Source organism: Coenobita brevimanus, chromosome 98 (genome assembly GCF_032717465.1).
Source record: "Coenobita brevimanus isolate Jiangsu-jjx chromosome 98, ASM3271746v2, whole genome shotgun sequence".
In the NCBI taxonomy this organism is placed as follows: Eukaryota; Metazoa; Arthropoda; class Malacostraca; order Decapoda; family Coenobitidae; genus Coenobita; species Coenobita brevimanus.
The window spans coordinates 28,979,184-29,123,362 of NC_137051.1; the positions used below are offsets into that span (position 1 = coordinate 28,979,184).

Here is a 144,179-nt window from a genome sequence, read left to right on the forward strand (position 1 = left end):
GAAGCTAAAACCAACCAAATGTGTTCTAGCTGAAAGATCAGTCTCCTTCCTCGGACACCTGATCATCGCAGAGGGCATCTCCCCCGACCCCGGCAAGCTACATGCAATCGCCGACATTCCACCACCCCGCGATGTGCACGAAACCAGGGCCTTTCTAGGACTAACCTCCTATTATCGGCGTTTCGTGAAAGGTTTCGCGAACATCGCCAAACCCTTGCACAACCTTACAAAAAAAGGAGAACCCTTCGCCTGGACTGAACCCCGGCACACCACATTCACCACCCTCAAAGCCAAACTCACCTCTGCCCCAGTCGTTGCCTTCCCAGACTACAACCTACCATTCCGCCTGTACACAGACGTCTCACTCCATGCAATAGGGGCAGTCCTTGCACAAGTACAGGACGGCCGCGAACACATCATCGCCTGTGCCAGCCGCACCCTGAACTCGGCGGAAAAGAATTACGCGGCCACCAAACGTGAATGCCTAGGGATAATATGGTCACTTGAGTACTTTCGCTCATACATATCAGGCACCCATGTGATCATCATCACGGATCACCAGTCCCTACAGTGGTTGCGCCAATCCAACACCACGAACGCCCAGCTCACAAGATGGCGCGAAACCTTAGAAGAATACGATTTTGAAATATTGTATCGTCCAGGCAAGCTCCACGCGAACGCCAACGCCCTATCAAGACTACCCATCAATGCCATCTCACCAGAACCCGACCTCATCATGTGGCAAGAAAACCAACGCCCTACCTGGATTCCGCCGAACATTTTCAGCAAGCTCCACCTACACGGTGAACACTTGTTTGACCCTAACGGCCACATAGTCCTGAGCCCCACAACCGCCCACAACACCATGCTCCACCTCCATGCCGACAACGGTATTCACTTAGGCACCAAGAAACTCACCCAAGTGTTCAACTACATGTACTGGACACCAAACCCCACCACCATCGCCAAAAACATCGTACAATCCTGCCGGGCCTGTGCGTTAGGAAAAGATATCACCCGCACACCAGGCCCATCCGGAAAACTAACGGCAACAAAACCCTGGCAACTACTAACCCTTGACGTCGTCAGACCACTCACCCCCAAAGCAGGATATAAATATATAATCACCTTCGTTGACGTCTATTCCAAATTCATTATAGCTTGTCCTGCTAAAGATCACAGTGCAGTGTCTGTCGCTGATGCTCTGACTCGCCACGTATTTCCATACTTTGGCATTCCCCAGGCATTACACTCCGACAATGCACCAGAATTCACCGGAAAAGTCTGGCAAGAATTAGTTAAAATATTTGGATTCCACATCTCCCACTCATCCCCCTACTGGCCACAAGGCAACAGCATCTGTGAAAGAAGTCATCGCTCCCTCCTCAATCAAGTCCGCACTCGCATTACGCAGACAGGAAATGAAGACTGGCCTGCTCACGTCAAAATAGTTCAATGGGGCCTAAACACCTGCCCTCGAGAAGACGGCATAACACCGCACGAGCGAGTACTCGGGGAAACCCCGCTCCTCCTCCCGCTCCGCCACCACCTCCAGCCACCCTCCCCACCCTCCGCCACCGACCCCCTCCACCACCTCAAACGCTGCCTCCACCACCTGCAAGCACAACAAGACCTTACACCCGACACCAACCACACCAACCCCTACAAACCTGGCCAATCCGTTGTCGTCGTCCAACTCCCTACCCCAAATAAGATTGCACCATGATTCATCTGACCCTTCACCATAACTCAAGTCTCCAACCCATATCAAGTGATCATCAATCAACAAGGCCAGCAATGCACGTATCGCAACCGCCACGTGCGACCTTTCCACGCACCCAACAATGACCACCCCCGCACCCGCGCGCCCAGCACCTCTGCCCGACCACCTGGCCACGACGACGTTTCCGGGAATTACCCCCCACGCTCATACGCCTACTACTTCTCACCCCCACCCAGCACCTCACCTACAACCACACCACCTCCCACCACCCCGGATCCTGACTCACCTCAACCGCCGCCCTCACCACCACCCCCACCCAGCACCACCACATACTCAACAACTCCCACACCACCCTCCACTACCCATTCCCGCACCACCCCCCACACCACGCCTCCTCCATCCCCTGCCTCTCCACCGCCACCCCAAACCACTACCTCCTCAAACCACACTCCTCAACCTTCGCCCACCTGCACCCGCACCACGCCCAGAACCACCCAAGCAAACGCACCCGCCCTACCCAGCGACCATGCTCACTATACTAGCCACACCGTACTGCCACCCACCTCACCCCCCAACACCCGCACACCCTCACCACCACCACATGCTCAACCACCCTCACCACCCACACCCACACTCACCACCACCACTACCAGATCAGGCCGCCTTTCACGCCCACCACCCAGATACACACCAACACCACCCCCTAGTAACCAACCAGCCCATCTCACACAACCACAAAACCCCCCTACCCCAAACACCTCCCCCATCACTCTCCCTCTCCACCAAGCACGATGGAAAAATTCCAAGTCCCAATTCCCCAAAGTCAAATCCCCTACCCACAGACCCATCCCCCATAAAAGCACCTACCCGCCAACCCTCGCCAGCATTCAGCTACGGCCGCCTCACCAAGCACCAACCACCAGCATGAGAATCACCCGCGTCCAGTGGCTACCTTACAGCCAGCCACCCATCAGAATCCGACAGACGCCCCAGCTTCTTCGCCGCCTACGCCACACAAACCGCCCATCCTCCATCCGACTCTTCTTCAACACAGCCCAGGAACCGAACACGATGACCAACCACTGGATCAACCTCCTGCAGCACCTCACCCCAGTCAACAAGACATTCACCACCATCACCTACCACATGCAGTCACGCGGTCGTGACTTTTTCACGAGCGACGGTGGTAAAATGCCCGCGGCCAGACATTCCACCCCGCCACCCCCCACACCACCACCGGGCCACCACCACCCCACCACCCGAGGAGGAGATAACGGACAGGTTAATGACCCAGGGCAAAAGGGTCATCCAACCACCACTGACCTGTGCCCCTTCTTCCCGCAACTGCCCCAACGCCAGGTGAGCCTAGATCCGCAACAACTTACATGGCGGGTTGACCATCGACAGCAGTGGGGTGGGACTGATATAAAATCAGTCCCTAGTAGTATTGTGGTGACGACCACAGCTTCACCCCAGAAGGGCAGGAGGTCCCTTGGTGAGCCACGAGGTGTTTGCACCTGCTGCCACAGTGAGCCACGAGGGAACACCACCCTCTGCCACTACTCTGGTGAGCCACGAAGGGCCAGTACCCTCTGCCACAGTGAGCCACGAGGGAGAAATACCCTCTGCCACTACCAGGACAGGAGGTCCTTTAGTGAACACAGGGGAGAAATACCCTTTATCACAAACAGGGCAGGAGGCCCAATAGTGAACTATAAGGGTCCAACACCCCTAGCCACCCCAAGGGTAAGAGCCCCTTGTATAAAGCCAAAAGTGGGTCCCAGGGCCGATCGACCTGGCGCCACGGCTGTGTCGGAGACAAGAGAGAGAGTCGCCTCTGTGCTACCCTCCCTGTGTAAGAGAGAGAACACGGCCTCCGTGTGTCCTCTATATTCAGCCAACTCCTGCAGGAGTAGTTGGACACCACCCAGGAGACTTGCCCCGAAGGTGTCCCCCGAGCAAAGACCCAGTCCCAGTCAGGACCTACCTCCCACTCCCGGGAGATTCTTGTCTCCCCCAGGTACCAGCAGGAGACGAGGCCGCAGCCCACACCTGATGGCGCATCCCCTGACAGACCTCCACAGTCCCCGGACCCCCAGGCGAGCCCAGCAGCCTACCAACGCTGTCCTCCTCCTGCCGCAGAACCTCCGATGCCAGACACGACTGCGCCACCTGTTTGGCTCCAGTCCTGAGGGCCACAACAACAGGTCGAGGTCCCACATAGACGGGCCTCCCTGCACCACTACGACGGGACCCTGAGAAGAGGGTCTACAACAGGTCGAGACCCCAGGCAAGAGGGTCTCCCTGCACCGTGATGACGGGACCAGAGAGGAGGGTCTTCAACAGGTCGAGACCCCAGGCAAGAGGGTCTCCCTGCAACGCCTCAGTGGATCGGACCCGGGTCGAGTCTCCCCCCACCGGGTACGGTGATTCCCGCCACGGGTAGAGCCCCCGGAGGTCTCCTTAAAGTGACAGAGTGATATTGCCCCATAAAATCGGGCAAGATTAGTGACATTCCCTCCTACATCCGAGGAAGTGAGACAGGGACAGTGATCAGTGACAGAGTGAATAAGAGGGATCCCATCTATAAGTGCCCGTGATTACTTTCCCTTGATTAAAGACTATAAATTCTGGGCCCGCGAATCTAGTGTTGTTCCCCCAGCCCAGAACATAGGAGTTCCCCTTTACCAGTGCACGCGCGGGCGAGAGTCGCCGCGCCGAGCCCAGCCAGTAAATTATAGTGATCTGCTCCCCCTATTCTTTTATAGTAATATTCCTCCCCTGGACCATTAAGCCTATACATCCCTATTGTACCAGTGCACTAAGACCTTTTGGACTTTAATGAAAGACAGTCACATCCACTTATAGAACCCTAACCCATTGTAAAGTGTAATTACAGTGTGTGTGAACATCCTGTGCTATCTTAACGTAACCTTGTACATCTGTATCCCCTGTCCAGAATATCATTCTATGTAATATTGTCACGGTGTTAGAATTAAGGTAATAGATGTGTTAAAGGTGGACTGCCTAGTTTTTATGTTGTGTTCCTTTGTTAGTGCTTTACTTCCGGTCCGGAAAGAGGACCCCGCTCAGTAGCTAGTGTTTCTAGTACGAGGAGCCGGCCTAAAAACACTCAGCATAACAATTTCCCCCACGGACTTTTAATCTTGTTTATTCCCTTTGTTTTCGACTAAGTGTATATCCTGACTAAAAGTGACATATGGGTATTAACATATATAATTCAGGACATCAATGTATGTGCATTGTATTGTGTACTAAGCGTGACTGTATCTTGTGATGTTGAAGGTTAACTCTGTGTCCCTGTCTCCTGTATCTCAAATATCACTCTGTGTTTTATTTTAATGGTTAGAATTAAGGCAATAGATGTGTTAAGGTATACTGCCTGGTTTTTATGTCCTGTTCCTTTGTGAGTGCTTTACTTCCGGTCTGGAAAGAGGACCCCGCTTCTGTCGCTAGTGTTTTTGGGACGAGAAGTCGACCTAAAAACACCAGCATAACACTGGTGGCAAGCGGTGGTTCTGGATCCGAGTAAAAGCACGGAGGAACGATAAAAGGAAACTTGCACAATGGCAGCCAAACCGCACATTCAGTTGCCGAGATTCAACCCGGACCAATGTGACATTGAAGTGTATTTAGATATGGTCAAACCCATCTTAGACATAGGGTTCGACTTGGACAAAGAAAAGATTGCAGTCACATTGCCTAACCTGGGTAAAAGAATCGCCACTGTCGCACCAAAAATCGTCCCAGAACTGACATGGGACCAATTCTCACAAATTGTGAGACAGGCTTTCATGCCTTCCATAGGCAGAGTTGTCGCTCTCTCTCAACTCGACGCCCTCACCTATGACGGTAACCTAGACGACACATTCGTCCAGGCTCGGCGCCTCGTCAGCGCCGCTTATCCCGAGGCAACCACAAATGCTCGGGATATACACACATTCAATGCCCTGCTGAGGATTCTCCCTAGCACTGTCAGGGAGCATTTCTCCATCTATGATCCCTCGGGGAACATGGACCAGGACCTGCAACTCGTCAGACGTCTCCTCACCGCCCGTCCCATGCCACAACCACTGCACGCAGTGACAAGATTCCCCACAAACCAGAACCCCTCACCAAAACCAAAACCGCCGCCTCACCAGTCACCCACAGAGCCGCCTCCTACTACGCCCAGGGCTTACCCGCAGAAGAAACGCCCCAACCTCAAGGATCAAGGCAACCTCATCACGATAAATCCTTGGGAGTTTACGGCTTGCAGTCGCACCTGCCCCCTGCACGACATAAGAGAGCAGCTCAAGGCAAGCAGGCACGGGAGTTTTAACCAAGGGCGTAAGAAAGTCTCCTCCTTGGATGATGATGCCCCGGAAGATGACGCACCTCCACTAGCCTACCCAGGACCGGACGACGAGGAACTCGATGACCACGCCCAACCTCAGCAGATGGATTTTTAGGCCCGCCCCCGCACCTCCCCACGGTGGCGGGGGCCACCTCACACAGCTACAGACCCCCAGTCTACAACAAAATTTGGCTGAACAGGGTCAAGGCACGACTACTGGTAGACACGGGAGCAGCCAGGTCATGCCTCTACTCCCACTTCTACTCCCGCCACACCTCTGCCTTCGGCCCTCTTCTCCCCACCTCAGCCAACCTCGTAGACGCGGGGGATGGTCCCCTACCCATCCGTGGGGAAACACGGGCCCTTCAAACCAACACTCACCAACGAGTATCCACCAACCACCCATTCATCATATTTGATTCCACCTGTAATCAATATGATGGATATCTTGGGCTGGACCTCCTCCAAAAACTCCACGCGACCATTGACTGTCATCAGCGCTGCCTCCACTTCAGTCCAGCCCGCCCCAGCCAAGCATCAATCAACAAGAAAAAAAAATCTGGAAGAAAAAAGAAGAACAACACCACCTCCCCCACACCACCCAGACACACACACTCCCCGGACACTCACCTGCCCCAACCCACGTGTACATATGACCCCAACCCAACCTCACTCAATGCCTCACTTCATCCCCCTCCATCCGCACCCCCCACTCCACGTCTTCTGGACCCCTCCCCATCTTTTCCTGCCACTATCGCTTCCACAATCACCATTCCACCCCACCACGAAGCTTGGGTAAAACTTAACAGAACCTCAGGTACCTCCGTCCTTTTTTCACCATCCATACCCACCGGACCACTCTCCTCCTGTTTAGTGTCCCCCACCTTCCTTCCACCACATGCCCATGAGATCCATATCGCAAACCTCACTACAACACCACTAACTCTACCGCGAGGACTCACCATTGGCGACACAGAAGAAGCTGAACCATGCCAAGCACCACCCCCTGATCATCCCACTCTCCCTGACTTACCATCACATCTATCCCCTTCCCAAACCAACAGCCTCCGACAACTCCTCCTGGACTTTCAGGACCTATTCTCCTCCGGCCCAACAGACCTTGGCCACACTACTTATCTCAGCCACGAGATACATATGACCGGACCTCCCATTCGCCAACCATCACGCCGAAAAAATCCGAAACAACGGGCAGAAGAAGACTGGCAGGTCCAGGATATGCTTGATGCCGGTGTTATCTCCAGCTCCACTAGCCTGTGGTCCTCACCTGTTGTACTTGTGCAAAGAAAGACGGGACCATGCGCTTTTGCGTCGATTACCGCAAAGTGAACGACGTTACTATCAAAGATGCTACGCCCCTACCCAGGATTGACGACTCGCTTGACTCCCTGCACGGATCAACTTGGTTCTCTACCCTAGATCCGCAATCAGGCTATTGGCAAGTCCCCGTCCACCCAGACAAAAGCACAAGACCGCCTTCTCAACATCGAACGGGAAGCATTACGAATTCAACGTTCTTCCCTTTAGACTCTGCAACGCCCCCACCACATTTTCCTGCCCAATGGAGTCTGTTCTGAGCGGGCTAACCTGGGAGACTTGTTTGGCGTACCTAGATGACATCATCGTTTTCAGTCACACCTAGGCCGACCACCTCCACCGCCTCAAACAGGTTTTCCAATGCATACACCAGGCCGGGCTCAAACTGAAACCCACAAAGTGCGTCTTGGCCGAAAGATCAGTCTCCTTCCTTGGACACCTAATTAACGCTGAAGGCATCTCCCCTGACCCAGACAAACTACGTGCGATCACCGACATCCCCCTAGCTCACAACGTACACGAAACTAGAGCCTTCCTAGGCCTAACTTCATACTACAGGCGGTTCGTAAAAAGATTTGCAGACATTGCCAAACCCCTACATGACCTAACAAAGAAAGGTGAACCATTCATATGGACAGAACCAAGGAAAACTGCATTCACCACCCTCAGGTCCAAGCTGGCCTCTGCCCCCGTCGTCGCTTTCCCAAATTACAACCTCCCATTCCGTCTATATACCAACGTCTCGCTCATTGCCATAGGGGCTGTCCTTGCCCAAGTGCAAAACGGCCGCGAGCATATCATCGCCTGTGCCAGCCACACCTTAAACCCTGCAAAAAGAAATTACGCGGCCACCAAACGCGAGTGCCTCGGAATCATCTGGTCCCTCGATTACTTCCATTCCTATATCTCAGGCACCCATGTGATTGTCATTACGGACCACCAATCCTTACAGCGGTTATGCCAGTCCAACACCACCAACGCGCAACTCATACGATGGCGAGAAGCACTCGAGGAGTACGATTTCGAGATCTCATACCGACCAGGCAAGCTCCACACAAACGCCGATGCCCTGTCCCGTCTACCCATCAATGCAATTTCAGCAGAGGCAGACCTGATCCAAATGTGGCACAACAAACAACGCCCTACCTGGATCCCGCCGAACACATTCGCCAAACTCCACCCTCACAACGAGCACCTGTTCGATCCCAACGGACACATTGTCCTAAGCCCTACCACCGCCCACGACACTATGCTGCACCTCCATGCCAACAATGGCATCCACCTGGGGACTAAGAAACTCCTACAAGTCTTTAGTGACATGTACTGGACACCTAACCCATCTACCATTGCCAAGAACATCATACAATCCTGCCACGCCTGTGCTTTGGGGAAGGACATCACTCGCACACCCGGCCCTTCAGGAAAATTAACAGTGCACAAACCTTGGCAACTGCTTTCCCTAGACGTCGTCGGCCCCCTCACACCCAAAGCAGGGTACAAATACATTATCACATTCGTGGATGTGTATTCAAAGTTTATCATCGCATGCCCCGCCAAAGATCACAGTGCAGTATCAGTCGCCGACGCTCTCACTCGCCATGTCTTCCCTTATTTTGGCATTCCCCAAGCACTACAATCGGATAATGCCCCAGAATTCACTGGCAAAGTCTGGGAAGAACTGGCGAATATATTTGGATACCATATCTCCCACTCATCCCCCTACTGGCCCCAAGGTAACAGCATCTGCGAGAGGAGCCATCGCTCCCTCATGAATCAGGTCCGCACACGCATTATGCAAACAGGGAATGACGATTGGCCTGCCCACGTCAAGATTATCCAATGGGGCCTAAATACATGCCCACGAGAAGACGGGATAACACCACATGAGCGAGTTTTCGGGGAAACCCCGCTCCTCCTACCCCTCCGCCACCACCTCCACCCACCCACCCCGCCCTCCACTACCGACCCTCTCCACCACCTCAAACGCCGCCTCCACCACCTACACACCCAACAGGACCTGGCGCCCGACACCAACCACTCCAACCCATACAAACCTGGTCAGTCTGTCGTCGCAGCGCACCTTCCCGCCCCCACCAAGACCTCCCCCAGGTTCAATGGCCCCTTCAAAATTATTTGAGTCCCCAACCCCCACCTAGTAATCATTGACCAACAAGGACAACACCGCACATACCAAAATCACCACATGCGACCCTTCCACCCACCCAACAAAGACCACCCCAGCACCCGCGTGCCCCGCACCTCTTCCCGCACACCTGTCCACACCGAGCCTTCTGAGAATTACCCCCCAGACTCCTACTCTTGCTCCTTCTCACCCCCACCCTCCACCTCACCAACGGCCAGCCCACCTCCCAACACACCCAATCCCGACACATCACCACCACTGCCTACACCACCGCCACCACCCAACACCGCCACCTCCTCACGGCCCACAACTCACCTCCCTACCACCTGTCCACCCACCACCTCCCGCACCACACCGCCTCCACCGCCTACATCACCACCACCGCCCAAAGCCACCACCTCCTCACAGCTCACCACTCACCACCCTACCACCTGTACCCCCACCACCCCCCTCCCCCATGACCATTCTCATTATACGCACCACACCGCATCCCCACTCGCCTCCTCCCCTAACGGCCGCATGCCCTCACCACCACCACGTGCACAACCACCCTCACCACCCACACCCACACTCACTACCACCACCACCAGATCAGGACTCCTTTCACGCTCACCCTCCAGGTACACTCCAACACCACCTCCCATTGCACGCCTATCCCGCCACCCACCACCACGAACCCCCCCTACCCCAAACACCTCCCCCATAACCCTCTCCCTCCACCAAGCACGATGGAATCCTCCCAAGTCCCAATTCCCCAAAGTACAATGCTTCTCCCACCGACCCATCCCCCATAAAACCACCAATCTCCCGTCACTCTCTAGCATTCAGCTTCTATCTCCTCACCAGGCACCATTCCCCGAGATGAAAGTCACCAGGGTGCACTGGCTACCCCACGACCGCCCACCTGTCAGAATCCGAGGAACCCCCCACCTTCTCCGCCTCCTACGCCGGATCAACCACCCATCCTCCCTCCGGCTCACTCTCAACCCCCACCAGGAGCCTAACACCTTCACCTACCACTGGGTCAGCCTCCTACAACACCTCACCCCGGACCACCAGACATCCACCTCCACGACATACCACCTCCAGTCACGGGGTTGTGACTTTTCCACCACGGAGGGTGGTAAAATTCCCGCCGCCGGACCTCCCACCTTGCCACCCCCCACCCCACTACTGGGCCGCTACCACACCACCACCCCAGGAGGACACAGCGGTGGGGCTAGTGACCCAGGTCAAGAGGGTCACCGGGACACTACTGTCCTGAGCCCCTGTTCCCCGCAACTGCCCCAACACCAGGTGACCGGAGAAAGTCAACTACCTTGCGGGCGGGACAATCATCGTAGAATTGGGGTGGGACTGAACAAGATTCAGTCCCAGGTAACACCATGTTGATGGCTATTGTTACACCCTCAAGGGCAGGAGGCCCAAGGGCAGGAGGCCCAAGGCTACGGCCTACAGAGTGTACCAGGGTAGAGAGACCCTCGGCCACGGCCTTAGTACACTCCGGAGAGAGAGTTGCCCCTGTTCATCCCTCTCCTGCTGTTCTATCCTACGGGAGCATCACTGCGCCGATGGCCCCTGTACGTGGCGGGGAAGGAGCAGCCACTGTACGCCCTTCAGTTGCTTCTCGTCGGGAAGATCAGCTCCCGGCTACAGCCAAAGTACGTACCAGGGTAGAGAGGCCCTTGGCTATCGTACGTGCAGCTTTTCCCTACTACGGCAGCAACACCGCACCGACGGCCCCTGTACGTGGCGGGGAAGGAGCGGCCACTGTACGCCCTTCAGTTGCTCCTTGTAAAGCAGGTAGGTTTACGGCCCCGGCCAAAGCACGTACCAGGGTAGAGAGGCCCTTGAAGATAGCATCAGTACGTACCGGAGAGAGTGTGGCCCCTGTGCCCCCTACTCCTGCTTTTCCCTACTACGGGAGCAACACCGCGCCAACGGCCCCTGTACATGGCGGGGAAGGAGTGGCCACTATATGCCCTTCAGTTGCTCCTTGTACGACGGGTAGGCTCACGGCTACAGCCAAAGTACATACCAGGGTAAGGCAACCCAAGGCTCCAGCCTCAGGACGTACCGGAGAGGACACTGGCTACGTGAATCCTTCTCCTGCCTCTTCCCCCTGTGGGAGCCCTTCGTCACCACCCGGGAGTGTTGCCCCGGAGGTGTCGCTAGAGTGGTGGCAAGGCCTGATACCGGACCTACCTCCTATACCTGGAAGATCCTTGTTCCTGCCCGAGACCCGACGGAGAAGTTGCCGCAGCCCAGCCCTGTCGGCGTCTCTCCCCATAGGCGCCCGCAGTCCCAGGACCCCCAAGCCAAACCCACAGGCTCCCGACAAGGGCAACCCAGGCTTCCTCACCCCACGGAGCCAGAGGCGACAGGCCCGAATCCTCCAGCTGTTCGGCCCCAGTCCCGAGGGCCACCTCTCAGGTCGAGGCCCCCAGACAGGAGGGCCTCCCTGCACCCCACCGACGAGGCTCCGACTCGAGGGCCACCTCTCAGGTCGAGGCCCCCAGACAGGAGGGCCTCCCTGCACCTCACCGACAAGTGGGACCCGGGCAGTGACTCCCCTGCGGGTAGTATATTGCCCTCTGCAGGCCGGGTCCCCCTAGGGTTCGCCCCTCATGCCCCTGCCATGGAGTGAACATTACCCAGGAGATACAGGTAAATAGTGACGCCCCTTGTGCCGAGACCAAACCAGGGGAAATAACAGTTAACAGTGACCGAGTGAAGACCAGTGTAAAACCAGTGACAGTTACTATTAGTCCAAAAGAACTCAGTGCCCGGCAGGACAGAGAATGAACATTAACGTAATTGTATGAGTCCCCCAGTAAAAGAACTTTCTGTGACTGAATAGAGACTAGGGTGCACGGGCAAATCAAAAGCCTGTGTGTAAGTGTCGCCATGACTAAGTGACTGTGTCAAGTGTCGTGATCCTCACCCTGTCTTATTTATAGTAGTATTTCCCCCCACGGACTTTTAATCTTGTTTATTCCCTTTGTTTTCGACTAAGTGTATATCCTGCCTAAAAGTGACATACGGGTATTAACATATATAATTCAGGATATCAATGTATGTGCATTGTATTGTGTACTAAGCGTGACTGTATCTTGTGGTGTTGAAGGTTAACTCTGTGTCCCTGTCTCCTGTATCTCAAATATCACCCTGTGTTTTATTGTAACGGTTAGAATTAAGGCAATAGATGTGTTAAGGTATAATGCCTGGTTTTTATGTCCTGTTCCTTTGTGGGTGCTTTACTTCTGGTCCGGAAAGAGGACCCTGCTTCAGTTGCTAGTGTTTTTGGGACGAGAAGTCGACCTAAAAACACCAGCATAACAGAGAAAATAGACATGAATGTTATGCTGGGTGTTTTTAGTCCGACCTCTCGTCCTAAAAACACCAGCGACTGAGCGGGGTCCTCTTTCCGGACCGGAAGTAAAGCACCCACAAAGGAACAGGACATAAAAACCAGGCAGTACACCTTAACACATCTATTGTCTTACTTCTTACACCGTTACAATATACACAAAGAGATATTGGATATGTGTGGAAACAGGAAACACAGAGTTAGCCTTTAATACAAATGATTATAGTCACACTCACAATATGTCACTCTTCACTTCTACATGAATATTTGGTTTTAATATTAAAATACTCGTATACTGTTTCTAGGTAGAGATGGCGTTTTATATATTAAGTTCGATACACTAGGAGAGGACGTGACCAAGAGTTGGGGGAATGAATATTACCATAAGTGGGTAGGGTGCGGGTCGCGACACTCGCAGAAGTCACTTAGTCGCAGTAGCACAAGTTCAGAAGTTACTGATGATTCCCGCACACTTCTGATCTCAACCCACAATATCTATAAGTCCTCCCGTATATAGTTATTGATCTTTTCTGCTCTGCCAAGTACCGGGTCACTATACACTGAGGGTAACTTTAGTCACTTATATATTACTTGGGCCTTTACTCTGTCACTTATCACTGTGCACTTCTATCTTGACTGTTCATGGCTCTAGCGTTATTAGAGTCACTGTGTACCCATATTTTTCCTGGGCATCACCTGTTGCGTGTCCAGGGTGTGAGCGAGGGGCCCTACGGGGAGCCCTCCTGCAGGGGGCAACGCACTGCCTGCAAGGGCATCACTGCCCGGGTCGTAGTCGTCGTTGGGGTGCAGGGAGGCCCTCCTGTCTGGGGGCCTCGACCTGAGCGGCGGCCTTTGCACTGGGGCCTTGTCGGTGGTGTGCAGGGAGGCCCTCCGGTCTGGGGGCCTTGACCTGAGAGGTGGACCTCGGGACTAGGGCCAAACAGCTGCAGGAGGCGGGCCTGGCGCCTCTGGCTCCGAGGAGAGAGAGAGCCCGGGTTGTCTGGGCCTGGGGGCTGCTGGCCAGATCTGGGAGTCCGGGGACTGCGGCCGCCAACAGGAGAAAGCGCCGTCAAGGGTGAACTGCGGCGCCATCTCCGTCGGGTGTCTGTCAGGGACAGGGACCTCCCAGGGGTAGGTGGTAGGGCTTGGACTGGGCCACGCCACCACTCTGACAGCACCTCTGGGGAACCGCTCCTGTTGGGAGACAAAGGGCTTCCCATGCAGCTGAAAGGAAAGGGGTTGGCCGCGCAAGGGACCTCCTGCTTCGGGAGGGCCTTCGGAATCACGAATGAGGGGCATACGGTGGCCACTCCCTCCCCTTCACGTACGGTGGCCGTGAACGCGGTTTCGTGACTCCTAGGGCTCACAGCTGAAGGGCGTATGGTGGCCGCTCCTTCCCCCGCACGTACTAAGACAGTGCTGGCGGTGCTGCTCCCGAAGGAGGAAAAGGCAAGAGAGGGGTGTACGGGGGCAGCGCCCTCTCTGGTGTGTGCTGAGGCCGTAGCCGAGGGTCTACTTACCCTTGCACACACTGCAGCCGTAGTCGTAGGCCTGCCTACCTGCCGGGAAGTAACTGAAGGGCATACGATGGCCACTCCTTCCCCATCACGTACAGTGGCCGTGAACGCGGTGTTACTCCCGTAGGAGGAAAAGGCAGGAGAGGGGTGCACAGGGGCAGTGCACTCTCCGGTACATACAGAGACCGCAGCCGAGGGTCTACTTACCCTGGTACGTACAAAGGCCGTAGCCGTGGGCCTGCCTGCCCTTCGGGAAGTAACTGAAGGGCGTACGGTGGCCGCTCCTTCCCCGTCACATACGGTGGCCGTGAACACGGTGTTACTCCCGTAGTAGGAGAAAATAGTGGATGAGGGGCGTACGGTGGCCACTCTCTCCCCGTCACGTACGGTGGCCGTGATCGCAGCTCCACTATTCCTCTCTCTGCCAGTCGGGGCGCGTTCAATAACTAACGCACCGAGGCCGTCCCCAGAGGTGGCCGAGACTGAGGGGCATACGGTGGCCACTCCCTCCCCCTTCACGTACGGTGGCCGTGATGGCGGTGTCACAGGGGAAAACAACTGAAGGGCGAACAGTGACCGCTCCTTCCCCGGTACGTATGGTGGCCGTACCGCGGTGTTGCCTGGGACTGACTCTGGATCAGTCCCACCCCGAACCTGGTGAAGGCTGCCCCACCTGCAGGGTCGTTGCCTCCTCCCGCTCACCTGGTGTTGTGACAGTTGCGGGGAAGAGGGACTCTGGACAGGGGTGTCCTGGTGACCCTCTTGTCCTGGGTCACTAACCCCGCCGTGGTGTCCTTCTGGGGTGGTGGTGTGGTGGTGGCTTGGTGGTGGGGTGGGGGGTGGCGGGGTGAGTGGTCCGGCGGCGGCGGGTATTTTAATAAATGATTACTTAACATATGGGGAAGCATCAGCAAGAGGACACTGCAAAAAACTGCATAAGAAGATAGGTGATAAAGATGTAAGGAAATTCAGTTTCCCAAACAGAGCAATTGATCAGTGGAATGCACTACCGAATGAAATAGTGTGTGCCAAAACAATTCACAAATTTAAGGATATGTACGATAAATATGGTTTAAGACACGGGACAGTACGAACTTGACTCATTCCTGTAAAGATACAATTAGGTAAGAACACTCCAGTACCATCCTCTCAACTCTTCCATCGTAAACCCAGCCCCTCCAGGCCTTGCACTGAGGGACGCACTGCACGTCCACCTAATCATTGTCATTTCTGTACGTTTGAGCCTGCAAATATCCTCTTCCTTTACTGCCAGGTCTCACAACCACCTAGCATTGTAAATGATTTCCTGGTTTACAGGAAATCATTTGGCTTGCCACTCAGTGTGAATCTACCCTAAAACAGAGTACCGTTATACTAAGTGTATCATTTATGTAATAAGTTTGAATGTTTTATACCATTTGTAATTTTTATTATCACTTCTTCATCAAGTTTAATTTTTGTATACTCATTCCAACACATTTCTGCTTCAGTATCAATTATTTTGTAATTAACCTTGTATTTTAGCAAGGTTTTTAAAATTTCTTATCGTTTATTGAGTCAAAGGCTTTTCTGTAGTCTACTGTTGCTGTTATCAGTGATCGTTTCTTCATGTTGCTATATTCAACACAGCAATGCAACACAAGTAGGTTGTGCTCAATACTTCCTCCTTTTGTGTAGCTGTTCTGGTTGTCGAGGTCATTTTGTATCAGGTGTTCTTCTGTTGTCTCCTATTGTTTTCATATACATTTAATACGGTACGAAATAATTTTCATTGCAAATGGTCTATTCTTCTTTACTTTTGGCAGCTTAACCTTGGGTATTAGCATACTCTCGGATTCTTTCTATTCATCTGGCGTATCAGTATTATTAAATTATTAAATCCCTCTTGTCACTGCAATTACACAGGCACTACTTTTTGCCAATATTTTGTGTAATTCTGGCTTTAACTTGTCTGGGCCTGCTGCTTTGTTGCTTTTTAAGTTCATAGGTATCCTCTAGTGTATTGAACTGTTATTTCAGGCATCTTCATAGGTTTTATAGTTTGGTTATCAGTTCTTAAAGCCATATCTGTGTTCTCTTATGCTTGCTGGATATGTAAACATGTTTACCTTCTATGATTATTGTAATGCTGAGTAGAATTTGGCTCGACTTCTCGTTCCAAATCAACTCAACACTGAGCGGGGTCCTCTTTCGAGACCGGAGCTAGTGCAATGAAGAGAGGCAGGACATAAAAACTTTCGGCAACACCATACACGTATATTATTTCAGTTAGACACAAGACATTTCAGCAGACATTACATCACAATATAGAGCAATACAAAACCTTATCTAAAATATTGTGTATCTCGCAGGATACTAGCTTCCTAGATATTAATGACAATACAACAAATCTTAGTACTAGGAGTACAGTAAATACCCGTGCGCGCGGAGCGCGTGAGGGGAGAGAGGGGGGGGTTTGTGATTTACCAGGAAGGGGAGGGGGAGGTAGGGAGACACGGAGAGTGACTTAGAACGGCGAGGGAGAAGTTATGATAATATTTAATGAGGCCCGATATTAACAAGGGAGTTTAGGTGTTTTCTATTGGCAAGAATTCTTTGACAATTAACTCTGGTTCTTATTTGGACTTTAAGAGCGGGGGTGAGGAGTGGGGAGGGTTTTCCGGGATAGCTTGCGGAACAGGGGAGTACAGTTATCACTCGCGGTCCTCATTGTTTTGGTAACACTAGATTTCCGTCAGCACAACTTATATATTACACATCTCCCGGGTAGGTTATGTAGACTCGCACTTCCCAACGCGTAACAAAGTCGGAACCCTCGTAAATTCTATTCCACTGTATTACTCAGAGTTTAACCAATAGCACTCCAATAATGCATTATCCTTTCTTTGGGCTCTAGAGAGAAGTCCTTAGTAAACTCGGGATGACACTCGCACGTATCTTCACCTGGGGTCTCTACCCATATTCTCGCCCGTTACTGTAGCATTATGTCCTGGGTTACCCCAATGGAAATTACATGACATCACTGCACTAGTCTTATTCTAAGAGAAAAGGAGTCACACTTAACCTACTACACAATTACAGGATCCTCGTATCTCTCGTGGAGAGAAACACGGTTACCTTAGTGATGATCCGGTCGGACTGAGGGCGTCGTCAGGGTAGGGCGAGCCGGGAGGGCACGGGGCGACTCACTAGGGCGTCCTCTCACGTCCGGGGGCTTCCGGACTGGGCTCCGGACTGGGGCCGAAGAGGGCTAGGAACCTCTGAGTCAGGTCCCGGCGTCGCGGGGGCGTGGTGAGGTCTCGCCTGGGCGTCCTGGGGCGGGCCGGAAGAGGCGACGGACTGCGGTCTCCTATGGGCAGGGGCGCCGGCAGGGAAGGACTGCGGCAGCAGCTGTCACGGGGGCCCGACAGGTGGGTCTTCTCAAGGGCCTCGCGCAGGGAACAGAGGCCGGGGGAGACAGGGAGGTCTTTCCTCCTCACTATACCCTGGGAGCGACCATCGATCGTTTCCACCGGGGTGCTGAGGGAGCGACCGTGGATCGTCTCTACCTGAGCTTTCAGGTAGCGACCATTGATCGTCTCTTCCTGATTTTTGTGTGAGCGACCATAGATCGTCTCTATCTTTTGTTTTATGGGAGCGACCATTGATCATCTCTACCGGTGTGCTGAGGGAGCGACCGTTGATCGTCTCTACCCGAGCTTTCAGGGAGCGACCATTGATCGTCTCTACCTGATTTTGATGTGAGCGACCATAGATCGTCTCTGTCTTTTTTTTATGGGAGCGACCATTGATCGTCTCTACCAGTGTGCTGAGGGAGCGACCGTTGATCGTCTCTACCGGAGCTTTCAGGGAGTGACCATTGATCGTCTCTTCCTGATTTTTGTGTGAGCGACTATAGATCGTCTCTATCTTTTTTTTATGGGAGCGACCATTGATCGTCTCTACCTGGTTGTGAAGGGAGCGACCGTTGATCGTCTCTACCTTGTCACTATTAGAGCGACCATAGATCGTCTCTACCTTAGGGGCGCTGTCTGGAGTACAGTTTCTGACTCCACCCCTAGCTAACTCGGTGATTCCGCCACACGAAGGTAGTGTCTTTTTCCTACGGTGGCGGCGGCGCGGTGGTTGCGTCTCACAAGGGCGCACGGCCCGGGCTGACGTACGCCGCTGTTGCCCGGAGTGGTGGTGGCTGGCGGCGGCTACCCCGGGGAGTCCGAGTGGGGGTGTCGGCATTTTTGAGGGCAGACTCCACTGCTCCTGGTCCGCCTTGATGTCGGGGAGACTGCGGTATTCTCCGGAATATTCCGGAGAATCGATGCGGTCAAAACCACGCATTTCAATTATGTTAGCTACCTCCTTCATTCAGCTCTGTTGCCCTCTTCTCCCAGTATTCATTTCTTATATTCTCATTCCAGACCTGCTGTATATGGTTTGGATGTTTTTTGCAGAGGTGGGCAACTCCGCAATCCACAATAGCGGACTGCATGATTTCAGATTGCGGCAAACTCATCCAAAACTTGCGGTATTGCGTTGCGGGAAGTATCTCCGCAATCGCAATTGTGTCCGCAATCTCCCACGTGGCGGTCGGTGTCAGTTAGTATAGGCTAAAGCATGACTCGTGAATATCAGGCTTCAACAGGATTCCCAGCCAGCGGTGGCAGCGGGCGAGGCGTCACTGCGTTAGTTAGCAGTACGGATGGGCGATACCAGGAGAAATTATTTGATACGATATGATACAATATACTTTAAGCCAGCATGGTAGTAAATTTGGCGGCATGCATAGCAAATCATGCACATTTGTTCCACAATTTGACTGAAATGCCCTTCCCCCCGAGACACCCAGGGAGGGGTGTCGCAACACCCACCCCAGGAAGGACCCATGGCCACACACCCACCCCAGGAGAAGACCACGGGGAGGCATGTAGAGAGAGCGCCAGGCCCGAGCGAGTGGGATCTAGGTGTCTCATAACCCTGCACCCCTCTTCCTCTCAACACATCCACTAGCAGGAGAACAGTCCCGGCCAACTACATTTCAGCCGGGCCAGCCTTCGCCAGAATCAGGTTGGGACTTGTCTTTGCACTGTCCCAAGCAGCACTGCGGTGATGGCCACTGTACGCACCGGGGAAGGGACAGCCACTGTACACCCTTCAGCTGTCGCCTCCTGCAGCCCCGCAGTGACAGCCACTGTACGCACCGGGCAGGACGTGATGGCCACTGTTCGCACGTCGGCTGTAGCCACCCCTGAAACCAGCCTCGTGGTGATGCCCACTTTACGCATGTTGGCTGGTAGGTCAGGCAGAGGCAGAACCGTGGTGGCAGCCACTGTATGCACCAGGGAAGGGACAGCCACCATACGCCTTTCGTCTGCCTCCTCCTTAGGGAACAGCACTGCGGTGATGGTCACTGTATGCACCGGGGAAGGGACAGCCACTGTATGCCCTTCAGCTGTTGTCTCTAAGGCTCGTGGAACTGCGGTGACGGCCATTGTACACCCTTCATTCACAGCCCCTGAGACTACCCTTTCGGAGGAAGTCCCTGGCTCTGCCCACTACCCATCCGGAGACCGAGTGGGATGTCTCTCTCTCACGCTTCTCACAGGTGCAGCCCTCCTGAGGAGTTGCAGTTTGAGGAGTGGTAGCAAGGCCTCTCCCGAGCCTGTGGATCCATACCCTACAGGCTGCCCCTGGACTCCCCCACTCAGGCCACGGCCAATTGCAGGGCCTTGGCGTTTGATAGCTGCGCCCCTGGGCAGTAACGGCCAATTACCGGGCCCCACGACCAAAGGGAGGTGTTGAGTGAGTCATCGCCCCAGCAGGAGACAAGAGCCCGGACCTCCCGCACCGGAGCGCCCCAGCCAGGCCAACGATCTCTCCTGGCCTCTGCTCCCTACGCCTGGCTCTGGAGAAGACTCACCTGACGGACCCTGGTTCAGGGCGGTGCCGCAGTTCCTTCCTGACGGCGCCCCTCGACTCTGGAGACCGCAGTCCTCAGTCCCTCCAGACCCTTCCCAGGACGCCCGGGCGTGATCTCCCTATGCCCACGAGGCGGCGTAAGACCTCCACCTCCGGCCGAACCTTAGCCAGAGATTTCTGGACCTGTTCGGCCCCAGTCCTGAGGGCCACACCCCTGAGCCTAGCCCGGAGACTGTGGGCCCCTTCGCCACCTGCAGCCCTGGACGCGAGAGGACTCCCCTGCGAGTTTTCCCGTGCCCTCTCGGCACGCCCCCCCTTGGCGGTGCCCCTATCCCGGCCGAGTTGTCGCCGGCGTGTCTCCCTGCCGCCCCCACGATGAGTGACTCATGATAAGTGAGGTGTTACCCCAGCAATAGTGAACTGTTTTAGGTTAAGTGTGATGTTGCCGAAACTAGTGTAACAACGGTACAGTGACTTAATACTTGTGTAAAATCGGGACTAGTGAAATCACGGTGGATGAGTAAAGGACGAGTGCATAAACTTAGTTTCGGTAAATCAGACTCACGAATGACAGAAAATCAGTAAGACTATTCCTCCCGAGAAATCCTCTGTAGTAAGATACTCCAACCCCTTCGGCTCTAAGGAAATAATAGAGAAAGTGTTAATAATATTTCCCCACTTGTATTACCAGTGCATTCCCAATGTCATTCCCTCTCCCCAGTAACTAGCGTGAACATAAATGTAATGCTGGGTAGAATTAGGCTCGACTTCTCGTACCTATTTTACCCAACGTGGAGCGGGGTCCTCTTTCGAGACCGGAGCTAGTGCAATAAAGAGAGGTAGGACATAAAAACTTTCGGCAACACCATACACGTATATTACCACAGTCAGACACAGGACACTTCAGCAGATATTACAGCACAATATAGAGCAATACAAAAACCTTATCTAAGATATGTGTATCTCGCAGGATACTAGCTTTCTAGGTAGTAATGACAAAACAACAAATCTTAATACTAGTAGTGCAGTAAATATAGGTGCGCGCGGAGCGCGTAGGGGGGGCGGGGGGGAGAGAGAGGGGGGTTTGTGATCCACTAGGAGGAGGTAGGGGAGACGCAGAGAGTGACTTAAAACGGCGAGGAGGAAGTTATGGTAATATTGGAGGCTGCTCGATATTAGCAAGGGAATTTAGGTGTTTTCTGTTGGCGAAGATTCTTTGACAAATAACTCTGATTCTTACTTTAGTTTTAAGAGAGTGAGCGAGGAAGGGAGAGAGTTTTAAGAGTAGCGTGCGTAGGGAGGGAATATCGTTAATACTCTCCTTTCTTGATATTTAGGGTGGGAACAGGTTTCTGTAGGCACAGGCTTATTAATTACACATCTTCTAGGCATGATATGTAGACTCTCGCTTTATAACGCGTAACAAAGTCGGAATACTCGTAAATACTATTTCATAATATTACTTAGAGACTAGCCAATAGAACTCCAATCATATTTTAGTCTTTCTTCTGGTTCGAGAGATATGTCTTTAGAAAGATTCGGGGTGACACTCGCACGTATTTTCACTTTAGGTCTTAATCCACATTCTCGTCCTTCAACTGGATATTGTGTTCTGATTTACCCCAATGGAGATTACATAAAGTCACTGCACAATACTTATTCTAAGAGAGAGGGAGTCACACTTAACCTACTTCACGATTGTTACAGGGTCACTCGTATTTCCTCATGGAGAGAAACAAGGACACGTCATCGGCGATCCGGTCGGACTGAGGGCGTCGTCAGGGCGGGGCGAGCCGAGAGGGCATGGGGCGGCTCGCGAGGGCGTCCTTTCGCGTCCGGACTGGGCTCCGGCGTAAGGCCTATAGGACTGGGGCCGAAGAGGTCTAGGAACCTCTGGGTCAGGTCCCGGCGTCGCGGGGGCGTGGTGAGGTCTCGCCCGGGTGTCCTAGGGAGGGCCGGAAGAGGCGACAGACTGCGGTCTCCCATGACCAGAGGCGCCGTCAGGGGAGGGCTGCGGCAGCGGTTGTCAAGGGGGCCCGACAGGTGTGTCTGCTCGAAGGCCAAGCGTAGGGAACAGAGACCGGGGGAAGCAGGGAGGTCTTTCCGGGATATTCTGAAACGAGACCCCTGAAGTTCAGTCTCCGGTTGTAGAGACGTCCCTTTCCTAACTACGCCCTGGGAGTGACCATCGATCGTCTCCACCTGGACACTGGGGGAGCGACCATTGATCGTCTCTACCTGAATATTGTGGGAGCGACCATTGATCGTCTCGACCGGAGTGCTGAGGGAGCGACCGTTGATCGTCTCTACCTGGACACTGGGGGAGCGACCATTGATCGTCTCTACCCGAGTACTGTGGGAGCGACCATCGATCGTCTCGACCGGAGGGCCAAGGGAGCGACCATTGATCGTCTCTACCTGGACACTGGGGGAGCGACCATCGATCGTCTCTACCCGAATACTGTGGGAGCGACCATTGATCGTCTCGACCGGAGGGCTAAGGGAGCGACCATTGATCGTCTCTACCTGGACCTTGGGGGAGCGACCATTAATCGTCTCTAGCCGAACACTGTGGGAGCAACCATTGATCGTCTCGACCGGGGTCCTAAAGGAGCGACCATTGATCGTCTCTACCTGTACGTTGTGGGAGCGACCATTGATCGTCTCTACCTGGACGTTGTGGGAGCGACCATTGATCATCTCGACCAGAGCCCTAAGGGAGTGACCATTGATCATCTCTACCTGGGAATTGTGAGAGCGACCATTGATCGTCTCGACCGAATCTCTGTGGGAGCGACCATAGATTGTCTCTACCAAATCACTGTGGGAGCGACCATACATCGTCTCTACCAGAGGGGCGCTGCCTGGAGTGTTATTTCTGACTCCACCCCTAGCTAACTCAGTGATTCCGCCACGCGAAGGTAGTGTCTTTCGCCTACGGTGGCGGCGGCGTGGTGGTTGAATGTCACAGGGGCGCACGGCCCGGGCTGACATGTGTCGTTGTTGCCCGGAGTGGTGGTGGCTAGTGGCGGCTACCCTGTGGGGTCCGAGTGGGGGTGTCGGCATTCTCGTGGGCGAACTCCGTTGTTTCTGGTTCGCCCTGTTGTCGGGGATACTATGGTATCCTCCGGGAGTTTCTTCGGGAGTACCGTATATGCGTCTGTTAAAGCCACGCATTTCAATAAACAAGAAATAGAATCAATCGCCAAAACCCTTTTGCTATCAGTATCAGTTAAGCCAGTATTCTGCGAGATACTAATATCCTAGTTAAGGTTTCATTTCTTTGCTATATATTGTGTTGTAATATCTGCTGCCTTCGTCCTGTGTCTGACTGTGGTAATATACGTGTAAAGGTTATTGCCTGGAGTTTTTGTGTCCTACCTCTCTTCATTGCACTAAGCCCCGGTCTCGAAAGAGGACCCCGCTACACGTTAGGTGTTTTAGGACTGAGAAGTCGAGCCTTTTTCACCTAGCATTACACTCACCTTTATATATATATATATATATATATATATATATATATATATGTAATGCTTGGTGAAAAAGGCCCGACTCCTCGGTCCTAGAACACCTAACGTGTAGCGGGGTCCTCTTTCGAGACCGGGGCTTAGTGCAATAAAGAGAGGTAGGGCACAAAAACTCCAGGCAATAACCTTTACACGTATATTACCACAGTCAGACACAGGACAAAACAACAGATATTACAACAGTATGTGGTAGAGAAATAAAACCTTAACTAGGATATTAGTATCTCGCAGGATACTGGCTTAACTGATACTGATGCCAACACAGTAATTCTAGTGCACAGGTGTACAGGGAATACAGGTGCACGTGGGAGCGCTGGGAGTGGGTCTCACACGGGGGAGGGGGCGAGGGGAGTGACTCGCGGCGGGTCAAAACAGAGTTATAGTAATACTGGGAGGGAGTAAGTATTATTAATTCAAACTTAGTATTTTCTGATAGCAAAGGGGTTTTGACAACTGATCGTTTACGTTCACACTAGCTGCTGGGAGGAATTCTTAAAGAGAAGGTGGAGGACACTGGGAATTCACTGTGTTTACGGTAATACAAGCGGGAGAATATTATTAACACTTTTCCCTACTGTTTCCTGTAACAAAGGACATCGGTGTATTTTACTATAGAGGATTTTTCGGGGTGGTAGTCTTACTGGTTTTCTGCAAAGGGCGTCACTCGTGAGTCTGATTCACCAGAACTTAGTTTCTGCACTCGTCCTTACTCATCCACCCGTGATTCCACTCGCCCCGATATTCAACATACATTGTCACTGTATCACTGTTACACTAATTCTGGGGCAACGTCACACTTAGCATACGTCACTTAACTAATTTTGGGGCAACATTACACTTAACATAATTCACTCCTATAGTGGGGGCGGCGGGGAGACACGCAGGCGACAACTCTGCCGGAATAGGGGCACCGCCAGGGAAGGGCGTGCCGAGAGGGCACGGGACGACTCGCAGGGGCGTCCTCTCTCATCCAGGGCTGCAGGTGGCGAAAAGGCCAGTAGTCTCCAGGCTAGGTTCAGGAGTGTGGCCCTCAGGACTGGGGCCAAACAGGTCCAGGAATCTCTGGCTCGGGTCTCGGCCGGAGTTGGAGGTCTTACACCGTCTTGGAGGCGTGGAGAGATCACGCCCAGGCGTCCTGGGGAGGGTCTGGAGTGACTGATGGCTGTGGTCCCCAGAGTCGAGGGGCGCCGTCGGGGAGGGGCTGCGGCACTGACCTGAACTAGGGTCCGTCAGGTGGGTCTTCTTCTTGGCCAGGCGTAGGGAGCGGAGGCCGGGGGAAGCTGTAAGGCCTCGCTGGGGTTCTCCAATGCTGGAGGTCCAGGCTCTCATCTCACGCTGGGGCGATGACACTGCCGACACCTCTCTCTGGCTGTGGGGCCCGGCAATCGGCCGTGGCTGCCCAAGGGCGCAACTATGAGGCACCAAGGCCCGGCTACTGGCCGTGGCATGTGTGTGGGGATCAGCGCGCCTCTGGACACCTTCAGAGTGGCAACCGGCCGTCTGATGAGGGTGGGAGCGGCCACAGGCCGTCTCCTGCAGGAGGGAGGGGGAGCGGCTACAGGCCGACTCGGGGGCAGCACCTTCGCAGCAGCAACCAGCCATCTGACGAAGGTGGGAGTGGCCACAGGCCATCTCCTTCTGCCAGAGGGAGGAGTGGCTATAGGCCGACTCGGGGGCAGCACCTTTGGAGCTGCAACCGGCCATCGGACGAAGGCGGGAGTAGCCACAGGCCGTCTCCTTCTGCCGGAGGGAGGAGCGGCTATAGGCCGACTTGGGGGCAGCATCTTCAGAGCGGCAATTGGCCGTCTGACGAAGGCGGGAGCGGCCACAGGCCATCTCCTTCTGCCGGAGGGAGGAGCGGCTATAGGCTGACTCGGGGGCAGCACCTTCAGAGCGGCAATCAGCCGTCTGACGAAGGCAGGAGCGGATACAGGCACACTCCTGAGGGGCGCTGTTTGGAGCTGGATAGGCAGCTCCACCCCGATCTGATCTGGCGGTCCCACTCCCCGAAGGTAGTGTCATCTTCCTGCTAGGGCGATGGTGCGATGGCTGGGTGCTATAGGGGCGCATGGCCTGGACTGACTTATGCCATTGTCGCACGGCATCCTGTGGCTTGGCTGCGGCTACTCCGTGGGGTCTGCGTGGGGGTGTCGGTGAGTTTCTGGGGGCACTATGCTGTACAGTACATCACGCATTTATATATATATATATATATATATATATATATATATATTGACAAGCCCAATCCGGGAGAACAGGAGCAGGAACAGGAGAATGAAAGCCCCAGACAGCTGGATTTTTAGGCTCACCCCTGCACCAACCCACGGTGGCGGGGGCTATTACCCCTAAGTATCGCCCCCAGTGTACCACAAGATGAAATTAAATGGCGTGAAGGCCAGACTGCTAGTTGACACGGGAGCAGCCAGGTCCTGCCTTTACAGCCACTATTTCTCCTGCCACAAATCAACCTTTGGCCCGCTCCACCCCACTGCCATTCACCTTGTGGACTTGGGAGATGGCCCCCTGCTCATCCGTGGGGGGACTCGGGCCCTATGGGTTGACACCCACCAGCCGGTGTCCACCCAACATCAATTCATTATTTTCGACTCCTCCTGCCGGAGCTACGACGGGTACTTAGGACTAGACTTACTCCAAAGGAGCTACAATTGACTGCTACTACCGACAGCTCCAGTTCCGTCCCCCACCCCATCCCACCCAGGCCGTTTGCACCTGTACGCCATGGCCCTGGCCAGAAGATTCGCCTCCTCCCCCTGTCCCATGCTCCCCTCCCTCCTCCCCCCTCTCCTCCTCCTCCAGTGCCCCCCCTCGCCACCCCTCCTCCTTCCTTCCCCGCCACCATCTCCGCCGCTGTTACCATTCTCTCCCACCATGAGGCCTGGGTGCCCCTTAACCGGCCCTCCGGTCCCTCTGTTTTGTTCTCCCCCCTTCTCCTGCCGGGACCCCTTTCTGCCTGCCTTTTATCTCCCACTTTTCTCCCTCCACTCCACACCACCGTCCACATAGCCAGCCTCGCCCCTTCCCCCCCTTACCCTCCCCAAAGGGCTGGAAGTCAAGCCCTGTGCCCCATCCTCTTCCCATTTCCCTGCCCTCCTAACCCTCCATTCCTGACCATCTCTCCGCCCAGCAGTCAGACACCCTGTCACAGGGTTTTTAATGTATATGCAGTATTAAAGAATAATTATTCAATAATACTTGAGAACAGGACAAATGAAGCAATGATTACTTTATTCCGGCTTACTTCGCCGATTCTCTAAGGACGAGAATTTATAAACTTTCTCAACAGTACACAGCAGAGACTAATTCCTCACAACTGCTGTTTGTTAGTACTATTAGCATTTGGAGAAAGTGACTCCACCCCTGACAATCAGTAACTAATGCTATTAATGATAACAGGTTCTTGCTGATGCATTAACTCCTAGATGGCACAATGGATTTAAGTTTAATACAAAGGACTGGCCTAAGTACCAGTTGTGATTAATGCAAAGCGTTTATGCAAACTAGGAGCTATAAGTGAAATAAGCTTAATATGGAAAATAAAACACGAGTTTACATTACATTAAGCTCAAGAAAAAGAACTGTTAAACTAATGATTACAATGAAATAAATTTATGTTATATTTCAAAATGAATTCAAAATAAGATCACACTCACTTGCTCACTCAAAAGCTAACTCTTAAACCTAGGAAAAACGAAAAGAAATACTGGTCAGAAAAGTGGACAAAGCAGATGACTGGGCATCGTTGCTGAGGAAGGACGCTGCACACGCTGAGCCTCTCGCCAATCACGCTAGGTGGGAATACGGCAGCGGCGGGAACTAGGTGTCGTTGCTGAGGAAGGACGCTGCCACACACACTAACTGCTTCCACGGCGCTCAAATCTTGACTGATTCAAATTGTGGGAGAGAGGCGAGTGTCGTGGCCGCACTTGCTAACGGCCAATGAGTGTGAGCGATACACACCCGCAATTCACTCAGCGAAGGTGCTAACATTGCGCACAAGGACGATCACTTATGAAATAGTGAAAAATGTCCTGAAAAACACTCCCGATTGGGTGAATATGTGGCGGTTAAACTGAGTGATAAATACTGGGATTCCACTAGAATTCGCGGTTTCCCACCAAAGTTAATGTCACGAGTTTATTCAAATACTTAATCGCGCCAACTCGTGACACACCTTATGTCACCTCCTCCTGGATTTCCAGGACCTGTTTGTGACAGGACCAGCAGACATAGGGCACACCACGTACCTGTCACATGAAATTCACACGACAGGCCCACCCATTAGACAGCCTTCCTGACGGAAGAACCCCCAACAAAAGGAGGAAGAGGACCGCCAGGTACGTGAAATGATAAAGGCCAGCGTCATTTCCCCCTCCACCAGCCCTTGGTCCTCCCCCGTCGTTCTAGTAAAGAAGAAAGATGGCACGATGCGATTTTGCATTGATTACTGCCGCCTGAACGACGCCACCATCAAAGATGCCACTCCCCTCCCACGAATTGACGATTCCTTAGATTCCCTTTACGAGGTGTCTTGGTTTTCCACCCTCGACCTCCAGTCCGGGTACTGGCAGGTCCCTGTACATCCAGAACACCAAGGCAAGACAGCCTTTTCCACGAGCAATGGCAAACATTACGAATTCAATGTCCTGCCGTTCGGCCCCTGCAACACCCCAGCCACTTTCTCCAGGCTAATGGAATCTGTCCTAAGCGGCCTCACCTGGGAGATATGTCTGGCCTATTTGGACAACGTCATCATTTTTAGCCAGACCTGGGCCGACCACTTACAGCGCCTCCGCCGAGTCTTCACTAGGATTCGCCAGGCAAGCCTCAAGCTCCATCCCTCTAAGTGTGTCCTGGCTGCCAGGACTGTCTCCTTCTTGGGACATGTTATCTCCCAGGCAGGAATATCCCTGGACCCTGACAAGCTCCACGCCATAGCGGACATACCGCCACCACAGGACATCCACAGCGTCTGTGCCTTCCTAGGACTCATGTCCTACTATCGTCGCATCGTGAAGGGGTTCGCACAAATTGCAAAGCCTCTTCATGATCTAACCAGAAAGTGGGAGCTGTTCATCTGGACTGAAGAAAGGCGAGCTGCCTTCCAACAGCTAAAAGACAAGCTTGTCTCTGCCCCCATCGTGGCCTTTCCCGATTATGTCCTCCCTTTTCACCTCTACACCGATGTTTCCCTCACCGCCATAGGCGCCGTACTAGCCCAGGTACAAGCCGGTTGGGTGCACATCATCGCCTGCGCCAGTCGCACCTTGAATCCAGCTGAGAAGAATTATGCCATGACCAAGCGAGAATGCCTTGGCATAATTTGGGCCCTCCAACATTTTAGGTCTTACCTTTCCGGGACCCAGGTCACGATTAACACCGACCACCAGTCACTCCAGTGGTTACGCCAGTCTGACTCACATAATGCCCAACTCATCAGGTGGCACGAAACCCTGGAGGAATTTCGGTATGAAATCTCCTACAGGCCCAGAAAGCTCCACACCAATGCAGATGCCCTCTCCCGCCTCCCCATCCACGCGGTACTGCCAGATCCGGACCTCCTACAACTATGGCACCGCAAGGAACGGCCCCCCTGGATCCCCGCCCACCTGTTCACCAAACTATGCCGACAGGGTGACCACCTCCTAACACCATCCGGGCATATCCTCCTGACTCCCGATATGGCGCGTGACACCCTGCGCCACCTTCATGCCCATAACGGCATCCACCTGGGCACCAAGAAATTACAGTGTTCAACGACACCTACTGGGCGCCAAACCCCTCCACCCTCGCCAAGGAAATCATTCAAACTTGCCGTGCCTGTGCACTGGGAAAAGATGTCACTCGGACCACCAGGACCTCGGGCCACATCACCGCCCTCAAGCCTTGGCAACTCCTGGTGATAGATGTAGTAGGCCCCCTCCCTCCTAAATCTGGATATGAATATGTGATCACCTTTGTGGACACATATTCGATATTTGTAGTAGCCTGTCCAGCGAAAGAGCATCATGCCATCGTCATCGCCGATGCCCTTCTCTGGCACGTGTTCCCTTATTTTGGCATCCCTCATGCCATCCATTCTGATAATGCCCCTGAATTCTCCAGGAAAATCTGAGAGGAACTCGCCAGAACCTTTGGGTATAAAATCTCCCACTCCTCTACTTACTGGCCGCAGGGGAATGCAGTATGTGAACGTAGCCATCATACTCTCATGAATCAATTATGCACACGCATTGAGGCTACGAAAAACGATGATTGGCCAGCTCATGTGAAGATCGTTCAGTGGGGCATGAATTCCTGCCCCCGAGAAGACAGGGTTTCCCCACATGAAAGGATATTCGGCGAAGCCCCCCTTCTATTACCACTGCGCCAACACCTGCAACCACCCACCTCCGTTCCCACTACAGACCTGTTGCGCCTTCTGAAGGGCTGACTGCACCACCCACAAAAAACTCTAGACCTTGGCCCCGACACAGCCTCCAACCCCTTCAGCCCGGGCAACACTGTCGTCATCGCACAACTTCCCCCCCAATAAACTCGCCCCCCACTTCGCAGGGCCCCACACAATCACCCACGTCCCCAACCCTTACCAGGTTGTCGTAGATTAACACGGCACCCCGTGCACCCTCTGAAACCGCCACGTGCTCCTTTTCCGCACGCCCGCCTCTGCCACCCTGACCCCACACCCCCAACCTCCCCCTGCTCCCGTGCCACCCTCCACTCCCACATACTAGTGCTACATTTCCTCCTCTCCCTCCTCCTCCACCCCCCCTACCGCCTCAGCCTCCCCGGCCGCCACCACCCCCCGCACCTCACCTGACATCTCACCCGCCATACCAACCTCCTCTCGCTCTCCCTCACCCCTTCCCTCTGCTGCCCCACCCTCACTGCCCAACCCCACGTGTCCCACCCATGCCACCACACCCTCACCACAACCCATTACAACTGCTATTCGCCCACTGCCCTTGTGTACGCCCATTCTGACGGCCTCACCCCCCACCGCGCCCCCCACTCGCACAGCAGCCCATACTACACAACCCCGCCCACCCCACATGCCCACTTCCCCACCCACTCCCACCCTCAGAACCACCACCACCCGCTCAGGCAGCCTCTCACGCCCACCTGCCCGATACACCCATTCTCCTACACCACCCGCTCAGGCAGCCTCTCACGCCCACCTGCCCGATACACCCATTCTCCTACACCACCCGCCTCCCCATGACTTCACACTGTCATGATACACCAAGCCCAAATCCCCTCCACCTACACTCCCCAGACACTCGATGCCGCATTACCCTCGGTGTTCAGCATACAGCACCCTACCACACCAGCAGCAACACCGAGCAAGATGAAAATGTGATGGGCCATATGGGCGCCTACCCTCAGCAGATACCGCTGGCTCCATGTACCACACCACCTGCTGACCCTCCTCCGTTCTGCCCTCACCACCTCCACGCTCTTCCTCACCTGCGACACGGAGCAGGAAGAAAACTACTACACTGCTGCCTGGCAGGCCCTACTACAACACCTCCAGCCTGTGTACGCCACATACGACACTCACATATACCACCTCCAGCCACGGGGATGTGACTTTTTCCAGGGGAAGAGTGATGAAATGTGTGATGTACAGCATAGTGCCCCCGGAAACTCACCGACATCTCCACCCGGACACCACAGAGTAGCCGCAGCCAAACCATGGGATGCCGTGCGACAACTGCATAAGTCAGCCCGGGCCATGCGCCCCTATAGCACCCAGCCATCGCACCATCGCCCTAGCAGGAAGATGACACTATCTTTGGGAAGTGGGACAGCCAGATCAGACTGGGATGAAGCTGCCTATCCAGCTCCAAACAGCACCCCTCAGGAGTGTGTGTATACGCTCCCGCCTTCGTCAGACGGCTGATTGCCGCTCTGAAGGTGCTTCCCCCGAGTTGGCCTATTGCCGCTCCTCCCTCCGGCAGGAGGAGACGGCCTGTGACCGCTCCCGCCTTCGTCAGATGGCCGAGTGCCGCTCCAAAGGTGCTGCCCCCGAGTCAGCCTATTGCTGCTCCTCCCTCCGGCAGAAGGAGACGGCCTGTGGCTGCTCCCGCCTTCATCAGACGGCCGATTGCCGCTCCGAAGGTGCTGCCCCCAAGTCGGCCTATAGCCACTCCTCCCTCCGGCAGAAGGAGACGGCCTGTGGCCACTCCCGCCTTCGTCAGACAGCCGATTGCTGCTCTGAAGGTGCTGCCCCCGAGTCGGCCTATTGCCGCTCCTCCCTCCAGCAGAAGGAGACGGCCTGTGGCCACTCCCGCCTTCGTCAGACGGCCGATTGCCGCTCCGAAGGTGCTGCCCCCGAGTCGGCCTCTCCGCTCCCCCTCCCTCCTGCAGGAGACGGCCTGTGGCCGCTCCCACCCTCGTCAGATGGTCGGTTGCCGCTCCAAAGGTGTCCAGAGGCGCGCTGATTCTCCCACTCAGGCCACGGCCAGTAACCGGGCCTTAGCACCTCATAGCTGCACCCTTGGGCAGCCATGGCCGATTGCCGGGCCCCACAGCCAGAGAGAGGTGTCGGCAGTGTCATCGCCCCAGCGTGAGACGAGAGCCCGGGCCTCCAGCATCGGAGAACCCCAGTGAGGCCTTACGGCTTCCCCTGGCCTCCGCTCCCTACGCCTGGTCCTGGAGAAGACCCACCTGACGGACCCCAGTTCAGGTCAGTGCCGCAGCCCCTCCCCGACGGTGCCCCTCGACTCTGGGGACCGCAGCCCTCAGTCACTCCAGACCCTCCCCAGGATGCCCAGGCGTGATCTCTCCACGCCCCCAAGACGGTGTAAGACCTCCATCTCCGGCCGAGACCCGAGCCAGAGATTCCTGGACCTGTTTGGCCCCAGTCCTGAGGGCCACACTCCTGAACCTAGCCTGAAGACTACTGGCCTTTTCGCCTCCTGCAGCCCTGGACAAGAGAGGACGCCCCTGCGAGTCGTCCTGTGCCCTCTAGGCACGCCCTTCCCTGGCGGTGCCCCTATTCCGGCAGAGTTGTCGCCGGCGTGTCTCCCCGCCTGCCCCACTATATGAGTGAATCATGTTAAGTGTGGTGTTGCCCCAGAATTAGTTAAGTGACTTATGCTAAGTGTGACGTTGCCCCAGAATTAGTGTAACAGTGATACAGTGACTTAATGTATGTTGAATACTGGGGCGAGTGAAATCACGGGTGGATGAGTAAGGACGAGTGCAGAAACTAAGTTCTGGTGAATCAGACTCACGAGTGACGCCCTTGCAGAAAATCAGTAAGACTACTACCCCGAGAAAACCCCTGTAGTTAAATACACCGATGTCCTTTGTTACAGGAAACCGTAGAGAAAAGTGTTAATAATCTACTCCTGCTTGTATTGCTGTAAACACAGTGAATTCCCAGTGTCCTCCACCTTCTCTTTAAGAATCTCCTCCCAACAGCTAGTGTGAACGTAAACGAGGAATAGAATCAATTGTGAAAACCCTTTTGCTGTCAGAGAATACTAAGTTTGAATTAATAATACTTACTCTTTCCCAGTATTACTATAACTCTGTTCTGACCCGCAGCAAGTCACTTCCCTCTCCCCCCCCCCCCGTGTGCGACTCACTCCCAGCGCTCCCACGCGCACCTGTATTCCCTGTACACCTGTGCACTAGAATTACTGTGTTGGCATCAGTATCAGTTAAGCCAGTATCCTGTGAGATACTAATATCCTAGTTAAGGTTTTATTTCTCTACCACATACTGTGGTAATATCTGGTGTTTTGTCCTGTGTCTGACTGTGGTAATATACTGTACTTGTAAAGCTTATTGCCTGGAGTTTTTGTGTCCTACCTCTCTTTATTGCACTAAGCCCCGGTCTCGAAAGAGGACCCCCCTACACGTTAGGTGTTTTAGGACCGAGGAGTCGGGCCTTTATCACCTAGCATTACAGTATATATATATATATATATATATATATATATATATATATATATATATATATATATATATATATATATATATATATATATATATATATATATATATATATTCCCACAGGTTTTCATTTTTGTTGGCACTATTTCTAATTTCCTTGTAACTTTTTCCTCAGATATGCTAATTTCCTTCTTGATTAAGCTTTGTACCTACTCTTTTTGAGCCAGATATTGTTGAATCAGTCTGTTCCTTTTTGTCTCAGTATTTGCATATTGTTTCTTCCTATTATAAGGTACTCTTTTTCTTTTCATTTTTCATCCATGGCGGCTCACTGACTGTACCATTCCTTTCCAGCCTTGTATAAATCTTTCTGAGGACTTCATTTGCAGTTTCTTTTATTGTCTGATTCATATGGTTTAGTTCTTGTATATTATTCTTAGTGATTTTCCCCTCGACTTTGATCAGGAATTTTTGCAGGGAGTCTGGATCAGTCTTGTAATAGCCCCCTCCCTTTTTTTTTTTTTTTTTTTTCCCCCCCCCCTGGAAATTGTTGTTACTTGCTGCCTTTGTTATTCAGCGTAGACTGACACCGACTCATCGGGTTCAGGTACGGTGCGGGCCTTGGGTTCTTTGTTCTCGACTGGGCCAAAGTATGCAGAAAAGGAGGGGAAGCCCAAATGCCAACTGATCAAAGGCCCACGTATAATGAACACAGAACAAAATACAAAGATAGGTACAACGATATACACAATGGTACGTTACCAAACCGAGTCAGTGCAAATACTGTATATCAACTAATACTGAGAAATACGGTTCACACTTACATCAAATATTTCCACGATACAATACACATATGGCACTTACAATATACTGAGTATGTCTCACTAGAATACACACAGATGTGAGGACACAATAGAACCTCTAACACAGTGTATCTCAGTGTGCATACATGCGCGTGACACGGACGGGGATATTCCTTTATTCCACAACGCGCCCGCGTGACATAGACGCAACTTTATATCACCTATAACACATCTGCGTGACATAGACGAGATACAGGTTGTCTTATGTTACACTCGCGCGACATGGGACATGGTGATATATCACTTATTATATACTCGCTTGACATGGACAGGGGGTGACACTGTTTCACAGTACTCACGTGACATGGACGCACAGAGTATTACCCTTAGCACACGCACTTGACATAGACGGGATATCACTATGAGGTACGTATTGTATGCAACAACTCGAGGGACAGAGACACAACATTGATACGTCTATGGAGTTAACTGTGTATTGCACGGGGGAGGAAACGTACACGTGAGGCGGCAGGGGTTCACAATTCACTGGATGAGCGGGGGGACAGAATATCACTAGGGACACTGGGGGGGGGGGATTTACTTCACACAGGGTCATATTCTATCACACAAGGGGGAACACTGACGGGGGATATAACATCAGTCTAGAGTTCTTTTACTCACAGGCACAGGTGGTGAGTGGCATTAGGGCGCGCCTGGGGCCCATTATGCTAGCAGCCACAGGTGGCGGCTGGGCGTAGGGGGCGGGCCGTCAGGAGTGCACTACCAATGTGGGTCGATGTTGAGATCACCAGGTGTCCTTCTTGGGCTTAAGGGCGGAGTGCTGGGCAGCCCTTTCCTAGTAGGGGCCCTGGGAGAGGAGTGGCCCTCAGAACTACGGCCAAACAGGGCCAGGAGGCGGGCACCACAGCGCCTGCCCTTCGTCGTGGTGGGTGTCCTGGGGCAGACCTGGCCAGGCCCAGGCCAAGGGTCGGCTGCGGGACAGGCACCACCCTTCTGGAACTGCGGTCGCTCCTAGGGGAGGCAGCCGTCAGGGGATGGCTGCGGCCGCCTGCGCTGGGGGGAGTCCAGCAGCTGCAGCAGGTGACAGGGGCATCTCGCTGGCACGGGGGGCTGCAGTCCTGCCTCGGGGAGGAGGTCGTCAGGGGTGGTCTTTGGCCACTCACTCTGGGGTAGTCCAGCAGCGGCTTGGTGGCAAGGGTGGTGTTGCAGCAACAGGATGCCTGGCCTCGGGGTGGTCTCGCCCTAGCATGTCTCTGGCGGGGCACCTGTGGGGGAGCATTCTGCACTCTCCATTCAGGAGGATAGGGGAGAGGGGTGCCTTGCTCTGCCACAGGAGGGGCGGGCTGAGCAAGAGGCGTCACCCTCGACAGGAACCTCTGGTGTCGAGGAGCAGGAGTGACTGGTGGTCTGCTCCCCAACTTGGCAGGCCTGACGGTCCCTGCTGAAACTCCTTGCCGGGGCACGAGAGGGAGGTCTGGAGGATGCCCCTTCGCCAAGGCAGATTCGATGGACGCTGCCTATGTTCCCGCCTGGGGTAGCAGCCAAAGGAGATCCGGTGTATACTCTTCCAGGTGAACACTCGTCCCAGGGACGACTTGAGGGGGAGGCCTGTAGGGTCTCCTGGTGGGCGCCACAGGTCCAGTGGACTCTGACCTCCTGCCGTCGGAGGATGGCGCAGCTGGGGGATAACCGGTGGTTTGCCCCCTGAAGGTAGATCCTTTGGATGCCCCCCACCCTCCTGGGAAGATCCAGCAAAGGTCGTCTGTAGGACATGCCGATGTGATGGCTCCCAGATGTGGGTGGCAGAGGAAGGAGAGCCGGTGGTCGCTGCTCCCACAGTAGATCCAGAGGACGCCACTGTGCCGCTGCTCCCCTGGGGTATTGCAGGACATTAGACTCCGGTGGAGACTCCTCCTCTTCTAGAGGACGATCCAGTGGACATGGCGTCCAAGGGCCTGCTTGGGACTTGGCTGTTGCAAGTCCCACCCCGATTCTGGCGAGTGCTCTCTTCGTCAGAGTGTAGTGCACTCAGACTATGTACTGCCTGGTGGTCCGGCTGCATGGAAGGGGGGCATCGGGTCTCGGGGGAAATGTCATTTTCGCTCGGAGAGTGGAAGTACCTCCCCATTGTCTCCTTGTGGGGTGGGGGCTACCTCCCTATGCCCTCCTCCTGAGGTGGTGGTGTCGGACTCGCTCCGCTGGGTGGATATTTGTCTCTATATCACTTGTTATTAGTTTATGATGTGTTATATCTAGTATCTCCTTAGTTTCATCTGTACTCATCTTACATATGTCATATGCCTTTTTATTTACTATTACATAATCTACCACACTTTTTGGGTGCCTTTGGCTCCATGTATACTGTAAGTCCCTTCACGTTTACTGTCACAGTTCATTAGGATCAGGTTATAATTCACAATCCAATCAATAATCATCCTTCCTACATCATCTACTTTTTGTGTTCCATGTATCCCAGTGTGTCCATTAAAGTCTCCTAATATTATAAGTGCATCTTCTTGCACTTCTTTAATTTTCTTCTTTGTATGTGTTCATTACTAGAGGTCTCAAGTGAGAGTGAAGAAGAGGAAAATCAAGATGAAGTTGAAAACGAAGTCATGTATGACAGTAATGCAGACAAAGACTATGTGCAACCCCTATCATCTAATGAAGACAGTGATGAAATTATTGAGAGTGGTCTTGGAGGCCACGTGGTGGATGAGTCAAACAAAAACACACGTCGACCTCTCTCAAGTCACGTGCTCCCTGCTTGTTGCCTAGGCCTAGCACCAGCCATGTGGTCGACCCCCCATCCCCCACTGCCCCTCCTGCCACCTCCATGGCTTCTCCTACACATCACACTGCCTCCCCTGCCAGCCCCGCTGTCTCTCCTGCCGCCCCTGCTACCTCTGCTGATTCTCCTGCTGCCCCTGCCTATGCCTCCTGTTTGTAAGGGAAGAAGAAGGCGCCGTGGTGACAATGATGATGACGATGCTCCATCAGTTGTAGACTTCCACGTTAGCACACTGGTAAGCATGTCTGGCTTTAGGTGGAGTTGTCGTCCACAGTCACCCCCCATCAACAAGAACAGCAGCATGAAGCGTTGTCCCTGCCCTCTCCCCAGGGCCAACAATGGAGACACAGAGTGCTGACACTCCAGAAAAGTGCTTCAGGTTGCTGCTTGAGGACCAGATAAAAGATGAGATAGTTCATTGGACCAATCAGAGAATTTAACAAAAGGCTACCAAGTATGGGTGACAAAAAGCAATGCTGTCCCCAGCTGAACCAGCCAATGTACGTTCACTTTTGGGGGTAATGATCTTCAGTGGTTGCTAGAAGGACAAACATCTGTCCACCAGAGAAAATATGGAACCCCACTACCAGCACAGCAATGTACTGTGCAGCCATGTCTGAGTCTTGCTTCTTATTCCTGATAACCTGTCTGCTCTTTGATGACCCAGACACAAGGGAGGAGAGGCAGAGGATGGACAAGTTTGCACCCATTCAGAAGATCTGGAACATCTCCACTGATAAGTGTGGGAACATGTAGCTACATGCCAAGTGAGAACCTGACTGTTGACTAGCAGCTTTTTTTTTTTTTTTTTTTTTAATGTGTCCGACTCTGGGCATAGGCTTTGCAGCCTGCTCCCAAGGCCCAGTAGTCCTCCTACATACCACACACACCTCCACATGTCACCACTTCGGCGCTCTCACTCACCATCCATATTGAATACATGCTAGGGCTGTCTCATTCAGGACTGGTGTATTGGTATTAGAGAGGGTATTTTTATGAAATGTCGGCGGGTCTTCTGGGAGATCGGTAAGGTCAGCTTTTTATAAAATTCAAATCCTTAAACTGTTCCCTGTCCCAGTGGGGATTTGAACCTGGGTCTGTTAGAACTGCAGGCCACCTCTACCGATCAAGCCACCACCTGCCCCTGCTGGGGTTTAGAGGCAGGTGCTCCTTCTGCATGTATATCCCCAACAAACCTGCAAAATATGGGATCAAGCTTGTTCCTGCTAATGATAACAAGAGCGAGTATCTAGTTGGGGTGATTCCTTACCTGGTCAAGCAGGGGACAAGACTCCAAGATGGCCTAAGCCTTAGTCATTATTTCACGAAGGAGCTTACAAGGCCAAACCACCAGATGAACAGAAATGTGACCACAGATATCTGGTTCATGTTTGTGCCCCTAGTGAGTGATCCAAACTGCAGCATGACCCTTGTGGGAACACCCAAAGCAAACAGAAAGGAGGTACTAGGCAAATGAGAGAATAAGACCAACATAGGCTTGGGTCAAGTGCATTCTTGTTCACAAGGGAGATGACTCTACTGTCATACGTCCTGAAATACCCACCCCAAGGGGAGACCACGGAGAGGGTGGCGAAACACTCGTCCCAAGGAGGGACCACGGACAGGGTGACGAAACACCCATCCCAAGGAGAGACCACAGGGAGGCACATAGAGCATGTAGACGGCCCAGGCCAGATGGGCCTATGTCCCCCACCATCTTGTGCCTCTCTTCCCCTCAAGAGAGCCAACAAGAGGAATGCCGCCCCAGCAGACTACTCTCCAGCCAAACCAGCATTTGTCAGAATCGGGTTGGGACTTGCTCTTCGCCAGTCCCATGTAGAACTGCAACGACGGCCACCGTCCACGATGGGGAGAAGTCGTCTACCGTACAATTCTCATTTACCACCCCTTGCCGGACCGTGGTGACAGCCACCATCCGCACCAAGGAAGGGTCGGCCACCATCCATCCTTCACCTGCAGCCCCTGCTGGGAGCAGAACTGTGGCGACAGCCACCGTTTGCACCGGGGAGAGATTGGCCACCATCCATCTCTCATCTGCAGTCCCAGGGCAAGGCAGAACCAAGGCGACGGCCACCGTCTGTGCCGGGAAAGGATTGGCCACCATCTGTCCTTTGTCTGCCACTTCCACAGGGAGCAGGACAGCGGCAACAGCCACCGTCCGTGCCGAGGAGAGATTGGCCACCATCCATCTCTCACCTGCTGTCCCAGGGGCAAGCGGGACCGCAGCGACAGCCACCATCTGCGCCGAGGAGGGATCGGCCACCATCTGTCCCTCGTCTGCTACCCCCGTGACACCCCTCATGGAGGTCGTCCTTTGCTTGCCTCACTCCTCCAGAGGCCACGCAGGACACCCCTCTCACTCTCCCCACAGAGCCAGCCCCCCGGCGGAGTTGTAGCTAGAAGGGATATGGAGAAGCCCCATAGTGAGTCTGGGGATCCACTCTCTCTAGTCAGTGCCCCTACGTCGCCCCTCATTGCCAGACTCCTGGAGGAAGACACACCACAGGCAGCCCCTGACGGCCTCTCAACTTGAGCAAGATCGCAGCCCCCAGTCACCCAGGGGCGGCCCCAGGACTCCAGGACGAGACTCCCCCATCCCAACAGACGAGCAGTCCTCCAGGAGTGGGCACAGAGAAGTGCACCTGCTTGCCCTGTTCTGCCCCAGTCCTGAGGGCCAACCTACCCACCGAGGCCCCGCCAGGGACAGACCTCCCTCTACACTGCCCAGCAGCCCACCTTGGACGACCCGGCCCTTGGCAGTGGTCCCTTGTCTCCTGAGGGAGATCACGCCCGACGGGACCCCTCCCACTCCTAGACGACACTTGTAGCAGCCCAGTTGTCAGTATCCCAACCTGAATCCTCCTGTCTTTGAGAGTGTGTTAATTTGTACATCGTATTGTGTTTGGCACGTGTTATCTTTATAGCAATATACATTTAAGGCTGGTTGACCCGAGTTTTTATGCCCTGTTCCTCTAGTTGTATGCTCTAGACCCGGTCCTGAAGGGAATCCCAGATCAGTTGCTCATGTCCAGAGAACAAGGAGTCGAACTCTGAACACATAGCATAACGCTGGTGGCTAGTGGTGGTTCTTGATCTGGTCAGAGAGCAGGAAGGAACAAAAGGGAAAGTTTAACAAAATGGCTGCCAAACCGCACGTACAATTGCCAAAATTCGACCCCAAACATTGTGACATAAACACATACATGTGCATTATTAAACCATTACTAGACATTGGATTTGACCACAACATGGAGAAAATAGCAGTCATGCTACCTCACCTGGGCAAAGTGGTGTCAAACATCGCCACCAAGATCGTCCTGGAGCTGACATGGGCGCAGTTTACGCAAGTTGTGACCCAGGCAGTCATGCCATCCCTAGGGAAAGTCGTAGCCTTATCCCAGCTCGACACCCTCACCTATGACGGCAACCTGGAAGACAAGCTCATCCAGGCCAGGTGACTCATCACCGCCGCTTACCCGGAGACCGACAAAGCCACCTGGGAACAACACATCTTCAATACCCTATTGAGGATCCTCCCCAGCACCATAAGGGAACACTTCACAATATATGACTGTAATCGCCTACACTCGTGGAGGGGGAAACGGGGTAATGAAACCCACCCAGCTGGACTCGACTATTTATTCGGTCATACCTGGAATTGCAATTTTACTATCTCAGTATGTTAAAATGGCATCACTCGTCATTGTTATAACACTGGGTCATACACATAATTACAATTTACCAAAGTTTACCTCGTATACACATATCGCTTTAATTCTCGTACTTACTTTCCCACATTTATAATTGGATTATGTCGTGACATCAACCACGTGCAGATCAATAAGCATTCTTAAAGTAAGCAAGGGCAACTCACTTGTGGCGGGTCCAATTCTCGTCTTACAGTATCAGTGTGTGGGTAGAGGTGTGAAGTACACAACAGTAGTCCCTCACGGGTATAATATTCTCACAGCAGTAACACTATCACGCGATGGACGTGGAGTCACACATCGCTCGAACTCCCCCTGTTTGGAGTCTCCGTCTAGTAAATCCAAGGATCGACGTCACTTCGTCCCTCACTCGTCCCTGACTACCCACACACTGCCCCCACACTCGCCCAAAGAGTCTATTCTAAGGCTTGGTGTTCATTATAGCTAGGCTAATGGATGTTATGCTGACACGACCATACATACATATAAACACCGTGTCAGCATCCTTGTGCCTCTCTCTCTCTCTCCTACACTCTCTCCCTCTGTCTCTCTCTCTCTCTTTACCGCATGAGATGCGGTAAGACTCCCCTCGTTGGTCGGTTATGACCAATACCATATACACTTTCACTTGCAGCTCCCTTCCAGCAGATACAGCTTGTTCACAGCGCATGTTAGGGTTTTGCATGTGGACGTCCTGACCTTGACATGCCTCACCACGCCATCGTCACCAGGATTCGTCTCTACCAGTCTTCCCAGAACCCAGTGATTACGGGGTACATTCCATTCCGTCACCAATACCAGGTCCCCCACTTGGAAATTTCGCAACCGCTTGAAATGCTTCTGGTGTTGTCGTAAGGATGGTAAGTACACCTTCAACCATCGCTTCCAGAACTGGTCTGCTAGGAACTGTGCATGCTTCCAAGTCTTCCGGTAGATGTCCCCTACAGGCTCTTCAGCCTCACCTCCTAACGGGCAGTGAGGTACAGTCTTAGGGCACAGAATATGCAGTGGAGTAAGTGCTTCGAGGTCACTGACGTGATTGGAGGTTGGGGTGATGGGCCTTCCGTTGACTATCTCCTCCACTTCGCAAAAGAATGTGTGGAGTCGCTCATCGTCCACAACTTGCATGCCTACTATCGCTTGCAAGACCTTCCTGATTGTCCGAATCTGTTGTTCCCATACGCCGCCCATGTGTGATGCATGTGGTGGGTTGAACTCCCACTCAATTCCCTTCCTCAACAGTGAATTGTGGACCTTGTCATTCTTCTCCCAGCTGAAAGCTGCGGCCCGGAGCTCCTTATTTGCTCTAATCCTGTTTGTTCCCTTGTCGGAACGAATGCGCTCTGGTACACCCTTCCTTGCTGAGAAGCACGTTATTGCATTGAGGAATGAATCAGCGTCTAGTCCATCAAGAATCTCCAGGTGTATGGCTCTTGAGTTCAGGCAAGTGAACAGACAACTCCACTGCTTCACCCGTTTCCTACCCTGCTTGTGATGAATGGTCCAAAGCAGTCCACACCAGTGTGTGTGAATGGTGCCTTCACCACGCATACCCTGTCGGTAGGGAGGTTAGCTTGTCTTTGCAGTGACTCCTTCCAATTGACTCGGCGACAAACGAGACACCGTTTTAGCACACGGTCAGTCAGCCTTCATCCCTTGGGCACCCAGAACTCCTGGCGCATTACTGCTAGTGTATGTTCTCTTCCTGAGAGTCCAGCCTTGTTCTCATGGGTTTCTCTTACTATTAGCTCCGTGACATGGTGGTCCCGTGGCAACAGCATGGGGTATTTGCTGTCTGTCATCAAGGGGGCTTTCTCCAACCGTCCTCCAGCACGGAGGAGTCCGTCCTCCCCCAGGTGCGGCTCCAGCGGGAACAGTGGGGTCGTTTTCCTAAGTGTGTCCCGCTCCTTCAGGTCCTTTATCTCGGGTTCGTAATATTCCCGTTGTACATAACCCAACACTGCCGCTTGAGATGCTCAGAGCTCACTCATCCTCAGTCTTGATTTGTCAACTTGCCTTGGTCTTCCCATTTGCCTTCAATACAAAAACCTTCTAATCCATGAAACTCCCCGCAGCAGCCTGTGCCAGGACGAGTATCTGGACCACAATCTCACCAGTGGGTCTTCTCCATGCTTAGCCCCTATTGCCATAGTAGTAGCATCCCCCTTTACCTTTGGGTCCATCCCCAGGTCGAGTGTAAGTCTAGGCTCTTGCGGCCAGTGATTGTTCTCTTGCTGGAGAAAGTCGGGCCCTTCAATCCATCTACACCCTCTGTTCAGTTCATAGCAACTCAGTTCTCGTGTCGCGTCATCTGCTGGGTCCAGTATAGAACCCACGTGCCTCCGTTGGGTCACTTCTGATTGTTCGTGTATGGCCACCACTCGATTGGCTACGAACGTGTGAAACCGCCTCTCTGTGTTACATATATACTGTAGTACTATCACACTGTCTGTCCAGAAGACGGACCCTCCCGCATCGACTGACAGCTCATGCCTTAATGTCTTGTCAACCTTGACAGCCAATGCCGCCACTCGATTGGCTACGAACGTGTGAAACCGCCTCTCTGTGTTACATATATACTGTAGTACTATCACACTGTCTATCCAGAAGATGGACCCTCCCGCATCGACTGACAGCTCATGCCTTAATGTCTCGTCAACCTTGACAGCCAATGCCGCCACTCGATTGGCTACGAACGTGTGAAACCGCCTCTCTGTGTTACATATATACCGTAGTACTATCACACTGTCTGTCCAGAAGACGGACCCTCCCGCATCGACTGACAGCTCATGCCTTAATGTCTAGTCAACATTGACAGCCAATGCGGCAGCACATAACTCCAGATGGGGTATAGTCAGCTGTTTTAGCGATGCCAGCTTGGCCTTTCCATAGATGAAGGCACAGTGAACGTCTCCGGTCCCATCAGAGATCCTCAGGTATGATATTACTCCATACGCCACTTACGAAGCATCATAGAAGTGATGTAGTTGAAATGATATTCCCCTTGCACTTCTTGGGTCATAGCACCGTGGTATCCTGAAATCTGCAAGGTGAGTTAATTCTACCAGCCACTGTCGCCACTGTACCTCATTGCTGTCAGACATAGCCTCGTCCCACCCTTTCTTCCTCCTGCATTCCTCATGGAAGATGACCTTGGCACGAATGAGGAATGGTGCAAGGAATCCAAGCGGATCATATACTGAGCTGTTTACACACAAGAGATCCCTCCTTGTAACTGACCCCCCTTGCTCAAAGTGTTTGATGACCACTGCCATTTGGTCCTTCTCTAGGTCCCACCTTACTCCAAGTGCTTGTTCTGCAGGAAGAGGCTTGCATTCTATGTTGATCTCCTTTACTTCCTTATGCCTCTCTGGTTCGTGAATGGATTCGAGTACTTCCTTACTGTTGCTTGCCCACTTGGTGAGTCTGAAGCAGCCCAGCGAGGTGATGTGTCACAGTTGTTCTGCCAACCTTATTCCTTTGTTAGCAGATTGCATTGAGATAAGCAGGTCGGGCACATAAAATTCCACTGGGCATCCACCATGTTGTCAGGACATACATCTCTGTGATCTAGAAAGGTTCGTTTTAAAGCATACGAGGCACATGACGGACTCCAGACCCCACTGAAAAGGTGCATCGTCATCTGGTATGTCAGGGGGGTCCGCTGTACATCCCCTTCTGGCCACCAAAGAAATCGTAGGGCGTCCCTGTGTTCTGGAGCTACCTTGACCTGCTGAAACATAGCCTCTATGTCCGCCATGAGGGCCACTGACCCTTGGCGAAACCGGAGGAGTACCCCCAGCAGTTTGTTATTTAGATCAGGCCCTTGTAGCACCTGGCTGTTTAAAGACACCGACCCACATTCTGCTGCACAGTCGAATACAATGCACACCTTTCCGGGCTTGTTTGGGTTTAACACCGGATGGTGTGGCAGATACCAGGACACGTGAGACCTTGTGCGAAGTTCATTATGAGGCACTGATTTGGCGTAGCCTTTATTTTGCAGCAGCTGCATCTCTTCTGCATAGCACTGGCGTAAGGGGGGGCCTCTGAGCAGCCTCTTCTTCAGGCCCTCTAACCTCCTCAGTGCCATTAACTTGTTGTCTGGGAGCTTGGGTGGATTTCGTCTGAATGGTATAGGGAGCTGGTAGTGCCCCACCACCTTTGTCGCCGTGCTTGACCACAATTTTATCACCCTATTATCTTCAACAGACAGGCCATCTCCCTTCTTCAAGTAACTTGCATCCAGTTCCCAAAACTGTCGCACTTGCTCCTCCAATCGTGTTTCTTGGGAATTGTTGTCCACTACAGCCACACATCCTACCTCCTCTGGTCTGTCTTTTACCTCAGCATGAGGTCGTACAGGTCCACTGACGGTCCATCCCAGCAGCATCCTTATCGCAAAGGGTTCTCCACTGCTCCCTGCCCTGACCTCCAAGGGCGTCAATGCTTGCGGAGCATCAAGACCAATCAGTAGTTGCACCTCGCCTTAGTACGTGTTCAGTGGCTCTATTCCCGCCAAATGACTCCATCGTGCCGTGTCCTGTACTGAGGCTACTGAATCCTTCTGCGTTGCAGGAAGTCGCTGAGTGACAATCACCCCATGCAGCAATATCTTCCGGTTCAGTTTACGGGAATGCCCGCTGCTAACTACTAAGTCTATCTCCTCAGTTCGCTGCACCATCGCCTGAGTTATGGTGTCTAGTGTTACCCATATGGTTCTCTGTGGTGCCCCCAGCCTGCTTGCCAACTGGGTCGCACAGATGGTTCGGTTGCTGCCAGAGTCCAAAAGTGCTCTCGTCCGGACTATGGTATCCGAGCCTTTACTAGCTGCCTTCACTTCAGTGGGCAACGCCACCTTGCGAAGCTGCCCATGTATCTGCGCTGTTCCTGCCGTAGCGGTGAGTCATTCGTTCTTGCCTTTGTCCCTTTTGAGCTTGGGCCTCTTAAGTGTTCCCTCCATGCTTGCCTCATCACGTTTGTCGGTCTGTCCACAGGAAGCACTTCTCTTTTCTGGCTCTGCTCAGTGTACTCCCTGCTTGCTTCCATGTGCCTCCTCCTGGTGAGTGTATCGACAACAATCATCTCTTGGCTTCCTCTCACCCTCCATCTGTGGCTTTGCTCCGTCTCCCTTCCTGGGTTCCCAATGGTACCGGGACTCCTGCCTTTGCCTTACGGGGCCGGTTGGGTGCATCTATCATGAATGCTTTCCAGTGCAACCCTGTATGTCACACCATACTGAGGCCCGGCACTCAGCTGCCAAGTGGGTATCATTCAAGCAAATATAACAGTATTTGAGCCGACTGACCGTGGCCCTCCTTTCTTCAACTCTCATGGCACAGAATTTCTTGCAACCCACCAGGGTGTGCAGCCCCTCGCACAGCCGACACAAGTCTCTCTCGCTCACAGGTTCATCATCACCAATGGTGGCCAAGCCGATCACACGCCCATCTAGATTCCTTCTCACACTCCCATCTGGATTCCTTCTAACACCAACCTCGGTGGATCACTTGGTGGTTGCTCCCCCCTCCTTGGTTCTCCTCCTCACACACACTCTTTCCGCTTCCTCCAGGATAAAGGCTTTCAACCATTTAACGCTGGGATAATACCTGTATCGTTTGTTGTGGGCATAAGGTTCATCCTCATACCGCATAAGTGCCCTTTCAGGCAACCGATGCTACAGCACATCCATCGAGCGAACGGTGTCCAACTCCTGCAATCTCCCGATGGTCTCCAGACTCAGAACACAAGACCCCAGCATCGGCGAATTTTCTAAGGCCACCCTCATCCTCACCTTTGATCATGGGCCCTTCAAGTATTCCTTCCACAATCTCTCGGACGTACTGATGTCTGTCTCCCTATCTGTCCTCCAATATGGCCATCGCCTTCTCATAACCCTCTCTTGGGTCCAGATAGTTGCATGTTTGTAGTGTGTTCCTGGCAGGCACTGCACATGCTTGCATGAGCGTCTGCAGCTTATATTCCTCTGGGACTGCGGCCCTCCCAGTGTGTTGTTCGAATGCACGAATGAACTCCCAATACTCTCTCCGGCTATTCCCTTCGAAGGTTGGTAGTTGGGTCTGTGGCAACCTCATGGCAGCAATCAATTCCTTCAAGCCAGAAGCTATCACCTCCATGCCCATAGGGGCAGTGCATGTCAGCTCTTCCGTTCCTGATCTAGTCAGTTTCGGATTCCCTGACCTCTGCCACCCTGGCCCTGGTCCGCTAACTGTTGACTCTTCTTGATGTAGAGTCACGGCCTCTTGCATCTATTCCTCCTCCCCCCGCTGGGTTCCCTTAGTCCCCCACATTTGTTTGTCTCCCGTGCCATCACCATGTCTTGGCCTCTTTGCCGATCCTTCGTGTACTGCTATAGTCTCTGGCTGCACCTGTGGCCTCAAGCTCATCTCGTTCCTCCCTTCCATTCCCATCGAGTTCTCCAACTGCGTCAAGCGATCAGGGATCTCCTTGTTCTGTCCTTGTAGGGTTTGCAGAGTCGGCAGGAGGGCTCTCATGCACACGTTCTCACGTGCCTCAGCCAGTCTGCCTTCAACTGCCGGCCACTTCTTTAAGCATTCTTGCAGCCCAGATTCGGCCCTCTCCTCCTCTCTTTGTTCCATCATCGTCCCCGCAGCCTCCGTCTCGTACTCCTCTCCCCCCGTTGCTTCCCTTGCCTCCTCGACTATCCTTTGAGCCGTTCCATGAGTTATGTTCTGTCCGTCATGTTCTGCACGTTCCTTTCCTACTGGGTTGTCCATGCCGATATGTTCCACCTGGTATGTTCCGCCTGGTATGTTAGGTTGGGTTCCGCCCGGTATGTTAGGTTGGGTTCCGCCCGGTATGTTAGGTTGGGTTCCTCCCGGTATGTTAGGTTCCGCCCCCTCTTCCTTTTTTTTTTTTTTTTTTTTTATGTAACTCTCTTAGTCACACCCTCGTTCATGCAACGTTTATCCCATCACACTCCAAACAACCAGACAGCGAGCACTAAGCTTAGCCTTTAAAGTACAGTGGCACACCAGAACCTTCTCTATGACAGCCTAGCATCAATCACAACTCTTATTATCCAAGGTGCACTAATTAATTTTAATTCACAACCTTATAGCATATAAGCGACGTTACGATATCAATACCGACCTCCTGAATATTGCACCCACATTTCTCACTGAGAGCCTAGCATCAATCACAACTCTTAATGTCCAAGATGCACTAATTAGTTTTAAGTCACAATCTTATAGCATATAAACGACATTACGATATCAATACCGACCTCCTGAATATTACACTCACATTTCTCATATTTAATGTGTCACGATTATTTAACATCGTCTGGCACACGGGCGATAAGTTCCTATTCAGTACGTAAGCTAACGTATTTTTCTTTACAATGCACCAGACGTAACGTATCAGCTCCCGGCATTCAATTGCCTGAGTAAAGATGCTTATCAACACTCGCGGTCCTGTGGAGTCTTCCCGCTCTCAACCCAAGATGTCCTGAGTGGCGGTGTCGCCCATCGTAGGTAGGCCGCCTCCGTAGACTTTAACACCCCCAGCGCTGTCGTAGGTCGAGGTCGGGCCCGCTCCCACCACCAACGGACCCCAAGTATGATTGTAATCGCCTGCACTCGTGGAGGGGGAAACTGGGTAATGAAACTCGCCCAGCTGGACTCGCCTATTTATTCGGTCATACCTGGAATTGCAATTTTACTATCTCAGTATGTTATAATGGCATCACTCGCCATTGTTATAACACTGGGTCATACACATAATTACAATTTACCAAAGTTTACTGTACCTCGTATACACATATCGCTTTAATTCTCGTCCTAACTTTCCTACATTTATAATTGGATTATGTCGTGACATCAACCACGTGCAGATCAATAAGCATTCTTAAAGTAAGCAAGGGCAACTCACTTGTGGCGGGTCCAATTCTCGTCTTACAGTATCAGTGTGTGGGTAGAGGTGTGAAGTACACAACACTAGTCCCTCACGGGCGTAATATTCTCACAGCAGTAACACTTTCATGCGATGGACGTGGAGTCGCACATCGCTCGAACTCCCCCCTTTTGGAGTCTCCGTCTAGTAAATCCAAGGATCGACGTCACTTCGTCCCTCACTCGTCCCTGACTACCCTCACACTGCCCCCACACTCGCCCAAAGAGTCTATTCTAAGGCTTGGTGTTCATTATAGCTAGGCTAATGGATGTTATGCTGACGCGACAGTACATACATATAAACACCGTGTCAGCATCCTTGTGCCTCTCTTTCCTACACTCTCTCCCTCTGTCTCTTTATCTCTCTTTCTCTCTCTCTCTCTCTCTCTTTACCGCGTTAGATGCGGTAAGAATGATCCAACAGGAGACCTCAACAAAGACGTCCAACTGATTAGACACCTTCTAGCTCCTTGCTTCATCCCAGTCAGCAAATTCCCAACACAGATGACACCACATCCCAAATCACGAATGCCCCCTTCCCACTCACACAAGCCCTTCAACAACACCCACTATACCTAGGCACACCCTACCAAAAGGCTCCCCGCCCCTAAGGAAAATACTAACCCCATTTCCATCAACCCTTGGGAATTCTCTGCCTGCAGTCACAGATGCGCTATCCGTGACATATGTGAACAACTAAAAGCTGCCCGGTGCAGGCCAACCACTCAAGGGCGCTGCAAAGTCTCCTCCCTGGATGACGAGGGCATCAAGGACAATGCCTCATCCGCCGACCCCAGGGAAGTGGAGCTCGAAAAAGAAGATGCCCCACAACAGCTGGATTTTTAGGACTGCCCCTGCACCTCCCCACGGTTGAGGAGGCCACCTCACAAAAATACTGCCCCCCAGTCTACAACAAGATGAGACTGAATGGGGTAAAAGCGAGGCTACTGGTCAACACGGGAGCAGCCAAATCCTGCCTCTACAGCCATTTGTACTCCCGCCACACCTCAGCTTTCGGCCTGCTTCTCCTCATCTCAGCTCACCTCGTAGATGCTGGGGATGATCCCCTGCCAATATGTGGGGAAACCCGGGCCCTGCATGCCGATAGCCACCAGCAAGTATCCACCCAACACAAATTCATCAACTTTGACTCGACCTGCTGTGCCTACAATGGCTAATTAGGGCTGAGCCTCCTGCAGAAGTTACATACCAACATCGACTGTCACAACCGACGTCTCCACTTCCAGAAGCCTCCAGATTCCCCCTCCTGGCCACTCTGCACATGCACACCCTCACCTTCTCCCTTGCTCTGCCCCCCTCACCATGTCCTCTACTCTGCCCCCTATCCCCCCTGCCCTCCCCACTCCTCCACGCACCACTTTTCTCACAACCATCGCCTCCGCCCTTGCTATTTCCCCTCAGCACGAGGCCTGGCTGCACCTGAACAGGCCCACCAGAACCTCTATCCTGTTGTCTCCTAACCTACCTCCTGGAACCATCTCCTGTTTACTCTACCCCACCTTCCTCCCCCCACACCTCGGGACAGTACTTATCGCCAACATGACCACCCCCCCTCACCCTCCCCAGACGATTAGTGGTCGAGGAAATAGAAGAAGCCGAACTGTGAGCACTCCCCCTCCTCCCCTGCCACCCTACCTTCCCTTACTGAACACCTCTCACCACACCAGGCTGACAGCCTCTGCCTCCTCCTGGACTTCCAAGACCTCTTCCCGTCAGGACTGGCGGACATCGGCCACACCACATGCAGTACCTGGCACACGAAATCCACACCACAGGACCATCCATTCGCCAACCATCACAGCAGAAAAACCCTAAACAACGGGCCAAGGAAGACCGGCAGGTCCAGGAAATGCATGATGGCGGGGTCATATCTCCATCCACCACCCCTTGGTCGTCTCCAGTCGTCCTAGATAAAAAGAAGGGTGACACCATGCGCTTCTGTGTAGATAATCGACAACTGAGCGATGTGACCACAAAGGACACCACCTGTCTACCCAGGATAGATGACTTCTTGACTCCCCATACGGAGCATCCTGGTTTTCCATTCACCAACCATCACAGCAGAAAAACCCTAAACAACGGGCCAAGGAAGACCGGCAGGTCCAGGAAATGCATGATGGCGGGGTCATATCTCCATCCACCACCCCTTGGTCGTCTCCAGTCGTCCTAGATAAAAAGAAGGGTGACACCATGCGCTTCTGTGTAGATAATCGACAACTGAGCGATGTGACCACAAAGGACACCACCCGTCTACCCAGGATAGATGACTTCTTGACTCCCCGTACGGAGCATCCTGGTTTTCCACCTTGGATCTCCAATCAGGATACTGGCAAGTCCCCGTGCACCCAGAGGACAAGAGAAAAACAGCTTTCTCGACCAGTAATGGGAAACACTACGAATTCGACGTCCTCACCTTTGGACTTTGCAACACCCCCGCTACATTTTCCTGGCTAATGGAGTCAGTTCTCAGCTGCCTCATCTGTGAAATCTGCCTGGCGTACCTGGATGACATCATTATTTTCAGCCGGACATGGGCCGACCACCTCCAGCTCCTCAAGCAAATCTTGCTTCACATTCGACAGGCGGGACTCAAGCTCAGTCCATCAAAATGCATCCTTGCTGGACGGTCCATCTCCTTCCTGGGACATGTCATCTCTAAGGAAGGCATAGCACCCAACCCTGACAAACTGTGTGCTATCGCAGACCTCACCCTACCACGAGATGTCTACGAAGTCAGTGTCTTTCTCGGGCTCACGTCCTACTACCGGCGCTTCATGAAAGGGTTCGCAAACATCGTGAAGCCCCTCGACGACATGACGAAAATGGGCAAGCCTTTCACCTGGATCGACGATTGCATCACAGCATTCTACACCCTCAAGACCAAGGTCATCACTGCTCCGATTGTCACATTCCCCGACTACACCCAGCCCTTTTGCCTACACACCGATGTATCCTTAGTGGCGACTGGTGCCGTTCTTGCCCAGGTCCAAGAAGGGTGAGAGCATATAATCACCTGTGCCAGCTGTACCCTCAACCAAGCCTAGAAAAACTACACTGCCACAAAACGAGAATGCCTAGGCATCATATGGGCACTGGAGCACTTCCGAGCCTACCTCTTGGGCATGCACGTCACCATCATAACTGACGACCAGTCTCTACAATGGCTACACCAGTCCCAGACCCACAACTCCCAGCTGATCAGGTGGCAAGAAACTCAAAGAGTTCGACTTCAAGATAGCCTACTGGCCCGGCAAGTTGCACACCAATGCCAATGCCTTGTCCCAACTGCCCATCAACTCCGTCAGTGCCGCCTCCAGCCTCCTACATCAGTGGCAGAATAAAGATCTCCCTAAGTATTTTCCGAGCTCCACCAGCATGGCGACCACCTGTTCACCTGGTCCGGACACACAGTGCTCGACCCTGACAATGCCCTTGACACAATGATCCACTTACACTCGGATAACGGTATTCATCTCAGCACCAAGAAACTACTACAGCTGTTTAATGACATCTACTGGACACCCGGCCCCTCCAACCTGGCCAAACAAGTCATCCAGGCCTACCAGGCCTGCATGCTAAGAATAGATATCACACGACCGGCTGGCCCTTCGGGGAACATCACTGCCCACAAACCATGGCAACTGCTGTCTGTAGACATAGTCGGCCACCTACTACCTAAAGCTGGCTACAAGTACATCATTACCTTCATGGACACTCAAAATTCCTCACTGCCTGCTCAGCCAAAGAATACCATGTTGTGGCCGTGGCCAATGCCCTTGTCTGCCATGTCTTCCCCTACTTTGGCATTCCCCAAGCCATTCACTCAGACAGTGCCCCACAATTTACCAGCAAAATATAGAAGGAACTCACCACCATCTTTGGATACCAAATTTCCCACTCCTATCCCTACTGGTCCCAAGGGAACGGGATATGCGAGAGAAGCCACTGCACCCTCCTCAACCAGGTGCGGGCCAGGATAGAAGAGACGAGAAACGGGGACTGGCCATCACATTTAAAAATTGTACAATGGGGAATGAACACCTGCCTCCGAGAAGATGGCATTACTCCCCATGAACGAGTGTTTGGAGTGTCACAGGGGAATGTGAATTTAAGAATAAAAAGCTGATATAAATATATATAATCAGTAAACACAAAGTGAATCGACTTGTGAATCAAGTAGTAAGTTTTACTTTATTCTGGCTTACTTCGCCAGTTCTCTAAGGATGAGAATTTTATATACTTTCTCAACAGTACACAGCGGAGACTATCTACTCACGAATGCTTTATCATTAGTACTGTTAGCCTCCGAGAAAGTGTGATCTTTACCCCCTGTAAATCTATCTATCTATCTATCTATTGCCAGACGCCTCAATCCCGTTTGGGGTGGCCACAAACAAATCGCCTCCAAGTCGCCCTGTCCCCCGCCATTTCACTGCCCTGCTCCCAACTCACACCCCCCTCTCTCATATACCTCTCCACCCCATCTCTCCATCTCATCCTCGGCCTCCCCCTCCCTCTTTCCCCCTCCACCTCACTCACATACACTCTCTTCGTCAGTCTTTCACCCTCCATCCTCTCCACATGGCCAAACCACCTCAGTGTGTTCCTCATAACGCTTCCTATCACATCCACATCAACACCACAATGCTCCTTTATATCCTCATTCGTCAGCCTGTCTCTCCATGTGACTCCACAGGCTCCTCTTAAATAACTCATTTCCACGGCTCTCACTCTTGACTTGTGTCCTTCCAACAACGTCCAAGCTTCACCTCCGTACGTTAGAGTTGGTATCACAATACTGTCATGTAGTAACTTTTTCACTTCCATGCTCACTTCCCTGTTTCTTATCACTGCTTTCAAAGAACCAGCAACCTTTCTTCCCTGCTGTACCCTTTCAAGCACTTCATCCTCCAAACCTCCATCCTTACTCATCACACTACCCAAGTAATTAAACGTACTCACATTTTCCAATTCCTCACCATCCAACCTCGCTGTACATTCACTGACTTCTCTCTCAAAGACCATCACTTTACTCTTCCCTACATTCACCTTTAGATTCCGTTTCTTACACACTCTCTCAAACTCATCCACCAAGCCTTGCAGCTTCCCTTCGTCTTCACTCAACAACACAGTATCATCTGCAAACAACAGTACAGGGAGTTTCCAAACACTATCCTCTCTCACCAGAGCCACTCCAACATCCACTACCCTACCTTGTACCTGTTTTATTACCCCATCCATGTACAGATTGAACAACCATGGAGACATGACACATCCCTGTTTCAACCCAACTTTCAAAGAGAAAAATTCACTTAGTTCACCATCCACACGCACTGCAGCCTTCGCACCATCGTACATACTCTTCACAGCATTCAACAACTTCCCATCTACTCCATATATTCTTAACACTTTCCACAATCCTAGTCTATCCACCCTGTCATATGCTTTCTCCAAATCCATGAAAGCCACATACAACTTCTTTCCCTTCTCTAGAAACTTTTCCACTAAAGATCTGAGAATGAATATCTGATCTACACAACCTCTTCCCTTCCTAAAGCCTCCCTGTTCTTCTCCAACTAATTTCTCTGTTCTTTCTCTAACTCTGTCAATAAGTATCCTACCATACACTTTTCCTATTATACTAAGAAGACAAATGCCCCTATGATTACCACACACTTCTTTTTCCCCTTTTCCTTTGTACAAGGGAATAATTATACCTGACTTCCAATCCTCTGGGACTCTACCTTCCTCCCAGGCCAATCTGCACACCTTCCACATCCATTCTACTACTATCTCTCCCCCATGCTTCAGCATTTCACCACACACTCCATCAATTCCTGGGGCTTTCCCTGATTTAACTTTCTTCATTGCTTCCACAACTTCTATCCTACTGATTTCTTCCTGTCTTCTCACCTCCCTCCTTCTCCCAGCCATTCCCCAGCCACTTATACTCGCATTACTTCCATCCTCCACGTTCAACAATTCCTTAAAGTGTTCTCTCCATCTGCTCACTTTTTCTCCCTTCTCCACTAGTAATCTACCATTTTTATCTTTCACTCCCCTGCTAACTTCACTTCCACCCTGTCTTACTCTTTTCACCTCTTTGCAGAACATTTTCTTACAGTCCCTCCACTTTACACTCAAATTCCTTCCAAATTCCTCATCCACTCTCTTCTCACTCTCTCTTACTAATCTTTTCACCTCTCTCTTTCTTTCTGCATATAACTCTCTCTTCCGCCTCTCAACTTCTTCCACGCCCCTATTTCTCATCCATTCATTGTATGCTTTCTTCTTTTGTGCCACAGCCCGTTTCACCTCTTCAGTCCACCACGCTGTTCCTTGCACCCCCCTCCGTCTTCTCTTCCTTCCACACACCACATCACATGCTGCACATACTTCTTCTGTAAATATTCTACACACACCTTCCACGTCCCCCATCTGCTCCAACTCATATTTGCCCAATCGTTCCTCCACTTCTCTCTTATACTCTGCCTTTTTCTCATCCTTTTGTAACCTTTCCACTCTCCTTGCAACTACTCTTTCCTCTCGTCTTTCCCTTCTTCTATTCCTCCATCTTACTTGAACTTTAATTCTGGCCACCACCAAGTAGTGGTCAGAAAGTCCACTCCCCCAACCTCTATAAACTCTTGCATCCAATATACATCTTCGCATCCTTTCATCCACACACACATAATCAATCATTGCCTTCCTTTCACTCAGTTCACCACCCACCCTTCTCATCACTCGCCATGTATACCTGTGGATCATTTTATGCCTGAAGAGGGTATTGCCTATCACCAACCCCCTCCCAGCACAAATGTCCACTAACGCACTCCCATTCTCATCTATCTCAGCAGGCACACCCCACTCACCAACTATTCCATCCACCTTCACATTCCCAACTTTACCATTCATATCACCAATCAAAAACACTCTCTCATTCCTTCCAAACTTTTCCATGCACAATTCTACATTTGTCCAGAACTCTTCTCTCACTCTTCTAGCACGATCTTGCGTTGGCGCATACACACACACAATCGCCCACATTTGTATTCCAACTTTCAACTTTACCCACACAATCCTTGATCCAACTGAACCATACTGTCTTATGCTCCTCTTCCATCTTTTACTCACAACTATACATACTCCTTCCTTTGCCCTCTCATTCTCACCTACTCCTGCACATATACCCCATCCATACTCCCATTCTCTCACACTTTCTCCTCTCCATTTTGTTTCAGTTATTCCACATACATCCACTTTCGCATCCTCAAGCACCTGGACAACCTCTCTCTCTTTCACCTCATCATTTGCTCCCCTTACATTCCAAGTTCCAATTGCAATGTCCTTTGTCCGGTCCTTGGTCGTCAACATTTGGTCAGTCCTTGTCCGAGGCTTATTGTTTGTTTTTTTAGTTAGTTGTTTTCCGGGAAGGGGCACTAACCCTCCGCCAATAACTGTAAATCAATAACTAATAATAATAATGGACAAGTTCTTGCTGATGCTTAACTCCCAGTTGGCACAACGGATTTGGGAATTAATATGAAAGAACTAGCCTAAATACCAGTTGTGATTAATGTAGAAGTTTGTGCAAACTAGGGTACGCAAATTTAAGAAAGCACAATGTGGAGAAATCAAGCACAATTCTAGTTTTACATTAAGCTCAAAGAAAAGAACTGTAAATTTCTTAATTACAATGAAATAAATTTACGTTACATGAATCTAAAAAATGAATTCAAGAGGAGAATTCACTGTCGCAGGGGGACTAGTGAATTCAAATATCAAAGGAAATACACTCACTCACTCTTTCAAAGAGCTAATCAGACTTAAGCCTTGGAAAACGAACAGAAATACTGGTCAGTGGAGGGAACAAAGCTGAAGCTACACAAGACTGGGCGTCTCTGCTACGGCAGGCACTGCTCACTACGAGTACTAAAAGTCCACTACACCGATCACCGACTCGGTGGGATGTGGGGTTCGCTGTACAACGGAGACGCTGCTCTCAATGCTGGGCATAACGAGTATCTTCTCCCGGGGTGGTCCGAAACTAACTGATGTAACCAAGCCGGGTATGGGAGTGAGAGATGGTCATGTTCACTGGAAGTGGGCGTGGCCTAACTTCAATGGTCAACGGAGGCAGGGCGAACAATATACACACGCAATAAAATCACTCAGTGAAGCACTAATGTCATGCATAAGAACAGTCACTTTTGGAGCAGTGACAAATATTCTGAAAAACTATCCCGATCAAGTGCATACAGGGATGGTTAAATTGAGTGATACACAGTGGGTTTTCCACTAATGTTCGTGGTTTCCCACTAAAGTACAATGTCATGAATATGTATAAATATGCAATCATGCGAATTCGCGACATGGAGAAACCCCCCTCCTCCTACCCCTCCAACACCACCTACAGCCCCCCTCCACATCCCCCACGTCCGACCCCTTCACCACCTCAAGAGCCGACTGCATCACCTACAAAAACACTAAGATCTACAACCTGACATCGCCCCCTCCAATCCCTACAAGCCAGGGGACTTAGTTGTGGTAGCACAACTACCAATCCCAAGCAAGATCTCATCATGGTTCACAGGACCATACACCATTATCAACGTCCCCAACCCCTACCAAGTAACCATCCAGTATAACAACACCCCATGTACCTATCGCAACCACCACGTGCGGCTTTTCCGCCCCCCAACCATACTGCACTCATTCCCCCACCCACCATGCCGCACCACCACCTGCTACCCCCGACCACACATCTGACTCATATCCCTGCTTCATCACCCCCTTTCACTCCTCACCCTCACACACTCCCCCTTCCACAATCACATCCCCCACCTCACCCTCCACCCATTCCACACCCTCCCCATAGACCCCCGCCATACCCCCGGCGACCTCACCTCACACCTCACCACCCGCCACCATACCACCACCAGAGGACACAAAGACCCTGCCACCCAACCAGGAGACCCCCCACCCACCCCCGGCCACCCCGTCACGTCACCGACGCTCCACGCCACCTACCGCCACCACTACACCCACACATTCCTCTCCCCCAAACACCCCTTGTTCCACACCCATGACCTGCACCAGACCCCACACCAGCCCCTCATCCTCCACCACCGCCACGACTACCCCCTTTAACACCTGAACTTCACCACCCAAACAAACAACCACCCACCCCCACCCAGCCCCCTCACCACTTGACCCCAGCTCCTCACCACCCACACCTATCCTCACCACCACCACGACCAGATCTGGCCAGCTCTTCTGCCCACCAGCTAGGTACGCATCCACACCCTCACCTACACCCCCCAACACCACCCAAACCACCCACTTCCACCTCCCCCACACCCAACACATCCCCATAGCACTAAGGATACATCAGGCACAGTGGAGAATTCCAGTGGCCAAGCCCACCAGGGAGGGGATATGCACCTGCTCCCAGTGACCCCATAAAACCCACCTCACCCCACCCATCTCCAACATTCAGCTGGGAGACATCGGCCACTCACCACCTCCAGAAATGAAGATACACCGAGTGACCTGGACCCCTGCCCAGGGGAAACACCAACCCATCCAGGGAACACCTCACCTCCTGTGCCTCCTCCTGAAGACCCCACAGACCTCCACCCTCCACATAACCTATGACCCGTACGAGGGACCAAACCTGCCCACCCACCACTTGACCACCCTCCTTCACCACCTCATGCCAACCCACCGGACCACCATGTCGGACACTTTCCACCTCCAGCCACGTGGACGTGACTTTTTCCCCCATGACAGTGGTGAAATACCCACCCCAAGGGGAGACCACGGACAGGGTGGCGAAACACCCACCCCAAGGGGGGACCACAGACAGGGTGACAAAACACCCACCCCAAGGAGAGACCACAGGGAGGTGCATAAAGCACGTAGAGGGCCCAGGCCAGATGGGCCTATGTCCCCCACCACCTTGCACCCCTTTCCCTCAACAAAGCCAACAAAAGGAATGCTGCCCTGGCAGACTACTCTCCAGCCAGACCAGCATTCGCCAGGATCAGGGTGGGACTTGCCCTTCGCCAGTCCCAGGTAGAACTGCGATGATGGCCACTGTCCACTTTGGGGAGAAGTTGCCCACCGTACACTTCTCATTTACCACCCTCTCCAGGACCACAGCAACGGCCACTGTCCTCACCGGGGAAGGGTCGGCCACCATCCGTCCTTCACTTGCAGCCTCCCCTGGGAGCAGAACAGTGGTGATGGCCACCGTGTGCACCAGGGAGAGATTGGCCACTGTCTGTCTCTCGTCTGCACTCCCAAGGCAAGTGTACCCCCTCCACAATATGTCTACCCCCGATGTATATATGTCCCCCCCCAATGCATATATGCCCCCACTAATCTTGCTAGGTCAGCACCCTTTCCCACGCCTGAAGACGGCGTTATTGCATCAGTTGATAGCAGACAGCCGAGTAGGGTAGACTATTTTACTGAGAGCTTGTAATAAACTCCTTATCTAGCTGTTTGTACACGGAGTTTCTATTACCAAAGTATTGCAAGTTACATTTGGTAGCAGCGGTGTTTCGAACCATCACATTCTGACCGCCTCCTTGGATTTTTAGTGATACAACAAGATACACGACGTCTTGCATCTGCCAGCCTCGCCCCTCCTCCGTGCCTCTAGTGGTGTCATACCTTGGCTGTGCTTTTCGAGTGTACCATTTTTCTCACCAGTGCTCACCTCTCAAACAACCGCACCCATACGCCTTGTTCCTGACCGCACGTGTCACTGTCGCCGACCTACGCACCTGTTGCACCTGTTCCCAGCACCTGTTCCGGACTCATCATAGCTCCTGCCCCCACGGTGCCACTATCACTGTCTGCCCGCTGCCTGCCCACCACCATTCCCTGCATTTGCAACTCACCAGCTCTACACCTGCCTTGCACCGACATCTGCCCTCCCCACCCACCACCGGCCTCCGCCATCGCCCGCATCTGGTCTGCATTACGGAGCCTCCTACGACCGCCACTCCCTGCCGGTGATTCATCGCGGCGTCTCTTCTCCTCTCCGCCCAGCTGTCTCTCCACCACCGCCCCGCCCCAGCCCAGCTACGCCCAGCCACCCTGCACGTCATCTATCTCGCCACTCCCGTTTCTACTGTGTAACTGTAGTATATCTTTCCTTTCTATAGAGATTATCCTCGATTTTCTCTACAGATTGGTTATTGTAAATATTCTATCTCATTTCCATTGCCCCGTTTTCATCTTCACCTACGTTATTTATATTCCATCTCATCCTTCGCATTTTGTTTAAACCATCCATGCCCGCACCTTCATTCATTTTCACACCTCGTGTATTCCATTCTCTCATTGTTATTTATACATTTCCACCTACGTATCCATCTTCATCCTTTCATCTTCCATTGCCGCATTAAATGTCATACTTTCCACGTCAACCGCTTACCACCAGCCCTCTCGACCCGGAAACATCACCTGCTCATACCCCGTCTGCCGACTCTAACACAATCACTCATTTACGAAGTGGCAAAGAGTACCGCCGCCCTGTACCTGAGACTCCCGTTTCACTTCCCGCAGAATCACTTCCTACCCGTCCTACCCTCGTAAATCCAGATACCTCCTCCTCTACTCCTGCCTCTACACTCCCTTCTTCTTCCTCTACTCCTTCCCCTGTCGTTCCCTCTCCTGCCTCCCTTCATACCCCGTCTTGCTCGCCCTTAACTGCCACTACCTTCTCTCTCTCCCACACCTCTCCTGCCGCCACTTCTACACTTCCAGCCATGGCCAACCCTCCACAGTCTATCTATCTCGACGATGCCAATCGTCCCAAATTTACTGGCCAGGACCCAACTTGGTCTGTCTATGATTTCCTCAGAGAAGTCAAAACAGAAATAAACAATAGACAAATTACCGAGGAATCGCTCAAAGTAGCTTACCTCCTCGGTCGTTTGCACCACGGCAAATCGGACATTGGATCCGCGATCCGTGCAGGACATTTCGATAGCATTCGTACCTTTGCTGATTTTTGCACGGAACTCATCAGCCTTTGTTGCCAACATTCAAATACCGCGTCTCTCATGGGATTCATTAATCTCCTAAACCAACTAGATGAGGACTTGCGCGTCCCAGCGCAATATGCCAAGCTCCGCGAAGCTGCCGCCGCCATGAAAGCAACTAGTAGTGAGATGCTCCAATTACTGGTAGGCACGAAATGGTTAGAAGACAAGAATGGCGTTCCAATGCTTTCACTCACCAACTTTGCTGACTTAATTGGTTACCTCAGATTCCTTCACTGGCTTACTCCTAAACAGCGAGAGCTAGCCTTGGAAATCGGTTTCAATCCAGGAGATAAAATTATTCAGGTCACTAAAGCCATTCATGAAAGAACAGGTTCGAACTACACGCGTCAGGGCACCACCCAACCCTTGGCCTCCTCAGTCTGTCACACCTCCACTACCCCAGACCAATCTCGCTCCCGTCCCACCACACGCGGCAGACCTGCCACACATCGCTCTCCTACCGCAGGTCGTGATCAATCTAGCGCCCGACAGAACAGACAATCTTCCATTCTTTGCTGGTACTGTGGTCATCCTGGACATCGAGCATCCAGTTGCGACCGTACATACAGACGTCCTCACTCCCAAACCAGACAGCGTACGCCTTCCCGCTCACGTCGTCCACACTGCAAATACCACAAATCAAGCACGACTCACACCATTGAGGAATGTCGTTACCTCAACCGCCCACAGTCGGGGGAAGCACCGCGCCCGTATCGGACCAATATCACGTAGAACCAGAAACCCAACTCCCCATCCGCCATGTAGGTCCCATAACATCCTCGGGTTTAGTCATTCTCGGAAGCAGTCATGACATACCAACGTCATTCTTCTTGGACACAGGATCTATAGTAAATCTCATCTCCGAAAATTCCTTACAAATTATTCATCGCCATCACAGCCACGTCAGTTTCCTAGAACCACCAGACATTCGCCTATGTGGTGTTAACGGCTCAGAGTTTAAGGTTAAGGGAAGAGTCACCCTTGAAGTCAAACTCCACAGCGATTTGCCCCCTATCCTCATTGAATTTCATGTCACTAATGACTTGCAGTATCCCGCAGATGCCCTTATTGGTTTCTCCACCATGGCACAACATTCCATTGCATTATTACCTGCTTGTGGTAGTATAGACATTTCTGGATTCCCGGTTTACACTATGGAATGTCCCCGTCCTGTTCTTACGATCAAATCAGTCCTTCAATTACCTCTGTCCCTATCACTACCAAAAAGTCCAACCCAGCCCAAACCACCACTATCATCATCTGAGAATACAGAGATCATTCCTTTACTGACTGCGAGCAAGGACATAAATTCCTCAATGTCTCCTGATACATCATCTCAGCCCTCGAACATGGCTCTTACTTCCTCTCCCGACAACACTATCGCTGACTCAGTTACCTACCTCACACAGTCTGAATGATCTTCTCCAACACGCAGAGACGAAACGTGCAGTAACGAATACATGCACAATTTTGTTACCGCATGAGTTCACCAAAGTCTCTGTTTGTGTTGCCGGTGCGAAAGAAGGAGTGGATGTACTAACCCTACCTGAGACGTGTTGTGTGAATGGCTTGACTTATGAGTCAGCGTGGTTTACAGTCTTAGAGGACAGTTTATGCTACCTGTACTTGCTCAATGTCACAAATGCTCCACTAAAACTTAAAAGTGGTGTAAAGATTGGAGACTTCCTAGTATACCCAGCGGCCGTAAAGGTGTGCCAAGATTCCTCAATTCCTACTATTCAGACTGAGGATACGCCAATCGGTGTATGTACTATTAACTCTACGGGATCTGCGCCGACATATTCACCCGATATGCTCTCACATCTCACTTGCACAGATTTCCCAGAATATACGCCTCAACTCCTCGACCTTCTGACCTCGTACAGAAACGTGGTTGCCTTACCTGGTGAACCGATGGGTAGAACAGACCTTGTCAAACATACGACTGAACTACTCCCAGGAACTCAGCCGATTTACATACCAGCGTATCGATTGCCTCACAGCCAGAGAAAGCAAACAGATCAAATGGTACAGAACATGTTAGACCAGGACATTATTGAACCCTCCATCAGTCCATGGAATAGCCCACTTTTCTTAGTACCAAAGAAGGACGGCAACTTTAGACCAGTAGTCGACTATGGTAAGGTCAATTCTGTCACCGTTCCAGACCGTTTCCCGTTACCTGTCCTCACTGATTTGCTAGAATCCCTTGGTGACAATAACGTAGTCTTTTCATCTTTAGACCTCCTCAGCGGGTACTGGCAGATCGAAATGGAAGAGTCCTCTCGCCCAGTCACAGCCTTTAGCACCCCTTCCGGACATTTTCAGTTTAAGAGACTCCCTTTTGGTCTGAGAAATGCTCCTTCCGTGTTCATGCGACTTATCCATTCAGTCTTCAGCGGTATGATGGGACACTCTCTTTTTGCTTACCTAGATGATATCATTGTTGTGAGTAAATCCATCCCTGATCATTTTACCAAACTCCAGCAAGTCTTTGAACGCCTCCAGCTCGCAGGCCTGAAAATCAATCTCAGTAAATGTGACTTCCTGCGAAAGAAAATCAAATTCCTAGGCCATGTCATAGATGCACAAGGCATTCATACTAATGAGGATAAAACTAAGGCGATCATTAACTTCCCAGAACCTACCACTACCGACGCTGTACGAAGTTTCCTGGGCCTCAGTGGCTATTATCGTCGCTACGTCCGGAATTATGCACAGATCGCCGCTCCTCTGACCCACTTACTCAAGCAGAATGTGCCCTTTGTTTGGACTAACGACCAGTCACAGGCTTTCCAAAAGCTAAAGCCAGCTCTTGTAAATGCCCCTGTTCTAGCGTTCCCTGATTATACCACACCCTTCCTTCTCTGCACAGACGCCTCAGGCACTGGACTTGGTGCCGTTTTGATGCAACTCGATGAAGCATCAAGGAAGCGCGTAATAGCGTATGCTAGTCGCACCCTTACAACCGCTGAACGTAACTACAGTGTCACAGATCTCGAAGCGCTAGCAGTAATCTGGTCCTTGAAACATTTCAGAGATATAGTCTATGGTTATCCAGTGCATATCCAAACAGACCACCTTCCACTATGTGATTTGTTCAAGAATCGCAACCTAACAGGTAGGTTAGCTAGATGGTCTGTCATCATCCAGGACTTTAATCCCACTTTTCAATATGTACCAGGCAAGTTGAATGTAGTCGCAGACGCACTCTCACGTCACGTAGCAGCAGCTATAACATCACTGCAGCCTGAAGTAACTGAAAATACTACACTAACGTCAGAAGTTGTTCGAAACTTTCAACGCCAAGACCCCATGTGGTCCAAAGTCATTTATTTCCTAGAATCTGGCGATGCCTCGACCTTACCTACTCTGCCAGTATCACTAGATGAGTTCATGCTAGATGATGATCTCTTGTACAGGAAAACACTGCTAACAGGCAAAGATATGCCCAATCGCGAAGTACGCCAACTTGTCCCCACTGCCCTGATACCAAAGGTTCTTCATATTGTTCATAATACTCCTCAAGCTTCCCATCCAGGTAAAGACCGATGCTTGCGCCAAGCACGTCTCAAACACTATTGGCCAACCATGCGCCGTGATATCAATGCCCACTGTGACTCTTGCCTCTCCTGCCACCGCCACAAAGGATCAACCGGCTTACCAGCACCTCTCTTACAATACCCAATCCCATCACGACCATGGGAAACTGTCTCAATCGATCTCTTAAAACTACCTCTCACAGAATCTGGTGCTGAGTACTTGTTCGTAGCGGTCGACCGCTTCTCCCGCTACTGTGTCCTCGTTCCCCTCTCCGACAAGACCGTGAAGAGCGTTGCCCGTGCCCTTGTAGATCACGTAATTTGCCCATTCAGTACCCCTCATACCATTCTTACTGACAATGGTACAGAGTTCAACAATAGCCTTCTCGATGAGATCTGTCGCCGCTTTCGTATCAGTAAGTGCAATGTCGTGCCTAACCATCCGGCTTCCAATGGCCTTGTAGAACGCCACAACCGAAAAATCTTAGAGTGCCTCAGACATCTAGGCTCCCATAGTTCGTCCTGGGATGACTGGATTCCCCAAGTGGCATCTTCCATCAATAGCTCCATCAATGCATCCATTGCTGAATCTCCCTTCTTCGTCCTCTTTGGCTTTGACAAGGACCTCCCATACTCTCTCTTATCCTCAAAGCCAGAACCCATCTACAACATGGATGATTATGTTAAACTAAAATTGGCCAACTTCCAGACAATCCACCAGTATGTCCAATCCACTTTGGCTTCCTCTCAGGAGGACATGCTGCAGCGCCAACATAAGTCCGCCTCTCCTCTCACTATCAATGTAGGCGATCTTGTCTTTGCTCATTCCCATACGCGTTCCTCCAAGTTGGATGACAAATTTATAGGGCCCCACCAAGTCCTCACTCAGCAAGGCAACAAATTTCACCTCCAGGACCTGTCCACTAGGGACACCAGATGGGTCCACGTCGATGACTTAAAGCGAGCACCCCATGGCCTCGTGTTGGAAGAGTCACTTCCACAACCTCCTGCCCCCTCTTCCCCTCCTCCCATCCCTCAGTCTACTTTGTCTCTACCTATCCCTCAGTCTCCTTCCTCTCCATCTCCACCTGCTCATTCATCAATCAATCAATATCGGTCCAAACTGCGCTCTGCCCATCAACCTCTTCACGACCTCCCCCATTAACTCTACCCTGATTTTCTAGGTACGATGTTAGCGATCTCCCTGCTGGCAGTGCTGACCCTCCTGGGGTCTGGGTCAGGTCAGGACGATGGTGGAGTACGTCCCGGGGCCTTGGTCGGCTCGGGAGGCGAGGTAATGCTTATCGACGACATCGCCTCTTTGCGCTACGATCTTGCGCCCCTGGCCGACGTAGCCATTGCCCTACCTGCCTACGCGCACCAGCTTCACGGAATCAGGAACCATCTCACGGCCCTCATGGGGACACACAACCCGAATGAGTATCTCTATAACCTTTTCCTCCCACTCTCCTGGCAATTGCAATACATAAGTCACAGATTCACTGAAACCCAACTCAATGACGTCACGTCCACTCTACACCATTTCACCGATATCTTACAACGCCACCTTTCCGATCTCAACGTTATCTCTCAGTTCTTCTACCTCAAAATGAACATGGATAATCTCCAACTGGCCTTTGACTCTCTCCTGTCTCAAGTCTCTACCTTGGTTCGTATCCTAGTTGATGCTATCAATGGACGTGTCACTGCCGACTTAGTACCTGTCTCAGCTCTCCGTTCTGTCCTGGAATGGGCTCACTCCACCTTTCGGTCTCTCCCCAGTCCTCCCTTACTCTTCCCTTGAATATTATTATCCTGTTCTCGAAGCCACTCTTCTCACTACATACGTCGTCGTCCATATTCCTCTCCGTTCTGCCATAACCTTTAACCTTTTCCACATCATTCCCTTTCCTTTCCGCCTCAACAACTCCTTGTTACAGGTATCTGTTCCTTCAGATTATTTCCTCCTCTCCCATGATCATCTTTCCGTTGCCTTCCTTTCTTCCACAGACCTCCAGCAATGTTCCTCCCTTACTCCGACCTCTCGTCTCTGTGCTGCCCACCTTTTCGCTATCTTCCCTAGCAGTGCTACACCCTGTGAGTCTGCTTTAGTTCACAACCATTCCATCTACTCGGCCTGTTCTTTTGTCCCAGCTCCTGACCTCCCGGTCCACCATGCTCACCTCAACCATGTCCAGTACTTCTTCTTTGCTGTTCCCATCTCTGTCACAATCATGTGTCCTGGTTCTTCCGTTCGCTCCGTCCCCGCTAGTGGTCTCTACAAAGCACCTGACTATTGTACCATCAAATCAGAGTCCGTCATCACTTACGCCACTCGCTATCACCAAGCTGTTCATAAACACTCCTATGACACAATCGACATGCCTTCAACCCTACCTTCTGCCAACATTACCATCACCTCCCCTCACTTGCGCATGCTCATCTTCCTCAATGACAGTGATTTCATTATGGATCAATTTTCTCTGGCCTTCAGCCGTTCATGGGTTCATCCAACAGTTGTGTTTCCCCCTGTGGTTATCGCTTTCATAGGTTTTCTACTCATCATCTGTGCAGTGCATTGTTGTGTCAGAAAAATGGAACGTCGACTCCAGGAAATCAGAGTCGCTACCGGCATAGTACACCCTACACACGACGTAGAAACTCCCCGTACTTAGTGCCCTCACATTCCATGACTACCATTGCCATCTAACATTTAACCAAACTGTGAACAGCACTCTGCCTACTAGAAAATGATGGTATTTCTTTCATGCATTACTGAGTGACAGTGTATCCTACAGAAAATACAAAAAAAAAAAATGAAGGAAGAACAACAATAGAACTCTCATATCTACTCCTTGTTTATCATGTATCAAACTATTATTGTGTAATTCCCATTATGTTTATATATACCTTCGACCCTTACTGGATTTGTACCTATTAATCCTTGTCTATCTTATCTGTCTCTATCCTTCTAATTCCCTCCCCTCAACATGGCCATGTCTCCCCTACTGCCCCTGTATCATACTTATCCCTTGTACAAACCTCCCCGGTCCTGCCTTACTACTATAATCAAACACCATTTAACTCCCGGTGTCAGGAGACACCATCTCTGCTACCCGGGGGAGTAGTGTACCCCCTCCACAATATGTCTACCCCCGATGTATATATGTTCCCCCCCAGTGCATACATGCCCCCACTAATCTTCCTAGGTCAGCACCCTTTCCCACGCCTGAAGACGGCGTTATTGCATCAGTTGATAGCAGACAGCCGAGTAGGGTAGACTATTTTACTGTGAGCTTGTAATAAACTCCTTATCTAGCTGTTTGTACACGGAGTTTCTATTACCAAAGTATTGCAAGTTACACAAGGCAGAACTGTGGCAACAGCCACCGTCCGTGCCAAGGAAGAATTGGCCGCCATCTGTCCTTCATCTGCCACTTCCACAGGAAGCAGGACCACAGTGACAGCCTCCATCCACGCCGGGGAGAGATCAGCCACTGGCCATCTCTTACCTGCTGTCCCAGGGGCAAGCGGAACCGCAGCAACAGCCACCGTCTGCACCAGGGAGGGATCGGCCACCGTCTGCCCCACGTCTGCTGCCCCTGTGACACCCCTCATGGAGGTCGTCCCTTGCTTGTCTCACCCCTCCAGAGGCCACGCAGGACACCCCTCTCACTTTCCCCACAAAGCCAGCCACCTGGTGGAGTTGCAGCCAGAGAGGATCTGGAGTGGCCCCATAGTGAGTCTGGGGATCCGCTCCCTCCAGCCAGCACCGCTTCATTGCCCCTCATTGCTGGACTCCCATAGGAAGAGACGCCACAGGCAGCCCCTGATGGCCTCTTGACCCAAACGAGGCCACAGCCCCCAGTCACCCAGGGGTGCCCCCAGGACTCCAGGACGAGATCTCTCTGGCCCCACCGACGGTCAGTCCTCCTCCAGGAGCAGGCACAGAGAAGTGCGCCTGCTTGCCCTGTTTGGCCCGAGTCCCAAAGGCCGACCTACCCACCGAGGCCCCGCCAGGGAAAGGCCTCCCTCTACACTGCCCAGCAGCCCACCTTGGACGACCTGTCCCCTGGCAGTGGTCCCGTGTCTCCTGAGGGAGAACATGCCTGACAGGACCCCTCCCACTCCTGGACGACACCTGTAGCAGCCCAGTCGCCAGTAGCCCAACCTGAGTCCTCCTGTCTCAGAGTGTGTTAATTTGTACATTGTATTATGTTTGCCATTGTGTTATCTTTATAGCAATATACGTGTAAGGTTGGTTGACTCGAGTTTTTATACCTTGTTCCTCTAGTTGCATGTGCTAGACCTGGTCTTGAAGGGAACCCCATATCAGTTGCTCATGTTCATAGAACAAGGAGCTGAGCTCTGAACACGTAGCATAACACATTCCAACAACGGCGAAGAAAATAAAGAAGTTGGTGCATCTATTGTCTTCTATGCACACCCAGCCAACCCTGGGACCACCGGCAAGCCTGAGATCATCGAACTTTATAATCACATCAGAGGTGGTGTGGACACATTTGATCAAATGTGTGCATTCTACTCATGTGGACGGAAGACCAAAAGATGACCCGTGTGTGTGTTCTATGGGATGATGAATGCCTGTGTTATCAACTCATGGATCATACACAGTGGAAATATGAACAGGACAGGCAGTAACTCAATGATCAGGTGGCAGTATATGCAGAAGTTGGCACGGGGACTCATCAGGCCATGGGTATTGCAAAGGCTCAGCTCTCCATATCTGGCAAGATCCCTCATGAATCTCATCAGCACCATCTGCAATCTCCTTTCACCTGGCACTGCTGCAGACCCAGACTTCCCAGTGCTTGCAGAGAGTAGAGGTGCTTTAGTGCAGTGCACATTGTATCACTGGAGTGACGACAGGAAGACACTACACAGGTGCCACATGCCAGAAACCAGTGTGCCCTTGCCACGTCTACCCTGTCTGTGTGGATTGCGCATAATATCAGGTAAGTTATAATATTCTTGGAAGTTGTCAGCAATACATATTTACGAAAGTATGTTTCATGTTATACAGAATTACAAAATTGATGCAGTATGATATAAATCACACAGCTGAAATACTCAAATTTTTATCACCTATCTGACACCAAACACGTTGTACTTGAACAAATAATTACAAGCGTGCACAGGAATGTACTATGAATGTACATGAGTACACTAGTACTTAACTGAAAATTACGACTCTTTTAAGAATAAAACGAGATTATTCATTTTACTATCCCTGAATGAATATTATCGCGCTCATTTTGAGGCAAAAAAAAAAAAAATGAAATTTTCATAAAAAATAAAAATCCATTTTTTTTTTTTTTTTTTTGGCAATCAGTGAGTATTGCCTTAGTGATGAATAAAAATCAGTTAGTGTTCATTTACAATGCTAAGTAAAATGCGTGAGCTACAGCATAGTGCCCCCAGAAACTTCCCGACAGGTAACATGCGTGAGCTACAGCGTAGTGCCCCCGGAAACTCCCTGACACCCCCACCAGGACCCCACAGAGGAGCCGCAGCCGAACCGCAATATGCAGTGCAACAACGGCACAAGTCAGCCTAGGCCATGCGCCTCTATGACACTCAGCCGCCTCACCGTCGCCCTAGCAGGAATTCAACACTACCTTCGGGGAGAGGTACCGCCAGATCAGATCGGGGTGGAGCTGCCTATCCAGCTTCAAACAGCGCCCCTCAGGAGTTGGCCTGTAGCCACTCCCGCCTTCAACAGGAGTGTGCCTGTAGCCTCTCCGAAGGTGTCTTCCTTTTTGGGACGGCTGGTAGCCGCACAACCTTCGTAAGGGAATCGGTGTCTCACCGACCTGAGGGTAATCAGGAGATGGCTGGTAGCCGCTCCTGCCTTCGTCAGAAAGTGTTCTTCCAGGGACGGCCTGTAGCCGCCCTACAACCCCTCCTGCCTCATGGGCTGTGTCCTCCCCTCTGCCAGAATCGTGAGTACCAGATCCTACGATTGTACACTTTCCCAGTGCTGTTGGACCCCTCCCCCAGTGAACCAACCCCTGTGACTCCTCCCCCGTACCCGTGGTGTCTCTCCCCAGTGTTGCCCAACCCTCCCCTGTGTTCTATCCCCCCTCTCTCCTCCCCTCTCTGGCAGCCACGGTGTTACACCCCCCTCCCAGTGTGCCATAGTGAACTCTGCTACCTGCGATTTTGCACACGGAGTGCTTGACACCCACCCACGGGTCGGTTCCACGACGGTGACAACCCTCCCCCTAGTATTGCCCCCACAGGACAACATACATCAGTGTGTCCCTCCCCCAGTGTGCTCCCCTTCCCATCCCCAGGCCCCCAGTCCCCGTCCCCACGTGAATAAACCCACCCTAGACTCACTAATACCCCCCTCCCCCCCTTCAATCAAATGGGGGAGATAATATTGTCTCGTCCGATGTGACGCGTACATAGCCTAGCTAGGGCATCATCCATGTCATGCGGATATATTGTACTAGCTAGAACTTCATCAATGTCACACGAATACCTAGACTTAAGGGCTTGAATATATGTTGTTGCCCATGTCACGCACCTGTCATACTGGGTATACTGTACTAAGCTGTCTGTGTGTGTTGAATATGATGTACCTGACATATTTGTAAAATACTGTCCGTGACACTGTGTAGACATAACCCTACCACAGGAAGGTGTAATTCCGTGTACAGGTCAGACTTGCTGAACTAGGTGGAAAGTGATTGTTGTAAACATTGTTTTGAGTCATTGTAAGTTCCTCAATTTTGCACATAGAACGGTGTGTGTATTAGTCTTTTGATAATATATATGTGTGCTTCTTGACCAGTGGTGTTTGTGATTTACTTCCTTGCTAGTACTGACCCAGTCGGGAACAAAGAACCCAGGACTGCACTGTGTTTGTACTCAAGAAGTCGGGACTCAGAAAACACTGCATAACAAACTCTTCACTATTTGCCAACAACACTTCACTGTTTTCACAAGTACCAAAATATACAAACTACAGTGACACTGCACTGACACTGTACTACACTCAAATTGAACTGAAAATCGACTGAACTTGCTCTAATCTCTTCCTCATCCTCATATAATCTTACATTACTCGAGAAACTTCTAGCACTAACTCGACGGGGCAACAGGTAACAGTTACCAACTCTGGCATCAAAACATGCCAGAGTTTTCTTACATTACATAACACTGTATTTAGCATACAAACTTAAATTGCATGATTTAACAAGCAATCATATAAATAAAACATTGAAATATCTGCATGACGAGGTGAGCCAGACACCACCACCCCAGGAGGAGAGTACGGAGGGGCAATACCCACCCCACAAGGTGGTGACAGAGAGGCTGGTTGACCTGTCACGTCTTCCAGTCAAGAGCGTCATATCTCCCTTGTGCCCTGATGTCCCTCTTCTTGGCAGGCAGACCACACGGCAGTGTGCAGGAAAAGCACACTATACTTTGGCAGAGGGAATGCTTGTCAGAATTGGGGTGGGACTTGCAAAGACAAGCTCCCAAGCAGACCCTCAGACACCGAGTCCCCTGGACCGGTCTCCTTTTTGACAGAGGACTCAGGAGGAGCCTCAAGGGCTGCTATCCCCCAGAAGAGCAGAGGACATGCTGTCGCCATCCACCAAAGCTGTCTCCAGGGCAGGAGCCCCAGACCCAAAGGAGGGAGAGCAGTCTTCGTCGGCACTGTGGCAATAGCCGGGCGTATCCATCGGGCACCTTCTCCTTGCCCTTGAAACTACGGTTGGAGAGCAGTTTCCGTCGGCACTGTGGCAATAGCCGGGCATATCCATCGGGCGCCTTCTCCCCGTCGTCAGGAACTAGGCTGGAGAGCAGCCTCTGTCTGAGCTGTGGCAGTAGTCGGGCGTATCCATCGGGTGCCTTCTCCCTGCCTCCAACACAATGGCTGGAGTGCAGCCTCTGTCTGTGTTGTAGAAATAACCGGGCGTATCCATCGGGCACCTACTCCCTGCTGTCAGGGTCTGTAGCAGCAGGTGAGTCGGCTCCAGGCCACTCTCCCCTTACCCATAACAGGGCTCCTGCAAAGGAAGGTGCCTCCCGCCCCGACCACCACCTCGGTGGCGAAGTGAGGTGCCCCTCGCCCTGCCCCTCAGTATCTGAGGGTGACTCTTGCTCCTTTTCAGGGGAACCTCCAGAGACCAGAGCAGGCGAGACATCCCCGAGGGCCAGTGTCCTGTCGGTGCAGCCCCAGGTGTTGTTGGACTCCCCCAGGACGAGAGGCCATAAGTCGCCCCTGACGGCCTCCTCCCGACGGTGAGACCGCAACCCCCAGAGATGGCAGGCCTTCCTCAGTGCCTGTTGCGGCAGCCGAGCCTCCCCAGACGTCGGTGGTCGCACCCCCTCCCTGACGGCCGCCCTGAGGGGAGTGATAGCTGTGCGTCTAGGGCATCGCCCCCTCCACACCTGACCCCAGCCCCGGGCCTTTCCAGGTCCTCTCCCAGAACCCCCTTAACGACGAAGGGCCGGCGCCAAGCTGTGTACCTGTTGGCCCTCTGCAGTCCCGGCCCCAAGAGCCTGGCCCCCTGTCGGGCCATAGCGGCTAGGGTACTGCCCCACACACCACTGACCCATTCTTTCCGGACTCGTGGCAACCCAACAGACCACCTGCCTCTATACTACTCACCGGGTGGCCCTCCTCCTACGCCAGGCCTCCACTTGGAACTCCCGTTATAGTGGGCCCTGTCCTCCCCTTCGTCAGAAACTATGAGTAATAGATCTTTCCTTTATATTCCCCCAGTGTGACCAGCCCCCGCCCCACAGTGGGCCCTCCCCGTGACCTCTCCCCAAAGAACGTGTAACTCTTCCCCAGTGTGCTCACCCCCCCCTCGTGAATTCTAGTGTACCATATTACTCAAAGTGCTGTGACGCGGACTGCTAGACATACCCGCCCGGGTCAGTTCCTGCCCCCCCCACTGTGACCGATATTTACCCAGTGTCACCTTCCCCACAGAACAGCAGATGTCAGTGTAACCTGCACCCGTGGACTCCCCTTAACTCCCCTCCCTCTCTCCATTCCCACGAGAGTAAACCCACCCTGGCCTCATTAACCCTCCCCCCAGTGACTGCCAGTGTGAGACCATATATATATATATATATATATATATATATATATATAATCATCATCAGCTGTTTGAGTATCCACTGCAGGACTGGCCTATCCCGACCGAAGTCGGGACGATACAGCCAATGTATTGTACCTCTACCAAGTGGCTTAGGCTGTCTGGTAGAGATTGTATGTAGGGTTAGAAGTGCTTGTAAGTGTAACTGTAGTGTTGGAGTGGCTTTAGATGTGTGTGTAGTCTGTGAACCAAGTGTGATCAGCCTATGCAAGCCGACTGGATGCAAGCATACTAAGTAAGCGACACTGGTTCAACCACAGCACCCCTTGAGTCCACGAATGCAGTACGTGGCCGGGTGAACACTCCCAAATTTTAATACCCTGGTGGGGCGCGAACCCTGGCTCACCCGTGTATGAAACGCGCACTCTACCACTGTACCACAGAGGCTCCATATATATATATATATATATATATATATATATATATATATATAGATAGATAGATGATAGCTAGATAGATGATATATATATATATATATATATATATATATATATATATATATATATATATATATATATTCCCTTATATTTGATGGGGTATGGACTATGTGGGAAATATTTTTCCCCAGAGCTGTTGCGCTCTCTACTTTTATTATAGTTGCCCTTGGTTAAAAGCAGAGGAAAACTAGAGACCGTTGTTAATAGTTCAAGTGGTTTTTATAACCCAGAAAGTACGTTCTCTTTAATAATTCTTGTTACTGATAAATTAAATGCTACTGCATTTAACCCTCGTGAACAACTACATATTGTAAATACATGTAATTATATGGAATTTTCCACTGACCTAAACTGCGTCTGCACGTTAGATGACGTGGCGAGGATGAAAAGGTCTTCGTGTAAAGCAGATGTGGAATTAAGATAGTTACATAGTTAAAGGGAATATTTGGTTTAACTTTTGTTTAATTAAAACTAAGATTAATTTGTTATGGATTCGCCCTGTACATATCATAATGTAATCTAACTGTATTTAGTACTGTAATTTATTAATAGTTGGCAGCCCACATTTCTATGAGGAACTGGGGCCTGCCACGTTCACACACTCTGCTCGTAGACTTCGTCGAGCTAGCACGTGTGTACATAAGCACTTCACTATGCTCCTAGACAAGGTTCAAGTAGCACGTTGCATATACGCACCTTAAGGACGCATGATTGCTCAAGCAGTTACACAAAGCAGCCCCATCGTCATCGGTTGTCCGACACTCCCTCTCCTCTAGCTAAGTAACCTTTACGAATTGGCCAATTCAAGGGGGGATTAGCCAGGAGATAGAAGAGAAATAATTGCTGTAGGTGAGTTAAGATTAAGTTAACGTTCACCTAACTCTATAAGACTTGTTTGAATTTACTTAAGGACAACGATGAGTAACGACCTAAGAGTTGTTTATTAGGAAATACCAATTATTTTTCACATTGTTGGTGCCCGAGTAAGGATACCGACTTGTATACATTAAATGTTTTTCACAGACTAAGTTAGCTAGAGCTTCGTCTATGTGACGCGAACATATTATATTAGCTAGGCTTTCGTCTCTGTGACACGGACACCGAGGCTTAAGGCTGAGTATATATATTGTCATCTCCATTGTGCTGGAGACACTAAGATCTGTTGTGTACGTGTGTGTCACATGTCATGTGCCTGAATATTTCTGTGGAATACTCATTGTGATACTGTATGGACATATTGTAAAATTACTCAGGTGCGATCATGTATTAGCCGAGCTGAACTAGGAAATGAGAGTGATCCTTGCAACTGCTATATTGTACCATTGTATCCATCTGGCTTTGATCATGGAATAGTGTATGTATGCATTCTTAGTTAATAGATAAGTGTACTGTTTGACCCAAGTTGTTTGTGTTTTTCCCTTTCTGGCTGACCCTGACCCGGTCTGGAACAAAGAACCCCACACTGCACCGTACCTAGGACCGAGAAGTCGGAACCTAGAATACACTGCATAACAATTGTAAAGAAAAAGAACACAAAAATTAATGTATAACTTAAAAAACAACTATCCTCACAAACAGCAAGCAAACTGGCAACTCGGACTCGTACCGAAACCAAACATACGGGAAACGTCGAGAAGCTCCTCGACTACCTAACTGTCAGATATTTTAGCTGTGCAGTGGACTATGGCACTACATTTGAGCTGTACAGTGGACTGTGGCACTATATTTTAGCTGTGCAGTGGACTGTGGCACTATGTTTTAGCTGTTAAGTGGACTATGGCACTATATTTTAGCTGTGCAGTGGACTGTGGCACTATATTTTAGTTGTGCAGTGGACTGTGGCACTATATTTTCCGAATTCTTTGGCTGATTTCCAAAGACGCGGCCGTTGTGTGTTTGTGTAGCCTACTGCATATACATCATTAGTGCTGCCCTGGGCAGTTTGGCATCTGGTCGCGCCATGGTGGGTACACAAACTATGCAGTGCTACCCATGAGTAAGTCGCTCCATACTGACATAGGCGCTCCTGCCACCAGACCCCTCATCCCACTATGGACCCGCAGCCCCACCCCGACCCCAGGAAGACACCATAGTGGGCCAGGTGGACGCGATACTGGCCTAGAGCGAGACGGGCTCAAGTGCGCCCCGACCTTGTGTCCCTCTTCCCCTCAACCTGCCCAACTACGATGTCGCAGTGATGGGATACTACTTCTCGGTCGGACCAGCCTTCACCAGTATCGGGGTGGGATTGCTCCAGATACAGTCCCAGGTAGCACCGTGGTAACGGCCACTGTACGTACCGGGGAAGGGACGGCCACTGTATGCCCTTCTGCTGCAGCCACATCTGGAGTTCGCCTAGGTGTGACGGCCACTGTATGCACACCGACTGGCAAAGGCAGGAGAGGTGGAACCACAACAACGGCCAATGTACATGTCGGGGAGGGAACGGCCACTGTACATCCCTCATCCACCTCCTCCTCCTCCTCCTCCTACGGGAATAGCACCGCGGTAACGGCCACTGTACGTCCCTCAGCTACTTCCCATCGGGCAGGCAGAACCAAGGCAATGGCCACTGTATGCGCTGGGGAGGGAACGGCCACTGTAGGTCCCTCATCTGCCTCTTCCTCCTTCGGGAGCAGCACCGCGGTAATGGCCACTGTATGTACCGGGGAAGGAACAGCCACTGTATGTCCTTTTGCTGCTATCCCAAGGGCCTGTGGAATGCAGCAACGGCCACTGAACGTGCTGGGGAAGGGACGGCCACTGTACATGCCAGGGAAGGTACGGCCACTGCACACCCTTCGTCCACAGTCCCGAGGGTTCTCCTGGAGGAGAAGGTCCCTGGCGCGGCCCACTCTCCACCTGGCAGTTGTGCGGGAAGCCCTTCTGTTTCTCCCTCCCGGTGTGGTTCCCTGGAGGTGCTGCCATTCCAGGAGTGGTGGAAAGGTCCGGTAGCTGAAGGCGGGATCCACGCTCTTCAGCCTGCCTCTGGAAGACGCCCGGTCCTGACGGACACCCCACGGACGAGGTGCCGCAGCCAGCCCCTGACAGCGCCCCAGCCTAGAGGCGACTGCAGTCACTGGCCCCCCAGGGACACCCCTCAGACCCCAGAGTGGGACCGCCCTGGCCCCACTCATTGTCGGCCCTCTGCCTGGAGTAAGAAGCAGCAGGCCCGGCTCCTGACACTGTTTGGCCCCAGCCCCAAGGGCCCCTCACCAGATCGAGGCCATGACGAGAGAGGGCCTCCCTGCACCCCGGACCAGAAACACGCCCGGGCTGTGACGCCCCCAGTAGCAGTCCCATGCCAACTGCAGGAGAGCTAACCTGTAAGGCCCCCTCCAACTCCCGGGTGCCACCTTGACTAAGCCTAGACACTGGCAACCCAGTGATGACATAGTGAGATCTCAGTGTTGTATCAAAGACTTGAAAGTGACAGTGCCTGTACATTCTAAAGACAGTGAGACAGGAACATCACCAGTGAAAGTGTCTCTAACCTAACATACCCAGTATACTGTGTCAGTGCCTAAGTTCCCAGGACTAGAGTAATATACAAGTGTTGTGGCGATACCTAAGTTCAACTGACCAGTACACTATATAAGAACTGAGGAGATAGGACTGTATGAACTGCATCACCATCCCTCTGTATTATTCTCCTGTACAATAATTCGGGTTAACTAGCCTGTCACTATACCCGTTTCACATCTTGAGTATCATTGTATGTATATTGTAAGGGAAATTAGATTAAGGCAATATATGTGCTAAGGTGTCCTGCCGAGTTTTCATGCCCTGTTCCTTTGTAAGAGTTCTGGTTCCGGTCCAGAAAGAGGACCCCGCTCAGTCGCTGGTGTCTTTAGGACAAGAAGTCAGCCTAAAATCATCCAGCATAACACTAGTGGCCAGTGGTGGTTCTGGACCCGATCAGAGCACAGAGGAACAAACAGGGAAATCTAGCACAATGGTGACCAAATCACACATCCAATTGCCAAAATTCAACCCTGAACAATACAACATCGATATGTACTTGGCTATGGTAAAACCCATACTGGACATAGGGTTTGCAAACGACAGAGAGAAAATTGCTGTCTCACTGCCACATCTGTTCAAAGTAGTGGCAAGCATAGCTTCAAAAATCGTCCCGAGACTAAAATGGGACCAAATGACACACATCATGAAACTGGCAGTTACGCCTTCCTGGGGCAAGGTTGTCGCTTTATCGCAACTAGATGCCCTCACATACGATGGAAGCCTCAATGACACATTCATCCAGGCCCAGCGACTCGTCATTGCTGCCTTCCAGGAGACCAACACAGCCACCCGGGATCAAAATATATACAACACCTTGCTGAAAATCCTCCTGAGCACAGTCAAGGAACACTTCACAATATATGATCCATCAGGAGACCTGGACCAGGACCTACAGCTTGTATGATGCCTCCTCGCCACCCGCCCCACACCCCAGCCAATAAATGCAGTCAGCAAGTTCCCGACAAACAAGGCAGCGCTGCAAAAGCAACAGACGCCCCCACCACAACCCACTACGGAGCCGTCACCTACCATACCCAGGGCACACCCTCTGAAGAAACGTCCCAACCTCGGAGAAAACTCCAACTTGATATCTATAAATCCATGAGAATTCACTGCCTGCAGTCGCAGCTGCCCCCTGCATGACACACGTGAGCAGCTGAAACCTGCACAATGCAGGGTGGCCCCACAAGGGCACCAGATGGTTTCATCCCTGGACGATGACACACCTGATAACGATGCTCCACCCCTCTCATATACAGACCCTGGGGAAATGGAGCCCGACGAGGAGAGCGCTGTACAACAGATGGATTTTTGGTCCGCGCCCACACCTTCCCACGGTGGTGGGGGCCACTTCACATGAATATCGACCCCCAGTCTACAACAAAATGAGGCTGAATGGGGTCAAGGGAAGATTATTGGTTGACACGGGAGCAGCCAGATCCTGCCCCTACTCACATTTTTACTCCTGCCAGGGCTCCTCCTTTAGCCCCCTTCTCCTCACTTCAGCCCACCTCGTAGACGCAGGGGATGGCCCCCTGCCCATCCGTGGGGAAACCCAGGACCTGCGGACTGAGACCCACCAACAAGTGTCCATGAGACACCCCTTCATCGTCTTCAACTCTACCTGCTGCACATACGACGGCTACTTGGGGCTGGACCTCCTACAGAAGCTCCACGCCAACACTGACTGCCACAAGCGCCGCCTCCAGTTTCATCCAGTCCCCTTTCCTGACCAGCCATGCAGCACGTGCACCCCTCCACCCTCAACCCCCCCTTCCTTCCCCCCCTCAAGCACTCTGCATGTGCATATCTTCACCACCCACGCTTCACACCTCACCTACCACTACACCTTCCCACCTCCCTTCTTCTCCCCCTGCTACCTCCTCTCCACCTCCAACTTTTCCTGCTGCCATCGCTTCCACCATTACCATTATCCCCCAGCACGAGGCTTGGTTACCACTAAACAGGCCCAGCAGTACCTCCGTTCTATTTTCCCCCAACTTACCACCAGGGGCCTTTTCTTTATGTTTACTATCTCTCACATTCCTCCCGCCCCATGTCCAAGCAGTGTGATTTGCCAACCTCGCCGCCACCCCACTCACCCTCCCTCGAGGTTTAGTAGTAGGGGACATGGAGGAAGCCGAGCCTTGTGACGCCCCCCTCTCTCCTGCCTTGCTACCTGCTTTACCTGAACACCTTTCCACACACCAAGCCAACAGCCTTCGACAACTCCTGGACTTGAAAGACCTCTTCTCATCTAGCCCAGAGGACATCAGGCACACCACATACCTGAGCCACGAAATTCACACTACAGGACCACCCATCCACCAACCCTCACGACAGAAGTACCCTAAACATCGGGCAGAGAAAGACCAGCAGGTCCAGGACATGCTAGATGCCGGCGTTATTTCGCCCTCCACCAGCCCCTGGTCCCCCTCTGTCGTGCTTGTTAGAAAGAAGGATGGCACCATGCGGTTCTGTGTCAATTACCGTAAACTGAATGATGTTACCACCAAGGACGCCACCCCCCTGCCCAGGATAGACGATTCCCTCGACTCACTACATGGCTCATCATGGTTTTCCACCCTCGATCTACAATCAGGGTATTGGCAAGTCCCCGTCCATCCAGAGGACAAACAGAAAACAGCCTTCTCCACCAGCAATGGCAAACATTATGAATTCAACGTCCTCCCTTCTGGACTCTGCAATGCCTCAGCCACATTTTCCCATCTTATGGAGTCAGTCCTCAGCGGCCTGATCTGGAAGATCTGCCTGGCGTATCTTGACGATGTCATAGTGTTCAGCCAAACCTGGGCCGACCACCTCTGCTGCCTCAAACAGGTATTTACATGCATACACAAGGCCGGGCTAAAACTCAAGCCTTCAAAGTGCGTCCTAGCCAAAAGATCCGTCTCCTTCCTAGGACACGTGATCGGAGCCGAGGGCATCTCCCCTGATCCTGACAAGCTGCACGCCATCGCTGACCTCCCCCTTCCTAAGGACGTCCACGAGGTGCGCACCTCAATCATCGCCTGCACCAGCCACACCCTCAACCAGGCAGAGAGGAATTATGCTTCCACTAAACACGAGTGCCTGGGCATCATATGGGCTTTAGACTATTTCCGATCATACATTTCAGGCACCCACATCGTCATAATCACTGACCATCAAACTCTCCAGTGGCTGCGACGATCAAACACCACCAATGTCCAACTAATCAGGTGGAGAGAAGCACTAGAGGAATTTGACTTTGAGATATCATTCCGACCCGGGAAGCTTTTTTTTTTTTTTTATGTGACCGACCCTGGGCATAGGCTTCACAGCCTGCTTTCAAGGCCCAATAGTCCTCCTACATACCGTACACCTCTGCATGTCGCCACTTCGGCGCTAACACCCACCGTCCATACTGAATACATGCTAGGGCTGTCTCATACAGGACTGGTGTATTGGTATTAGCGGGGGTATTTTAATGACATGTCGGCAGGTCTTCTTGTAGATCAGTAAAGTCTGATATTTATGAAATTCAAATCCTTAAACTGTTCCCTGCCCCAGCAGGATTTGAACCCAGGTCCATTAGGACTGCAGGCCAACTCTCTACCGATGGAGCCACCGCCTCCCCCAAACAAACGCTGATGCCCTATGCCGCCTACCCATTAACTCCCTCCGTACCAACACAGACCTCATTCAAATGTGGCAGGCCAAGCAACGCCCCCAATGGATACTACCGCACACCTTTGCCTAATTATACCAACATAGTGAACACCTGTTTAACCAAGACAGCCACATAGCTCTAGACCCCAACGCCGCACATGACGCCATGGTTCACCTCCACGCTAACAATGGCATCCAACTTGGCACCAAAAAACTATTACAAGTTTTTAATGACATATACTGGACACCCAACCCCTCCACCATTGACAAAAACATCATCCAAATGTGCTGAGCATGTTCCTTGGGGAAGGATATCACTCGTATGGCCAGACCCACGGGGAAGATCACCGCAAACAAACCATGGCAACTACTGTCCACCGTCACAGTCAGCCCCTACCACCCAAAGCAGGCTACAAGTACATTATTGCTTTAGTCAACGTTTACTCCAAATTCCTCATCGCCTGCCTCATGAAAGAACACAATGCCGTGACAGTAGCCGACGCATTGGTCTGCCACGTTTTTCCATATTTCGGGATTCCCCAGGCCCTACACTCTGATAATGCACCCGAGTTCACTGGGAGGTCTGGGGTGAGTTAGCTACCATATTTGGTTATCAAATATACCACTCTTCCCTTTATTGGCCCCAAGAAAATAGCATGTGAAAGAGAAGCCATCGTTCCCTCCTCAACCAGGTGCAGGCCTGCACACCCTCCCTCACCCCCCCTACTCCCGTCCCCCTCTCCCGAACCGCCTCACCTATGAGCTGCCCACGTGCAGCAACACCAACCACCTCCCACGCCACCCACGCACCCTCACCTTCATATCCCTTACCCACCAATCATGCCCACTACACATGCCACCCCCCATCATGGACACCACCTTCCCTACCCTCCCACGGCCAAAACCAAACATCCACCCCACCATGTGGTCTCACTGCCTCACCCCCCACGCCCGTCCTCACTACCACCACCACTAGATCTGGACGCCTCTCACGCCCATCAGCCAGATACACCGCTACACCATCTCCTATGTCCCCGACATCATCACACACAACCCCAGACACAACACACACCCCCAATACCACCCCCATCGCACTCAGCCTACATCAGGCAAAGTGGAAACTTCCACCGACCCAATTCCCCAGGGGGAGCTGCCACTCCTACCCTAGCCTCCCCCATAACAGCCCAAGGACCTCATCCCTGGCCAGCATACAGTCACATGCCCTGCACCACGCACCACCACCAGAGGTGAGAGTTCAACGCGTCGTCTGGCATCCTCCACATGGACCTGTACAGAGAGTACGAGGAACACGAGAACTCCTCCGCGTCCTCCACCACACTCCACACACCTCCATGCTCCAGATAACATTCAACCCACACCAAGAACCCAACCACATCACACAACATTGGACCACTCTCCTACAACACCTCACACCTACACACCAGACCTCCACCACAAGTGCATACCACCTCCAGTCACGAGGCCGTGACTTTCTCAACGCGGATGGTGGTAAAGTGCGCGCTCCCGCTGCCAGACCCCCTATTGCACTACGGGGCCGCGGCCCCACCCCCACCCCAGGAAGACACCACAGTGGGCCAGGTGGACACGATGCCAGCCCAGAGCGAGACGGGCTCAGGTGCGCCCTGACCTTGTGTCCCTCTTCTCAACCTGCCATACCATGACGTCGCAGTGATGGGAAACTACTTCTTGGCCAGACCAGCCTTTACCAGGATCAGGGTGGGACTGCTCCAGATACAGTCCCAGGCAGCACTGCGGTAACGGCCACTGTAAGTACCGGGGAAGGGACGGCCACAGTAAGCCCTTCAGCTGTCTCCCCCTGCAGCACTGTGGTAACGGCCACTGTACGTACTGGGGAAGGGATGGCCACTGTACACCCTTCTGCTGCAGCCACATCTAGAGCTCACCTTGGTGTGATGGCCACTGTACGCACACTGACTGGCAAAGGCAGGAGAGGTGGAACCGCGATGATGGCCACTGTATGCATCGGGGAGGGAATGGCCACTGTATGTCCCTCATCCACCTCCTCCTCTTCCTACAGGAGTAGCGCTGCAGTAACAGCCACTGTACATACTGGGGAGGGAATTACCACTGTACATCCTTCGGCTACTTGCCTTCGGGCAGGCAGAACCATGGCAACGGCCACTGTATGTGCCGGGGAGGGAACGGCCACTGTATGTACCGGGGAAGGAACGGCCACTGTATGTCCTTCTGCTGCTATTCCAAAGGCCTGTGGAACCGCGGCAATGGCCACTGTATGTGCCAGGGAAGGGACGGCCAGTGTACTCCCTTCGTCCACAGTCCTGAGGGTTCTCTTGGAGAAGAAGGTCCCTGGCACAGCCCACTGTCCACCCAGTGGCCGTGTGGGACGCCCTTCTGTCTCTCCCTCCAGGTGTGGTTCCCCAGAGGTGCTGCCATTCCAGGAGTGGTGGCAAGGTCCAATGGCTAAAGGTGGGATCCATGCCCTTCAGCCTGCCCATGGTCGATGCCCGGTCCTGACGAACGCCGCACGGAAGAGATGCCGCAGCCAGCCCCTGACAGCGCCCCAGCCTAGAGGCGACTGCAGTCCCCGGCCTCCCAGGGACACCTCTTGGACCCCAGGCCGGGACCGCCCTGGACCAACTCACCGTCGGCCCTCTGCCCGGAGTAAGAAGTGGCAGGCCTGGCTTCCAATGCTGTTTGGTCCCAGCCCCAAGGGCCCTTCACTGGGTCGAGGCCCTGACAAGAGAGGGCCTCCCTGCACCCCAGACCAGAAACGCGCCTGGGCTGTGACGCCCCCAGTAGCAGTCCCGTGCCGAATGCTGGAGAACTCACCTGTAAGGCCCCCTCCAACTCCTGGGCCCCACCTTGACTAAGCCCAGACACCAGCAGCCCAGTGATGACACAGTGAGATCTCAGTGTTCTATGAAAAACTTGAAAGTGACAGTGCCCGTATATTCAAAAGACAGTGAGACAGGAACATCACCAGTGAAAGTGTATCTAACCTAACTAAAATGCAGTATAATGTCACGGAGGGCAACCTGACATTCCCATGAGCCCACCGAGGAGCATATACAGCGTGCCTGGACTCTGGGCGACAAGAACAAGTCCACCTGGGCCGCGCACCCCTATGACCCGGAGCTTGCCCGCCGCCACCATAGCAGGAATACGAGACTACCTTCCGGGCGAGCTGACCACCAACAACCACGGGGTGGAGCTGTTACTCCAGCTCCAGTCAGCAGCCCTGAGATGGCCGGTAGTTCCCAGAAGGCCATGGCCAGTAGCCGGGCCCTATGGCAGGAGACGGCCAGTAGCTGCTCCTCCGTCAGGTGCTGACTCCTGTTCACCAACTTACGACCCAGAGGGGGCCCCCAGCATGGGGGAGTACTGGAGAGGCCCCATGACTACCACCGGGCTCTTCTCCCTGCAGCCGGATCCTGAGAGGACTCGCCTGACGGACCCCGACGTAGGCCGACACCGCAGCCCCCTCCTGACGGCGTCTCCAAACACCGGGGACCGCAGCCCTTGGGACCTCCAGACCGCCCCCAGGACCCCTGGGCAGGACCTCCCTACACCCAGACCCCGGAGATCTTCGTCCTCCGTCAGGCGCCTGAGCGAGAAGTTCAGGCAGCTATTCGGCCCCAGCCCCAAAGGCCATACTCCCGCCCCAAGCCCCAAAAGCGCGGGACCCTTTGCCACCAGTAGCCCCGGACGAGAGAGGACACCCCTACGCGTGATCCCGTGGCCCCTGAACACAAAGGGCCCCCGGCAGAACCCGGCCCTGTCAGTAGTGAGGCTGAATCACCTCCGCCGCCCTTGTACTTGACCGCCACGACGCCCAGACCCAAAAGGAGCGACAGTGTAAGCACAGTGTCCGTGACATAGTGAAGTAAAGGCAGAACAGTGAATTAACAGTATAAAGGAAGTCAGTGAGAAAAGCATCAGTGACAATATAAAAGAGTGGTGGAATAAGTAAGGTAAAAGTGAAACAGTGAACACGGCAAGGCAGCGAAATACGGGACTATCACAGTGAATACGTTACCAAATAATAACGCCGCACCACAGTAAGATCATACGCAGGCCCCAGTGTTAAAGTAATAATTACCCACAGTGAGATAGTACCACCAGTTCCACCAATATATAAAACTTGGACTTCCTGCAATAATAGTGCATAACCCCTCTGCCCTAAGTGCTATTCACCTTACCCGACCCTGACCTGAGTAGTATCCTGCGCGATACTAACGACCCATATCTAGGCCTAAGAATTATAACTGTCCAGTGTATCTGTATTCGTGACATCTACTCGTTACACTGTAGAATTTAGTGATACACATGTAAGGTTGTTGCCTTGAGTTTCTGTGTCCTGCCTCTCTCCTATTTGTCTAAGCTCCGGTCTAGAAAGAAAACCCAGCTACACACTAGGCGTTAGAGGGACGGGAATCCGTCCCTAAAACACCTTTCATTACACTAACGTACCCAGTATACTGTGTCAGTGCCTAAGTTCCCAGAACTAGAGTAATATACAAATGTTGTGGCGATACCTAACTTCAACAGACCAGTACACTATATAAGGACTGAGGAGATAGGACTGTGTGAACTGTGTCACCATCCCTCTGTATTAGTCTCCTGTACAATAACTCGGGTGATATCACAGTGTACAGTATGTGTGACGTGATGTACTATTGTTAACTAGCCTGTCACTATACCCGTGCCACATCTTGTATATCATTGTATGTATGTATATTGTAAGTGTTCTAGTTCCGGTCTAGAAAGAGGACTTCGCTCAGTCGCTGGTGTCTTTCGGACGAGAAGTCGGCCTAAAAACATCCAGCATAACAGCATGTATTTACTTTTTCATAGAAAGATACATAATATGTATCTATGAAAAACATAAAGATACATACAGAGAAAGATGCACACTATGTGTTGCACCGCAGAATCATAATGGCATCAATTATATCTGATTTCAAGCTGAACCTTCGTTCTTGTAAAATATACCTTAACCCAGAAAAGGTTCGCTCGACACTTGCATGCGTCACTGGCAGACCATTAACAACTTCAGCCAGCCTTTTCAGCTCCGTATGAGGGTGACAATGCCACCATTGAAAGATACCCACTTTCCTGTCTAATCTTGGCATTCTGTCAAAACTTGCAATGACTAGTGAGGCTTCATGCATAGTAGTGACAGCACTTTCATGGGAGGATTTGTCACTCTCACTAAGTAATTGCCCAATGATACTGTCATCAGTTAAATTGTCTTCACTGTAATTCTTATCAGTGGATCGTTCTTTCCTCTCTAATTCAATGGAAATGTCACTATCTGCATTCACAGATAACAGTCTTCACACTGGACATAGATGAGCTTTTGTCACTACTTTCTGCGGTTCTTTCAATAAACATTGATAACGCGGGTCCTTGTAGACAGCAGAGAGGAAGGTTGGGTTGCTTACTGTTATGCTAGGTATTTAAGGGTCAGCTTCCCGTCCCTTGAACGCCTATACTGCAGCTCGGTTCCCTTTCTAGACCAGAGCTTAGTAAACTACGAGAGACACAGGGCACAAAAACTCAGGGCAACAACCTTACACGTATACTGGTAAATTCTAATGTGGAACAGGTAGATATCACAGACAGGAATCTAGGCAATCAAATAACATATACTGAGATCGGGAGTAGCAGTATCTCGCAGGATACTGTTGAGACAATAGTTCAGGATAAAAGTGTATAGTACAATGAATGGCCCTTGAGGTGTTGGGCAGGTGAATAAGTCACTGTAGCTTTGAGGGAAATTCAAACTGTGGTTAGAATAGGTAGCGAGGCTATAGGTCTTACGTCGCGGAAGTATTATATTACTAGAGCCAAGTTACACATTCATTCAAGTCATAGTAATCACACTTCGGCTTCTCTTGCACTGTCACTGTTTCACTGTTGGTTTACTGTCACTGTTTCACTGTTGGTTTACTGTCACTGTTTCACTGTTGGTTTACACTCTCGGGCTTGTGGCACTGATAGAATTTGGGCTCAGTTTCTCTCTAGTATTCTAACACCCGGCCCGATGTTTTAGGTCACTGTTTCACTCTTGGTTTACACTTCCAGTACTGTAACACTAATAGAATTTGGGCCTAATTGCCCTCTAGTATTCTAACACACTGCCCGATGTCTATGTCACTGTCTCACTGTCGCTGCATTTCCACTGTCACTCACTGTCGGGACTGGGTAGGGTGGTGGCATTGAAGGAGGGCAGCGGTAGAGCTCACAGCCCGGCTCCTGAAGGGGGCTGAGCTCTGCTAGGGGCCTCCGTATCCTGCGGCCATGGAATCACTCGTAGGGGCGTCCTCTCTCGTCTGGGGCTGAGTGCAGCAAAGGGCCCAACACTGTCGGGGCTGGAAACTGGGGCCTGGCCCTCGGGACTGGGGCTGAAGAGTTCCCAGAAGCGCTCACTCAGGCACCTGACGGAGGACGAGTGTCGTCTGCGTCGGGGTGGGGAGAGGTCTTGCCCGGGGGTCCTGGGTTTGCCTCGGGGGCCTGTCGGCTGCGGTCTCCTACTGTCGGGGACGCCGTCAGGAGTGGGCTGTGGCTTTGGGCTCTGTCAGAGTCCGTCACGTAGGGTCCCTCTGGAACTGGCTGCACAGAGAATAGCCCTGGAGCTAGTACAGGGCCTCTCCACGGATCCTTGAGGCTGAGGCCTTCCTCCTGAAGGTTGCCTCGCTGGTGGTGGACAGTATATTCATCTGCGCCCCCACCGGTCAGCAGGTCTTATGGCAGGACGCCCTCTCGTAGTGGAGTCACAGGGGGCGAGAGGCTTTGGTGCTCCTCCCCAGCGCGGCTGCTGGCCATTGCTAGGTTCCTGTGGGCAACGAAACGAGGCCAGTTACCGGCTGTCCCTTCGTCATAGGTGCGGCTACCGGCCATCGCCTGGGCCTGACTCCTTGACGGGGATGCAGGTGAAGTGCGGCTACCAGCCATCACTTGCCTCTAGGCAAGGCTACTGGCCATTGCCTGAGTCCCATACAGAGGATGACATGCCGACGAGGAGCGGCTGCAGGCCATCTCCTGCCGACGGGCATGGCTACCAGCCGTCGCCTGTGTCCTGTCCTCTGAGGCAACTACAGGAGGAGAGGGGACGTGACCTTCTCTCCCCAGTGCAGCTACCAGCCGTCGCTGGTTCCTGTAGGGGGAATAGCAGCACCAGCCAGGGGAGTGGCTACCGGCCATCTTCTGCCATGGGGCCCAGCTACAGGTCTTGGCCTTTTAAGGGTGTGGCTACCAGCCGTTGCCTAGCCCATCTACCGGCCATGGCCTTTTAAGGGTGCAGCTACCGGTAATCGCCTGAGCCTGGCTACAGGCCATGGCTCTCAAGAGGGAACAACTACTGGCCGTCTGCTGAAGGGCTAAGTGGCTACTGGCCATCTCACAAAGGGCGCAGCTTCTGGCCATCGCTGGGGTGCTGCTTGGAGCTAAGAAAGTAGCTCCATCCCAATCCTGTCGAGGGTTAGCTCGCCCGCAAGGTAGTCTCCTTTTCCTGCTATGGTGGTGGCGGGCAAGTTCCGGGTCATAGGGGCACACGGCCCAGGTGGACTTTTGTCCCTTTTGCCCAGGGTCGGGTCGTGCTCTGTCTGCCCCTCCGTAGGCTCCTCGTGGGGTGTCGTGCTGCCCTCAGTCACTATTCCTGGCATTTTACTTACCATTTTCACTTCCCTTTTTTCCATTGCCTGAAGAAAATCTCCTGAGACTGATGTAGATACATTAACATCAACTGCTGAATCCCCTACCAGCTGGTGCAGCTTGACCCACTTCAGCCACTCACTGAGGAACTCCCCAGCAGTTAGAGTTCTCAGCTGAAGTACAATAGTAGTGGTGCATAGGGGCTTTAATGAATTAGATAATCAATATTAGCCCACTCATCTTCGGTTAGCTGGAGAAATTCGTTCGCCAGCCCGGTCTGTAAAAGGAAAGACTTGCTTTTCACCACAGTCTCAATGATAGCTTATCATAAGTTGATCCCCAGCGAGTTTCAGAGTCCAGTTTGGGTACTGGTACTCCAGCCTGCTGAAACATCAGGCAGGGATTCTGTGTATGTGTCTTGTTCACTATTTTCCTGACTTTAACCAGCAAAGTTTTGACATTATCAGTATTAATTACATCAGTAACACAAAATTGCAGTGTGTGAACTGCACACCTCATGGATGATACACTATTAGTTGTGAAATACCCGTGCGGTGGGGTGAGCCCAACACCACCACCCCAGGAGGAGAGTATGAGGGGATGACACCCATCCCACAAGGGGACAATGGAGAGGCTGGCTTACCTGGCTCACTGTCCAGGCTAAAGTGACATATCTCTCCTGCGACCCGGCGTCCCTCTTCCTCGCAGCCAGACCACCCGGCAGTATGCAGGGAAAGTAAACTACTCTTAAACAGCAGGAACGCTCACCAGAATCGGGGTGGGACTTGTATTAACAAGCTATCAAGCACACCCTCGGATGCCGAGTCCCCTGGATCAGTCTCCAGTTTAATAGAGGACTCAAGAGAAGCCTCAAGGGTTGCTATCCCCCCACAGCAGGAGGGCATGCTCCGTCGAAGCTGTGGCAAAAGCTGAAAGAGTTCGTCCGACCACTTCCTCGCACTGTCCCTGGGACAAAACCTTCCCCATCAGAAGGAGGGCACGCTCCATCTGAGCTGTGGCAAAAGCCGAGAGAGTTCGTCCGACCTCTTCCTCCCACCAGTGCCAGGACAGGAATCCCGACCCCTACGGAAGGAGGGCATGCTCCGTCGGAGCTGTGATAAAAGCCAGGAGAGTTCATCCGACCTCCTCCTCACACCGTCACAGGGGCCTCCTGGCCCTCTTTGGCCATAGCCTGGAAAGCCCTGCCTCCAGCTGGGCCATCGTGGCTAGGGAGCCGCCTTACACACCACCCACCCACTCCTCCCATACTAGTGGCGGCTGCACAGACCACCTCCTCCCACACGACTCGCCGGGCGGCCCACCTATCCACACCCGGACGCCAGCTGAAGCTCCCAGCGTAGGTCTGTCTGCCCCGTGGGCTGTGTCCTCCCCTCTGCACGAACTGTGAATACCAGACACTGTGACTATCTGCTCCCGTAGTGCCATTAGATCCTTCCCCCAGTGAACCAATCCCTGTGCCTCCTCCCCATACTCGCAGTGTGCCTCCCCAGTGCTATATAACCCTCCCCAGTGTTTCACCCCTCCGTACACCTCCCACTCCTCCCGGCAACCGTGGTGTTATCTCCCTTCAGTGTGTCATAGTGGACTCTACCTGCGAGCTCATACGCGGAGTGCTCGACACCCCTTCCCTGGGGTCGGTTTCCCAACAGTGACAACCCTCCCCGCAGTGCCGCTCTCCCCCACCGGGCAGTATACCTCAGTGTGATCCCTTCCAGTGTGTTCTCTCTCTCCCTCCCCCAGGCCCCCAGTCCCCGCCCCCCCCACATGAATAACCCCACCCTAGACTCACTAATCCCCTTCCCCCTCCCCCTCGTCGAGCGTGACTCATCATGTACTCTCGTCCTATGTGATGCGTCCGTAGTCTAAGGTTAGTTAGGGCCTCGTTCTATGTGACGCGTAACTGTTGTATTAGCTAGGGCCTCGTCTATGTCATGCGAATCCCTAGCTTAAGGACTTGAATATATGCCGTCATATATGTCATGCGCCTGATGGAATGGATATACTGTACTATACTGTCTGTATATGGGAATATGACATACCTGACCTATTGTGGTTATATTGCCTGTGACACTGTGTGGATACACTCTTAAATCAGGAAGGTGAAATCCCGTGTATAAGCCAGAACTTGCTGAACTAGGTGGAAAGTGATTGTTGCATATGTATTTCTAAGTCATTGTAAGTTCCTTTGCTTTGCTCATAGAACGATGTGTGTTTGTCATTTTGATAATATATAAGTGTACCTTTGACCAGTGGTGTTTGTGTTTTTCCTTCCTTGCCAGTACCGACCCGGTCGAGAATAAAGAACCCAAGGTTGCACCGCGTCTGCCCCCGAGGAGTCGGGGCGCAGCACACGCTGCATAACAAGCTGTTAATTTTATCTTATTGATCTCCTTATTTAACACAAGAGCACTGTCACTTTCGGTACTGTGAAGAGAATCGTTCTCATCACTTCCTCTGAATTATATTCCATATCTTGAGCCTCCTCTAGCATGAGCCTCCCTGCCTTGACAACACTGGAGCCGTTGTTAGTAGTCAGTGTGTAGATCTGACGCTCCATGATCCCAAACTTTTCCAAAAAGGGACCGAATCTCTGCACCAGTAGCTCGCTCCATCATCTCCTATACAGCTGCTGTAACCACTCTTAGTTTGCCATTATGTACTGTTTGAAAGTTTACACCTAGAAAGTGACGCCCATGTCGAGTGCAGAGATCAGTTTTCACGTATATTAAATGACCATTGAATTCAGTCTTTAAGTCTGCTATTTTCTTCTCAGCAGCTTGGAGGATCAACGATCGAGTTACCTTTGAGCTCAGAGATATTCCTAGTTTACACAAAATATGTGAAAATAATTTTGAAATTCCAGATTTTTCAAACGCTCATAAAGGTAGTCCATTTAATCACTGCTTCCACTGCATACTCCTGAACGCTTTCTCTGCTTATCTCAAATTCAATCACTTCATTTTTTGCTCGCTTACAACTAGATTCACCATCGTTCGAGAAGTAATTAGAATTTTTTTCGTGATTCCTTTTCAGCCACTTCTTTTCGGCCTCCTCTTCAGCTTCCTTGTACCCCTTAAGGTGTTTTCTTTTGAGGTGATCAATAAGAGGCTTAGAATGTAGCTCAGAACCTGATTTGGATTCGTATGAATGACCACAATCAGGAATCTTGCACTCAACAACTTTCTTCGTGAAGGCGAAAAAATTAACGCCAACAAACTCACGCCGACGTCCCATGAATTGTGTTAACAATAAAACAATAAGTCAGTTACATATATTTCACAAACATAGCTTTCTGTACTACCTGTCATCATTTTCTGCGACTGCATTCCTTGCTTTTCAAACAGGTCATGGGCATGCGAATACAATAGACACTAACAAATTACAATCATTAATATGTATGTACACAATTACCATTCTGAAAAAAATAACTCGCGTAATAGAAAGAAACATGTTGAGAGCTGCGATCATTAGTGAGCATTTAATATTGCTATACTTCACCAATATCAAGCATATATAGCGGTAAAGAAAATGTAGAAATCATACTGAATGGAACGTCTACTGATAGTGTAATCAGTTTATAAAACAAAGAATTATTAGACTATTAATACTTACAGTATCGTGTAATATGACAAAACGTTGCATTACCTTTGAAATGAGACCTAGATCACAGCAGTATTTAAAAGTCGTACGTCTCGTGCGCTGTCAAATGTGGGAATGAGTGTATCCTGCTAGCCACTATCCTTTTATACACGTGTGTGTGTGTTCTTACCTAATTGTACCTAATTGTACCTTTACAGGAATGAGTCAAGCTCGTACTGTCCCGTGTCTTAAACCATATTTATCGTACATATCCTTAAATTTGTGAATTGTTTTGGCACACACTATTTCATTCGGTAGTGCATTCCATTGATCAATTGCTCTGTTTGGGAAACTGAATTTCCTTACGTCTTTATCACCTCTCTTCTTATGCAGTTTTTTGCAGTGTCCTCTTGCTGATGCTTCTCCATATGTTAAGTAATCATTTATGTCTATTTTCTCCTTTCCTGATATGCACTTATATAGCATTATCATGTCACCTCTTTTCCTTCTCTCCTGTAGTGTTGGTAGATTCAGTTTATTTAGTCTTTCTTCGTAGCTTAGGTCCCTTAAGCTTGGTATCCATCTTGTAGCGGCCCTTTGAACTTTTTCAATCTTGTCTATATGCTTTTTGAGATGAGGACTCCAGACTATTGATGCATATTCCAGGGTTGGTCTAATGAATGATGTTATTATCCTTCTTAGCATGTCTTCATTTATGTATGTGAATGCTATTCTCATATTTGCAAGCAGTGTATACATGTTCCGTACCTTCTCGCTGATGTGGTCAGCCGGAGATAGTCTGTTATTTATAATCACACCTAGGTCTTTCTCTCTTTCTGATGTGTATAGGGTTTTATTTCCTAACTTATAATCCCAATCAGGTCTTTTTCCACTTTTACCAAACTTGATTACATGACACTTGTCCACACTGAATTCCATTTGCCATGTACTACTCCATTCATGACGTTTATTTAATTCTTCTTGTAGCTCCCTACAAGAGTCTGTGCTAGTAATTCTCCTTTGTATTTTTGCATCATCTGCAAACATATTCAGATAGCTCTCATTTCCAGTGTTACTGTTTATATCATTTATGTACACTAAAAACATGATTGGTGCCAGCACCGAACCCTGTGGTACTCCACTAGTCACTTCTTTCCATGATGAGTAGTTTCCTCTTAGTACTGTCCTCATTTCTCTTTTTATGAGAAAGTCTTGCATCCAACAAAAAGTTTGCCTCGAATTCCTCCTTGATGGTACAGCTTCCATAAAAGTCTTTGGTGTGGTACTGTGTCAAAAGCTTTCTTGAAATCTAAATAGATACTGTCCACCCATCCTTCCCTTTCCTGTATTGTGTTTGTTACTCTGTCATAGTAGCTCAACAGATTAGTAACACATGATTTTCCTTTTCTGAAACCAAACTGTCTTTCTGTTATCATACTGTGTTCTTCTAGATGATTTACCCAAGCTTTTCTTATAAGTTTTTCTAATACCTTGCTTACAACACTGCTCAGTGATACTGGTCGGTAGTTGAGAGGATTTTGTCTATTTCCTTTCTTGAATAAGGGGACTATATTTGCTTTTTTCCAAATATCAGGTAGTTTCCCTTCACTCAAGGATTTCTTGAAAATTAAAAATAATGGTTTACTTAACTCCTTTGCACATTCTCGTAACACCCAACATGAAATTTCATCAGGACCACTTGCTTTTCCTCTGTCTAATCTACTTAACTCCTGTATTACTTTTTCTGCTATTTGTATATCTGGTAGTATGTGTGGACATGCGTGTTCCACATAGTCCCTCTCAAAAGTTTTTTCTTCTGTAAAAACTAATTGGAAATTCTTATTTAGTGCTTCACAAATGTCTTTCTCTTGTGTATAAGTGATTCCCTCGTCCGTAATGGATTGTATTATATCTTTTACTTTGGTTTTGTTTCTGATATAGCTGTAAAAGAGCTTTGGTTGATCACTACTTTTATTTATTATATCCTCCTCAAACAGTTTTTGGGCTTCCCTCCTTATTCTTGAATAGTCGTTTCTTGCCTGTTTGTAATTATTATACTCCCTTTCACTATTGTGTCTTCTGTATCTATTCCACAACAAATCTCTTCTTTCTTTTGATTTTTTACATTCTGTATTGAACCATTTCTGTATTTTCTTATCTGCTTCTTTGTGCTGTGGGATGTACATCTGGACTCCTATTTCATAAAATTCACAAAAATTTTTATATACAGCATTTAAATCTTGTCCTCTAAGCTCATTTTCCCAATCAACTTCTAAGAAATACTTCTTTAGGTCTTGATAATTTCCCTTTTTATAGTTTAGGCTCTTTTTGTAACTGTCATTGCTGTTTACTATGTCATATGCTATCCTGAAGTTATAATTTAGTACTGCATGATCGCTTTTGCCGAGTGGAGGGTGATATATTAAACTGTCAATGTCATTTTCTTGCCTAGTAAATATTAGATCTAGCACTGAAGGTACATCAAGTCCTCTTTTTCTAGTGGTTTCCCTCACATGTTGCGTTAAGAAAAACTCTTGTACGAGATCCAGGAGCTTTTAGTCCCAACAGCTTTCTTGGCTATTTATATCTAGAGTATTCCAATTTATATTTGTATTGAAGTCCCCAGTTAGTAAAATTCTTTCCGATTTCTCTTCCATTTTATGTAGCAAGGATCTTATACTCTGAATTGTACTCTCTGCCAGGTCCTCATATTCGTTTCTTTCCCATGTGTTTGATCTGGGTGGCATATACAAATTGGCTACAATTACTTTACCTTCAGATGTGTCGATCTCTACTGCAATCAGTTCTACTTGTGATGGTATGTCTAGGTTTATTTCCTTGACTTTTAGATTTTTCTTAGTTAATATTATAATTCCTCCTCCTTTTTTTAAATTTCTGTATCTTCTCCATATATTGTATTCCTCTAAGTTTAGTATGTCACCCTAGAGACCCATAATGTGTGTGTGTGTGTGTGTGTGTGTGTGTGTGTGTGTGTGTGTGTGTGTGTGAGTGGGTGTGGGTGTGGGTGTGGGTGTGTGGGTGGGTGTGGGTATGTCCCTTAAGTTGAATGGGGTATGGAATGCAAGGAATGTTGAAGATGTGGACTAAGTCAGAGAAGGGAGAGAGGTCAGGTCAGGTAACGTGAGGTCAGGCAAGTTAAATACACCCTAGCGACCCATAATGGCCTGCTACCATTTCAATGCAGACTGCAGGGAGTGGTGTGGTTCGAAAATGGTACGAAAAAAGTCCGAAATTTTTATCGAACTTTCGTACCGTACTGAACTTGGAAAAAATTTCGAACCGTAATGTCGAACCGTACTTTTCTCACTTTTCCAACCGTACCGTACCGTAATTTCGTACCGTACCGTACCGTACTGCATGCTCTGACTGGAGTGAGTGGGACCTTCATCGTTTGAACAACGGACTACTGAAGCGTCAGTGGGAGGCACCCGATGGCCTCAGCAAGTATTGGCAACTGGTGGTTCCGAAGAAGATGAGGTCCGAGATCTTGGATGAGTTCCATAACCAGATCTTAAGCGTCAGTGGGAGGCACCCGATGGCCTCAGCAAGTATTGGCAACTGGTGGTTCCGAAGAAGATGAGGTCCGAGATCTTGGATGAGTTCCATAACCAGATCAATAGTGGGCACCTAGGAGTGAAGAAAACTTCTAAGCCAGCTGCGAAAGAGATTCTACTGGACTGGCATGCGCTAGGATGTTAAAGAGTGGTGTCGGGTTTGTGATGTATGATGTGTCAAGAAGGGGCCCAAGAAATGTAGTTGCACCCCTCTCCAGCACCCACCGATGGAACGAGTTGTGATGGCCATTGCTGGACCTCTGCCACTCACTGAAAGAGGAAACCGGTATATATGTGTCGCCATGGACTACTTCACAAAGTGGCCAGAAGCCTATGCCATCCCCGATCAAGAGGCTGCTGCTGTTGCTCAGTTGTCGGTTGACCAGTTTTTCTGTTGTTTTGGAATGCCACAAGAGCCACATTTAGACCAGGGTAGAAATTTCGAGTCTGCTGTGTTCCGTGAGTGATGCAAGTTAGTGGGGATCAAGAAGACCAGAACGACCCCACTAAGGCCACAGTCAGCTGGGATGGTGGAGAAATTCAACTGGACACTAGGACAAGAACTGGCCAAGTTTTGGTAGGTGGCCAGACAGAATGGGATCAGAAATTACCTGCGTTGTTGATGGCATATTGGTCTACATCCCATGAGTCTATGGGTTACACCCCTGCAAAACTGATGTTGGGCCACAAGTTAAGCTTACCTGTTGACTTGTTAATGGGAAGACCACCTGGTGACGAGCTGCCTACAGACACCTCCAGCTATGCGAAGCATCTTCAGGAAAGGCTGGCTGAGGTACAGACGTCGGAATAAGTTCGTTTCCTTTTCCGTGGACTAAGGTGTTTGTAACACTGCTCGATGGAGAGGTATCCCCTCCTCCTCCCCTCCTCATAGTCCCACACATAGAGGTAGGAGTAGGTAGAGGCGGCATATGGGATTAACCAAAGGTAGGTCAGAGTGAAGCCGACAGACCTGACTCAACCAACTTGGCGGCGACCCCTTTGACAGCTGTCTGACTTGGTTCTGCTGACCAGGCGGGAGTGTTTTCTTAGTTGCAAACAGAAAAAAATATGTTTTATCTTTATTTATTTATTTATCTATTTTTGCATACTAACCTACAAACTATAATTCACTCTAAAGATACTCACCGGTGAAATGTAATGGATGGGTCAGATTTCTTATCTCCTCTTTTATTACACCCAAATGCAGCACAGGTGGTGGGCATTTTTGGAGACTTAGGTTATTTGATGGTGAGTTACAACTTAGGACAGAATGTCTCACACCCACAGCTGAACTACAACTAAAACCAGAGGTAGAATGAAGTCTACTTTGTTTCTGGCATTCTCACTGAGGAATACCAGGTGGACACACAGCTGGAGGTATTAAAGGCTTAATAATCTCATGGCCACACCCACGGAGGTAGGATTAGGACTGTTACCTCTGTGGGCACAGCCATAGAGGTAGGAGTGCACAGCAATCTTCTTCGTCAGGTAGGTGTTGCCGTGACCTCTTGACTTGACCAATATGGCCGTTTGACAGTTCTCTGGCTTCACCGGAGCCTTCTCACGCCGACTCTACCCTAATCCTACCTCTATGGTCCCACACTCCCACCCAACCCCCCCCCCCACTTTTCTCTCCGACCCCATAACCCCACCCGGTACCCTCCATACTCTCGCTCACAGCCAGCTAGGGGTTTCTGTACATCAGACATTTCTCTAATTACGTGTAGTCCGAACAACTAATAAAGGAATAGTACAGTATATACCACAAACCAAGTTAGGAAAAGGTTTACTACACTGTGTGTGTGTGTGTGTCTGTGTGTTCTTACCTAATTGTATCTTTGCAGGAATGAGTCAAGCTCGTACTGTCCCGTGTCTTAAACCATATTTATCGTACATATCCTTAAATTTGTGAATTGTTTTGGCACACACTATTTCATTCGGTAGTGCATTCCATTGATCAATTGCTCTGTTTGGGAAACTGAATTTCCTTACGTCTTTATCACCTCTCTTCTTATGCAGTTTTTTGCAGTGTCCTCTTGCTGATGCTTCTCCATATGTTAAGTAATCATTTATGTCTATTTTCTCCTTTCCTGATATGCACTTATATAGCATTATCATGTCACCTCTTTTCCTTCTCTCCTGTAGTGTTGGTAGATTCAGTTTATTTAGTCTTTCTTCGTAGCTTAGGTCCCTTAAGCTTGGTATCCATCTTGTAGCGGCCCTTTGAACTTTTTCAATCTTGTCTATATGCTTTTTGAGATGAGGACTCCAGACTATTGATGCATATTCCAGGGTTGGTCTAATGAATGATGTTATTATCCTTCTTAGCATGTCTTCATTTATGTATGTGAATGCTATTCTCATATTTGCAAGCAGTGTATACATGTTCCGTACTTTCTCGCTGATGTGGTCAGCCGGAGATAGTCTGTTATTGATAATCACACCTAGGTCTTTCTCTCTTTCTGATGTGTATAGGGTTTTATTTCCTAACTTATAATCCCAATCAGGTCTTTTTCCACTTTTACCAAACTTGATTACATGACACTTGTCCACATTGAATTCCTTTTGCCATGTACTACTCCATTCATGAAGTTTATTTAATTCTTCTTGTAGCTCCCTACAAGAGTCTGTGCTAGTAATTCTCCTTTGTATTTTTGCATCATCTGCAAACATATTCAGATAGCTCTCATTTCCAGTGTTACCGTTTATATCATTTATGTACACTAAAGACATGATTGGTGCCAGCACTGAGCCCTGTGGTACTCCACTAGTCACTTCTTTCCATGATGAGTAGTTTCCTCTTAGTACTGTCCTCATTTCTCTTTTTATGAGAAAGTCTTGCATCCAACAAAACAGTTTGCCTCGAATTCCTCCTTGATGGTACAGCTTCCATAAAAGTCTTTGGTGTGGTACTGTGTCAAAAGCTTTCTTGAAATCTAAATAGATACTGTCCATCCATCCTTCCCTTTCCTGTATTGTGTTTGTTACTCTGTCATAGTAGCTCAACAGATTAGTAACACATGATTTTCCTTTTCTGAAACCAAACTGTCTTTCTGTTATCATACTGTGTTCTTCTAGATGATTTACCCAAGCTTTTCTTATAAGTTTTTCTAATACCTTGCTTACAACACTGCTCAGTGATACTGGTCGGTAGTTGAGAGGATTTTGTCTACCTATTTCCTTTCTTGAATAAGGGGACTATATTTGCTTTTTTCCAAATATCAGGTAGTTTCCCTTGACTCAAGGATTTCTTGAATGAAAAATAATGGTTTACTTAACTCCTTTGCACATTCTCATAACACCCAACATGAAAATTCATCAGGACCACTTGCTTTTCCTCTGTCTAATCTACTTAACTCCTCCTGTATTACTTTTTCTGCTATTTCTATATCTGGTAGTATGTGTGGACATGCGTGTTCCACATAGTCCCTCTCAAAATTTTTTTCTTCTGTAAAAACTAAGTGGAAATTCTTATTTAGTGCTTCACAAATATCTTTCTCTTGTGTATAAGTGATTCCCTCGTCCGTAATGGATTGTATTTGTATCTTTTACTTTGGTTTTGCTTCTGATATAGCTGTAAAACCGCTTTGGTTGATCACTACTTTTATTTATTATATCCTTCTCAAACTGTTTTTGGGCTTCCCTCCTTATTCTTGTATAGTCGTTTCTTGCCTGTTTGTAATTATTATACGCCCTTTCACTATTGTGTCTTCTGTATCTATTCCACAACAAATCTCTTCTTTCTTTTGATTTTTTACATTCTGTATTGAACCATTTCTGTATTTTCTTATCTGCTTCTTTGTGCTGTGGGATGTACTTCTGGACTCCTATTTCATAAAATTCACAAAATTTTTTATATACAGCATTTAAATCTTGTCCTCTAAGCTCATTTTCCCAATCAACTTCTAAGAAATACTTCTTTAGGTCTTGATAATTTCCCTTTTTATAGATTAGGCTCTTTTTGTAATTGTCATTGCTGTTTACTATGTCATATGCTATCCTGAAGTTATAATTTAGTACTGCATGATCGCTTTTGCCGAGTGGAGGGTGATATATTAAACTGTCAATGTCATTTTCTTGCCTAGTAAATATTAGATCTAGCACTGAAGGTAAATCAAGTCCTCTTTTTCTAGTGATTTCCCTCACATGTTGCGTTAAGAAAAACTCTTGTACGAGATCCAGGAGCTTTTGGTCCCAACAGCTTTCTTGGCTATTTATATCTAGAGTATTCCAATTTATATTTGTATTGAAGTCCCCAGTTAGTAAAATTCTTTCCGATTTCTCTTCCATTTTATGTAGCAAGGATCTTATACTCTGAATTGCACTCTCTGCCAGGTCCTCATATTCGTCTCTTTCCCATGTGTTTGATCTGGGTGGCATGTACAAATTGGCTACAATTACTTTACCTTCAGATGTGTCGATCTCTACTGCAATCAGTTCTACTTGTGATGGTATATCTAGTTTTATTTCCTTGACTTTTAGATTTTTTTTAGTTAATATTATAATTCCCCCTCCTTTTTTTAAATTTCTGTCTCTTCTCCATATATTGTATTCCTCTAAGTTTAGTATGTCATTGGATATCCTTGGTGTTAATTTTGTCTCAGTTAGGCATATTATTTGTGGTTCATTTTCTCTGACATAATCATTCATCTCTAGTAATTTAGATACCATTCCATCCACATTTGAGTACATCAACTTTATCATCTTGTTTATATACTTGTCATGACATGGTTCTACTAACTTCCTCCTTTTTCTTCCATCCTGTTTGTGTACCACTTTCGTATCCGCAATCCTATTACTTTGTAAAAAAAATTTCTTCTTCTCCTCTTCTGATCTTCCCTCATTTTTTGTTTTTCCTTCCTCCCTTTTCTCTTTCAGTAATTCCAGTTCCTCTTGTGTTAGGCATTTTTTATCCATACATTTTTGAACTCCTCTTTTTCCATAAGATTCTTTGCATTTTTTAGTATCTCTTCCACAGTGTTTACACTCTGGAAAGTCACCTTTAGAGGTCTTGTCTTGCTTTTCTCGTATTTCCTTAACCTTTTGTGTTCCTCTATGTCTTTACTACAGATTTCCTCTGATACTTCTTTCAGTAAGCTCATTACATTTGCCATCTCCTTTTTGTCTCTAGTGATCTTGTTTTTAATTTCTTCCTCTTCTATACCAGTGATTACTATTGATTTATTTATTTCTACTGAATCTCTGACTAACTTTGGATTGTTTTGGATTATTCTTTTCATTTCCTTTTTAATGCTTTTTTCCTCCACCCTTGATTCTAAGTCTTTCTTTACTTTCACCATTTCAGCATACATGGTTTCTACATCATTTCTGTAGCTTTGCACAGCTTCATTCACCTGTGTTATCTTCTCCTCAATATCACTGCTCTGGTCCATAAAACTGCTTGCTTGTCTAATTGTCTCTGTCTCATTTTTTAACTCTTCCATAACACTCTCGTGATTAACTACTGTACTTCCCATTTCACTCACTTTCTTCCTAAGCGTACTCAATTCCACTGTTAGTTCACTGATGGTTGTGTCTTTCTTATTGGCCTCCCTTCCTAGTTTTTCTATCTCTTCCTTTTGCAAGTGCATTTGCTTCTTTATTTCATCCATTTCATTTTTGAAAGCCATTTCTAGTTTGTGTACACGTTCAACCAGTCTATTGTGAGTCTCCACTTCAACCAGTTCTTGGTAGAAATCATCATTTTGCTTTTTACTTTTATCCCTTTTCTTTTCCAAATTTGTTTTACTGAAGTATGTATCCATGTTGTAATACTAAATGAACAGAGTATGTACTTACAATTTCCCCTTGTTGCTGTAGTATAAACAAACCCAGCTGACTCAACGCATCGTGGTTCTTTGTTGTTTGAATCAGTCTTATTTAAACTTATTATTTCTTTACCTTTTAATAATGAAAAATCATTTAGTCTAACCTGGTACAGAGCTTGACTCATTCAAAGATACTAATTTAGGTATTGCCACTGGCCGTGTTGGTCTGGTATGGAGCGCCGGTGCCGGAAGTCTACATCCGATGATTCCCTCAGTGTGTGTGTGTGTGTGTGTGTGTGAGAGAGAGAGAGAGAGAGAGAGAGAGAGAGAGAGAGAGAGAGAGAGAGTTAAAAAGACAGGGAGAAACCGGCGGAGAGGGAGAGCGAGTGGAAAAATGAGAAATGAGAGGGCAGTTACGGAGAAAATAAAAAGGGGAGAGGCAAGAAGAAAACAACGAGAGTTAAGAAAAGAGACAGAGAGTAAGAAGAGACAGTGAGAGGTGAAACGAGATACAAGCAGTGTGAAAGGGAAAGAGAAAAGGGAGATGTGAATAGAAAGGCCGGGAGACAGGGAAGTAGAGACAAAGGGGAGTCAGCAGAGAGAAAATGGGAATGGAGCAAACATATAAATAGGAATAACAAAAGGAGAAAGTCGGAAAGAGAGCTACGGAACGGAATACTGAGAACGATAATGAGAAAAATTAGAAAAGGAGGCAAGGTAACAGGGAGGAAGAAGAAAGTGTGTTATTCTGGCAAGGACGTGGGGAAAGAACTAAGCAGGATAAGACGAAAGCATTAAGGCTGAGTAGAACGAATGTAACATTCAAGTAGAAAGGGAGGGAGAGAAACAGAGAAATTAGAGAAATTTACGGAAAGTAGAGATTAAGGGTGGGAAGAAAATAGGTTAAATTTTAGGGCAAGAAAGAGGAAGGGGATGTTAAGAAGGGAAGACAAGAGAGGGCGAGGGAGGGAATGGGGGAAAGACAGTGGGAAGAGCGGAATGAAAGAAGAGATTTCGGGTGACGGAGAGAGGAGAGAGAAAAAGAGCATGCAGTTATTACTGGGTGAAGAAAGCAGTGAAGGAAATGGATTTAGTACAAGTAAAGAAATACGGAGAGAGTAATCGAGGAAAAAAGGTAAGACATGTGGCAGATGAAAAAAGTAAGACAAAGTTGTGACAGGGAGAAAGAAAAGATGAGTGAGGTAAGGAGGGAGTGACAGAGAGGAAGAGAGACGAAGGAAAGGAAAGCGAGAGGGAGGAAGGTAGGAACTGAGCAGATAGCTATAAAGAAAGGAAAAGGAGGGAATAGGAAACTGGGGATGAGACAAAGAATCCAGAGAGAGAGAGAGGAGTACAGACAAGTACAGACAGAGAGGTCGACAAATATTCAGGACGTGTGCGTTTGTGAGTTCTTACCTACCTAATTGTTCTTACCTAATTGTATCTTTACAGGAATGAGTCAAGCTCGTACTGTCCCGTGTCTTAAACCATATTTATCGTACATATCCTTAAATTTGTGAATTGTTTTGGCACACACTATTTCATTCGGTAGTGCATTCCATTGATCAATTGCTCTGTTTGGGAAACTGAATTTCCTTACGTCTTTATCACCTCTCTTCTTATGCAGTTTTTTGCAGTGTCCTCTTGCTGATGCTTCTCCATATGTTAAGTAATCATTTATGTCTATTTTCTCCTTTCCTGATATGCACTTATATAGCATTATCATGTCACCTCTTTTCCTTCTCTCCTGTAGTGTTGGTAGATTCAGTTTATTTAGTCTTTCTTCGTAGCTTAGGTCCCTTAAGCTTGGTATCCATCTTGTAGCGGCCCTTTGAACTTTTTCAATCTTGTCTATATGCTTTTTGAGATGAGGACTCCAGACTATTGATGCATATTCCAGGGTTGGTCTAATGAATGATGTTATTATCCTTCTTAGCATGTCTTCATTTATGTATGTGAATGTTATTCTCATATTTGCAAGCAGTGTATACATGTTCCGTACCTTCTCGCTGATGTGGTCAGCCGGAGATAGTCTGTTATTGATAATCACACCTAGGTCTTTCTCTCTTTCTGATGTGTATAGGGTTTTATTTCCTAACTTATAATCCCAATCAGGTCTTTTTCCACTTTTACCAAACTTGATTACATGACACTTGTCCACATTGAATTCCATTTGCCATGTACTATTCCATTCATGAAGTTTATTTAATTCTTCTTGTAGCTCCCTACAAGAGTCTGTGCTAGTAATTCTCCTTTGTATCTTTGCATCATCTGCAAACATATTCTGATAGCTCTCATTTCCAGTGTTACTGTTTATATCATTTATGTACACTAAAAACATGATTGGTGCCAGCACCGAACCCTGTGGTACTCCACTAGTCATTTCTTTCCATGATGAGTAGTTTCCTCTTAGTACTCTCCTCATTTCTCTTTTTATGAGAAAGTCTTGCATCCAACAAAACAGTTTGCCTCGAATTCCTCCTTGATGGTACAGCTTCCATAAAAGTCTTTGGTGTGGTACTGTGTCAAAAGCTTTCTTGAAATCTAAATAGATACTGTCCACCCATCCTTCCCTTTCCTGTATTGTGTTTGTTACTCTGTCATAGTAGCTCAACAGATTAGTAACACATGATTTTTCTTTTCTGAAACCAAACTGTCTTTCTGTTATCATACTGTGTTCTTCTAGATGATTTACCCAAGCTTTTCTTATAAGTTTTTCTAATACCTTGCTTACAACACTGCTCAGTGATACTGGTCGGTAGTTGAGAGGATTTTGTCTATTTCCTTTCTTGAATAAGGGGACTATATTTGCTTTTTTCCAAATATCAGGTAGTTTCCCTTGACTCAAGGATTTCTTGAAAATTAAAAATAATGGTTTACTTAACTCCTTTGCACATTCTTGTAACACCCAACATGAAATTTAATCAGGACCACTTGCTTTTCCTCTGTCTAATCTACTTAACTCCTCCTGTATTACTTTTTCTGCTATTTGTATATCTGGTAGTATGTGTGGACATGCGTGTTCCACATAGTCCCTCTTAAAAATTTTTTCTTCTGTAAAAACTAATTGGAAATTCTTATTTAGTGCTTCACAAATATCTTTCTCTTGTGTATAAGTGATTCCCTCGTCCGTAATGGATTGTATTATATCTTTTACTTTGGTTTTGCTTCTGATATAGCTGTAAAACAGCTTTGGTTGATCACTACTTTTATTTATTATATCCTCCTCAAACTGTTTTTGGGCTTCCCTCCTTATTCTTGAATAGTCGTTTCTTGCCTGTTTGTAATTATTATACGCCCTTTCACTATTGTGTCTTCTGTATCTATTCCACAACAAATCTCTTCTTTCTTTTGATTTTTTACATTCTGTATTGAACCATTTCTGTATTTTCTTATCTGCTTCTTTGTGCTGTGGGATGTACTTCTGGACTCCTATTTCATAAAATTCACAAAAATTTTTATATACAGCATTTAAATCTTGTCCTCTAAGCTCATTTTCCCAATCAACTTCTAAGAAATACTTCTTTAGGTCTTGATAATTTCCCTTTTTATAGTTTAGGCCCTTTTTGTAACTGTCATTGCTGTTTACTATGTCATATGCTATCCTGAAGTTATAATTTAGTACTGCATGATCGCTTTTGCCGAGTGGAGGGTGATATATTAAACTGTCAATGTCATTTTCTTGCCTAGTAAATATTAGATCTAGCACTGAAGGTAAATCAAGTCCTCTTTTTCTAGTGATTTCCCTCACATGTTGCGTTAAGAAAAACTCTTGTACGAGATCCAGGAGCTTTTGGTCCCAACAGCTTTCTTGGCTATTTATATCTAGATTATTCCAATTTATATTTGTATTGAAGTCCCCAGTTAGTATAATTCTTTCCGATTTCTCTTCCATTTTATGTAGCAAGGATCTTATACTCAAATTGTACTCTCTGCCAGGTCCTCATATTCGTCTCTTTCCCATGTGTTTGATCTGGGTGGCATGTACAAATTGGCTACAATTACTTTACCTTCAGATGTGTCGAACTCTACTGCAATCAGTTCTACTTGTGATGGTATATCTAGGTTTATTTCCTTGACTTTTAGATTTTTCTTAGTTAATATTATAATTCCTCCTCCTTTTTTTAAATTTCTGTCTCTTCTCCATATATTGTATTCCTCTAAGTTTAGTATGTCATTGGATATCCTTGGTGTTAATTTTGTCTCAGTTATGCATATTATTTGTGGTTCATTTTCTCTGACATAATCATTCATCTCTAGTAATTTAGATACCATTCCATCCACATTTGAGTACATCAACTTTATCATCTTGTTTATATACTTACCATGACATGGTTCTACTAACTTCCTCCTTTTTCTTCCATCCTGTTTGTGTACCACTTTCGTACCTGCAATCCTATTACTTTGTAAAAAAAATTTCTTCTTCTCCTCTTCTGATCTTCCCTCATTTTTTGTTTTTGCTTCCTCCCTTTTCTCTTTCAGTAATTCCAGTTCCTCTTGTGTTAGGCATCTTTTTATCCATACATTTTTGAACTCCTCTTGTTCCATAAGATTCTTTGCATTTTTTAGTATCTCTTCCACACAGTGTTTACACTCTGGAAAGTCACCTTTAGAGGTCTTGTCTTGCTTTTCTCGTATTTCCCTAACCTTTTGTGTTCCTCTATGTCTTTACTACAGATTTCCTCTGATACTTCTTTCAGTAAGCTCATTACATTTGCCATGTCCTTTTTGTCTCTAGTGATCTTGTTTTTAATTTCTTCCTCTTCTATACCAGTGATTACTATTGATTTATTTATTTCTACTGAATCTCTGACTAACTTTGGATTGTTTTGGATTATTCTTTTCACTTCCTTTTTAATGCTTTTTTCCTCCACCCTTGTTTCTAAGTCTTTCTTTACTTTCACCATTTCAGCATACGTGGTTTCTGCATCATTTTTGTAGCTTTGCACAGCTTCATTCACCTGTGTTATATTCTCCTGAATATCACTGCTCTGGTCCATAAGACTGCTTGCTTCTCTAATTGTCTCTGTGTCATTTTTTAACTCTTCCTTAACACTCTCGTGATTGACTACTGTACTTCCCATTTCACTCACTTTCTTCCTAAGCGTACTCAATTCCACTGTTAGTTCACTGATGGTGTGTCTTTCTTATTGGCCTCCCTTCCTAGTTTTTCTATCTCTTCCTTTTGCAAGTGCATTTGCTTCTTTATTTCATCCATTTCATTTTTGAAAGCCATTTCTAGTTTGTGTACACGTTCAACCAGTCTATTGTGAGTCTCCACTTCAACCAGTTCTTGGTAGAAATCATCATTTTGCTTTTTACTTTTATCCCTTTTCTTTTCCAAATTTGTTTTACTGAAGTATATATCCATTTTGTAATACTAAATGAACGGAGTATGTACTTACAGAGTATGCACTTTCCCCGTGTTGCTGTAGTATAAACAAACCCAGCTGACTCAGCGCATCGTGGTTATATGTTCTGTTTGAACCAGTCTTATTTAAACTTATTATTTCTTTTCCTTTTAATAATGAAAAATCATTTAGTCTAACCTGGTACAGAGCTTGACTCATTCAAAGATACTTATTTAGGTAATGCCTCTGGCCGTGTTGGTCTGGTATGGAGCGCCGGTAACGGACGTCTACCTCCGACGATGCCCTCTGTGTGTGTGTGTGTGTGTGTGTGTGTTCTTACCTAGCTAATTGTTCTTACCTAGCTAATTGTTCTTACCTAATTGTATCTTTACAGGAATGAGTCAAGCTCGTACTGTCCCGTGTCTTAAACCATATTTATCGTACATATCCTTAAATTTGTGAATTGTTTTGGCACACACTATTTCATTCGATAGTGCATTCCATTGATCAATTGCTCTGTTTGGGAAACTGAATTTCCTTACGTCTTTATCACCTCTCTTCTTACGCAGTTTTTTGCAGTGTCCTCTTGCTGATGCTTCTCCATATGTTAAGTAATCATTTATGTCTATTTTCTCCTTTCCTGATATGCACTTGTATAGCATTATCATGTCACCTCTTTTCCTTCTCTCCTGTAGTGTTGGTAGATTCAGTTTATTTAGTCTTTCTTCGTAGCTTAGGTCCCTTAAGCTTGGTATCCATCTTGTAGCGGCCCTTTGAACTTTTTCAATCTTGTCTATATGCTTTTTGAGATGAGGACTCCAGACTACTGATGCATATTCCAAAGTTGGTCTAATGAATGATGTTATTATCCTTCTTAGCATGTCTTCATTTATGTATGTGAATGCTATTCTCATATTTGCAAGCAGTGTATACATGTTCCGTACCTTCTCGCTGATGTGGTCAGCAAGAGATAGTCTGTTATTGATAATCACACCTAGGTCTTTCTCTCTTTCTGATGTGTATAGGGTTTTATTTCCTAACTTATAATCCCAATCAGGTCTTTTTCCACTTTTACCAAACTTGATCACATGACACTTGTCCACATTGAATTCCATTTGCCATGTACTACTCCATTCATGAAGTTTATTTAATTCTTCTTGTAGCTCTTTACAAGAGTCTGTGTTAGTAATTCTCCTTTGTATTTTTGCATCATCTGCAAACATATTCAGATAGCTCTCATTTCCAGTGTTACTGTTTATATCATTTATATACACTAAAAACATGATTGGTGCCAGCACTGAACCCTGTGGTACTCCACTAGTCACTTCTTTCCATGATGAGTAGTTTCCTCTTAGTACTGTCCTCATTTCTCTTTTTATGAGAAAGTCTTGCATCCAACAAAACAGTTTGCCTCGAATTCCTCCTTGATGGTACAGTTTCCATAAAAGTCTTTGGTGTGATACTGTGTCAAAAGCTTTCTTGAAATCTAAATAGATACTGTCCATCCATCCTTCCCTTTCCTGTATTGTGTTTGTTACTCTGTCATAGTAGCTCAACAGATTAGTAACACATGATTTTCCTTTTCTGAAACCAAATTGTCTTTCTGTTATCATACTGTGTTCTTCTAGATGATTAACCCAAGCTTTTCTTATAAGTTTTTCTAATACCTTGCTTACAACACTGCTCAGTGATACTGGTCGGTAGTTGAGAGGATTTTTTCTATTTCCTTTCTTGAATAAGGGGACAATATTTGCTTTTTTTTTTTCCAAATATCAGGTAGTTTACCTTGACTTAAGGATTTCTTGAAAATTAAAAATAATGGTTTACTTAACTCCTTTGCACATTCTCGTAATACCCAACATGAAATTTTATCAGGACCACTTGCTTTTCCTCTGTCTAATCTACTTAACTCCTCCTGTATTACTTTTTCTGCTATTTGTATATCTGGTAGTATGTGTGGACATGCGTGTTCCACATAGTCCCTCTCAAAATTTTTTTCTTCTGTAAAAACTAATTGGAAATTCTTATTTAGTGCTTCACAAATATCTTTCTCTTGTGTATAAGTGATTCCCTCGTCCGTAATGGATTGTATTATATCTTTTACTTTGGTTTTGCTTCTGATATAGCTGAAAAATAGCTTTCGTTGATCACTACTTTTATTTATTATATCCTCCTCAAACTGTTTTTGGGCTTCCCTCCTTATTCTTGTATAGTCATTTCTTGCCTGTTTGTAATTATTATACGCCCTTTCACTATTGTGTCTTCTGTATCTATTCCACAACAAATCTTTTCTTTCTTTTGTTTTTTTTACATTCTGTATTGAACCATTTCTGTATTTTCTTATCTATTTCTTTGTGCTATGGGATGTACTTCTGGACTCCTATTTCATAAAATTCACAAAAAATTTTATATACAGCATTTAAATCTTGTCCTCTAAGCTCATTTTCCCAATCAACTTCTAAGAAATACTTCTTTAAGTCTTGATAATTTCCCTTTTTATAGTTTAGGCTCTTTTTGTAACTGTCATTGCTGTTTACTATGTCATATGCTATCCTGAAGTTATAATTTAGTACTGCATGATCGCTTTTGCCGAGTGGAGGGTGATATATTAAACTGTCAATGTCATTTTCTTGCCTAGTAAATATTAGATCTAGCACTGAATGTACATCAGGTCCTCTTTTTCTGGTGGTTTCCCTCACATGTTGCGTTAAGAAAAACTCTTGTACGAGATCCAGGAGCTTTTGGTCCCAACAGCTTTCTTGGCTATTTATATCTAGAGTATTCCAATTTATATTTGTATTGAAGTCCCCAGTTAGTACAATTCTTTCCGATTTTTCTTCCATTTTTTGTAGTAATGATCTTATACTCTGAATTGTACTCTCTGCCAGGTCCTCATATTCGTCTCTTTCCCATGTGTTTGATCTGGGTGGCATGTACAAATTACCTTCAGATGTGTCGATCTCTACTGCAATCAGTTCTACTTGTGATGGTATATCTTGTTTTATTTCCTTGACTTTTAGATTTTTCTTAGTTAATATTATAATTCCTCTTCCTTCTTTTAAATTTCTGTCTCTTTTCCATATATTGTATTCCTCTAAGTTTAGTATGTCATTGGATATCCTTGGTGTTAATTTTGTTTCAGTTAGGCATATTATTTGTGGTTCATTTTCTCTGACATAATCATTCATCTCTAGTAATTTAGATACCATTCCATCCACATTTGAGTACATCAACTTTATCATCTTGTTTATATATAAAATGCCCGCGACCGGACCTTCCGCCCCGCCACCCCCCACACCACCACCGGGCCACCACCACCCCACCACCCGAGGAGGAGATAACGGTCAGATTAGTGACCCGGGACAAGAGGGTCATCCGACCACCTCTGACCTGGGCCCCTTCTCCCCGCAACTACCTCAACACCAGGTGAGCCCAGACCCGCAACAAGTTATACGGCGGGTTAACCCTCGACAGCAGTGGGGTGGGACTGATACGTCAGTCCCTCGTAGTCTTGTGGTGACGACCACAACTTCACCCCAACGGGACAGGAGGTCCCTAGGTGAGCCACGGGGTGTTTCCACCTACTGCCACCGCGAGCCACGAGGAAGTCCCTTCCTCTGCCGCAGTAACCCACGTGAGCCACGAGGGGCTTGTCTCCTCTGCCACAGTGAGCCACGAGGGCGTAATACCCTCTGCCACTATCAGGACAGGAGGTCCTTTGACGAGGGAAGAGAGCCCTCTATAACAAATAGGGCAGGAGGCCCAATAGTGGATTGTACGGGGCTCACGCCCCTAGCCACTCTAAGGGTAAGAGACCCTCACACACCGCCACAAGTGGGTCCCAGTACCGATCAACCTGGTGCCACGGCAATTATAAAGACAAGAGAGAGAGTCGCCTCTGTGCTACCCTCCATAAGTGTAAGACAGACCACGGCCTCCGTGTGTCCTCTAGAGCCAGCTAACTCCTGCAGGAGTAGCCGGACACCACCCGGGGGAGTTACCCCTAAAGTGTCACCTGAACAGAGGCCTGGTCCCAGTCGGGACCTACCTCCTACCCCCGGGAAATTCTTGTCTTCCCCAGGTACCAGCGGGGGGAGACTCGACCCGGGTCCGATCCACGGAGGCGTTGCAGGGAGACCCTCTTGCCTGGGGTCTCGACCTGATGTAGACCCTCCTCTCTGGTCCCGTCGTCACGGTGCAGGGAGACCCTCTTGCCTGGGGTCTCGACCTGATGTAGACCCTCCTCTGAGGGTCTCGTCGTCATGGTGCAGGGAGGCCCGTCTATGTGGGGCCTCGACCTGGTGTGGTGGCCCTCAGGACTGGAGCCAAACAGGTAGAGAAGTCGTGTCTGGCATCGGAGGCTCTGAGGCAGGAGGAGGACAGCGTTGGTAGGCTGCTGGGCTCGCACGAGGGGTCCGGGGACTGTGGGGGTCTGTCAGGGGACGCGCCATCAGGTGTGGGCTGCGGCCTTGTCTCCTGCTGGTGCCTGGGGGAGACAAGAATCTCCCGGGAGTGGGAGGTAGGTCCCGACTGGGACTTGGTCTTTGCTCGGGGGACACCTTCGGGGCAACTCTCCCGGGTGGTGTCCAGCTACTCCTGCAGGAGTTGGCTGAAGATAGAAGACACATGGAGGCCGTGTTCTCTTTCTTACACAGGGAGGGTAGCACAGAGGCGACTCTCTCTCTTGTCTCCGACACAGCCGTGGCGCCAGGTCGATCGGCCCTGGGACCCACTTTTGGCTTTATACAAGGGGCTCTTACCCTTGGGGTGGCTAGGGGTGTTGGCCCCTTATAGCTCACTATTGGGCCTCCTGCCCTGTTTGTGATAGAGGGTACTTCTCCCTCACAGTTCACTAAAGGACCTCCTGTCCTGGTAGTGGCAGAGGGTATTTCTCCCTCGTGGCTCACTGTGGCAGAGGGTACTGGCCCCTCGTGGCTCACCAGAGTAGTGGCAGAGGGTGGTGTTCCCTCGTGGCTCACTGTGGCAGAGGGTACTAGCCCCTCGTGGCTCACCAGAGTTGTGGCAGAGGGTGGTGTTCCCTCGTGGCTCACTGTGGCAGAGGTGTGAACACCTCGTGGCTCACCAAGGGACCTCCTGCCCTTCTGGGGTGAAGCTGTGGTCGTCACCACAATACTACTAGGGACTGATTTTATATCAGTCCCACCCCACTGCTGTCGATGGTCAACCCGCCGTTGAAGTTGTGGCGGATCTAGGCTCAACTGGCGTTGGGGCAGTTGCGGGGAGAAGGGGCACAGGTCAGTGGTGGTTGGATGACCCTTTTGCCCTGGGTCATTAACCTGTCCGTTATCTCCTCCTCGGGTGGTGGGGTGGTGGTGGCCCGGTGGTGGTGTGGGGGGTGGCAGGGCCGAAGGTCCAGCCACGGGCATTTTAATAATAATCCTGTTTCAATCCCTTAAACTAGAATTTATTCTATTGTAAATCTTGTGATGGGTAGGGGTGCTCATCATCCACTCAGTGTACTGGTACTCTGGTTTTAGGGTAGCTCTACAATGAGTGGCAAGCCAAATGATTTCCTGTAAACCAGGAGAGCATTTACAGCACTGGGTGGTAACCTTATAATCAACCACCACGTGCTCCCTACGTGACAACAGGTGGGTTGGCGGAGGGTTAGTGCCACTCCCCAGAAAACTAACTAAAAATACGAACAAGAAGCCTTGGACCAGGAATGACTAAAAGGTGACGACCAAGGACCGAACAAAGGACATGATATGGATGGTGACTTGGAATGTAAGGGGTGCAAATGATTAGGTGAAAAAGAGATTGTTGAGGTGCTTGAGGGTGCGAAAGTGGATGTATGTGGATTAACTGAAACTAAATTGAGAGGTGAGAGTGTGAGAGAATGGGAGTATGGATAGGGTATATGTGAAGGAGTAGGTGAGAATGAGAGGTCAAAAGAAGCAGTGTGTATTGTGGTGAGTAAAAGATGGAAAGAGCATATAAGAGAGTATGGATCGGTTGGCTCAAGGACTGTGTGAATAAGATTGAAAGCTGGACTACAAATGTGGGTGACTGTGTGCATGTATGCGCTAACGCAAGACTGTGCATGCAGAGTGAGAGAAGAGTTCTGGACATATGTGGAAGCGTGCATGGAAAAGTTTGAAAGGAATGAGAAAGTGTTTTTGATTGCCAATATGAGTGGAAAAGTAGGGAATGTGAAGGTGGATGGAGTAGTTGGTAAGTGGGGTATGCCTGCTGAGACAGATGGGAATGGCAGTGCTTTAATTGACATTTGTGCTGAGAGGGGGTTGGTGATAGCCAATGAAATACCCATGTGGCGGGGTGAGCCGGACACCATCACCCCAGGAGAAGAGTATGGGGGGGGGCGATACCCACCCCACTAGGAGATGACAGGGAGGCTGGCTCATCTGTCATACCTTCCAGGCAAGAGCGTCCTATGTCCCTCGCACCCCAGCGCCCCTCTTCTCTGCAGCCAGACCACCCGACTGCATGCAGGAAAAGCGCACTACAATCCGGCAGATGGAATGCTCACCAGAATCGGGGTGGGACTTGTATTAACAAGCTCCCAAGCAGACCCTCGGACGCCGAGTCCCCTGGATCGGCCTCCTTTTTGAAAGAGGACTCAGGAGGAGCCTCAAGGGCTGTTATCCCCATCGAGGAGCAGCGGACGAGACATTGCTGTCCATCAGTGCTGTCTCCAGGACAGGAGTCCCAGACCCAAAGGCCGGACAGCAGCCACCGCCGGTGCTGTGGTAACAGCCGGGTGTATCCATCGGGCGCCTTCTCCCCACCTCCAGAACCAGGGCTGGAGAACAGCCTCCGTCGGAGCTGTGCCAGTAGCCGGGCGTATCCATCAGGCGCCTTCTCCCTGTCCCCTAAACCTCGGCTGGAGAACAGCTTCCGTCGGAACTGTGGCAATAGCTGGGCGTATCCTTTGGGTGCCTTCTCCCCACCGCAAGAACGGCTGGAATACAGCCTCCGTCGGAGCTGTGGCAATAGCCGGGCATATCCATCGGGAGCCTACTCCCCACCGTCAGGGTCTGTTGTATCCATAGGGTCGGCCCCCGGTCATTCCCCCTCGGACTATATCCAGGCTCTTGTAGAGGAAGGCGCCTCCTGACCCAACCACCAATTTGGGGGCAAAGTGAGGTGCCCCTCTCCCAGCCCCTCGACACAAGAGGGCGACTCCTGCTCCTTTTCGGGGATCCCACCAGAGACCAGAGCGGGCGAGATGTCCCCGAGAGCTGGTGTCCTGTCCTTGCAGCCCATGGCGTTGCCGGACTCCCCCCAGACAAGAGGCCGCAGCTCACCCCTGGCGGCCACCTCCCGATGGCAAGACTGCAGCCCCCAGATCTGGCAGGCCTCCCCCGGTGCCTGTCATAGCAGCCGAGGCTCGCCCCACAACAGTGGCCGCAGCCCCTCCCTGACAGCCACCTCCCCAGGATGCAGCAATGGCTCACCCAGGGCGCCACCCTCCCCACACCCAACCCCAGCCCCAGGCCTCCCCCCAATCCTCTTCTAGAACCCTGACGATGACTAAGGGCCGGCACTGTGCAGCGCGCCACCTGGCCCTCTTCAGCCCTAGCCCAGAGAGCCTGAGCTCTTGCCGGGCCATAGTGGGTAGGGAGGCGCCCACTACACCACCCGCCCACTCCTCGAGGACTAGTGGCGACCTCATGGACCACCCGCCCTTGTTCTACTCACTGGGCAGCCAACCTCCCACGTCTGGCTGACACCTGAAGCTCCCAGCATAGTCCCTGACATCCTGTGGGCTCTGCCCTCCCCTCCACCAGAATTATGAGTAATAGACTTTCTGTTTATGTACTTCCCTGGTGAGGCCAGTTCCCTCCCCCAGTGTCACTCCCTCCCCCTCGAGTCGATCCCCATTATTGACCATCTCTCCTAGAGTGATTCCTCCCCCCGTGTACCTTAGTGAACTCTATTACTCATAGCACTATCAGGTGGATTGCTTGACATCCCCTTACATGGGCCGATTTCCCTACAGTGATGAACCCTCCCCAGTGTCACCCCCACAGAACAACAGACGTCAATGTAATACTCATCTGTGTATCCTCCCATCCCTCCCCAGGCCCCCAACCTCCGTCCCCACGTGAACCTACCCTCCCTAGGCTCACTGCCCCCCCCCCCTCTTTTGGTGATCCGAGTAAGACACTATATATACCCGTCCTGTGTAGAGTGTGTATGGACTAGGGTTAGCTAGGGCTTCGTCCATGTCACGTGGTTATATTATATTAGCTAGGGCCTCGTAATTGTCCCGTGCCTACCTAAGCTAAGGGTCAGGATATATACTAAAGTGCAGCATAGTGCCCCCTATAACACCCAGCCACCACCACAAGGAATACAGCATAGTGCCCCCACGAGCTCCCAGACACACCCACAAGGAGCCCACGGAGGAGCAGCAGCAGCGCGCGGGGACTCGGTGCGACAACGGCTTAAGTCAGCCTGGGCTGCGTGCCCCTATGACCCAGAACCTGCCCGCCGTCGCCATAGCAGGAATACTGCACTACCTTCTGGGTGAGCCTCCACAAAACCAGCTGTCTGTCCAGCTCCTGCCAGCACCCTCAAGGAGCTGGCCTGTAGCCGCTCCCGCCTTCACTCCAAGGTGTCTTCTTTCTTGAGACGGCTAGTAGCCGCTCGCCCCTCACAAGGGAATCGGGTAGTAGCCGACCTGAGGGTAACCAGGAGATGGCCGGTAGCCGCTCCCGCCTTCGCCCAGAAGGTGTCCTTCCAGAGACGGCCGATAGCCTCTCCAAACCCCTCCTGCAGAAGTCGGCCGGTAGCTGCTCCCACCTTCACCAGATGGCCTGTAGCTGCTCCGAAGGTGCTCCCCTTGAGACGGCCAGTAGCTGCTCTAAATCCCTCCTGACGGAGTCGGCCTGTAGCCGCTCCCACCTTCGCCAGATGGCCTGTAGCCACTCCGAAGGCATTCCCCCACAGATGGCCGGTAGCCACTCACCCCTCACTAAGGAGACGGCCGGTAGCCGCTCTGAGGATAACGAGGAGATGGCCAGTAGCCGCTCCCGCCTTTGCCAGATGGCCAGGAGCCGCTCCGAAGGTATTCCCCCTGAGTTGGCCTGTAGCCGCTCTACACCCCTTCTGCAGGAGTCAGCCTGTAGCTGCTCCCACCTTCGCCAGACAGCCTGTATCCGCTCTGAAGGTGTCCCTGGGTTTGCTGGCAGTTCCTCACCCTCTCAGGCCACGGCCAGTAGCCGGGCCCTGGCGCCTTGTAGCCGCACCCCTAGGAAGCCATGGCCAGTAGCCGGGCCCTACGGCAGGAAGTGGCCAAGAGCCGCCCCTCCCCCTAAGCTTGACACCTGTTCCCTGACCCCCAGCGCAGAGGGCGTAGAGGAGTATTGGAGAGACCCTGTAGTCTCCCCCAGCCTCTGCTCCCTACGACTGGCTCTGGAGGAGACCCACCTGACGGACCCTGACGCAGCTCGGTGCCACAGCCCCCGCCTGTTGGCGCCGCCCAGCCCTGAGGACTGCAGTCCTCGGGAACCCCAGACCCTCCCCAGAACGCCCAGGCGGGAACTCCCTACACCACAACAACGGAGAACCTCCACCTCCATCAGGAGCTTGAACGACAGATTCCGACAACTGTTCAGTCCCAGTCCTGAGGGACGCACTCCTGTCCCCAGCCCTGAGAGTGTGGGCCCATTCGCCACCCACAGCCCCGGACGAGAGCAGACACCCCTGCACATGATTCCGTGCCCCCGCGTACAGAGACCTCTGGTGGTGGCCAGCCCCATCAGTAGTGGCGCCATGCTGCCCCTGTAGCCGCACCCTGGGCACCAGATGAATCTCAGTGACTGTGACTGTGTAATAATAGTGACTGAGCAGTGACGAGGCAGAATAGTGAAATAACAGTGATAGACCCAAGTAGATGCAGTGAACTACCCCACAGTAATAAGTCCCATAACAGTGGAGAAGTAATGATAATTGAGTAAAATCATTCTATGAGTGAAACATTTTAAAGTGAACATGCTACCATTGAACTTTGGCTCATACAACTATTGAAATGCGTGAGTTAGAGTATAGTGCCCCCAAGAAACCACCGACACCCCCACACGGACCCAACGTTGTAGCCGCAGCCGAACACCGAACATCCAGGCAACAGTGACACAAGTCAGCCAGGGCCGTGCGCCCCTATAACACCCAGCCGCCCCACCATCGCCCCAGCAGGAAAAAGACACTACCTTCGAGAAGTGGGGCCGCCAAATCAGCCCGGGATGGAGCTGACATTTCAGTTCCTGACAGCACCCCTCTGGAGACGGCCAATTGCCGCTCCCGCCTTCATCAGTCGGCCCAGTGTCACACTGAAGGTGCTTCTCTAGAGACGGCCTACTGCCACTCTTCTCTTCTGCAGGAGATGGCCTACTGCCACTCCTCCTCCCTGCCGAAGGAGACGGCCTACTGCCGCTCTGAAGGCGCTGCCCTGGAGATGGCCTAATGCCACTCCCCCTTCCTGCCGAAGGAGACAGCCTACTGTCGCTCTGAAGGCACTGCCCCGGAGACGGCCTACTGCCGCTCCCCCCTCCTGCCGAAGGAGACGGCCTACTGCCACTCTGAAGGCACTGCCCTGGAGACGGCCAATTGCCACTCCTCCCTCCTGCCAAAGGAGACAGCCTACTGCCGCTCTAGAGGTGCTGCCCCCGAGATGGCCTACTGCTGCTCTAGAGGCGCTGCCCCCAAGATGGCCTACTGCCGCTCTAGAGGCGCTGCCCCCGAGACGGCCTACTGCCGCTCTAGAGGCGCTGCCCCCGAGACGGCCTACTGCCACTCCCCTCTCCCGCAGGAGACAGCCTACTGCTGCTCCCACCTTCACCAGACAGCCAATTGCCGCTCTGAAGGCTCTGCCCCTGAGACGGCCTACTGCCGCTCCTCCCTCCTGCAGAAGAAGACGGTTCACTGCCACTCAGGAAGTGACAAGAGGCACGCTGACTCTCCTACTCAGGCCACGGCCAGTTGCCGGGCCTTGGCATTGAATAGTCCCGCCCTTGGGCAGTCACGGCGCAGGTGACACCTGCAGGAGGTGTCACCTGCGCCATCGCCCCAGTGTGAGACGAGAGTCTGGCCCTCCAGTACTCAAGAACCTTTGTCAGGCCCCACGGCCTCTCCTGGTCTCCGCTCCCTGCGCCTGGCCCTGGAGCAGACACACCTGACGGACCTTAGTTCAGGTTGGTGCCGCAGTCCTCCCCCAACGGCGCCCCTCGACTCTGGGGACCGCAGCCCGCTGTCCCCCCATGCCCTCCCCAGGACGCCTGGGCGCGACCTCTCCACGCCCACCAGACGGTCTAAGGCCTCTACCTCTGGCCGAGACCTACACCAGCGGTTCCTGGAGCTTTACGGCCCCAGTCCTGGGGGTTATACCCGAGCCTAGCCCGGAAACTGCCGGCTCTTCTGCCACCTGCAGTCCTGGGTGCGAGAGGACACCCCTGCGAATCATCCCGTGCCCTCTCGGCACGCCCTCCCTTGATGGTGCCCTGTCCCCAGCCTAACTGACGAAGGCGTGCCGTCCCGTCGCCTACACCGCACAAGTGAAACATGTCGTGGGTGATATTGCCCTCAACACAGTGAAGTGCCTTATGTTAAGTAGACGGTGCCCTAAGACAAGTGATACAGTGACCTGGGTTAAGTGTATGTCAGACAAGTGAGATCACGGGTAAATACTTACGGGCGAGTATAGAGACTGAGTAAAACCACAAGTGACTCCCTTGTAGAAAAGCCGTCAGATTGTTACCCTAAAAGTCTCCCTATTGAGAAACAGGTAAATGTCGTTTATTACTAGGGAGCAGTGAAGAAAAGTGTTAAGAATACTCCTGTACGAGTATTACTATAACTAGTGTAAATTCCCAGTGTCCCCCCCCCCTCCTCTTTCCGGTCTTCCCTTCAGGAATCTCCTCCCAACAGTCAGAGTGAATATAATAACTTGAATGAGAAACAGAGTCAATCGTCAAAACCCTTTTACTATCAGAAAATACTAAGTCTGAAACAATAATACTATTCCCCCCCCCTCGATATTACCATAAATATCTTCTAGCTCTACGCGCGTCCTCCCTTGCCCCCCCCCCCCCGTGAGACTCGCCCTCCGCGCGCCACAGTCCTGTATTCCCTTGTACACCTGTATCATGACTTATTTTGTTGGCATCAATATTTGTTAAGCCAGTATCCTGCGAGATACTAATATCATAGTTAAGGTTTCATTTCTGTCACATACTGTGTTGTAATATCTGCTGAGTTTGTCCGGTGTCTGACTGTTGTAATAATCGTGTAAAGGTTATTGCCTGGAGTTTTTGTGCCCTACCCCTCTTTATTGCACCACGCCCCGGTCTTGAAAGAGGACCCCCCTACACGTTAGGTGTTTTAGGACCGAGGAGTCGGGCCTTTTTCACCTAGCATTACAACTATAATCATAACTAGACCCCAGGGCCTTACCCCCCCCCCATTCTTCGTAAGAAATATAGTTCTAGCCGCTCCACTCGCATAGAGACCGCAGACTACACTAATTTAGAATATTCCGCCTCGAGTGTTGTTTCCACTCTATTCCCAGACAGTATCCTGCGAGATACTATTAACCCTATCTAGTATTAAGAGTTTATGATCACTCAGAATATTGTGTCCGTAACATCTGCTGATTCATCTGTCTGACTGAGTAATACACGTGTTAGGTTATTGCCTGGAGTTTTTGTGTCCTGCCTCTCTCTTATTTGTCTAAGCCCCGGTCTCGAAACAGAGCCCCGCTACACGTTAGGTGTTTACTTCGTAAGGAACGGAAAGCCGAGCCTAAAAACACCTAGCATTACATATACCTTCATACGTGTCACGCACCCCTCCCCCTATCCCCGTCCTCGTGGGACCTACCCTCCCTAGACCATATTAATCCCCCCCCCCCCGTGACCGACGTACGACGTTATATTTTCTCGACCCATGTAACGTGTATTTAGACTAAGGCTAGCTAGGGCATCCTCCATGTCACGCAGATATATTATATTAGCTAGGACCTCGTACATGTCACGCGGATACCTAGAATTAAGGACTAGATATATATATTGTCCTACATGGCACATTGGATATACTGAACTGTGTTGTCTGTGTATATTGCACTTCACTTGCCTGACATAGCTGTGGAACATTACCTGTGACACTGTGTGGATATAACTTCATATCAGAACTGTGTAACTCCGTGGAAAGGTCAGACTTGCTGAGCTAGATTAGAGAGCCATTTTTGCAAACACTATTTTCAGTCATTGTAACTCCTCTGTTTTGATCACAGAACGGTGTGTGTTTTTGTTTCTTGATAATATATGTGTGCCTGTGACCCGCGGTGCTTCTATTCTCCTTCCTTGCTGATACTGACCCGGTCGGGAATAAAGAAACCAGAACAGCACGGTGTCTGGAACCGAGAAGTCGGAAACCAGAATACGCTGCGTAACAGCCAATACCCTCTCCAGGAACAAATGATCCACATGTATACATGGCGAGTGTTGAGAAGGGTGAGTGGTAAACTGAATGAAGGGAAGGCAATGACTGATTAGGTGTCTGGATGAAAAGATGCGAAGGTGTGTATTGGATGCAAGAGTGTATAGAGGTTGGGTGGGGGTGGACTTTCTGACCACCACGTGGTGGTGGTTAGAATCAGGGTGTTATGCTGGTGTTTTTAAGGCGACTTCTCGGCTACTGAAGCGGGGTCCTCTTTCTAGACCGGAAGTAAAGCACCAACAAAGGAACAGGACATAAAAACCAGGCAGTATACCTTAACACATCTATTACCTTAAATTCTAACCGTAACAATACACGTAGAGTTATTTGAGATACAGGGGCACAGAGACACAGAGTTAACACTTAGCACCACAAAATAAAGTTATACTGGATACACACTACAATGTTCATACAGGGAGATCGTGAATTATCTACAATATTGCTTATACGTCACTTGGAGGCAGGATATAAATAGAATTGTTCACATAAGGAATAAACAAGGTTGGGAGTCTGTATGGGGAATATTACTATAAATGAGGTAGAGTGCGGGTAGCGACACTCGACGTTGTCACCTTGTCACAGAGACACTTACGCTTAGGCTTTTGACTGGTCCGCGCGCCCTTACCTCAGGCGTTCACAGAAAACTCTCTGACTCTCTTACATGGGGGGACTGGGATAATTACACAAAGTTCACTTTCTGCCCTGTCAACACTGAGTTCTGGTAGGCCAGTATTGACTACTCTGTTCCTTACGGAGTCATTGTGCACTGTTCTTTTTCCCCAGTTGTTCTTGACACAAAGGGGGGGGGGTGAATCACTGTTTTCCTGTCTCCTGGGTAATATTCACTCAAGGTCGCACTCGTAGGTGGGGTGCAGGGAGGCTCTCCCATCTGGGGGCCTCGACCTGGGAGGCGGCTCTCGTACTAGGGCCGTGCCGGTGGGGTGCAGGGAGGCCCTTTGGTCTGGGGGCCTCGATCTGATAGGTGGCCCTCGGGACTGGGATCAAACAGCCGGAGTAATCGGGCCTGCCGTTTCTGGCTCCGGGGAGTGAGGGAGCCCGGATTGCCTTCGTCAGGAGCTGGAGAGTCTGGCCTGGGCGTCCTGGAACTGCGGGCACCAAGGGGGAGAGGCGCCGTCAGGACTGGGCTGCAGCAGCGTCTCCTACGGGGCTCGAACAGGAACAAGGAACTCCCGGGTGTAGGCAGTAAGCCCGATATCGGGCCTTGCCACCACTCTAGCGTCTCCTCCGGGGCTATATTCCCGGGTGGTGACAAAGGGCTGCCCGAAGGGAAAGAGGCTGGGGGAGGACTCACGTTACTCGTGTCCTCTCGAGTACGTCTGGAGGCCGGAGCCTGGGGTCGCCTTCCCCTGTTACGTACTCTTGCTGTAGCCGTGGACTTGCCCGGCATACAGGGAACACCTGCAGGGCGTACTAGGCCGTCCCTTCGCCGCGTATCAGGACCGCCGGCGTGGTGCTGCTCCCGTAGTAGAAGACAAGCCGGAGCAAGAGGCACAGAGGCCACACTCTCTCCAATACGGATTGAGTCTACCTTCAGGGGCTTCTCTACCCTGGTACGTGCCCCGGCCGGAGCCGAGTGCCTACCGGTACGGAGAACACCTGCAGGGCATACTGGGCCGTCCCCTCGCCACGTATCAGGGCCGACGACGTGGTGTTGCTCCCGTAATAGGGAAGTGCTACACGTATGGTAGCAGGGGCTCTTTACCCTGGTCCGTACTCTGGCCATAGCCAGAAGCTGATCTATCCGATCAGGAACAACTGACGGGCGTACGGGGCCGTCCCTTCTCCGCCGCATATCTGGGCCGACGACGTTTAGTTGCTCCTGAAGGGGAGAACAGCAAGAGAGTGATGCGCTGGAGCAACTCTCTCTCTCTGGTGTGCTAAGGCCGGAGCTTGGGGTCGCCTTCCCCTTCACACACTTTATAAGGCCATAGCCTTGGCCCTGTTGCCCTTGGGCCTCCTGCCCTAGAGGGTGTAACAAAGCCGTCAATACGGTGTTACCTGGGACTGAATCTGGTTCTGTCCCACCCCTATTCTGGTGATCATTGCTCCGCCCGCAATGTAGTCTACTTTCCCTGATCACCTGGGGTTGGGACAATTGTGGGGAACAAGGGCCCAGGACAGTAATGTCCTGATGACCCTCTTGAACGGGGTCACTAACCCCACCGGTGTGTCCTCCTGGGGTGGTGGTGCGGTGGCAGCCCGGTGGTGGGGTGGGGGGTGGTGAGGTGGGAGGTCCGGCGGCGGGCACGGCGGTCATTTTACAGGGTCTAACTGAAATGGAAAAATAGAAAAAAGGAAGGATAGGAGGAAGTAAACATGCAAGGAAGGAGAGTGGAAAGGTTACAAGAGAATGAGAAAGAGGCAGAATAGAGGGAAGTGGAGGAGCGATTGGATAATATGGATTGGAGTAGATGGGGGACATGGAAGGTGTGTACAAGGTATTCACAGAATAAATCTATGCAGCATGTGGGGTGAAGACGAAATGAGGTGCAAGAAACAGCATGGTGGAATGAATAGGTGAGACAGGCTGTGGCACAACAGAAGAAAACATATACTGAGTGGATAAGAAACAGGGACGTGGAAGAAGTTGAGAGACTGAAGAGAGAGTTATATGTAGAAAGGAAGAGAGAGGTGAAAAGATCAGTAAGAAGTGGATGAGGAACTTGAAAGGAATTTGAGTGTAAAGTGGAAGGAATGTAAGAAAATGCTCTGAAAAGAGGTAAAGAGAGTTAGACAGGGTGGCAATGACGGTAGTCGGGGAGTGAAAGATAAAAATGGTAGATTATTGGTGGAGAAGGGAGAAAAAATGAGCAGAAAGAGAGAACACTTTAAAGTATTGTTGCATATAAAGAATGAAAGTAATGCGAGTATAAGTGGCTGGGGAATGGCTGGGATATGGAGGGATGTGAGAAGAGAGGAAGAAATCAGTAGAATGGAAATTGAAATGCGTGAACCGCAGCATAGTGCCCCCGGAAACTCCCCGACACCCCCACCAGGACCCCACAGAGGAGTCGCAGCCGAACCGCGAGACTCAGTGCGACAACGGCACAAGTCAGCCCGGGCCGTATGCCCCTATGATATGCAGCCGCCTCACCATCGCCATAGCAGGAATCCGACATTACCTTCGGGGAGAGGTACCACCAGATCAGATAGGGGTGGAGCTGTCTATCCAGCTCCGATCAGCGCCCCTCAGGAGTTGGCCTGTAGCCACTCCCGTCTTCAACAGGAGTGTGCCTGTAGCCTCTCCGAAGGTGTCTTCCCCTTTGGGATGGCTGGTAGCCGCCCTCCCCTCGCAAAAGAATTGGTACACCACCAACTTGAGGGTAATCAGGAGAGGCCTTGTAGTCACTCCCGCCTTCGCCAGAAGGTGTCCTTTCAGGGACGACTGGTAGCCGCCCTACACCCCCTCCTGCAGGAATCGGCCTGTAGCCACTCCCACCTTTGTCAGACGGCCAGTAGCCACTCCGAAGGTGTCCAGAGGTGTGCTGATTCCCCTTCCCAGGCCATGGCCAGTAGCTGGGCCTTGGCACATCATGGTCACGCCCTTGGGAAGCCACGGCCAGTAGCCGGGCCCCACGGCCGGAGACAGGCGAGACCAATCCCACCGCCCTAGCGTGAGGACGCAGAAGAATCCCAGAGAGGCCCTCACACCTCCTCTGGCCTCTGCTCCCTAAGCCTGGCCCTGGAGAAGACCCACCTGACGGATCCTGATTCGGGTCGGTGCCACAGCCCCTCCCTGATGGCGCCGCTTGGCTCTGGGGGCCGCAGCCCTCGGGTACTCCAGGCCCTCCCCAGGATGCCCGGGCAGGACCTCCCTATGCCCTGACGGCAGAGGACCTCCGCTGCCAGCTGAGACCTTAGTCAGTGATTTCTGGACTTGCTTGGCCCCAGTTCTGAGGGCCACACCCCTGTTCCCAGCCTGGAAAGTACAGGCCCCTTCACCACCTGCAGCCATGGACGAGAGAAGACGCCCCTGCGAGTTGTCCCATGCCCTCTCAGCACGTGCTTCCCTGGCGGAGCCCCAGTCCCGGCCGAATTGTTGCTGGCGTGTCTTCCCGCCACCCCCACCGTATAGTGACTCATGATACTGTGATATTGCCCTAAGTTATAGTGTAACAGTGATGAAGTGACATAGTTCACCCAGAATATCAGGTCAAGTGTTTACGAGAAGTTGGAATGGCAATGAAATATACTACGGGGCAGAATAGTAATAACAAGTGCGGAGTCTAAGTGTTGGTGAACCAGACTTATGGTGTGACGCCCTTATATTAAATCAGTAAGACACTCAAATCATGGGATTTCAAATGTGTGAATTACAGCATAGTGCCCCCAGAAACTCACTGACACCCCCACCCAGACCCCACGGAGTAGCCGCAGCCGTGGGATGCCGTGTGACAACAGCGTAATTCAGCCCGGGCAGTGCGCCCCTATAGCACCCAGCCACCGCACCGTCACCCTAGCAGGAAGATGACACTACCTTCAGGGAGTAGGACCGCCAGATCAGCTCGGAGTGGAGCTGTCTGTCCAGCTCCAACTAGCGCCCCTCAGGAGGCAGCTGATAGCCGCTCCTGCCTTCTACAGGAAGGTGCCTTCTCTTTAGGGATGGCCGATAGCCGCCCGACCCTCGTAAGGGAACCGGTGTCTCACCAGCCTGAGGGTAACGAGGAGACGGCCGAAGCCGCTCCCACCTTCGTCAGAAGGTGTCCTTCCTGGGATGGCCGATAGCCGCCCAACACCCCCCCCCCTTGCAGGAGACAGCCGATAGCCGCTCCCTCTTTCACCAGATGGCCGATAGCCACTCTGAAGGTGTTGTCCCTGAGACGGCCGATAGCTGCTCATCCCCCCGGCAGAAGGAGACGGCCGATAGCTGCTCCCGCCTTCGCCAGACAGCCGATAGCCGCTTCAAAGGTGCTGCCCCCGAGACGGGCGATAGCCGCTCATTCCTCTGGCAGAAGGAGACGGCCAATAGCTGTTCCTGCCTTCGCCAGACAGCCGATAGCTGCTCCGAAGGTGCTGCCCCCGAGACGGCCAACAGCCGCTCATTCCTCCAGCAGAAGGAGACGGCAAGAGGCCACTCCCACCTTCGTCAGACGGCCGATAGCCACTCCCTCCTCCGGCAGAAGGAAACGGCTGATAGCTGCTTCCGCCTTCGCTAGACGGCCGATAGCTGCTCCGAAGGTGCTGCCCCTGAGACGACCAATAGCTGCTCATCCTCCCTCCTGCAGGAGACAGCCGATAGCCGCTCCGAAGGTGTACAGAGGCGCGCTGAGTCCCTCACTCAGGCTACGGCCAATAGCCGGGCCTTGGCGCCCTATAGTTGTGCCCTTAGGCAGCCACAGCCGATAGCCAGGCCTGACGGCCAGAGAGAGGTGCAAAAAGTGTCATCGCCCCAGTGTGAGACAAGAGCCTGGACCTCCAGTACCGAAGGACCCCAGAGAGGCCCTCCAGCTTCCCCCGGACTCTACTCCCTACGCCTGGCCCTGGAGAAGACCCACCTGACGGACCCTAACTCAGGTCAGTGCCACAGCCCCTCCCTGACGGCGCCCCTTGACCCTGGGGGCCGCAGCCCTCAGTTACTCCAGGCCTTCCCCAGGATGCCCGGGCATGATCTCTCCACGCCTCGACGGCGGAAGACCTCCACCTCCAGCTGAGACCTGAGCCAGAGATTCCTGGACCTGTTTGGCCCCAGTCCTGAGGGCCACACTCCTGTACCTAGGCCGAAGACTACCGGCCCTTTCGCCACCTGCAGCCCTGGACGAGAGAGGACGCCCCTGCGAGTCGTCCCGTGCCCTCTCGGCACGCCCCCCCCTGGCGGTGCCCCTATTCTGGCAGCGTTGTTGGCGGCGTGTCTCCCTGCCGCCCCCCACTATATGAGTGAATTATGTTAAGTGTGGTGTTGCCCCAGAATTAGTTAAGTGACTTATGCTAAGTGTGACGTTGCCCCAGAATTAGTGTAACAGTGATACAGTGACTTAGTGTACGTTGAATATCGGGGCGACTGAAATCACGAGAGGATAAATAAGGAAAGGGTGCAGAAACTAAGTTCTGGTGAATCAGACTCACGAGTGACGCCCTTGTAGAAAATCAGTGAGACTACTACCCCAAGAGAGTCTCTATAGTAAAATATACAAATGTCCTTTGTTACCAGGAAACAGTAGAGAAAAAGTGTTAATAATATGCTCCCGCCTGTATTACCATAATCACAGTAAATTCCGTGTCCCCTACCCTCCCTTAAGGAATCTCCTCCCAGCAGTCAGTGTGTATGTAAGAACCTGGACGAGAAATAGAATCAATTGTCAAAACCCCTTTGCTATCAGAAAATACCAAGTTCGAATCAATAATACTTACTCCCTCCCAATATTACTATAACTCTGTTCTGACCCTTCGCGCATCACCTCTCGCCCCCTCCCTCCTGTGAGACTCACTCTCGCGCTCCCACACGCGCCGCAATTCTGTATTCCCTGTACCACCTGCGCACTAAAATTACAGTGTTGGCATCAGTATCTTTTAAGCCAGTATCCTGCGAGATACTAATATCCTAGTTCAGGTTTTATTTTCTGTCACATACTGTGTTGTAATATCTGTTTTTGTCTGCCTTCATCAGACGGCCGATAGCCGCTCCGAAGGTGTACAGAGGCACGCTGAGTCCCCCACTCAGGCCACGGCCAATAGCCGGGCCTTGGCGCCCTATAGTTGCACCCTTGGGCAGCCACGGCCAGAGAGAGGTGCAAGAAGTGTCATCGCTCCGGCGTGAGACGAAAGCCCGGACCTTCAGCACCGAAGGTCCCCAGAGAGGCCCTACAGCTTCCCCCGGACTCTACTCCCTACGCCTGGCCCTAGAGAAGACCCACCTGACGGACCCTAACTCAGGTCGGTGCTGCAGCCTCTCCCTGAGGGCGTTCCTTGACCCTGGGGGCTGCAGCCCTCGGTTACTCCAGGCCTTCCCCAGGACGCCCGGGCGTGATCTCTCCACGCCTCGACGGCGGAAGACCTCCACTTCCGGCCGAGACCTGAGCCAGAGTTTCCTGGACCTGTTTGGCCCCAGTTCTGAGGGCCACACTCCTGTACCTAGCCCGGAGACTACCGGCCCCTTCGCCACCTGCAGCCCTGGACGAGAGAGGATGCCCCTGCGAGTCGTCCCGTGCCCTCTCGGCACGCCCCCCCTTGGCGGTGCCCTATTCCGGCAGAGTTGTGGCTGGAGTGTCTCCCCGCCGCCACCGCTATATGAGTGAATTATGTTAAGTGTGGTATTGCCCCAGAATTAGTTAAGTGACTTATGCTATACAAATGTCCTTTTTTACCAAAAAACAGTAGAGAAAAAGTGTTAATAATATTCTCCCGCCTGTATTACCATAAACACAGTAAATTCCCAGTGTCCCCTACCCTCCCTTAAGGAATCTCCTCCCAGCAGTCAGTGCGTATGTAAGAACCTGGACGAGAAATAGAATCAATTGTCAAAACCCCTTTGCTATCAGAAACTACCAAGTTCGAATTAATAATACTCCCTCTCAATATTACTATAACTCTGTTCTGACCCTCCGCACGTCACCCCTCGCTCCCCCCCCGCCCGTGTGAGACTCACTCCCGCGCTCCCACGCGTGCTGCAATTCTGTATTCCCTGTACCACTTGCGCACTAAAATTACAGTGTTGGCATCAGTATCTGTTAAGCCAGTATCCTGCGAGATACTAATATCCTAGTTAAGGTTTTATTTTCTGTCACATACTGTGTTGTAATATCTGCTGTTTTTGTCCTGTGTCTGACTGTGGTAATATACGTGTAAAGCTTGTTGCCTGGAGTTTTTGTGTCCTACCTCTCTTTATTGCACTAAGCCCCGGTCTCGAAAGAGGACCCCACTACACTTTAGGTGTTCTAGGACCGAGGAGTCGGGCCTTATTCACCTAGCATTATGGGATTTATGTTAGTAAAATATCCAAATGTCCCTTGCTACCAGGAAATAGTAAAAAGAAGGTGTTGTTAATACCCTCCACCTTATATTACTATAAACATAACGAGACTCTCAGTGCCTTTCACCCTCCCTTCAGGGATGGATCCAAGGGGGGGGGATGCATCCCCCCCTACCGGCCATGCATCATTGAATAAAGAGGCAATTTCAACATTGAAATATCAGTATGTCGGGTCAAGTCTTTGGTTGAATCAGCGAATCAGACCCCCCCACCGAAAATTCCTGGATTCACCCCTGCCTCCCTTACTGAATCTCCTCCCGGCATTCCCCATGTACGTGAAAACCTAGAATCGGGTTATACTAAATTACCAAAACCCCCTTGCTATCAGAAAATAATAAGTCGACCTCTCTAACATTAACTCCCACTTTATATTACTATAAATATAATAGGACGCTCAGCGCGTCGCCACTTCCCCCTCCCCCCTCTGTGAGACTCACCCCAACTTCCCCACGTGCACGGAGACCCTGTGTGCAAAGTAAACCTGTACACTACACCTAGAGTGTTATCATCAGTGCCTGTTGAATTAGTATCCTGCGGGATACTAATTATCCAGTTGTAAGGATTATAATTCACCAAATACTGTGTTGTCTTATCTGCTGTTTGTCTTGTGTCTGACTAAGGAATACACTTGTAAAGGTTATTGCCTGGAGTTTATGTGTTCTGCCTCTCTCTTATTTGCACTAAGCCCCGGTCGTGAAAGGGGACCCCGCTACACGTTAGGCGTTCCAGGACCAAGTAGTTGGGCCTTAAACACCTAGCATTACACTGGTGGACAGCGGTGGTTCTTGACCCAGGCATACGAGAGAGGTAGTGAAGAAATATTTGGCAAAATGGCAACAAACCCCACGTGCAATTACCCAAGTTTGACCCCGACCAGTACAATATACACACGTATCTGGCAATTATTAAACCCTTACTGGATATTGGCTTTGATAATGACCAGCAAAAAGTCGCAGTCACACTTCCACTATTGGGCAAAGCGGCGGCGAACGTAGCACCGAAAGTCGTCCCGGAGCTCACCTGGGAGAACTTTATGAAGTTCGTTGTTCATTAGGGAAAGTGGTGGCACTATCCCAATTGGATAGTTTTTCATTTGATGGGGATTTAAATAATACCCTGATACAGGCAAGATGCATAGTCACTGCTGCCTACCCGGAGGCAGATGAAGAAACCCGGGATCAGCACACTTTCAACACTATTCTCAGTGCTTCCGAGTGTTGTTAAGTAACACTTTACTATCCATAACCCGACTGGATACATGGATAGAGATATCCAGCTCATACGGCGCCTCCTGACCGCCTACCCTACACCCCAGCAAATTAATGTGGTGAAGAAATTTCCCACTCAAACTCCGGCTCCCCCGATCATGCCACGTCCACCCTTGCCTCACACCAACCCCACCTAGACGCCGAGCCCGCCTAGAGCACACCCCTCACGCCGGCACTCTGCCCACCAGGAAAACCCTAACCTGATCCTAGTGAATCCATGAGAATCCACAGCCTGCAGCTCCCAGTGTCCCCTACATGACATACGGGACCAGCTCAAGGCTGCATGCCGCAAGCCCACGGCCCCGGGTTCACGTAAAGTGTCCTCTCTGGAGGAAGAGGCCCCTGAGGACGAACTAGCACCCATAGAGGAGCCCCATCCTGGGGAACAGGAGCAGGAAGGTGGAAGCCCCAGACAGCTGGATTTTTAGGCCCCGCACCAACCCACGGTGGCGGGGGCCAATACCCCCAAATATCGACCCCCAGTGTACCACAAGATGAAATTGAATGGCGTGAAGGCCAGACTGTTAGTCGATACGGGACCGGCCAGATCCTGCCTTTACAGCCACTATTTCTCCCGCCATAGATCGATCTTTGGCCCGCTCTGCCCCACTGCCACTCACCTTGTGGACGCAGGGGATGGCCCCCTGCCCATCCGTGGGGAGACACGGGCCCTACGGGTCGACACCCACCAGCTGGTGTCAACCCAACACCAATTCATTATTTTTTACTCCTCCTGCTGGAGCTACGATGGGTACTTGGGACTGGACCTACTCCAGAAGCTCGGAACTACCATAGACTGCCGCCACCGGCAGCTCCAGTTCCGTGCCCCGCCCAACCCCACCCAGGCCGTTTGCACCTGTACGCCACGGTCCCAGCAGGAAGATTCACCCCCTTCTCCCCTTCCTCACCCCCCTCCTCCCCTTCCTCAACCCCCTCCTCCTTCTCCCGTGCCACCTCCCACCACCCCTCCTCCCTCTTTCCCCGCCACCATCTCTGCCGCCATTACCATCCCCCCCCATCATGAGGCCTGGGTGCCCCATAACCAGGCCTCCGGCCCCTCTTTCTTATTCTCCCCCCTCCTCCCGCCGGGAGCCCTCTCCACCTGCCTATTGTTTCCCACTTTCCTCCTCCTACATCACACCGCCGTCCGCAATCCGCATCGCTAACCTTGCAACCTAACAACACAACAAGGAAATCCATACACTCAAAAGTCTCCCACCCATAGAGCTTCCCATCAGTCCTTTACTGCTCCTAAACCACGAGGTCCTTTCCATCTCACACCTGCCAGAACAATGACAAGAGAACACGAGACAGGCTGGACCAGCAAGGAGGATGCATTCAGCCCCGAGCTGCACGATGTAGCCCTGAGGAGAACGCGGGAGGATAGACACCATACAGCCTATAATCAAGCTCCCGCCTATACCTTACGAGTGGGCAGATGGAACAGAAGCCACCCAGTGCAGAAACACGCAAGTACCCCGGTGTCTGAAATTCAGGAAATGTATAGTGATAACTCGCATGGTTACAGAAGGGAAAGAAATAGATATGCTAGTGAGAGTACCCCGGTGTTTGAAACGCAGAAAATGCACAGTGATAACTCGTATGGTTACAGAAGGGAAAGAAATAGATATGCTAGTGAGAGACATAAAACAAGGTGTTACAATTGCGGCGAATTCAATCATATTCAAAGAAATTGTAGGTTTGACCACAAACTCTTATGTGGCAACTGTCAACGTTTAGGTCATAAGAGCCGCTTATGTCAACAGTATAGGGCGTAGGATGATGGCGAAGAAGCATCTGCCGTTGTTGAAATAAAGGAGTTAAAAAGGATTTGCTAACTGTTGAACACATTAATGCACAATCACTGATATCGAGTTTGGACGAGGTGAAGTTATTGATAATAGATAGAAAAATCGATGTTTTATGTATAAGTGAAACATGGCTTCAAGCAAACACCCCAGACGGCTGTGTAGAAATTCCTAATTACAAGATTTTTAGATGCGACAATGGTCGAGGAGCCGGGGTATGCACATATGTCCATAGTACCCTCAATCCCTCTGTCATTAACCTAGATGTGCCAAGGCCGACAGGCGTGGAGGATGTATGGGTAAAGATACAGTGTAGGAAGTGGCCGGCCATCATCATTGGTTGTGTATATAGACATCCTAAGGCTTTAGCCACATCATTTGACTACATTCAAGACGTTTTTAGGATGGTATGTTTGTGTGACAAAAGTGTCTTTATCCTAGGTGATTTTAATGATGACATAATGACAACGGGCAATAAAATCAGTAAGATAATAAAAAATAACAAGTTGACACAAATAATAGATCAACCCACAAGAACAACATCAACATCAGCTACATTACTAGACCTTATAATAACTAATAAACCTGATGTCATCCTATCACAAGATGTAGTTCCTCAAGTCATAGCTGACCATGATCTAGTATCTGTTGTTTTAAATGTAAGAAAACCTAGAAAACTGCCTGTGGTAAAAAACTTTTCGTAATTTGAAGAACTATGATAAAGACACTTTCTGCTCGCTCCTCCTTGACAATGTTCATAATATGAATGATATATTTTTAACTGACAATGTCAACAAACAAGTAGACATTTTTAATGACGTTTTTATTAATTGTCTTAATATGTGTGCCCCTTTTGTAACTAGAGCAGTGAAAGGAAAACAAACACCATGAATGAATGACGATATCCGTGAGGCAATGGAGGAACGTAATAACTTACAGAGAGCTTAAAATCGACACAAGTAATTCACGGTTACGGGAACGTTACAAGATAGCCAAGAAACAGGTAAAGCAACTAATTAATATAACTAGGACGGATCACTACCAAGACCGTCTTAAAGACAGTAAAAGGAACACTTCGGCCACATGGAACGTCATTAAAGAAATTATCCCTAGTCAGAAAAATAAACACAATGCCTATAATTTTGATAATTTAAGTGAGAAAGCCGAAGAGTTCAATAATTTCTTTTCTAGTGTTGGAGAATCCACTTTTAAACGCTCACAGAAAGAACTAACTAATGAAGGTAAATCTGTCGTCCAACTTCCTCACTCTAATATCAATATTGTCTCTGCTTTTAGACCAGAACCAGTAGATACTAACACCGTTATATTAACAGTCAAAGATCTTAATGCAACCAGCTCTGTTGGCTCTGATGGTATAGGGTTACTGTTTCTCCGTGACGCGCTATGTGTCATAGTTCCTTTCCTCACGTGTATAGTCAACACACCTTGGTGACGGGAGTGTTCCCTGAGACCTGGAAGCACGCACTGGTTGTCCCGATATACAAAAATGGTGACTCTGACAGTGTGAATAATTATAGACCCGTATCTATACTACCCATCATATCTAAAGTACTGGAAAAAATTGTTGCTAAACAGCTGTCATTTTACTTAGAATCCAACAATTTATTGTCTAAGAGTCAACATGGCTTTCGACCCAAATTATCTACTGAGACGGCCCTTACTACCGTCACAGATAAATTATATGAAAATATGGACAACAAGAAAGTATCCTTGTTAACTTTGTGTGACCTCTCCAAGGCATTTGATACTGTTAACCATAATATCCTTCTAGATAAATGTTCTTTATTAAATATTGATTGCCTTTGGTTCGATAATTATTTGAAGAATAGAAGTATGTCAGTTCGTCTCGAAAACAACATATCTAAAAAGAAAATTATTAGCTATGGGGTCCCACAAGGCTCGATCCTTGGTCCAATTTTATTTGGCATCTATGTAAATGACTTACATGCACACGTTGACTGTTTCCTGATACAATATGCTGATGATACACAATTTTTGCACTCGGGAACTATAGAAGATCTTAATCAAATCATTAAAGACACTGAGGACACTCATGTTAAATGTCGAGATTATTTTCTAAAGAATGGTTTGATGTTCAACTCCTCTAAAACTCAATGTATTTTTATAGGAAATCGTCAGCTGTTATCTAACATTCCACCAAACACAACGATAAATTTTAATGGGAACATCATACACCCAAGCAAACATGTGAAAAACTTAGGAGTCTATATTGACCGTTTTATGCTTTTTGACGGCCACATTAATGAGTTAAATAAAAAAGCTATGGGTATTTTAATGTATATCAGTAGAATAGGTGACAACTTAGATAAACAAACCAGAGTCATTGTTGTACAGACACTCGTTCTAAGCTTAATTGAGTATTGCATTAGCATATGGGGGACTACAAGTGACACGGTAATATCTAGTGTGCAGAAATTGCAAAATTTTGCAGCAAGGGTAGCAGTGGGAGGAGTAAAGAAATATTACCATATATCTCCATCATTCAAGAAACTGAAATGGCTAAGATTAAAGCAGAAACGTGTATTTGACGTAGGTGTAACTATTTTTAAAGTTTTACGAGGATTTTATCCAGACTGGTTTTTACCATTAAGCAGTAGACAAGCTGTCACCAGCAGCATCACCAGACAGAGGCACAGCTTGTATGTGCCGCGCACTAAGACACAGTGGAGACAGGCGCACTGCTGTACTGGGAGTCAAGCCGTGGAACGCCCTGCCGCCCTCCCTCACAAACGCGCCCTCTCTTAACACTTTTAAAGCTAGACTTGAGGAATTTCTGCTAACAAATAATGTTTAAGTTAGACTTAGGTTTTTATTGTCATCTTTTTAACAAATTTACTCTCTAGTATGTCTCTTTTACTTTATACTTTTATCTTACTTTATTTTATTTTATTTTATTTTTACGTTTTTGTGTATGTGTATGTGTGTCTCTTTTATTTTAACTTTTTACCTTTGAGGTTTAGTGGTAAACAATTTATCAAATTTTATATTACCACATATAATAATTGTAGGAGACTTATGCATCTGTAAGTATTGTAATTCGTGTACCTATTGTATTACTGAATATTCATTGTAATTTGTGTAATAACCACTTTGGTGGATAATAAAAAATCTGAATCTGAATCTGAATCTGCCCCTTCCCCCCCCCCTCACCCTCCCAAAAGGGCTCATCATAGGAGAGATGGAGGAAGCTGAGCCCTGCGCCCCACCTCCCTGTAATGCTGTGTTTTTAAGGCGACTTGTCGTCGTAAAAAACACGAGCACTGGGACGGGGTCCTTTTGCTAGACCGGATGTAATGCACTAACAAAGGAACAGGGCATAAAAAGAGACAGTACACCGAATCACATCTATTGCTTAAATTCTACTCCTTACAGTGCTACATACACAATATTTGACACACAATAGAACAGAGTTACAATAATACACTCATAACTTGATCCAATATACATTTACACAGGGCACAGGGCAGTCAGGGATATGTGTTACTGTTACTTAGAGGAGATATCACTGCACTGCGGTTGTCAGTTGAGAGTAATTGTCGTGTCACTGGTGGATAATAATAAACGGGGGAGTTTCACTTGGATTCACTGTGATCGGGAGTCTGTGGAGGAGATGTTACTATAATAGAGGTAGGGTGCGTATGGCGACATCCGACACGGTCACCTAGTCGCGGGGAAGCACTTCACTTGCCTTTCGGCTCACTCACGCACCTACCTCCAATTCCACAGAAAACTCCCCGATCCCTTCCTATAGAGGGAGACTGAACTGTTTAACGTTTACGCACGACTTGCTATGATACCACTGTTTAATATAATTTTCATTAGACACTGCCACTGTGCATTGGATCACTGTCACTGTATTAGGGGTCACTGTCACTGTCACTGTTTTACCCTTGTTTCTTGGGTAGTTGAGTCACTGGTACTTACTGTCAGGAAGGCTCCCTTGTTTAGGGCCTCGACCTGAGGGGCGGCTCCTTCCTAGGGCCGCGCTGGTGGGGTGCAGGGAGGCCCTGCAGTCTGGGGGCCTCGACCTGATCGGGGGCCCTCGGGACTAGGACCGAACAGTCGGAGGATTCGGGCCTGCTTCCTCTGCTGCCGGGGCGTGAGGGAGCCTGGGTCACCATCGTCGGGGACCGTGGTGGAAGGCCTGGGCGTCCGGGGGCTGCAGGTGCTCAGGGGGAGAGGCGCCGTCAGGGCTGGGCTGCGGCAGCGTCTCCTGTAGGGCTCCAACAGTGCTAAGGAGCGTCCGGGTGTGGGCGGTAACTCCGCAATCGGGCCTTGCCACCACTCTAACGCCTCTGCTTGGCCAAGAAGCCTGGATGGTGACGAAGGGCTCCCCAGAGGGAAAGAGGCTTGAGGGAGACTCACGCTCTTCGTGGTTCCCTGAGTGTGTTCACTGGGCTGAGGTGGGGCTCTACTTCCCCTAGTGTGGACTTTGGCTGGAGCCGTGAACTTGCCCGGCGTGCGAGGGACACCAGTAGGGTGATCGGGGTCGCCCTTTCGCCGAGGCAAGAAGCCGTCAACGTGGTGTTCCTCCCACAGTAGGGGACAAGCCGGAGTGAGGGGCTCAACTTCCGCACTCTCTCCAATACGGACAGATCCGACCGTCAGGGAATTCTCCACCCTGGTACGTGCCCCGGCCGTAGCCGAGTGTCTGCCCGTACGGGAAACGACTAACGGAGAAACGGGATCACCCGTCTGCTCCAGCGTGAGGCCGGCCCCGAGTCGCCGCTTCCGTAATTGGGTAGCGCTACACGTACGGTAGCAGGGTCTCTCTACCCTGGACCATATTCTGGCCGTAGCCAAAGTACAACTGGAGAGGGATGCACACAGGCAACTCTCTCTCCTCAGCGTGTTAAGGCCGGAGCCTGGGGTCACCTTCCCCTTTACACACTTCATCAGGCCGTAGCCTGTGTCTATTTCTCTGTTATGGCCGTAGCCTTGGGCCTCTTCCTGCCCTTGGGCCTCTTCCTGCCCTAGAGGGTGTAACAAGACCATCAAGACGGTGTTACCTGGGACTGACCTCTTTTCAGTCCCACCCCTGGTCTGACGGTCACTACCCCGCCCGCACAGTAGTTCAGGTTGTCTGAACGCCTGGGGTTGGGGCACTTGCGGGGAATAGGGGCTCAGGGTCGGGATGCCCCGATGACCCTCTTGCCCAAGGTCACTAACCTCACCGGTGTGTCCTCCTGGGGTGGTGGTGGGGTGGCGGCTCGGCGGTGGTGTGGGGGGTGGTGAGGTGGGAGGTCCTGTGGCGGTCTCGGCGGGCATTTTACCACCCTCCGCGTCGTTAAAGTCATGGCCCCATGACTGGAGGTGGTAGGTGGTGGAGGTGGCTGTTTGGTAGGCCGGGGCAAGGTGTTGGGTGAAGCTGACCCAGTGCGTGGTGAAGTGATTGGGCTCCTGGTGGGGGCAGAGCGTGAAGTGGAGGGAGGACGGCTGGTTGGTCCGGCGTAGGAGGCTTAGCAGGTGGTGGGTGCCTCTGATTCTGGTTGGTGAGTGGTTGTGAGGTTGCCATCGGACCCTGGTTACCTTCATCTCGGGGAATGGTGCCTGGTGGGGAGATGAGATTTGAATGCTGGAGAGTGATGGGAGGTTGGTGCTTTTATTTGGGCTAATGTGGTGGGAGGAGCGTTGTACTTTGGGGAATTGGGAGTTAGGAAAGTTCCAACGTGCTTGGTGGAGGGGTAGGGTTATGGGGGAGGTATTGGGGGTGGGTGGTGATGGTGGACTTAGGGGTAAGTGGGTGTTGGGTGGGGGTGTCGGGGTGTATCTCGTGGGTGGGCGTGAGAGTTGTCCCGATCTGGTGGTGGTCGTGGTTATGGTGGGTGTGGGTGGTGAGGCTGGTTGATTGCCTGGTGGCGGTGAGGGTGTACGGTGGTGAGGTGGGTGGATGGTTGGTGGTGCGGTGTGACGTGTATAATGGGAGTGGTCATGGGGGAGGTCGGTGGTGGGTGTAGGGTTGGTGTGATTCTTGGGGGAGGTGGGCGGTTGTGGTGGCGAGGGCGGCCTGGGTGAGGTGGATAGGGGGGTGGTGGGTGGATGGGTGTTTGGTGGGTGAGTGTCTGGTTGCGAAGTAGGGGTGGTGGTAGGTGGTTGCGGTGATGGTGTGCTTGGTGGAGAGCTGGTAGGCGGAGAGTGTGAGGAGGGGGGGGAGAAGGAGTAGTAGTAGGAGTGTGGGGGGTGAAGTTCAGGTAGGTCAGGGTGGCCAGGTGTGCGGGCCTGGGTGGAGGTAGGCTTAGTGCGGGGGTGGGCGGTGTCGGGTGGGTTGAAGGGACGCACGTGGCGGTTTCTGTATGTGCGGTGTTGCCCTTGTTGATCCACGGTGACTTGATAAGGATTAGGCACCCGCACAATTTTGTAAGGTCCATTGAATCGGGGGGCGGTCTTCGGTGGGGTAGGGAGGTTTGCAACCACCACAGATTGGCCAGGTGTGTATGGGTTGGAGTGGGTTGTGTCAGGTGCTAGGTCCTGCTTTGAGTGTAGGTGGTGGAGGCGGTGTTTGAGGTGGTGGAGAGGGTCGGTGCTGGAGGGTTGAGTGGGTGGTTGTAGGTGGTGGCGGAGGGGTAGGAGTAGGGGTGGTTCCCCGAACACTCTCTCGTGCGGGGTTATTCCATCTTCCCTTGGGCACGTGTTTGACCCCCATTGTACGATCTTTACGTGTGCAGGCCAGTCTTCATTTCCCGTTTGCGTAATGCACGTGCGGACTTGGTTCATCAGGGAGCGGTGGCTTCTTTCGCATATGCTGTTGCCTTGGGGCCAGTAGGGAGATGAGTGGGAGATGCTGTATCCAAAGATGTTGGCTAGTTCTTCCCATATTTTCCCCGTAAATTCAGGGGCATTGTCCGAATGGATGGCCTGGGGAATCCCGAAATAAGGGAAAACATGTTGGGTGAGGGCGTCGGCGATTGACGGTGCAGTGTGGTCCTTGGCGGGGCAGGCGATGATGAATTTAGAGTACACATCCACGAAGGTAATTACGTACTTATAGCCGGATTTTGGTGTAAGGGGGCCGACGATGTCTAGGGAGAGAAGTTGCCACGGTTTTTGTGCTGTGACTTTTCCTGTAGGGCCTGGTGTTCGGGTGATATCTTTGCCAAGAGCGCATGCTCGGCATGATTGTATGATCTTCTTTGCGATGGTGGATGGGTTGGGGGTCCAGTACATATTGTTAAAGATCTGTAACAGCTTCTTAGTTCCTAGGTGGATGCCGTTGTGGGCATGGAGGTGGAGCATGGTGTCGTGGGCCATGGCTGGGCTGAGGACAATGTGTCCGTTTGGGTCAAAAAGATGTTCCCCATGTGGGTGGAGTTTGTTGAATGTGGTCTGTGGAATCCAAGTGGGGCGTTGTTTGTCAATCCACATTTTAACCAGGTCGGGTTCTTCTTTGATGGTGTTGATTGGGAGACGGGATAGGGCATCAGCGTTGGTGTGTAGCTTGCCTGGTCGGTACACAATTTCGAAGTCGTATTCTTTGAGGGTTTCCCGCCAGCGTATCAGTTGGGCGTTGTTTGTATTTGACTGTCGTAGCCATTGTAGGGATTGGTGATCGGTAATGACTACTACGTGGGTGCCCGAGATGTAGGATTTGAAGTACTCTAGGGACCAGATGATCCCTAGACACTCACGTTTTGTGGCCGCGTAGTTCTGCCCTGCCGTGTTAAGGGTGCGACTGGCACAGGCGATGATGTGTTCTCTCCCATTTTGTACCTGCGCAAGGACAGCTCCTATGGCGATGAGGGACACATCGGTATAGAGGCGGAAGGGAAGATTGTAGTCTGGGAACGCGACTACTGGCGAGGTAGTTAATTTTGATTTGAGGGTGGTGAAGGCTGTCTGTCTTGTCTCGGTCCATAAAAAAAGGTTCACCCTTTTTTGTTAGTTTGTGAAGGGGTTTTGCGATGTCAGCGAATCCTTTGACGAATCACCTGTAATATGATGTTAACCCCAGAAATGCTCTGACTTCGTGCACGTCGCGGGGGAGTGGGATGTCTGCGATGGCTCGAAGCTTTTCTGGGTCTGGTGAGATGCCCTCTGCATTAATTAGATGTCCTAAGAAGGAAACTGATCTCTCTGCTAATACACATTTCGTAGGTTTCAGTTTAAGTCCTGCTTGGCGTATGCAGTGAAACACTTGCTTGAGGCGGTGAAGGTGGTCGGCCCATGTACGACTGAAAACAATGACGTCGTCAAGGTATGCTAAGCAAGTCTCCCAAGTTAAACCGCTAAGGACTGACTCCATTAAACGGGAGAATGTGGCAGGAGCGTTGCAGAGTCCGAAAGGGAGGACATTGAACTCGTAATGTTTGCCGTTGGATGTGGAAAAGGCAGTTTTGTGTTTGTCGTCGGGATGCACAGGGACTTGCCAGTACCCCGACTGTAGATCTAAGGTGGAAAACCATGTCGAGCCATGTAAGGAGTCTAGTGAGTCGTCGATACGTGGCAGGGGAGTGGCGTCTTTGACTGTGACATCATTTACTCGGCGGTAATCAACGCAAAAGCGCATTGTCCCGTCCTTTTTTCTAACGAGTACCACCGGAGAGGACCATGGGCTAGTAGAGTTGGAGATCACACCGGCATCTAGCATGTCCTGGACCTGCCGGTCTTCTTCCTCTCGTTGCTTAGGATTTTTCCGTCGTGATGGTTGGCGAATTGGAGGTCCTGTTGTGTGTATCTCATGGCTGAGATAGGTGGTATGGCCAAGGTCGGTCGGGCCTGAGGAGAATAGATCTTGATAATCCAGGAGGAGTTGTCGGAGGCTGTTGGTTTGGGCTGAGGATAGGTGTGATGGTAGGGTGGGTAGAGTGGGCGGGCCTGGGGGCGGCGTTTGGCATGGTTCGGCTTCTTCAGTGTCGCCGATGATGAGTCCTCTTGGTAAGGTTAGTGGTGTGGTAGCGAGGTTGGCGACACGGATTTCTTGGGCATGTGGGGGAAGGAAGGTAGGGCTTACTAGACAGGAGGAGAGTGGTCCGGTGGGGATGGATGGTGAGAAGAGAACGGAGGTATGGGAAGGTTTGTTAAGTTTTACCCAAGCTTCATGATGTGGTGGAATGGTGATAGAGGAGGCGACAGTGGCTGGAAAAGATGGGGAGGGATGTAGATGATGAGTGGTGGGTGGTTGTGATGGGAGTCTAGTGGTGTGAGGGGCTGGGTTGGGTGTAGGTGTGTCTGTGGTATGGGACAGGTGAGTGTCTGATGGTAGTGTGTGGGGGTGTGGGTTTTTGGTGTGCCTTCGATGTTTTTTTTTTTTTTCTTCCTTAGTCTTGACTGCTGGTTGGTTGTGGTGGGCTGGATTGAAGTGGAGGCGGCGTTGATGGCAGTCAATGGTGGCATGTAATTTCTGGAGGAGGTCCAGCCCTAAATATCCATCGTATTGACTGCATGTTGAGTCGAATATGATGAATGGGTGGCTAGTGGATATTTGTTGATGGGTGTGGGTCTGAAGGGCCTGAGTTTCCCCACGGATAGGCAGGAGGCCGTCCCCTGCGTCGACAAGGTTGGCTGAGGTGGGGAAGAGGGGGCCGAATACACCCATGTGGCGGGAGTAGAAGTGGGAGTAGAGGCACGATCTGGCTGCTCCCGTATCCACTAGTAGACGTGCCTTGACCCTGTTTAGCCAGATTTTGTCGTAAACAGGGGGTCTGTAGTTGTGTGAGGTGGCCCCCGCCACCGTGGGTAGGTGCTGGGGCGGGCCTAAAAATCCATTTGCTGTGGAGTGGTGTCCTCTTGGTCGTCGTCGTCTGTTCCCGAGAGGGTGTGCGTCGGTGTGTCGTCTTCCTGGGCGGCGGCGTCTAAGGAGGAGACTTTCTTGTGCCCTTGTTGAAAACTTCTGCACCTGCTAGCTTTGAGCTGTTCCCTAATGTCGTGTAGAGGGCAGGTGCAGCTGCAAGCCGTGAATTCCCAGGGGTTAATGGTGATGAGGTTTCCTTGTTCCCTCGGTTTTGAGCGCTTCTTTTGGGGGTAAGCTCTAGGGACTGTGGGCGGCTCAGTAGCTGGCTGATGTGGCGGCAGTTTAGGTTTGGAAGGGGGTTGTTGCCTTGTAGGAAAACGTGTCACCGCGTGGAGTGGCTGTGGTGTGGGGCGGGCGGCGAGCAGACGTCGGACGAGTTGTAGATCATTTTCCATGTCCCCTGACGGGTTGTAGATTGAGAAATGCTCCCTCACTATGCTGGGGAGGATTCTCAACAGTGCATTGAATGTATGGATATCCCGGGCATTGGGTGGTGCCTCAGGATAGGCAGCGCTGACGAGGCGCGGTTTAGCTGCCATTGTAAGTTTCCTTTCGTGTTCCCCCGTGCGTTACTCGGATCTAGGACCACCGCTTGCCACCAGTGTAATGCTGTGTTTTTAAGGCGACTTCTTGTCGTAAAAACACGAGCACTGGGACGGGGTCCTTTTGCTAGACCGGATGTAATGCACTAACAAAGGAACAGGGCATAAAAAGAGACAGTACACCGAATCACATCTATTGCTTAAATTCTACTCCTTACAGTGCTACATACACAATATTTGACACACAATAGAACAGAGATACAATAATACACTCATAACTTGATCCAATATACATTTACACAGGGCACAGGGCAGTCAGGGATATGTGTTACTGTCACTTAGAGGAGATATCACTGCACTGCGGTTGTCAGTTGAGAGTAATTGTCGTGTCACTGGTGGATAATAATAAACGGGGGAGTTTCACTTGGATTCACTGTGATTGGGAGTCTGTGGAGGAGATGTTACTATAATAGAGGTAGGGTGCGTATGGCGACATCCGACACGGTCACCTAGTCGCGGGGAAGCACTTCACTTGCCTTTCGGCTCACTCACGCACCTACCTCCAATTCCACAGAAAACTCCCCGCTCCCTTCCTATAGAGGGGGACTGAACTGTTTAACGTTTACGCACGACTTGCTATGATACCACTGTTTAATATAACTTTTATTAGACACTGCCACTGTGCACTGGATCACTGTCACTGTATTAGGGGTCACTGTCACTGTCACTGTTTTACCCTTGTTTCTTGGGTAGTTGAGTCACTGGTACTTACTGTCAGGGAGGCTCCCTTGTTTAGGGCCTCGACCTGAGGGGCGGCTCCTTCCTAGGGCCGCGCTGGTGGGGTGTAGGGAGGCCCTGCAGTCTGGGGGCCTCGACCTGATCGGGGGCCCTCGGGACTAGGACCGAACAGTCGGAGGATTCAGGCCTGCTTCCTCTGCTGCCGGGGCGTGAGGGAGTCTGGGTCACCGTCGTCGGGGACCGTGGTGGAAGGCCTGGGCGTCCGGGGGCTGCCGGTGCTCAGGGGGAGAGGCGCCGTCAGGGCTGGGCTGCGGCAGCGTCTCCTGTAGGGCTCCAACAGTGCTAAGGAGCGTCCGGGTGTGGGCGGGAACTCCGCAATCGGGCCTTGCCACCACTCTAACGCCTCCGCTTGGCCAGGAAGCCTGGATGGCGATGAAGGGTTCCCAGGAGGGAAAGAGGCTTGAGGGAGACTCACGCTCTTTGTGGTTCCCTGAGTGTGTTCATTGGGCTGAGGTGGGGCTCTACTTCCCCTAGTGTGGACTTTGGCTGGAGCCGTGAACTTGCCCGGTGTGCGAGGGACACCAGTAGGGTGATCGGGGTCGCCCTTTCGCCGAGGCAAGAGGCCGTCAACGTGGTGTTCCTCCTGCAGTAGGGGACAAGCCGGAGTGAGGGGCTCAAGAGCCGCACTCTCTCCAATACGGACAGATCCTACCGTCAGGGAATTCTCCACCCTGGTACGTGCCCCGGCCGTAGCCGAGTGTCTGCCCGTACAGGAAACGACTAACGGAGAAACGGGATCACCCGTCTGCTCCGGCGAGAGGCCGGCCCCGAGTCGCCGCTTCCGTAATTGGGTAGCGCTTCACATACGATAGCAGGGTCTCTCTACCCTGGACCGTATTCTGGCCGTAGCCAAAGTACAACTGGAGAGAGATGCACACAGGCAACTCTCTCCTCAGCATGTTAAGGCAGGAGCCTGGGGTCACCTTCCCCTTTACACACTTTGTCAGGCCGTAGCCTGTGTCTATTTCTCTTTTATGGCCGTAGCCTTGGGCCCCTTCTTGCCCTTGGGCCTCTTCCTGCCCTTGAGGGTGTAACAAGACCGTCAAGACGGTGTTACCTGGGACTGACCTCTTTTCAGTCCCACCCCTGGTCTGACGGTCACTAC

General features: G+C 50.5%; 2 protein-coding genes across 2 annotated transcripts; both read right to left on the bottom strand.

Moving 5' to 3' along the window:
• Positions 1–41,776: 41,776 nt before the first annotated feature.
• On the bottom strand, positions 41,777–42,703 carry LOC145414007 (uncharacterized). The gene has a single exon (XM_080283575.1). It carries the CDS (start codon positions 42,701–42,703, stop codon positions 41,777–41,779), a length of 927 nt encoding a protein of 308 aa, XP_080139701.1.
• Positions 42,704–42,801: 98 nt separating this feature from the next.
• Positions 42,802–44,427, bottom strand: LOC145414008 (uncharacterized). Its single transcript, XM_080283576.1, has 3 exons — positions 44,239–44,427; positions 43,324–43,863; positions 42,802–43,074 (listed from the first exon to the last, which is right to left on the bottom strand). Exons 1-3 carry the CDS (start codon positions 44,425–44,427, stop codon positions 42,802–42,804), a joined length of 1,002 nt encoding a protein of 333 aa, XP_080139702.1.
• Between the last annotated feature and the right edge of the window lie 99,752 nt (positions 44,428–144,179).

Bases quoted from the DNA above. Each gene is read 5' to 3' on its own strand.
- LOC145414008 (XM_080283576.1), bottom strand. From the start codon at position 44,427: ATGGCAGTGGTCATCAAACACTTTGAGCAAGGGGGGTCAGTTACAAGG. The intron at 43,864-44,238 runs GTACAGTGGCGA...TGTAACACAGAG, and splicing joins CTATGTCTGACAGCAATGAG to AGGCGGTTTCACACGTTCGT. The intron at 43,075-43,323 runs GTAAAGGGGGAT...TACGAACCCGAG, and splicing joins ACCTGGGGATGGACCCAAAG to ATAAAGGACCTGAAGGAGCG.
- LOC145414007 (XM_080283575.1), bottom strand. From the start codon at position 42,703: ATGCGTGGTGAAGGCACCATTCACACACACTGGTGTGGACTGCTTTGG.